At 46.1% G+C, this 144,179-nt stretch overlaps 1 protein-coding gene, 3 long non-coding RNA genes, 1 other non-coding gene and 2 pseudogenes across 8 annotated transcripts; 2 read left to right on the forward strand and 5 right to left on the reverse strand.

Annotated features, from left to right (window-relative positions):
- Positions 1-13,328: 13,328 nt before the first annotated feature.
- TRNAL-UAA (transfer RNA leucine (anticodon UAA)) lies at positions 13,329-13,412 on the reverse strand. The gene has a single exon. It is a non-coding gene; the product is annotated as a tRNA-Leu (tRNA).
- Positions 13,413-13,445: 33 nt separating this feature from the next.
- LOC146177896 (uncharacterized) lies at positions 13,446-69,027 on the forward strand. 2 transcript variants are annotated; one of them, XR_014701102.1, is made up of 3 exons: positions 13,446-13,787; positions 13,849-13,955; positions 68,891-69,027. It is a non-coding gene; the product is annotated as an uncharacterized LOC146177896 (long non-coding RNA). The 2 variants fall into 2 exon arrangements; XR_014701103.1 differs by lacking the exon at positions 68,891-69,027 and adding an exon at positions 15,191-15,407.
- LOC146177897 (protein MIS12 homolog) lies at positions 49,492-85,532 on the reverse strand. Of its 2 annotated transcripts, XM_084580639.1 has the most exons (5): positions 85,370-85,532; positions 82,255-82,322; positions 73,298-73,390; positions 66,784-66,927; positions 49,492-51,204 (listed from the first exon to the last, which is right to left on the reverse strand). In XM_084580639.1, the coding sequence occupies exons 1-5, from the start codon at positions 85,434-85,436 to the stop codon at positions 51,043-51,045; spliced, it is 534 nt and encodes a 177-aa protein (XP_084436765.1). In that variant the 5' UTR covers positions 85,437-85,532; the 3' UTR covers positions 49,492-51,042. The 2 variants fall into 2 exon arrangements, with proteins under 2 accessions (XP_084436765.1, XP_084436767.1); XM_084580641.1 differs by lacking the exon at positions 82,255-82,322.
- On the reverse strand, positions 54,451-55,081 carry LOC146177898 (CCR4-NOT transcription complex subunit 9 pseudogene; annotated as a pseudogene).
- Positions 85,533-91,982: 6,450 nt separating the features above from the next.
- On the forward strand, positions 91,983-100,868 carry LOC146177899 (uncharacterized). 2 transcript variants are annotated; one of them, XR_014701395.1, is made up of 4 exons: positions 91,983-92,517; positions 92,606-92,668; positions 92,825-92,898; positions 99,262-100,868. It is a non-coding gene; the product is annotated as an uncharacterized LOC146177899 (long non-coding RNA). The 2 variants fall into 2 exon arrangements; XR_014701394.1 differs by having other exon boundaries at positions 91,983-92,668.
- Positions 100,869-106,599: 5,731 nt separating this feature from the next.
- LOC146177900 (uncharacterized) lies at positions 106,600-107,553 on the reverse strand. The gene is made up of 3 exons (XR_014701104.1): positions 107,329-107,553; positions 106,996-107,232; positions 106,600-106,761 (listed from the first exon to the last, which is right to left on the reverse strand). It is a non-coding gene; the product is annotated as an uncharacterized LOC146177900 (long non-coding RNA).
- Positions 107,554-120,903: 13,350 nt separating this feature from the next.
- LOC146177901 (uncharacterized) lies at positions 120,904-123,329 on the reverse strand (annotated as a pseudogene).
- Between the last annotated feature and the right edge of the window lie 20,850 nt (positions 123,330-144,179).

Below are 144,179 nucleotides of genomic sequence, written 5' to 3' on the forward strand. Positions count from 1 at the left end.
CATGTTGTCGTTCTGCGCAGCATTCGGCTACGCGAACACTGGCGGCCGGGACGATGTGGTGTTTCACACGTTTCCAAAGGACAAGAAACTTTCAGCGCGGTGGGTCTCTGCCGTGAAGAGAAAAAATTTCGTACCTATGAAATCAACTGTGTTGTGCTCGAACCATTTCCGTGACAGTGACTATTATCGGAGCTTGGGAACGATGCGGGCACTCGGAATTCCAATTAAATAAGCGCGACTGAAGCCCGGAGTCGTTCCGTCAGTGTTCCCACACAACAATAACGCCTCGCCACCTCCAAGAGCGGCCTTCGCCAAAAGAAAGCGGCGGGAGGTAAGTGTTTAAGGTACGCTTGTGCCTGTCCGTGGTTTGCTTGTGTGGTTCAACGTTCCGCGAACTGACTAGAGCTATGTGAAGGACATAGTGGCTCGGGAAATATTTCTCCTGCCCGAATCTCCATACATCGGATAATACACAGGCGCCTTGCATCTGCTGTGGCGGGGCCAAATCCCTCTGCCTCGAAATCAGCGTCCTAGCAATCGGCACCCGAGGGCCATAACTGTATAGTGGATCGTGTGAACATATCCTGTGCGCCGCAGCGACCAGTCGGCGGCACGAGACCCACCAGTTAATAAGGTGTGACTCGGCAGCCCGTCTGTTTTCTTTCGACGACATTCGTCAAAACAGCCACTGAGCCACCGCGGTGGGACAGTATCTTTTTTTTTTTTTTTTAATTGCGTGCTATCAGCGTTGTAGTACGCGGGGGTATATCTGTACAGCATAAAACTGAGACCTTTGGTCGGAGTTTAACTTTCGTATTCTCTCTCATTCACCCTCTGAACATCAGCAAAATGCACCATATTGGTGCAGTGGAGTTTTCTGTGCTCGTTAGTAAAGTTGCACTCACGCTTGTGCTGTTAATCAGTATAAATCTGACTTCTTTTGAACAGAATCTTGCAACTACGTTTTTCACAATGCAAGAGAACAGAGTGCAGGAAGAGCATCGTCTCAGGATAGTAAATTCCTTGAGGCTCCTAATCTTTGGATGTGGTCTAAGGCACTGTGGTTATTGATACTAAAGAAAGAAAATGCTTTTGTCAGTGTTTTCATGAATTTTTATGTATTTCTTCATAGTAGGCTGGCATTTGTGTTGTGCATATTTCATATTCTTTCAGGTCCTCGCAGAAATGCTCGAGAACACGCCTCCTGAAGAAGAAGCTACCACTTCACCCCCTTCGCCATGCGAAGAGAATGTAAAAATCAGGCTTACAGAGGCACAGGTCGTCTCAAAGGAAACTGCTGACAAAAGCCTGCAAGTTGTGGTGCGGCCGCCAACAGTTTGCAATGCATCCACCGTGCTCTAAATAAATGAAAAACAAATGCTTTACCTCGCGTGACTCGTGTAAGCATGCCGGCGTTTTGAATTCGATATTACGGGTGTCTGGTGTTTCGGCTGTTATGCAGCAGACAGCGTTTCGACGTGATTTGCTTTATTACCACTTGCACATCTACCTCGCAAAGATATGTAAAAACAAGCACCCACGCAAAACATACGTACCAGAGGAGATTTCCAACCCGAGAAAATGTCGCGGCGTCACTTTCTCCATCGGCGCACTCCGCGGCGTCGTTGGTTCCGCCGTTTTCTGCAGCCGCTGATGGCTCGAGCATATATGGCGAGAGTCCAAACTGTTCACTACTGCCCGCACTATCCATAATTTTCAAGACTAGGCCTTCCAGCCAACTGAAGCAACGCGCTAGCAACGCACTACGCAGCAACGCCGTCGGTGCAGGACGGAGACCCGCGGGACACCCGTAGATGACGTCACGACAGTCCCGACCACTCACAGGCGACAGTGGCGTTCGCTCGGCGCCCTGAGGCGCTGGCGCGCGTTTTCTTCTAAAAAAGAACAGCGTTTGTTTAAGCCCTTTTTTAATGCGATATTCTTGTTCAGTGGACCAAAAACAACTAAATGCTGCCGAAAACTCAATTTCTTCGAAAAGTGCTTCAGCTTCCCTGCTGTCATATTAACATGTAACCAAAATTTGGTATCCTTCAAGTGCATGGTGGCTTTAGACAGCTTGTGTTGTTCGTCCCTTTGAGACCTTGATTGGCAGGTGGCAAAGTAGAGACAAGAGGGATGATGAAGAGAAGGTAGGAGGCAGAGGGTGGAGAACGGGTACAATGTGTCGCACTGTGATTTGTAGATTAGGTGGCACTACCTGCTTGCATGGTCGTAACCCATCAGCGGCATTGAGAACAGCAATGCTAACTCCTAGCACATACTCCCTTGCAAAGATCGTATTGATTGTCTATACTTTTTCTTGGACAAGTTCTTTTGAATGTCTTGTAGGATGTCTGTACGGCCCCTGAAGGCTAGATGTTGCTCCAAAGCACCTTGTCCAGAAAACGGAAACATAGAATGACCAGCTTGATTCTGCAATGGGCACAAAACTGGACTCCATTCCACTCGTGAAATATGGAGGAGTCTCTATGACCGGTTATCATTGTACAGTAGAACCCTGCTATAGTAAAGTGAAACTGAGGTCCCATCATATAGTAAGGGTGCTTTTGGTAAAACTAGGTTATCTAAACAACGTCTGGCCGCGGCGTCGACGTCCCACGAAATGACATTGCTGCACACGCATTACTTAGAATCGCAAGGAATTTTTTTTTTTTCTCAAGAAGAAATTAGTGCTTTTTTTATGGTTTTACCGCTAGGCTCATCAGCACTGAGAAGCAGCCAACTTTAAAGCCTTGGAGCCGTGAGGGAAAGCATGCAGCGCGTAGGGGGAAAAATGTAAAGCTGACTACAAACACAAAAAGAAGACTGCCGGTCACTTAAAAATAGAGTAAAAGTGCAGCAAGGAAAAGGGAAGCGAAGAAACGGCCGAACATTCACACAACACTGTTCAGCACGAAGGAGTAGTGGCAAGAATTGGAGGCGTGGCTTGTGAGGTTTTGCAGTGCTGGACTGTCGCACATTTTTCATCTATTGCCTCTTAAAAGAAGGAAACAGCGGAAGATGATGCTGCGCTCACGCAATGCTTTGGTTCTCAGCTGAAATCAAGCTCGGCTGCACTCGTATCTATGTTGCATTCATGCTAAACAGATACTTCTACAAGCTGTAAAAAAAAAAATGAAACAGGAAATGGCACAGAGACGATAAGAGAGAGATGGAAGGCATTTTAGAGTGTTCTATTCATAAAGCAACAAGATGTGCTTAGTAAGCAGACTTTAATTACGAGATAGTATCTTCAGGACCATGTTATCACTAACAACTAATATAGTAAGATTTTGGCCGGTCCCGGTGACTTTACTATTTTTTTTTCTTTTTTATTACGTCTTTATTTCTGCTTACGGTAGGCGTTTACCTTGCGGCAGAACTAAGTTGCTTCATGGATGTAGGGGTGGGGGAGCGGTTAAGGGTGGGGGTGAAGGTCGGGATAGATATGAGGGACCGGTGTCCACTTCTTCCTCGAGGTAAGGTCGTCCCGAGGTCAGCTCCGCGAAGTAATAGCCTGGTCCTTCTTCTTCCTTGAAGTAAGAAAGAAAAGTTCGCCAGAGCCGGGTTGCGTCTGATGGCCCGATGTGCGATGGGGGATAGACCCATGCCTGCAGGGTTGCAGGTCGAAGCCCGCCCAGGGACTTGAGTGCTCTCTCCCGTACTGCGTCAAAAGTAGGGCAGCTCCACAGGAGATGTTCGGCCATGCCTCTGGCTTGGCATGTCGGGCACTGAGGAGAAGGGTATACCTGCGGGTTTATGAGGTGCAGCTTCGCGGGTGACAGAAGCTGACCAGTCTGGGCTCGGCGAAGGAGTACTGCCTCCACTCTCCGGAATGAGCTATCGGGGCGGCGATATAGTTGCTCAGGGTTTGCCAAGTGCTGGAGTATGCTTCGACGATAGCGTTGTGCTCGATGCCATGTCTCCGCCCTATCCATATGAGGCGACGACGGATGCGTAACGTCCTCAGGGTTCCACGAAGCGGAAACGAATGTGGATCCAGGCGAAGGTGCGGAAAGAGCTGCTGCGCGCGCTGCCTGGTGTGCCTTTTCGTTTGCAGTGATTCCTTCGTGTGCAGGAATCCATTTGATAATTAAGGTGTAGCCCTCCTCTCTCAGGCGACGGGCCTGTGTTCGAATAGTGTTCAGAATGGCATAGTCTGCTCCCCCTGCACGGCATGCAGTGTGCGCTGCTAATGGGGTTCTACTGTACTTATCAGTTCGCAAAGACCACTTTCTGGCAGAAGGGAAGCTCAACACTGTTAATGTGGAAAAGCACTCACCACTCTGCTCGTGCTCAAACTGAAACCCACATCTGAATTTGATTATGCTTCCTGCAGGAACGACCTTATAGTCTGCATCTCAAGTGAGCATGCGGGGTATTTTGATGCTTATTTTTATTTTTTGTAACCACAATCTCGAGCAGACTAATTCGCCAAAGCTGGCAGCGCTGGTTGTGTATACGTTTGCCGCTGGCTCAAGCCTGCACTGCAGTGAAGTGCAGGCACAGAGCTACGCTGGAGAAGAGCATAGGCGTTCAAATTGCGAATGGCCCGAGTCAAAAATAATTCCATTTACGCTTCCGGGAAAAAAAAAAACAAAAATGCTAGAGTGGCCCTGCGCAATATAACACCATTTACCAGCTAGTACCACATCACTACTCTCTAGAGTGACTTTCTGTTAGCTAGTGCCAAGTTACTGTATATCTGGCAGAACCACATGAATGGATTGTGGGGTTTAACGTCCCAAAGCGACTCAGGCTATGAGAGACGCTGTAGTGGAGGACTCCGGAAATTTGGACCACCTGGGGTTCTTTAACGTGCACTGACATTCCACAGCACACTGTCGCCTTGCTTTTCGCCTCCATCGAAAAGCGGTCGCCGAGGCCAGGATTCGATCCCGCATTCTCAGGAAGCGCCCTAACCACTGCGCCACCCCGGCGGGGTAACACATGAATGTGTCATGGCAAACACAAAATAACATAAAAGGAACACCCAAGATCGCAATGAGCGACTGCAGGTGACAAATGCACCGGTCCCTGGTACTCGAGTTCTTTTTTAACATCACACTATGCAGCACTGAACTGAATGCTCATACGAGCAAAAAGTAAAAACTCTAGGGGCACTTTGGACCACTAAAGAGCAATGAGGTGAAAGCCTTTATTGCACGGTGGTCTGATGCCCTCCACTATGGCACCTCCTTCCTCGTTTTCCTCATGGCTCGATTCAGGTGTTCGCGGAGAAGTGTGAGATACTACGCCTTTTCTTTCCTGTAAACCAATTTGAAATGCTGCTGATGCTTGCTGTATTGCGTCTGCGTTTGTATGCTGTGTCATGTGGCGTTAGAGCAAACGCAAAATGAAAGGCGCTGCACTGACGACTGGATCGGGTTAACCTTCACATGTGCTCGAGTCGCCTGGTAACGTCATGACTGAATGTGATGTCATGATGGTTTAAGTTTCGGCCATGACATCATAGTAATCTGTCATTATCATCAATGTCACTAACTATCACGATCAATCAGTATCTATCACTAACTTCTTCACTGACAGATGTAAAGGTAAACAGCACAACCATGCAACTGCTCGCAAGATTCCAATGACAGCTCTCGCATGTTGGAATGGGGACGGAGGAAAGCAGTGGCAATGTGAGTGGCAAGTATGTATTTCCTGGGGCGGCTGTGCTGCGCAGACAGAGCGGGGACATACGTGAAGACACAGGTGCCTTCACGGCCAGTCAGGCTCAAGCAGTGGTGACATGACTGCACAATTCCCAGGCGAGGTGTCTCTGGCCACCCTCCTCACACCTCTCATAACCATGTTGCGCGAACTGCAGCGGAGGTGGTGGAGGCTGCTGCCACAGTTGCCCTAACAGTGCAATTGCAAAATGTTTTTTTCCCAAGTTTATGATTACGAGAAATGGGGGTTTGCTGTAAACATTCCCACGGTGATTTCACTTATATGTACTCCTTATTTTGGTTTCCACTCTTCTTCATGCAAAAATTTCACAGAACCAAGAAATAAAACTGCAGACCTGTCGTAGTTAATTTATAACTGGGTTTAAATGTATTCAATGAGGTAATCACCGATAGATTAAGAGGAAACCTAGACTTTAGTGAACAAAAAGGCCAGGCTGGATTTCAGGCACACCACTTGACCACAGCCGATGTTCACGGCATCATTCAGATGAAAGAGGAACCACAGAATATACCGTATTTGCTGGTAAACAATTCCGTAATGAATATATGATGTGAGGGAAGAGTTTGTGTCGAAAATAAAAAGAAAAAAAATTCTGTCACGATTCCAACACAAGCTCACGATTATAACATGAAATCGTAACATTAAGGGCAACCATAGCTGGGGATGTAACAATAAAGGAGACTGCATTTAAAAATCCAAAAGAAAAGTATCCGAGTGATTTATTCACTGTCACTACTCGTTTCCCCCCTCTTGATTAGACACGATTTGCTAAGCACTACATGCTTTCTTCTCTCGCTTAGAATCCCGCATCGCTCCCTGCATGTTTTGCCCATTGGCCATGATCTAATATTATTAAACAGGAGAGTTCGAACCCTCAATAACTACAGCTTTTTATTATTTTTTTCACTTCCACCTTCTGGTCTTTCTCTATGGTTACCTTTTTTTTTTAACCTTGCCTCATTTTACAGCCTCGAAGTTGCCAGAAATTTGCCTTCTCTTCGCAACTGGCTTGCCTGGTGGTAAAGCTATCTTGATGACCAGCAAAAAAAGAAAAGTGTTAAATTCAGATATTGCTTCTGAACATAGCATGAAGTGCTGTTTCAGTGATGCAATTTCTAAAAAAAGTAACTCGTTCTATAATCGTATAAATACGGTATGGATCACTGCCTTGTCGTGGCGGAGGGGCTTGCGAAACTCGATGAAGTCGTGAGCTCTGCTGTGTAGGGCCACCCAAGATAGACAGGTCACGGCAGAGAGTTCTGACAAAATGTGATTCACTGGAGAAGGTAATGGCAACCCACTCCATTATTTCCTGCCAAGAAAACCCTATGGCCAGTCACAATACCATTATCGATATGGCGCCGGAAGATGAGCCCCCCAGGTTGGAAGGCGTCCCACATGTTACTGGGGATGAACAAAGGGCGATTCCTAGTAGCTCCAGGACGAATGAAGCGGCTGGGCTAAAGCCAAAAGGACGCTCAGTTGTGGATGTGTCGGGAAGCGACCGGAAAGTCCGATGTTGCAAGGAGATATATCACATAGCAACATGGAATGTAAGATCTATGACGCAAGGTAAACTGGATATCGTCAAGCGAGAAATGGACAGATTGAACATTGATATCTTGGGTATCAGCGAGCTCAAGTGGACCGGAATGGGAGAATTTAACTCCGGCGACCATTATGTTTTTTATTGTGGGCACGAATCCAAGAGAAGGAATGGGGTCGCTCTCATAGTAAACAGAAGAATGGGCAAAGCAGTGCTAGGGTACAACCCCAAAAACGACCGAATGATTTCACTTCGGATCCAAGGTCACCCTTTCAACATAACAGTTATCCTTTTTGCTACTAAGGTAGTTCCAAAGCAAAAGAAATGCAAAAAAGCAAACTGGTTATCTGAAGAGGCTTTACAAATAGCTGAGGAAAGGAGGATGGCAAAAGGTATGGGGGAAAGAGAAAGATACAAGGTTCTCAATACGGATTTTCAGAAAATAGCAAGGAGAGATAAGAATGCCTTCCTGAACATACAGTGTCAAGCAGTTGAGGACAACAGCCAATTAAGGAACACAAGAGCTCTGTATAAGACAATCAAAGATATCAAAGGAAGCTTCTGTGCTAAGCTGGGCGTGATAAAGGACAAACGAGGCAAGGACCTCACTGAAGCCTCAGAGATAAAGAAGAGGTGGCAGGAATACACAGAAGAACTGTACAAGAAGGACTCGGATGTGCAAACCCAACATAGGACGGTTGTGATTACTGATCTCGAGCCGGGCATCCTGAAGAGTGAAGTTGAATGGGCCTTAGCCAGCCTAGCTAAGAACAAAGCTAGCGGAATTGATGGTATTCCAGCTGAGTTGCTTCAAAACCTCAACCACGACGCTGTTAACACACTGCATACATTATGTCAAAAGATTTGGACAACCCTGCAGTGGCCACAGGATTGGAGGAGGTCAGTTTAGATCCCCATTCCAAAGAAAGGCAGTGCCAAAGATTGTTCCAACTACCGCACGATCGCGCTTATTTCGCATGCTAGCAAGGTGATGTTAAAAATCCTGCAAGGTAGGCTGCAGCAGTATGTGGATCGGGAGCTTCCGGACGTGCAAGCTGGGTTTCGCAAGGGCAGAGGAACTAGAGACCAAATTGCCAACCTTCGCTGGATCATGGAAAAAGCAAGAGAGTTCCAGAAACCCATTTACTTCTGCTTTATTGATTATGAGAAAGCGTTTGACTGCGTAGATCACAGCAGATTGTGGCAAGCTCTCCAAGAGATGGGAGTTGCAATTCACCTCATCTGTCTCCTCAGGAACCTTTATGAAGGGCAAGAGGCCACAGTCAGAACTGGGCATGGTCTTACTGATTGGTTTCCGATTGAGAAAGGGGTGAGGCAAGGCTGCATACTGTCGCCCTGCCTATTTAACCTATATGCAGAGTGCATCATGAGGAAGGCCGGTCTGGACGAGTCTTCAGCTGGAGTGAAGATTGCTGGAAAACGTATCAACAACCTTAGATATGCGGATGATACCACTTTAATGGCAGAAAGTGAAGTGGAACTCAAGAGACTTCTGATGCGCGTACAAGAAGAGAGTGAGAAGTTTGGGCTTAAACTGAACATTAAAAAGTCGAAGATCATGGCGTCTTGCCCTATCAAGTCCTGGAGCATCAATGGACAAGTGGAAGCTGTGACAGATTTTCTGTTCTTGGGCGCCAAGATTACCTCGGAAGGAGACTGCAGCCATGAAATTAGGAGACGCCTGCTTCTGGGAAAGAGAGCAATGGTTAGCCTTGACCGCCTAGTAAAGAGCAGAGACATTAGTCTGCCAACCAAGATCCGTATAACCCATGCTATGGTCTTTCCAGTTGTGATGTATGGATGCGAGAGTTAGACTGTGAAAAAGGCTGACCGCCGAAGAATTGACGCGTTTGAATTGTGGTGCTGGCGAAGACTCTTAAGAGTTCCTTGGACTGCCAGAAGATCAAATCAGTCGATGTTGTCGATCATAAACCCTGACTGCTCATTGGAGGGTCAAATTCTAAAGTTAAAGCTCAGCTACTTTGGTCATCTGATGAGAAGAGAGGAGTCGCTGGAGAAAGATTTGATGTTGGGAAAGGTTGAGGGTCGCCGGAGAAGGGGTAGGCAGCGAACGCGATGGTTAGATGGCATTCTCGAGGCATTGCAGATGAAGCTATGTGATGTTAAGAAGATAGTGAGAGACCGGAAAGCGTGGCGTGACATGGTCCATAGGGTCACGAAGAGTCGGACACGACTGAACGCCTGAACTGAACTGACTGAACTGAACGGTAAGCAACCCCTACTTACAACCTGCTTATATTACAAGCATTTGATTTAGTCTAAGCATCAATCATGCATGCATTACATAACCATGGCATAGGAAAGACATTAGTAGAAACGCTGTTAATAGTATATGGAAACCGAACAGCAGCCACAAGTCTTCTGCAGAAAAAGCTAACCCTGATCAGGAATGGTGGTAGTTCCCCCAACCCCCCATAGTTCATCCTGTGTTTTTTGCACCCCTAATCCCACGAATTTAGCGGTGAGGAGGAGGGCAGAAGAGTTCAGGATTTCGTTACAGAATAGGTATTCAGCTCTAACCGAGGATGGCGACATTACCCTAGAAGCAAGGAACAATAATTTCAGAGATATCATTACTGAGTGCGCGGTAGAAGTAGGCGGTAGGATAGTTAGAGGGATACCGGTAAGCTGTCTAAAGAGACGAAAGATTTGATTAAGAAACGCCAGAGTATGAAAGCATCCAATCCAACAGACCAGATCGAATTGGCTGAGATATCAAAGTTAATAAGCGCAAGGTGGCCGATATAAGGAAGTATAAAATGGAGAAAATTTAGCATGCTGTAAATAACGGGGAAAGTTTTAAAGCGGTAAAGAAGAAATTGGGCATAGGCAAAAACCAGATGTATACGATAAGGGACAAGGCGGGAAACGTCATCACGAATATGGACAAGATAGTCAAAGTAGCCGAGGAGTTCTATACAGATCTCTACAGCAGCCAAAGTAGTCAGGACCGTAATGAGATATCCGGTAGGGAAAAACAGTCAGACTTTCCATCATTGACGAAAGACGAGGTCAAGAAAGCACTAGAAACTATAAAAAGGGGGAAATCAGCTGGAGAGGATCAGATAACTACAGATTTGCTGAAGGACGAGGGGGATATCGTGCTAGAAAAACTGGCCACCCTGTATACGCTGTGCCTGGTGTCATCGACGCTATCGGAACCATGGAAGAATGCAAACATTATCCTCATTCATAAGAAAGGGGATGCTAAGGACCTTCAAAATTACAGACCAATCAGCTTACTGTCTGTTACGTATAAGGTGTTTACTAAGGTAATCGCTAATAGAATCAGGGCAACCTTAGACTCCAATCAAGCAAAGGATCAAGCAGGGTTTCGGAAACGGTACTCTACACTCGATCATATCCATACCATCAATCAGGTGATAGAAAAATGCTCGGAATATAACCAGCCCTTATACATAGCATTCATTGATTACGAAAAAGCATTTGACTCAGTTGAAACCTCGGCGGCGATGCAGGCATTGCGAAATCAGGGGGTAGACGAGCCGTACGTGAAAGTGCTGGAAGATATATATAGTCGCTGCACAGCAACCATAATTCTGCTTAAAGAAAGTAACAAAATTCTGATAAAGAAAGGTGTTAGGCAAGGAGACACAATCTCCCCAGTACTATTCACAGCTTGCTTAGAGGAAGTATTCAGAGACTTGCAATGGGAGCAGCTATGGATAAGGGTAGATGGAGAATACCTCAGTAATCTGCGATTTGCTGATGATATTGCCTTGCTAAGCAACTCTAGGATGAACTGCAAATAATGATTGATGACCTAGACAGGGAAAGTAGAAAGGTAAGTATGAAAATCAATATGCAGAAGACTCCCAAGTGCAGCTGCCGACTATAGCTGTTAACAATGCTGCGTCATACGCTTAAACGCAGAGCTTGTGTGTATCCCTGACATATATCGCACCAAGTAGTGACACACAAGCGATCATTATCTGAAGAATGGTGCCAGCCACCGACTTCCGCGAGAGGACGCGACGTGCAACAGGGATGTACGTACGAAACGGGGCGTACGACAACGTAAGCAGGGAACTCCTGTGGAAGATATTAAAAGAAGAAGGTATCGGTTATGAGATAATAGAGTTCCTACAGCAAATATACCGGGATAACAAAGTAGAAAATACGTGGGAAGGGATAAGAAGTACGGAGGATGTCAAAGTATTCAAAGGATTAAGACAAGGCTGCTCTCTATCACCGGTGCGGTTCATGCTCTATATGATAATTAAACCTGGAACGGAGGATACAAGACAGTAACCTAGGTGTTAACCTGTCATACAGATTAGGTGGAAAGGCGGTAGAGCAGCGCCTCCCTGGTTTGATGTATGCAGACGATATTGTGCTGCTAGCTGAGAGTCTGGAAGAATTGCAAACTCTAGTTAATGCGGAGACGAAGGGGAGGCTTCAGTTTCAGCGCAGTTAAGTCGGGTCTGATGATTTTCAACGGCTCAACTGATCAGGGTCGTAAAATACAAGGCCTTGAAATACCTAGAGTAGCAGAATATAAATATCTGGGGGTATGAGTAAACGAAGGATTGGCATACATTGGAAAGCATGAGCAATCACTTAAGACCAAAGGGCGAAGGAATGCCGGGATAATGAAGCTTAAGGCATTGTGGGGATACCATAGGTATGAGGTTTTGAAGGGTATTTGGAAAGGAATTATGGTGCCCGGACTTACTTTCGGAAATGCGGTTTTGTGCCTAAAATCAGAGGTACAGTCGACATTAGAAACAAATCAGAGATCCGTTGGACGATTAGCACTAGGTGCCCATGGCAAAACTACAAATGAGGCGGTACAGGGAGATATGGGCTGGGCATCTTTCGAAGTACGGGAAGCTCAGAGTAAAATATTATATGAGGAACACCTGAGGAAATTGGACAGTAAAAGATGGGCAGCTAGAGTATTTAAATACCTGTACCTAAAAAGCGTTGACTCACATGGAGGAAAAGAACTAGGAAACTAACTACTAAGTATGTTAGTAACAAGGACGGAGAAATAAAGAGCATTAAGCAACGGGTGAAAAACACAGAAGGTAAATATTGGATAAATTCGATGGAAAAGAAACAGAGTGTGGAATTATACTGAAAGTGGAAATTTCAGATCAGGAGGGAAGATTTCTTTGATAACTCAAGAGGCAGTGCCCTACTTTTTGAAGCTAGATCAGGGTGCCTTAGAACACGCAGCTACAAAAAGAAATTTAACAATGTGCTGTGTGTGGTACCTCCAGTGAAACAATGACCATATTATACTCGAATGTAATGGTATCCATCCGGTAGTTTATGCAGGCGCAATCACTGTTCCTGAAGCTCTGTGTCACGGTTGGAAGAAAGCGAGGTGCTACTACTACGACGGCGCGGCCGCGCTACAGCGAGCGCGCGGCCGCTTGCGCTTTCCTCCAGCGACGCTAGATGCGTCAGGCTGCCTTTGCTAGAAACTCTGCGCTGGCGTTTTTTGCTCCTCAGTCTCGCCGCAGACGGTTCTGGTTTCTCATCTTTGTTTCTTACCTTGTAATGAAGGGGACAACTCGCAAGCTTTGTGCGCAGTTTCAGCGCAAATGATCCTCCGGTTGAGGCGGGAGAATTTTTCAGACGGGGGTTAGTTGCAGAACACTGTATAATAAACTAGGCGCTGTGGGTAATGTGACAAATAAATGAACAAATAAACTATAGCTTTTCATTCGCAGGCCCGAGCCCTGCCAAGGCCCGAGCCAGCCTGGCCCACCAATAATAAAGTGCTTTACACGGCCCGCTTAAAAAATGTGTCCACCATTACATTTATTTATTTTATTTATTTTAGGTTTTATTTTCCCTTTCTTTTGGGCAAGGAAATGGAAAAGATAAGCACCCCCCGGGCCCTTTCCTACTTCTCTTTTTGATCAGCCTATTACAAGTACAGTACGCCGCGCGTGTGCATTTCGACGTCGTAAACTTTTCGGGAAGCACCAGCGTGGACACCCACGCGGGTGATCGTGTTAGAACGGGTAAAATAGTTACATTAAAAAAAAAAAAAAAAAAAAAAAAGATTTGTCAGAAGTGGGGTTCGAACCCACGCCCTCTTACGAGGACCAGAGCTTAAATCTGGCGCCTTAGACCACTCGGCCATCCTGACGACGGTAGCAGGCATTTTAGAGTTTATTATAAAGGCAAACATACAACTTCATTACTTTCGCGAATCTTCTCTGTTCTCGGTGACTGCATAGTTGCGCATTGCAGTTCAGGCTGCTACGGCTTCCAGCACAACCACAACAGAGAGGCTTGTGGCAGCCAGTCTCCAGTCTCCCAGAAGCCGACGTCGAAGACAGTCTCTACCGATGGCGACGCAGTGGGTGATCAGTTTCGGGCAAAAGTTGTCTCAACACGGACAGATGCGTACCGAAATAGCGATTGCGCGGGATTCCTGCTCACAGCCACCATATCACAGCCAGCTTGACGCTGTGACGAAAACTTTTGCGTCTCTGGTGAAATCTGGTGAAATGCCTGCTCGGTATGTCCGAAGTCGCACTATGTGAAGTTTTGCCTTTACATTTTGCATGGTCGCTTTTCAGTTTGCCACTTCCTGCGCGCGCTGTCCTGCCTGTGTGATGCGACGGCTGCGGTCAAAACAGCACTGTACAGGAGGGGGCAAGAACTGTCTTCCGAAAGCGTGCGCAAGGTGAGCTGCTCCTGTCCGGCTGTACTTGCTTGCGCTTCAGGCTGGCTAAAGTTTACGGTCACGCTTATGATCGACCCATGAATGTGCCCGTGTGTGTGTGTGTGTGTGTGTGTGTGTGTGTGTGTGTGTGTGTGTGTGTGTGTGTGTGTGTGTGTGTGTGTGTGTGTGTGTGTGTGTGTGTGTGTGTGTGTGTGGTGTGTGTGTGTGTGTTTCAAGTTTTGTGAAAAAAAAAACAAAACAGAAATGTTCTTTATCATTTTGAGACGCCAAAACACCATGATTAATTCCCATATATTTGTTTACACTTCCTACAAAAATATTGTGCTTTATGCTGTAATTTTTGTTGCGCAGTGAAAATAACATCTCCAACAGAAAATAGTGAGTACAGTACAGTGTATCACGCCCATTGTAAATAGACACTTGATCCGCATTTGCCAAGCACAGCAGCTAGCTAGACACTGGTAACACATCATCAGTACCTTGCAGCTGCACTGATGCCCTTTGCACTACAGAACGGGCTAGTTGGTAATTCATCTTGAGAAGAAAACAGCGCATTGTTGAGACATGGACAAAAAAAAAAAAAAAACATATGCTGTTCCTTTCTTTAACCATGTCTCAGAAGCTGCTGTTTTTTGTTTTTTTCTGTGCATAAAAGCATCGAAGTGTCTAAAGGTACGTCCGACGTATCCATTCGATTCTCGTAAAGATACGGCGGACGTCGATATACAGGCTCATGGCTATACGCACGTCGAACGCGGCCACATTCCGCTTGCTACGCGTGAATGATTCTTATCCTCTACGATATCAGCTAGCCGCGACTCTCGATGAGGTGCTACGAAGAGTGCATCCGTTCTAACATAGATCACGGTCTTCACTTAGGGTTGTGTACGGCAAGCATCGCTGTCACGCACATAGCTGCAGGCGATGCTACGTACTGCACCCGCTCCACCAGCTGGCATCGAGATACGCACGTTCACGGGCAACTTTCGCTTCGCACTAAACTATTACCTCGATCTGCCCGTAATGTAAGCGAGCTACTCCTAGCATTTACGCTGTCTTAGGTCCTGCATCGACCTCCGAAGATCTAGCGCCGGCACAACACACACACACCTCGCCGTGCAGAACATTCGGCAGTCCAAAGTATGTATGTGAAATGGCATTATGCTCGTTCCTCACATGCAGACCGAGGAAACAGGATGTTTCTAGCTAAATTCTTCGTTTAAATTCTACCTCAGAGCCGTGGCAGAAGACATGCCGAATTTACTAGAGGCCTGCGCTGCTACTGCGGCGAGCTGCACATCGACTCGTCGAGGCGAAGACCTACTGCACCGCACCGCAAGAGTGCACAACCGGAAAGCCGGAAGCGCGAATGATCCGAATTCCCTGTGAACAGCAATGTTCTTTGGTATTTAGGGGAAGACTAGACTAAAGTGCTTAGCCTGCATCTTTTTCTTGTCGTTGAATTTTGCGTACATGTAGTTTAAATCCCCGCATACTCGAGGTTAGCATGACCCGAATGAACGGCCGCGCAGCTTTGAAACGATCGGGATCGATATGCATGCATCGCCGGACTTGGGTACGCGGTAGAAAATGTGCGCTGCACATTTCGTTGCAGAAGCTGACTCTTGGAATTTTGCAGAGTGCGCCATGCAAGTGATCGTTGCTACAACCACGCATCCATGTTCCAACGGCTGGCCTACCCCGAGGCGCATAAATGTTCAACCGTGGACGTATCAATGATCGAAGAGAGGACAGATTTTCACAATATTGGGCGCGAAATCGATAGCTACCAGTGCTCAGTGTTAGAGAAATTCTGCCTTGATCATGCGCAATTCAGTGTTTCAGGTGTGGTCGGTAGCTGTAAGTTTGAACAGTTCGCCTGTCAAGTCAGCGGCGCCAGCGATGGACCGGCGGAGCGATTTTCCACGCTACACCGCTGTCTTGCTAGAAAGCCTACCTAGGCGGCGTTTGACATTCAGCTGCTTTTTGTGGGCCCCGTAATTGAAAGCAACGCCTTCAGAAACGCGTTAAATGTTCAAAAATGTATTCTCTTCAACAGTTTCACTCCAGGCTGTCTCCAGGCTGTCAAAGCAGGCGGACGTTGATAAAACAGTTGAGCACTCCAGTCTTTAGAAATCTGTAGAATCGCCTTCAGTTTGTAAAATTATTGGAATAGGTCACTTTCCGATCGCTGGGACATAGACCCTCATGACAGCGCTTTCACGTGAATAAGGACCACACCAGACCGAAAGCTTGTCTCATATAACACAGCTAACCAAGGTATACCTTACAGCATTGTGTTGATTTTTATGGTGCATAAGCGACTAATGCTGCCATGCACCAAGAACAAGGTTTAATGTACTTATTTGTGTGTAAAGACTAAAATGTTCTTTAGGATGTAGCTTGTTTAGGAACATTTTAAGAAACCAAAAGTGCAGGAAATTTGCACGTCTCTCCTACGATTACAGTTGAGAAGAGCGTGTTGTCGGGCGCTAGTTGGTTCTGCATAGTATATAAGAGAAATGCGCAACAACTTAAACAGGACACTTATTCTCTTATTTATTTCCTAGGATCATGCTGGGATGGAAAGGGATCTGTTGCAAAATTGTACAAAATGTTTCCTCTTATTTTCTCGACTCTGGCGCACGTGTAAAATATGGTTTATTGTTAGTTCATCTCCACACTCCTTGCATATTGGTTTTTCCTCTTTCATAAGTATGAAGCTGTGTGTGAGGTGTGGGTATGTGTTTTGTGAAGATGACCTAAAATGGCCTCCATGTTGTGTTTTTGATTACTGCATGATTTCCATTCCTTAATGACAGGTTTGACAAGTATAGTTTGTAGTTTATTTCAATGTTTCAAAAATCCTGCCATTTCACTCTCACCTTTCTTTGTACAAGCTTCTTGGTATCTTCATGCAGCATATTCGCCCTCTGTAATTTAGCATTGCGTCAAGGTAACCTGGTTATTTCTTTTCATCACCTTTCAAGACAACTGTCCCAATTTCATAAAGTGTAGGGTTTCTGACGACAGGAATTCCTTGGAAGTCATAGAAATAAATGAGATCCACAATCATGAGCTGTCTAGGGTATGCATATACATGTCCATCGCTCAGTGGAATGGTGTCAGTACGCTGTTAGAACAGGTCTTGTGGTAACAACAACCATTGTCTGAGGTGGTCCTTTAATGGGCATTGAAATGCTATGTAACTACAGGTACTGATAGAACTCTTGATCATGTTATGTGATGATGCGATACTTGCATGCATATAGGTATACATTTCAGAATCTGCAGTGCACCACTTGACCATTTGCCAGCAGTTTGTGTGAAAATGTATTTTTCATGCATGTTAACCAGTATTTAACAGATGACCCCTGTGCACAAGCCAAAAGTGCCACGAACCAAATGTCACGAGGCCACACGACATGGCAGGAGGTGTTAAGTCAAGCTTACAAAGTTATATTTGAAATATGTTCTAGGACGTTTCAGCTCCAATTAAGAAAGGTTGAGGCTTACAGAGGTCTATGCCAGGTTGTCTATCACCTAACAGGGCAGCCTACGACCGTATGCTAATGAGTATATCTGAGATAACAGAGACATGAATTAAGGAATTAGTAATTATGTTTGTAGCAAAGGGCATGTAAATTAACGGGAATCCACAGTGGGATCTGCAGACAAGAACCATTAACGCTGGCACATCATACCCTTACAGGTGGAGATTAGGAGTCTCCCTAATTTTTTTTTCTGCTCAAAGCTTGTCATTTCCTCCATTCTTCCAGATGAGGAAGATGTGAAAATGATAGCATCGAAAATTCCAGAGACCATCGTTAACAAGCATGCTGATCCCAACAGCGTAAAAAGGAATTTCAGAAAAGATGGGTGACTAGTAATGCTGGCAACAGTTGAAGCTAAGTGGAAAGGCATGAAATTGAAATGCAACATATGCAGAGATATGTTGCGAGACGACCAGTCTGTGGTGTGCGACATCTGTCTCCGTTAGTTTCATCAAGTGATTGGCCAAAGCAGATGGGGCTTGTGGTTTTGTGATAAGTGCAGTGTAGTAGCATAGATGCAACCTTGCCCATTAATAATTGGAGTGGAGTAAGTGCATTGTTTTTTTGTAAGATGTTCATGGTTTCCATGCAAACATTATGAGAATTTTTTTCCTAGAGAATGTTTGCTGAAATGTGAATATAATGTGCAATAAAACTAGTGTTTTCTTGCTATTTACTTTTCCTTGTATACATTAGTTCTGTGAAGAAAACCACAGGCTAGAAGGAAATGTAATGGCATGCACTTTGATACTTGGCCCCATTGTGCTGGCTCAGTAGTTAGTGCTTGGCTACTGAACCCAAAGATGCAGATTTGGTTCCAGCCAGAGCAGGAGCATTTCAATAGAGGCGAAACAATAGGCCGTCATGCACCGTGCGGTGTCAGTGCATGTAAAAGAACCCCAGGTGGTCGAAATTATACCGGAGCCCTCAACTATCGTGTTCCTCATAGCCGTAGTTATTTTGGGATGTTAAACCAGATATATATCACATCATACTCTGAGTAAGATGCTATTCATGGTCAGTTAATCATACACTAAACGATCAATTGTTTTCTGCATGGTACAGCAGCTGTTGTACAATTCTACTTTAGCCTTCATGAAGAATATCACACTGGCTCCACATGGCCTTCTGTTGACCCTTGATATGCGTCACAATCACACACCCGAGTATGTATTTGTCTAAGGGCACCTATGCATGCAAGGAGGGGACCGTTACTTTCCATTTGTCCGAACTGATATGCACGATCCACATCATTTCTGTAATTCAACTGCCTGCTATTTGAACTGTCCAGCATTGATGCAAGTTTCAAAGAACTGCAATTAGCAAATTAATCCAAGCAGGAAACCATGCCAAGAACTGCTTTGGTTTCATCTTTAACAACTGTTTGAGAACTAAAATTAGCCAAATGTTGCAAAACATAGATGAGAGGTTACAAAATCTAAAAAACAATGCAGCCTACCTGTGGCATGTAGGGTTTCACATCCTAAAGTGACATATGTAGCTATGAAACATACCGTAGTGGAGAGCCCCAGACTAATTTGACTGCCCGGGCTTTGTACTTTGCGTTGACATCTTGCAGGAAACAGAAGCATTTGCATTTCACCTGCACCAAAGTGCGACTGCCATCACTGGCATTAAACATCACGACCTTGGGGCAAGTAGCCGAACGTGCCACTAAGATGTCGCAGCGTCTACGTACATGCTATACACGTCAACCTTTCTAGCATTAAAGCTGTCACATGCATGGCAGATATTCATGTTCAGCTTTGGACTGACAAGTTTAAAAGTGTACTATTTGTGTTTTTCTAGCATGAAAAACAAAGAAAACTAAGGAAAAACGAAAAAAAAAAATGAACATATGTTGAAAAAGCACTAGTCATTAACACATAAAGCATATTCGTTCCTTTATTAATGTTAAAGTGGCCTTCAACAATAGTACAAAGCCTGAACATTTAGGAAGGTGCTGTGCCAGGCAGCTATTTTACAGAAACCTGAACCCTTTCACCTGTAGTAATGCGCATCCCGGCGGTGTGGGCTGGGCACTTATTTTTCGGTCCACTAGCTCCAACATGCGAAAACTGCATCATGTGCATTCCCATTTTCCGAGTTTTGAGCTCTGTAGTGCAAGCTAACAAATTGTCGATGACTTATTTTCGTCTGATTGTTGCACAGCGCGTGTAAATAAATTACCACTGCACCTAATAAACACTGACATGCACGTGCAACATCGCCGATCATAAACGGACACACTGATGTCCGTCCGGACATCGGCGCACTCATCACAGCACTCTTCGTAGTCTCACACAGCACTCTAGTAGGACGTAATCCGTACATCACAGCATCTCACGGTAAGCACAAACCACACCTCCAACAAACACGAATGACGCGATGCTTGGGCTAGAGACACGCCGGCGGCACCAAGCTTTTTCAGCGACTACGTAGAACTTGCAGCACCAAACCTCAATGCGAGCAGAAAGCGATGCGTTACGTGACGCATCTCATCACAGATAGAAGTGAGGAAACTTTGAAGAATCAAAACTACATAACTACATAACGACCGTCGTAGACGTTAATGCACATGATAACGAGGACCAAATGAGCGGGCGTGCGGGCCGCGGGCTGGCCGTCAACACCGCGATTACATGCGCTTGCGACCCTGCCGCGGTCCAACTCACGTAAACCTATCATCATGCCATCAAGTAGTATATCACCCATTCTAGGCACTATTCTTGCCACTGTACTATTCTTTGTAATTTCACATTTCACGCATGCAGTAGTACATACTTCCTAAAGCTCGCACGTACACCTCATACCAACTTCGATTTGGCTACATATGGCTACCATGTTGTTGCTACAACCACATATGGGGATCTCGGATCCGTCCGGCTTTCCCGACGGATCCCAAGCTCCCAAGGCCCATATCGGAGAAAAATACGTTGGGTCCGTCGGAAGAACCCTACCGATCGGGTCCGTCCGCCGTACCTCTGAAAAATATTTCCCGGATCCGTCCGTCGTATCCCGAAGAAAAACGCACCGGGTCCGTCGGACGTACCTTTAAGACCACTGATCGGGTCCGTCGGACGTACCTTTAGCCACAGCCTAAAAGCATTAGAAATGCCATCCAGTATTGTTTAGTTGCATATCTTACTTTGTAAGGTGGTTGGTAATGCTGCAATGAATAGGTAGCAAAACAGTGGCGAAGGTCACTAAATTGCACAAGCGACAAGCATTAACATTCAGCACAGTATGCATGTCTGTTGAAAAACATTTCTGCATCCCTGACGTGACCACAGATATATCTACCAGTAAAATTACCATATGTCCACGAATGAGTTTTGCTTAATATACAGGGACAGCAGGAATATCCAGCCAGCTGTCCAACTTGTTGGACTGTGGCTGCTGAAATGCAGAATCCATGTAAACTTGTGTTTCACATCACGGTGAAGAGAGAAACAGTGCGTCAATGGGAGCAATCACTCACTAACATCCACCCAAGCACAGGCCACAAAGCAAACAGCTATACCGCTCTTGCAGAACTTTCCTAGATAAAGAAAAATTCATCCCTGCTCAGAGTTGGATCCCAGGACCACTACCACTTGTCCGAGGAAGTCACTGTACAAACTGAGTTAAGACGGCAGCGACAGTGAATAATTGATCACTAACTCAGAGGGAGCGGTATTTGGTCCACTGTTCAGAGGAATCCCTCAAGGTGAAGTAGGTAAATACTCACCCACTGCATCGGCTCAGTGGTTCAGATGCTTGGCTACTCAGAGTACCCGCGTTTGAACCTAACCACGGCAGCCACATTTTGGTGGAGATGAAAAGGCGTCTGTGTGATGTCATTGCACATTAAGAATCCCCCCCCCCCCCCCCTTGAAGTTATTTCCTAGCCTCCTGGTGACGCCGCGCGTCGGTGCCCAGGAGAGATAAGATTCCGGGGCGGCGCGTGCCACCAAATGACCCCCGTTTATTCTCATGACGATGTTTATATACAGATGACAGTGGATCGTGCTCTTGATGAAATAGCGCCCTCTATACACAACATCTTTCCCCCCTTAGATAAACAACAAAAATGCATGCTAAAACTCAAGATTGCTGCAGGCAGGCAAAAACGAAACAAACCAGAACACTAACTAGTATATTTAGGTTACGTAATCCCGGTACCACGTGGGCGCTGTCCGTTGTCGCTGAGATCTACGCGGCACCCCTGCAGCCACATTTTCCGTCCGCCCAGTGGTTCCTTGCTGTTGAGAATGTTCCATTTGCTGCCCGTCAAGCACAACACACTCTGCACCAGAAGTCTGAGAAAGTTCTTCATGCAGTGTGTCTGCCTCTGCCGCATCCTGCACAGACTCCTGACGATCATCACCCGATGTTGCAGTGTCTGCTGTTGCCAAAGCCGTGTCCCGAGTATCAAGGCCTCCAGGAGACTCGAAGTAAGGCACATCCATCTCCAACCCGACTGCTACAGCACGATGCCCCTTCACTTTCTCAACCAACAGCGGTGCATCTTGTTGACCTCCCCGGGCAACTACTGACAACTTCGACGCATTCCATTTCTTCCCATCTGCCAGCAAAAATGAATTCCTGCCTATACGCTTCTTCACCTCCAGGGGCAAGGAAAACTTCTGCTCGCTTTTTACACCGAAACCTCGTCGTACCTTCACAAAATCCCCCACGTTGATGGTGGAATCTCTGGCACCCCGTTTCTCATCCGTGTAGCTTTTCACTTGTTGTTGCCGGTTCTTGACCCGCTGTCGTAAGTCTGCCATGTGCGCCACTGGCTCATCGAAGAATCCTTCTCCTGGAAGTCCAACCACATCTAAGCGAGTATGAGGTCTCCTTCCGTGTAGCAAGAATGCGACACCCCTGTTGTGGCGTGTGGTGTAGCCCTGTAGACACTCGGGTACTCCAAGGTGGCTTCCTTCAATGGCCTGCACTCCAGTGACGCAGTCTGCAGGTACTCCTTCAGAACGCGATTAAACCTTTCGACCTGGCCATTGCACTGAGGGTAATACAATGATGTCACACAATGGTCAATACCCCTGGCCTTTAAAAATTCCTGAAAGTATGTGGACATGAATTGACGGCCATTGTCTGTGACCACACTTCCTGGGTACCCTTCCCGTGCAAAAAGCTCTAGCAAGACCTTGACTACTGACTGTGCGGTTATAGATGAAACAAACCACTTCAGGCCACTTGCTGTGATAATCCACGATTGTTACTGCAAACCTGCAGTCAGGCGGTGCACGTTCCATTGGCCCCACAATATCTATTCCTAACTTATGCCATGGCTTCTCAGGCCAGCACAGTTCCTGATGGCATTTTCCACATCGTCATCCATCCTGGGCCGCCAGTACAACTCTCGTAGCCGTTGCTTTGTTCTGACAATGCCCGGATGAGATTCATGAGCAAGTGCAACAAACTTGGATGTGAGATCTGCTGGAGGCACTATACGCTCTGCACGAAACAACAACCCCTCTACAACAGACAGTTCATCCCGAATGCGTGCGAACAACAACAGTTTTCCTGCGAGCTCCTTTTTTTTCTGGCCACCCAGATACGACATGCTGCATCACTTGTTGCAGCAGCGGGTCATTCTGTGTTGCTTCCTGTAGCTGATTTTTCATAACGACACTTGATATTGCAGCAACTACCTCCTCCAAAGGCTCACCTTCCATTGATGGCACGGGCAACCGGGATAGTGCATCAGCCACCACGTTGGTTTCTCCCTTTGTGTACTGTACGGAGAAGTTATACTGCATGAGTCTTGCACACCACCTTTCAATTCGAAGAGGACGCCGACCTGTGCCATTGCTGGATAGCAAGATCACTATCGCCTGATGGTCAGTCCTTAAAATAAATTTTCGGCCCCACAAATACACATGGCAATGCTCGCAAGCCCATAGGCACGCTAATGCTTCCCGTTCTCCGGTAGAATACTTGCGCTCTTGTGGTGACAAGGTCCTGGACGCGAATGCCACCGTGCGTGACTCCCAATCAACAACTTGTTGCAACACAGCCCCTAACCCGTAGGCTGAAGCATCAGCAGTCACCTGTACCGCTAGCGCGCTGTCGAACATGGCCACAGCGCCGCACGATGCCAGCAGCGACTTGGCCTTGCAGAAACTGTCTTCCGCGCTCTGGTCCCAGCAGAACTCCTGGCCCTTGCGAAGAAGCCGCCGCAATGGCTCCACTTCCTCTGCATAATGTGGAATGAAGCGAGAATAATAGCCAAGAAGTCCCCCCCCCCCCAAAAAAGCAGACCAACCACATCAGTCGGTGGCTGCGCGTGAAGAATCGCCTCAACTTTCGACTTGAGGGGCCTGAGCCCTTCAGCACTGACATGGTGGCCCAAAAATGACAGTTCTTGCACTTCAAACACACATTTCTTGTTGCAAGCCGGCTTTAGCAATACGTCGCAATACCTCACGCAAGTGGTTGGCGTGTTCCCCTTTTGTCCTGCCGAAGACAATGATGTCATCAATATAGAACAGAACGCCATTACAACCCTTCAATATCTCCTGCATCATCCGCTGAAATGCAGCAGGGGCCGAAGCGAGGCCAAAACATACTCTGCGGAAACGGAACAGCCCTTCATGCGTCACGAATGTTGTTATTTCTCGACTGCCTTCAGCCAGCTCCACTTGGTAGTATGCGGATGCCAAGTCTAATTTTGAAAACCATGGTGCCCCATTCAGCTCGTTCAAAAAGTTCCTCAGTATGAGGCAGTGGAAATCCATCAGCCACCACTGCTTTGTTTGCTTCCCGCAAATCTACGCAGAGGCGGATCCTTCCATCCTTTTTCTTCACTACAACTATCGGCGACACCCACTGTGATGCCTTCCTGTTCCAGTCTTGCTAACTCATTAGAAACTTGTTCTCTGAGTGCCAAGGGCAGGCGCCGAACCTTCGCTGCCACGGGCTTCACATCGGCGCGCAGCTTCACTTCATGCACAAAGTCTTTTGCCAAACCCAATTTATCAGAGAAAATGGAAGAAAACTCACATAATTCTGGGGGCAGCGACTCGGTGCTCACAGTCGTCTGCAAACATGCCAAAGATGCTCCATCAATGCGCAACCGCAGCTGCTTGACTGCATCTAAACCCAACAATGCCATGCCCTGCGGAACCACGTGAAAACGAACGTTGGCAGATACACTCCCGTACACCGTCTTGGCCACAAAACACCCCATGACCGGAATTGTTTGGCCAGAGAAGTCCCGCAGCGTCGCCACGGCAGGACCCAAGTCAAACCGGCAGGCGAACTTTTCTTGGTATAGATGGTGAGGTAAAATGACACAGCTGAGCCCGTGCCTACCAGCAGCTGGACTAATTCGTCCTCGATGCACACATCAACGGCCAAAATCCCCCGTTTCACCTGCGTCACTGTCAGCGCGCCCAACACCTCCGTGCAGTCTTCATCTCGAATAGCGCGCACTTCTGCTTCTCCGTGACTTTCACACACCACTTGGAAATGCCCAATCTTGTGGCACCTTGCACAACGCTTCCCTCGCGCCTTGCATTCCCGCGAGTTGGCTAAGTGTCCTGCTGAGCCGCATCGGTAGCACTTGCGCACCGAGGCCGACGAAGAACCGCCCCTCAGCGGCTGACCTCTTGGCTCTGTCACTCGCTGGACCGGGTAAGCGTCGTAACCGTCTTCATACAGTCGAGCACCGTTTACCGCCTCTTCATACGCCCGCAGGATGTCAACGGCCTTATCCAACGTAAGCGTCGACCCTTTCAGTAACAGCTTCTGTCGCAGTTCTACACTTCGAATGCCATCCACAATCTTATCACGCAAAGCTGTCTCAAGAAAATCACCAAAGTCGCAATTCTTCGCCAGTTGCCGAAGAGCAGTGACGTAGACCCGTATCGGTTCGTCCGGAAGTTGTCGCCGCAGCGTGAATCGGCGACGCTCAACAGGAACATTCACAGCGCTTGTGAAATGGCGTTCCAGCAAGGCGAGCGCTTCTTGGTAAACGTCCGCAGAAGCTTTGCTCGTGACCGGTCCCGGAGTAAGCGTGCGGAAAACCCGACGGCCTTCAACGCCTAGGCATTGCAATAGAATGGCCCTCTTCCGTACCTGCGATTTCTCGTCGAGTCCGGTTGCTTGTAGAAAATTTTCGAAGTCCTCCTTCCATTGGTGCCATGGTACAGGCGGTTGTCCAGGTACTTCCAGGAAAAGACCCACTGGCGGTAGCGCAAACGAATCCATCGCCTGACACGCCTCCCGCGCGTGACTAGCCGCAATCCTGTAGTCGAGATGGCCAAATGTCAAGCCGCAGGTCTGTCGACTCCGCCAGTATGTGGTGACGCCGCGCGTCGGTGCCCAGGAGAGATAAGATTCCGGGGCGGCGCGTGCCACCAAATGACCCCCGTTTATTCTCATGACGATGTTTATATACAGATGACAGTAGGTTGTGCTCGTGATGAAATAGCGCCCTATATACACAACACCTCCATTACAGATCCTTCTTTCTTTCCTCTTTCGGTCCCACCACCGTTCCTTCCATTAAGGTCACTTCAGGCGTCCACTGAGAAGTTTGACAACTATTGCGCATTTTCTTTCCTGTGAACAAGTTTATAATGAATATTTTTACAAATACTCATTAGCATCTATACAGCCACAAGGAAAATTGCAGGAGGGTTTTGGGACAAGCTCACGGGACAGGAAGTTTTTACAGTGAAGCAAACTTTATGTGAAAGTGGCATGATATAATGATCATCATCATCAGCCTGACTACACCCACCGCAGGGCGAAGGCCTCTCCCATATTTCTCCAATTAATCTAGTTCTGTGCTAGCTGCATCCACTTGACTCCTGCGAACTTCTTAACCTCATCCGCCCACCTAACTTTCTGCCGCCCCCTGCTACGCTTTCTTTCCCTTGGAATCCAGTTTGTTACCCTAAGCGACCATCGGTTATCCTCTCTTCGCACTACATGTCCTGCCCATGCCCATTTCTTCTTCTTAATTTCCACTAGAATGTCGGTAACTTGAGTTATTTCTCTGACCCACTCTGCACGCTTCCTATCTCTTAATGTTACCCCTGCCATTATTCGTTCCATAGCCCTCTGGGTTGTCCTCAACTTAAGTAGAACTCTCTTGGTTAGCCTCCACGTTTCAGCCCCATAGGTGAGTGCAGGTAAGATGCAGCTGTTGTATACTTTCCTCTTGAGCAATACCGGTAAGCTGCTAGTCATAGCCTGCGAGTGCTTGCCAAATGCACTCCATCCCAATCTTATTCTTCTTGTTATTTCCTTTTCATGGTCTGGATCTGCGGTTACTACCTGGCCTAAGTAGACGTATTCGCCTACTACTTCCAGTACTTCACTACCTAACGTAAATTGCTGTTCCTTCCCGAGGCTTTTGAACATTACCTTAGTCTTCTGCATATTGATTTTTAAACCTACCTTTCTACTTTTCCTCTAAGTCATCAATCATTATTTGCAGTTCATCCCCTGAGTTACTTAGCAAGGCAATGTCATCAGCAAATCTCAGATTACTGAGGTATTCTCCATCTAACCTTATCCCTAACTGCTCCCATTCCATGTCTCTGAATACTTCCTCTAAGAAGCTCTGAATAGTACTGGGGAGATCGTGTCTCCTTGCCTAACACCTTTCTTCATGGGAATTTTGTTCCTTTCTTTATGCAGAACTATGGTTGCTGTGCAGCCACTATATATATCTTCCAGCACTTTCACGTACGGCACGTCTACCCCCTGATTTCGCAATGCCTGCATCACCGCCGAGGTTTCAACTGAGTCAAATGCTTTTTCGTAATCCATGAATGCTACGTATAAGGGCTGGTTATATTCAGAGCATTTTTTTATCACCTAGTTGATTGTATGGATATGATCGATCGTAGAGTACCGTTTCCAAAACCCTGCTTGATCCTTTGCTTGATTGTAGTCTAAGGTTGTCCTGATAGGTTAATAAAGGCTCTTGTCATGGAATTGAGGCAATTCTGTAACAGGGAACTTGCTAAAATGCATGCTGTTTGTTTAGCTTCCGAAATATGAAAATTACCGTCTATTACAGAACCTAAGTCACAACTGAGGCTTTCAAGTTGCCGCTTCAGAAGAAAAGTATACTTCTCAATTTTGAAGTGACAACAGTGCTCACTGGAAATCACTGGGAGGATTTAGTCCTGGATTAGGATTAGGATGGATTAGCAAAACCACAACAAAAAATGTGGATGCCAGAGTACTAGTTAATTTCATAGAAAAACACACACACATAGGATTCAGCACGAATCTAACATCGTGTTTAAGAGGTGATTTCAACTTATCCAGTTTGTATCGGATATGTTTAGCTTATGGTCAATGTGAATGTAATAATGAATCGTGGATATAATAGTTGCTTTGAATATGAATCAAATAGTTAGAGAACCCACTTGCAGAAGCACTAAATCTTGCTGAAAGTGCTCTTCTTGATTTGTTTTTTGTCAGTGAAATTTTTTCTAATTGCTCTTTGAATGCTGATCAGGGAATTATTATTATAATTTGTTATCGTTCTGTTTCGTCGAAATGTACCACCTGTAAGTATGCCAGACTTTTATCGAGCTGACGATATGGCCATAATTGATTACCAAATTGACGATGTTCATGTTTGTTTGCTATTCAAAAAGTTTTGTACCTCTGAAAAAACTCTGACCATATCGAAGGAATCCTTGGGTCACCGAGTAGGTTATACACCCTGAAGGCTCCGCCTTCTAGAATACGGGTTCGCGAGCGATGGTCTCGCCCGACGAGTGAAAACCAAGTCTTTCTTAAAAACAACGGTTTATTCCGGATCAACAGAAAAGTATAAAATTGAAAAGAAACAGCATTGGTCAAAACTGCGCTGGAAACATGCCGTCGAAGTTCGCGACAATGGACTACGCAGAATAAAACGGAACATGGGTCAGCGCTTCACCGCGACAACACAAAACACACTGCGGCGCGGATAGGGCGAGTAATAGGGCCAAAGTGTTGATCACGGTACAAAAACATTGCTACTCGCGTGGCAGCACTCACGCTAACACTCCTAAGGCTTCCTTGAAGGCGCCGCTTCCGTCTTCGCCTCGCAGGACTCCGCTCCGTGCTCCGTCGTCCGTGTACTTACATCCCGCCGGCTTGGGACGCTGCCACGCCGCCCTTCTCTGGCCGGCCGCCCGACGAAAAAGCCCCGAGCCCTGCTTCCGACGCGCTTATCTACCCTGTCTCGCGCCGATAACATGCCGCCCCCGCTCCGGGCAGCTCGCTCATGCGTACTCGCGCTGCCCGGGCGGACACCAACACAAACAGAAAAAAGCGCGCGCGGTTCGAAACGCTAAAAGGGGCTGTGGGGCCCCACAACCCGAAACAACATAAAACGACATTTGTTCACAGAAGCCCCACGGTCGGATTTTAAGAATTAAAACGGGCGTTAGCGCAAAAGTTAGAAATTGCAAAGAACCAGTACTACCAAGTTACACATTCGTAATATTTAAATACTAAGCCCAGTAGATTTTAGCGGCACCTTAGTCATAGGAAGCAAGTGATAGATAACGTAAAAGTCGATGAAACTAAACATTAAAAGGTGGCCAGAAAATTGTAGCTTCCTTGAATCATTACTTTCAAAGTGTTTTCAGTGCTAAACCTGTCCATAGGAAGCTGAAAGTATGTTTTGATACCGGTAATATTGCTTTATTCTCAGTAGAAGTTTTCTCTGATATGGTGGGGGTTCTTTTTATATACATCCCAGCATTCAAAAACAGTAAAAAGAGGTGTTGCGAGGGCTGCGTTGACGTCAGCTCTTAACAGCTCTGCCACCACCGTATCAGAAAAAGCTTTTTACGCCAGGCTGAGAGGCTTCTGGAGGCAGGGTTTCCAGAGTAGAGGAGAGCAACGGACGACATTACACGAAGAAATAAGTGGTCAGTGGTACTACATATTCATGGATTAACCCATAATTTGATGAAGATTGGACACAGACACGGCATCCGTATTGTTCCTATGGCACCAAACAGAGCAAAAGGCATGTGTGCGCGGATGAATAGCCAGGAGAGATTAAGTCTAGATGCCAAACTGCACCGGACAAGGTGCTCCAATTGCATCCAGGGTATTGTCTATCCGATTCCTTTGCATTGTGGGAAGCAATACATTGCAAACAGGGAAATGTAATAATGACAGAATTAGAGAGCACGCTGCAGCAATATCGGCGAAGTTCAGTACTAACCTAGCAGTGCACTGCAAACACTGTGTGATTTGCAAAGACTAAAAATGCCCAGCTGACCTTCGCAATGTACAGGTTTTCAGAAGGAGTAAAGGACAGGCTAACAAGGGATATTTTAGAAGCATGTGCGATCAGAAACTCGGGAGACCAATGCGTTAGCACGCCTTCGGTGGGACTGTTGAAAAAGGAAATAGATTTTTTACGCTTAGCGGCAAGACTTTAAGGAAGAAGTTAGCTGCAGAGGTAAAGTGAAAGGAGAAGATGTGCGGGTTCAGATCAATCAGCATTGTACTTGTGTCTGTGTGTGCTTCTTCTGTTTTGTTGCCTGCTCTGCTGCCTTTTTGCAAGTATGTTCGACCAAATAACGTTCCACTCTATTATTGTTCGACAAGGCATTGGAAGATTATTTGCTCGGTTAAGCCATCCAGTTTGCGTTACTATTATTTGCTGTTTTTGTTCCTTTCTTCTCACCGAAATGTGCTGCGTGTTATGCTTCCTTTTTTTTTTTTTTTTTCCTTGGCATGCGAGTGTGATTGCTATACTGTATGCCACACCTGCTTGGGATACAAAGCCTGTGGTATATCTTGAAATAAATCTTGTTTTCTATTGCTAAGCATCAATTCAAGTTTTGTAAAGTGTACACCAACTTTATCATTGTGTTGTTGCCCTCCTGGAATCGGCTGGGCAAATATGCAAATCAGCAAATGTTCTGAAGAGTAGCTGAGCATTACGACATAGTTATGATCAAAAACACTGAACAGGTACAGTTTTAACTTATGGCATGCTTTTGACATAAAATGGTGAATGGCAGAGAAAAGTGAAAAATTGATGAATTCTTTCTTTATTCAAGAGTTACACCGCATTGCCCGAAGGCGTTATAGCAGGGGGGTTACAGATTGGCAAAAAATACATCTTCACTTGCAGAACACACTTGCATTTCGGAAAGCCGGTTCCACTGTTTTAACAAAAAATGAATTTGCAAAAAGGTTCGTCCTGGTACGGTACTCTCTAATTTTGAGAGAGAGGTCATGTCGTTTAGGAATGTAAAACGGCTGTTTTATATAACTTTCAAAATCAATCCCAGTTTTTCCGTGAATTATTAAGTACAGCAATTTTAGCCTCAACTTTCTTCTACGGGGAGCGAGTGGTTCCCACTGCAATTCTTCTTTCATTGCTGTACAACTATCCCTTCGCCCATCCCTCCCCAAGACGAACCTTGCTGCTCTATTATGAATTTTCTCGAGTTTGTCAATTAATATCTGATGTGCAGGGTCCCATACAATACACACATATTCCATGATGAGTCGAACACAAGAGAGAAAAGCAGTTTTCTTGAGGTTTGGCTGCAAACACCTTAAACTTCGCTGCATAAAATTTAGTGCCTAACTACCGGCTTTGGTAACCACATGGTCGACATGAGCATTCCAGGAAGTCATTTGTCAGTATAACACCTAAGTATTTTTATGTACATTTCTGGCTGATCAATTCATTGCTTATGCGATACTGTGCTTGGACTTTGATTTTTTTCCGTGAAAAACAAAGATGAGCGCATTTCTTTGTATTCAAAGACATTTTCCACTTAAGACTTGCAACCTACAGTCAAAAACCATCGATTTCAAATAAAACACACTGGAATGAAAGAATCCATTCAACGACAACAGTTGCAAAAAAAAGACCACGCAAACACATTTCGGCATGTCTTCATGCTCAGCTGCTTGAAAAAATGCTGTTACACATGAGAACGAGTAAGACCAGAGCTGGGGGCGCTTACTCCATGCCACAACAGCTGTACTAGCCCATCCCTTTCAGCAGTACAGAGTGTTACGATTCCGCACCGACATGTGCGACAGCCGATGCGGCCGCAGCATAGCATCAGCAGCAAGCATTTCGGCCATTTCAGCGACCTGCAATCGGCCGCCCAACCCTTCCTCTCGCGAACATGCTCCGACGTGTTGAATTTACACGCGCCGTAATGTGTGTGCATGCATGGGTTGTATAGGTTGTATAGCCTGTTGTATAGGCTTAGTTAGCGTTCGTCGCGGCAGCAGAGTGACGCTTGCCACGTGTTCTGCAGCTGCCGCACGAAGACTCGGAAGAATGCGTGAGGGAAGCAGGTAATAAGCACATAGCACTTTATTAAATCAAATTTGACACGATTATGCATGCGTGTATTTACGTATAACCTGGTAAAGAGGCCTAGCGCGCAAGTTATTTTGGTGGCCGCGGCGATTGATACGAAGCCACGTGCAACGTAGAGAGGGAAGATGAGTACGGGATGTGCGTCTGAGGTCTGCCAGGAAACATTGGGGCGGCCCTGAAAAGAGCCCTTTGGGTGCGCAGCGACGTGACGGCGTGGCGAACACAACGCCCTGCACCGTCAACAGTGGTGCACTACGTCGTACACAGCGCCTGGTTATGCTGCCCTGGATGCTGTAGCGATGCTTCCACTGTAGACATTTACGTACGAGGGTTGCGGCGATGCCGCGATCCCTGACATGAGCTGCTGCGTACAAAGAAAATCCTCGGCCTCTTCGCAGCATACAGGAAACGGTGCTGTAAAAGAGTAGAAAAAAGTTGCATTATGAACATAGCGATTTGATGAATGCGCAACATATTACAAAACTTTCGATAAAGAAATCTGCGTTCTTGTACCTCAACCAGGGTTGAGAATGCGCACGGCAGACGTGCGCCTCAGCATAGCAGTCAGGCAGCGGTTAGTTGCCGACGGCGGATGTTTTCGTGGAGGTCTCCATAGCCGTGACCGATTTTTTTTTTTTTTTTTTTGAACACGAGGAGCGTCCATGCCACGAGCTGCTGCTGCATGAGGTCTTGGAAGCACGTGGGGAGAGACAAGCGACACAGCACTTATAAATAAGCAAAATGCGAGACAATTTTGCGCAATTTATACTTACCTTGACGGTGCTTGCGATCTCCCGCAGGTCGTCGCCATTATCAACGTCATTCCGCCCAACGTACAGCACGGATCGGCGTGCCGAAAGCCCATTCACGTAAACGCGCAGGCCCGCCATCGTCGAGCACCTCGGTGACCGAACGCGCCGCAGCCATGCAGCAGCGAGGTCCACGAACCGGATACCGGAATCGCGCGCGTTGCCAGAGCGGAGGGGCACCTAGCGATTCCCTAGAGCGTCTAGGGACGAAAAAAAAAAAACAAGCAAACTCAGTTTTTGACTACGTCACGTCCGGTTAAGCATCGAGCCAACGCAAAAAACGTCACGCCAGGCCGCGACGTGTCCACCGGAGTTCCAGGCCAAAATATACCGGAAAGGGACATGATACGCATCCTAGGCATGTGGATCCAAGGAAGCAGATGTACCCACACAATCAGTCTACTCAAGACGTCAACAGAACAAGTAAGCCGCATGATAAAGAGGGTATCGCAGAACAGAAGCGGGATGAAGGAAAGCGACACGATCAAGCTCGTCAAAAGCCTGATAGTCAGCAGAATCACGTACTCGTTGCCACACCACCGCATGACCAAGAAAGACAAAGAACAGACGGAGGCGCTGCTAAGAATAGCGTACAAGACGGCACTCCGCCTACCAAAAAACACATCAAATGAAAAGCTGCTACAAATGGGCCTAAACAACACATTTGAAGAACTAACGGACGCCCAGCTAAGTGCGCAAATAGTCAGGCTCCAACAGACAGTCACCGGCCGCAAGCTCCTAGATAGATTAGGACACGACGTAGAAGGGATCGTAGATAGAACAGCCACCATTCCAGACGAGGTCCGTCAAACACGATGTCAGCCCCCTGCCGAGAAACATGGATACCAACCTCCACGCCGCTAGAAGGCAGGCCAGGGCAGACTATGTGCAGCGGAACCTAGCCACAATGGAAAATACAGTACACACAGACGCGGCCCTATACCCATGGGACCGCAGGACCAGAAAGTTCAGAGTCGCGGCAGCAGTGGTAGACCACATGGGGGAACCAATCAGCAGTGCGACGTTAAGAAACTGTACGGTAACGGAGGGGGAGGAGGCTGCCGTAGCTCTAGCGGCGGCCGAAGGTTACCGTAGAAACAAGTCTCTGATAATCCTAACAGACTCCAAAGCAGCATGCAGGAACTACACACGGGGCAAAATAAGCAAGGAAGCGCTGAGCATCCTCCTCGAAGCAAGGCTTCCAAATAAGACCTTAAGACAGGATTTTCTGGATACCGGCACACACCGGGATAGAGGGTAACTCGAGGGTAGACAGCCTAGTTCGCGAGATCACGAACCGAGCAGGGCAGTCAGAAGCCCTGGAGGACCCCATAACGGTGGAACCAACGTATGCAGAAATACTAAACTGCCACAGAGGGCGGAGATTCAAATACCCACCACCCCACACATCATTAACACAGCACGAGGCGGTCTGCTGGCGGAGACTGCAAGCAGGGACTTTCCACAATCTATACATACTACACAAGATGTTCCCTACACAATACAGGAACACATGTCCGTGGTGCGGGACAACCCCCACACTATACCACATCACATGGGAATGCAAACGAAACAGAGCCTTCCACAAACTAAACAACCCGAGTGCGGAACAATGGGAGGGTCTGCTGACCAGCAGCGAGCTCACGGCCCAAAGGGCACTGGTGCGGCACGCCTGCGAAGCAGCAAGACTCAGCGGTGCCCTGGAATAGGGGCGCTGACCTTGTGAAGAGGCCGAAGATATGAAGACATCGGTCCGCCGCTAAAACCAGAAATTTTTAGAGCAATAAATGTTTTCTCTCTCTCTCTCTCCACGCCGACCAAGCTGGAGAGCGGACGTGCAATCGATGGGCTTCATCGACCACGAACGCTTGCGCTCTATTTCGGCCACTGAATTTCGGAAATTTTCTGGGATTCGACTCTATTCAGGAAGCGCTCACTGCGGATTATCAAGACTCCAAGGTGGGCCGATTCTTTCGCACATTTTTGAGGCTTTGAAGAACTTCCCAAGCCACGGGGGACACTAGGCCTAGTTAGGCCTAGGCAAACAAAGGCACCCCCGGCCGTTTAGAAGCTCGACGAAAATGATGGAAACCGTGGAGGGAACGAGCATAGACCCTGCGGAGCTGAAAGAACCTGGCCAGTGGTTTATTGCTAAGAAAAGAGGAAAGGCGGTGCCACTTGAGAACGAGGAACGCAGCGTCACCGATGATCAAGGGAGAGAGCGAGCTGCGTCCAAGCTCGCCGGAAAGAGATTGGCAGCAAAGTCGGTTGAAAGGCAATCGATCAAGATACCCGACGGAACTGACAAAATAATTCTCCGCCCACGGGGAGGAGTCAGCCGCCTACTTAAGTATGGCAACATTGAACTTGCGGAGTTGATCGCTCGCACCGCGAATATAAACATCAGAGAGGCTGCGGAAGACACCTTCTCGGTCAACACAAAACAGCAGTCTATCCTCATCGCAACAGACAGCGAAGAATGGAAAAGAAAATACGTCGCACTACGCGTCCTCGAATTCGAGGGCCAGAAAATTGAAATCGCGGCGTACGTCGCTATGCCCGAAGACTGCGGTAAGGGGGTGGTACACGACATTCCCCTTCGCATCACCGAGGAAGGAATAGTGCAACGGCTACGCACGATCAAAGGCAACCCCCCGTGCTAGGAGCCAGGCGCCTGGGCAGGAGCTCAACCACCGTGCTCATACTGTTTGAAAAACCAGAGGTTCCGAGGTGGGTGAAAGTCTCACTTACATGGCAAAGATGTGTATTATATAGAAAGAAATACGAGGTTTGCAACGCATGCGGGCACCTAGGGCACCGCGAAGATGTCTGCCCAGATCCGAATAACGCTAAGTGCAGAGGATGCGGAGAAGAGCGCCCAGATCAGGGACACACCTGCGAAATAAAATGTCAGCTGTGCGGTAAAGACCATCCGCTTGACGATAAGAAGTGCAGAGAACTCTACAGGACTCTCTACCAGACCAAAAAACGTCAATGGGAGCAGAAAATTGCCGAACAGCAGCAGCAGCACAACGAGCAGCAGCAATATCCCAACACCACACCTGAGAGCGGCCGCAGAGGACGCTCGAAATTCAGAAGAGACCACCGTGACCAACGCGGATATTCTCAAGACAGGGATGGAGGCTTCCGGGCACAGAGCGGGGACTTCCCGCAGTTGGAGGACGCCAACCGACGTCACCGTTCAAGCTCCCGCAGCAGCAGGGAGCGGTCCGGATCGAAGTCCAGGTCGGGGTTTAAATCCAGAGTCACGGCTAACTCCAGGGACCCAAGGAACCCGTCGGCCACCCAAAAGCGAAGCCCGAGCGGGGACAGTAAACCGTGTGTTTCAGCAGTGGGGTTCCCCAGGCTAAAGGTGAGGAAAACAAAGAAAAAGATAAAGAAATAGAAAAGTTAAGAAAGGAAGTTGAGGAACTGAAGGAGATAATTAAGAAACTCACCCAGGACCTCCACCAATCCAAATCACAGCCAAATTCCGGGGCTCCCCCGCAAAACAAGTAGCCAAACCGACACCTCCACCTGCGACGCCAAAGGTGCTAACACCACCCGCGGCATCAGACACGGAGGAGGACGCAATGATCACTGAACAGTGCAGGCCACCTCCCCCGCAGAAACGAAGAGGCGGGGAAACGGATCCGCTGGCGGCAATAGAGCGTAGACTAGGCGCCAAATACGGGGTGAGACTCGAGCGGCTCGAGACAGGCATGACCAACATCGTAGGCGCCCTAAACCGAATTCAGGAACAATCTAAACAAACAAACGCGGCTCTTGCTGCTATGGCAGAAAGGCAAACAGTGAGAGAAGGGATACTTGACCAATTCCAACATGGGCAAAACGCAACCAAAGATTAATTCGACGGTATGGCAGTGGAACTGCCGAGGATTCCCGCGCAAGCGAGCGTTAATGCAACAACACCTCTAGCAAATAGTTGAAAAACCTCTAGCCGTAGCCCTACAGGAAACTGGCAAAGGAGTAATTAAATTATCAGGATATCAAGCGTTGGCTAGTGGACGGGAAGAAAAATCCCGGGTCACTACATTCGTCAAAAGGAACGTAGCGGTGATCGAACATGAAATTAGTTCTCGCGACATTGAGGCGGTTTTCGTTGAAATCATCACGGGCAGAAAGAAGGAACCCTGTATTTTCGTCCTAAACATATATAGCTCTCCTCAGCAGCGCAAAGTTGGGTTCAAGACATTATTTCGCAAAGCAATGAAGGCAGCCGGAGCTAACCCCCTGCTAATTGTAGGAGACTTCAACGCCTGCCACCAAGAGTGGGGATATAATAGGCAAGATATCCGAAGGGCAGGCAGTTATGGGAAGATTTTCACGAATTAAACCTCACCCTGCAGACAGACTCTGGCTGCCCGACCAGGGTGGGAAACAGTGTGAGCAAAGACACAACCCCAGACTTAACATTCACCAAAAACATAGAGGAGCTTAGGTGGAAGAACACAGAGCTCAACTTTGGAAGCGATCATTACGTCCTCGAAATAACGCTTAAACGAGGAGTCAAAGTAAGACGAGAAAAGATCATCAGTGCAATCGAATGGGAGAAATTCAGACAAATTAGGGAATCTGCAAACATGGACGAAAATATTGAAAATATCGACGATTGGGCAGAAACTCTCATGCACCACGTTAAATCCGCTACCATTACCCTAGAGGGGGACGATGCACCGAAAACAGTCGACAGGAAACTCCTACACATGTGGGAAGCAAAAAAAAGTATGGAAAGACGCCTCCGGTGTCAGAGATGGAACCGAAACCTAAGGCGAAAAATAGCCAGGCACAATAAGGAAATTGAGGATTATGCAATTAAACTCTGCGAGCAAAACTGGTGTAACAGGTGCGATGAAATGGAGGGCAACATGAGCCTTTCAAAGACGTGGAGTCTGTTACGATATCGTCTTGATCCCGACAGTTCGAAAACACAGTCAAACACAACAATAGCAAAGGCAAGACACGCGCGTTCGAGGGGACTGACGCGGAACTAATAACTAAACTCGTAGACACATATGTCGGCGATACAACATCCCTTCCTCTTAGGCAATACGCGGGCCCACCGAACGAGGCCCTCGACGCGCCCATCTGAGAAGCGGAAGTTAGAGCCGAAATCCTGAGCTTAAAGACGCGATCAGCTCCCGGCCCCGATGGAATAACAAATAAAATGCTATGAAACCTAGACGACGCTTCCACAACGGCACTCACCAACTACATGCAAGAAGTATGGAGTAGCGGTCGTCTTCCCCAGCAATGGAAAACTACAAACGTTGTGCTAATTCCAAAACCTGACAAGCCCCCGAAATTGGAAAACCTCAGACCTATTTCTCTAACCTCATGCATTGGAAAGCTTATGGAACGTGTAATCCAAACAAGGCTAACTAATTTCATGGAGAAAAACGACCTGTGGCCGCACGAGATGGTCGGGTTCCGACCGGGCCTGTGCACACAGGATGTAATGCTCCGATTACAACATGACATAATTGACTCGAAATCCAGAGACGCGAAGGTAATTCTAGCACTAGATCTAACAAAAGCATTTGACAACGTAAAACACCAGGCAATTCTCGCGGGACTACAGGAATTAGGAGTCGGCGAGAGGACATATAATTACGTAATGGATTTCCTGACAAACAGGACGTTGAAACTAAAGTTTCAGGACCTAGAATCCCCCACTGTCCACCTGGGAAGTAAAGGAACTCCGCAAGGCTCGGTGCTCTCCCCCTTCCTTTTTAACGTGGTGATGAGAGGCCTTCCTGCCGCTCTTAAAGTCATAAAAGACCTGAAGTTCAGCATTTACGCGGACGACGTTAATATCTGGATGAACAATGGCAGCGATGGCAGCATAGAGGAACGCCTACAGGCGGCGGCGGACACCATTGTGTCCTACGCGGCCGAAAGGGGTCTTTCGTGCTCTCCGCAAAAATCCGAACTTTTCATATATAATCCAAAATCAATGAGGTGCAAGGGCGACTTTAACGTAGAAATTAAGGTCGACTGCAAAACCGTACCAAGAGTCCAGCAAATCAGAATCCTCAGACTTTTTATTCAAGAGGACGGGTATAACGACGGAACGATAAAAAAACTCACTACCTACGCGACACAAGTAACAGGGATATTTAGGAGGATTGCATTGAAAGGCAGAGGCCTCAAAGAGAGAAGCCTCTTGAGACTGATGCAGGCGTACATAATAAGTCGAATATGCTATGCCACACCGTTCCTCAACATTAGGACCAATAAAAAAGATAAGATAGACGCACTCATCAGGCGTTGCGTCAAGAGGGCGCTGGGTCTACCCATCTCCTCTTCTACGGAACGCCTGATAGAAATGGGAGTGCATAATAGCTGGACGGAACTTGCTGAAGCGGTGAGAATCGCCCAACATGAAAGATTAAGTAGGTCGAGCGCGGGTCGAACCATCTTAGAATGGGTGGGTCGAAAAATAGATAGGGGCACAGCCGACAAGGTTGCCCTACCACCACAATTTCGCGAGAACATCATTGTCCGTCCTCTCTCCCGCAACATGCACCCAGAATACCACAAGGAGAGACGGGAGAAGAGAGCAGAAGCACGTGGTTAAAAGTGCAAAAGAATTCAGAGTAAAAGAAGTTGCCTACGTAGACGCTGCAAGCGGCCTATCAGGGGCGGCAGTCGCCGCGGTAGTCGATGGTAGCGGCGCACCAGTCGTCTCCGCCACCATCCGAAGTAGAAACATAGACACGGCTGAAGAGGTCGCAATAGCGCTCACTTGCGTCGGAACGAAGGCTAGATTGATCTTTAGCGACAGTAAAACTGCTCTCTGGAATATCGGAAAAGGCAGGGTCTCACAAGAAGCCGCCCGAATTCTAAAAGCTGCAACTAAAATCGATCGCAAAATCACCCTAGTTTGGGTCCCAGCACACACGTCCGTCCCCGGCAACGAGGCGGCCCATGATTTAGCCCGAGATCTCTACTTCCGGGCAAACGCGGAGCCGCCCGACTGCCAGGCGATGGACGAACGTTTGCAAACCTATAAAGAAATAATCGATAATTATAGATTAGGAAGACGTCCGATGCCGCCACCGGATCCTAGCTTAAATAATAAAGAGGCCATAGCCTGGCGGCGATTACAAGCCGGAAATTTCCCGAACCCTGTCAGGTTGTTTCACACCCAGATAGATGAGAAAAAAACGATAAATGTAAAGCCTGCGAAGCGAGGGGGACCCTCGACCATATAATTTGGGAATGCCCTAAGTCTCCGGGCGCTAGGGAGAACATTAAAAGTAGGGAAGCCTGGGTAACCCTGCTGCGAAGCGACGTCCCCGCTGACCAGCAGAAAGCCGTCCGCCTGGCGGCTGAGGCCGCGAATAACCAATGTATATTCGCCAGTCCTTAGTCGCGGAGGTTCCAGCCCCCGTTCCTCAGGCCTGCGTGCCAGGAGCGGGGAGTAGGCGGCCTCCTAAATCGGTGGAAATTAAAGTTTTAATCAATCAATCAATCAATCAATCAGTCGACGTGTCCACCAATCGGCGTTTCCAGCCGAGCTACCCCTAAACGCTTCTCTGGCAAGGGACTCTCCTAAGAATTGTTTCCTTCCTCTATGCCCTGACATCATTTTTTTGAAGCCGGCGTGGCCGCGCCGTGACCGGACGCTGCAACGTCTCTCCTCCTTTACCCTCTGCATTTTCTTTCTCCGCGACGCTCACGTACATAGGACCCTTAGAACGCTGTTGCTAGTGGCCCGAGTTTTCATAGCAACAGCGTCGCCGTTGCTATTGGCCCGACTTGGCTAACCCTAAATTCTGACGTCCTTCCGCCACACTTTCTCCAATGCATTCGGAATGGCAAGGGCCTCTCCTAAGTTGTTTCCTTCCTCCATGGCGTCACCAGTCGCTGAGGCTGGAGTCACGCCCGTGGCAGCAGCCGATCCCACACACGTTTCACCTGCTGCCACGCACGGAAATACGTCACACTCACGTGACCCGTGCATGATGACGTCAGTGGTTGCGCTTTTTCGTTTAAAATGGCGCGTTGCAAGACCCTAGCTACGGCGTTTCATCTGTGTGAAATTTGCTCGTTGTCATAGCTGTAAAGCCGTTAATTTTGTTGCGGCGGTGGTAATTATTGCTATTGGTACGCATGAGTTATTCTGTGTTGTGAGTTGTGCGGTAAAGAAAGGCAGGCGACCATTGACTACTGTCTAAAGTCGCAAGAAATTTATAGCAAGGTCACAATAATGGAAATAGACGAAGAAGCGGATTGTAGTCTGGGAAGTGATCATAAACATATTAGTCTGCAGATGGGGCCCTTGATGAAAAGAAAAATGAAAATTAGACAAAACGGAAACGCAAAATTAAACGACGATCAAATAGCGCAGATAGCAGCAGACATAGAGGAAGCAACAGAGGAAAGCTCCATGGAAGACTGGGATTATGAACAGGTAGAACTACTCATAAGGAGGAAAATTAAGGAGGTTAAAGTAGCAAACCGCTGGAATGGAAAGAGGAAGCCACGGAGCTGGTGGAATAAGGAAATCAGGGAAGCTATTGAACAACGACGGGCTGCTTCAAGGGAACACCGAGTGGCAAAGAAAGCACAGGTATCTCAGGAGGAAATCGACCAAAAATGGGAATCATAGCGACAAAAGAAACTTGAGGTGCAGGCCCTCGTCCAAAGGAAAATAAGGCAGTCCACCGATCGCTGGATGGCTGACATACACGATGCCTCTAGAGGCGGAGCAAGAAAATTCTGGAACCATATAAGCTGGCTAAGGAAAAAGAATCAAAGAAAGCAGGATCTGATTCAAGATAACGAGGGAAATTGTTTAAAGGGAGACAACGCAGTGAACTACATTACATCAGTTATAGCAGAGTCATTTAAGAGCGACGATAAGGTAATATCCGCAAATCAGGAAGCAACACAATTAAGGTAGCAGAATACAAAGCAACTTAGAACTGACCAATCTAAACTGGAAAAAGGCAGTAAAAAATATTCCTAAAAACACATCTACAGGAATAGATGGAATTCCGATCAAGCTGATTAATGGACTCGGTCCAAAAAGTAAGAAAACGTTAAAAGCTCTGGAAACAATCATAACGAATAAGGAAATTCCGGACAGCTGGCGGCAGAGTAAAATGAATTTGATTTATAAAGGGAAAGGAGAAAGGATGCACATAAAATCCTACAGGCTGATTACCATAACATCTGTTATGTACAGGTTAGCCATGCAGGCGGTGATATTAAAGCTGCAAGCATGGGTTGAAAGTAACAAGATACTCGGAGAACTTCAGAACGGCTTTAGAAATGGTGGGCGCTTAGATGATTGCCTGTTCGTGCTTACCAAATGCATCGAAATATCTAGAGTGGAAAATAGACCTTTGTATTTGGCCTTCCTGGACATAAACGGGGCGTAAGACAACGTAAGCAGGGAACTCCTGTGGAACGTATTAAAAGAAAAAGGTATCGGTTATGAGATAATAGAGTTCCTACAGGAACTATACCCGGATAACAAAGTAGAAATTACGTGGGAAGGGATAAGAAGTACGGAGGATGTCAAAGTATGCAAAGGATTAAGACAAGGCTGTCCTCTATCACCACTGCTGTTCATGCTTTATATGATAAACCTGGAACGGAGATTACAAGACAGTAACCTAGGTTTTAACCTAGGTTACTGTCTTGGGCTTAAACTGAACACTAAAAAGACGAAGATCATGGCGTCTTGCCCTATCAAGTCCTGGAGCATCAATGGACAAGAAGTGGAAGCTGTGACAGATTTTCTGTTCTTGGGCTCCAAGATTACCTCGGAAGGAGACTGCAGCCATGAAATTAGGAGACGCCTGCTTCTGGGAAAGAGAGCAATGGTTAGCCTTGACCGCCTAGTAAAGAGCAGAGACATTAGTCTGCCAACCAAGATCCGTATAACTCGTGCTATGGTCTTTCCAGTTGTGATGTATGGATGCGAGAGTTGGACTGTGAAAAAGGCTGACCGCCGAAGAATTGACGCGTTTGAATTGTGGTGCTGGCGAAGACTCTTGAGAGTTCCTTGGACTGCCAGAAGATCAAAACAGTCGATATTGTCGACCATAAACCCTGACTGCTCATTGGAGGGTCAAATTCTAAAGTTAAAGCTCAGCTACTTTGGTCATCTGATGAGAAGAGAGGAGTCGCTGGAGAAAGATTTGATGTTGGGAAAGGTTGAGGGTCGCCGGAGAAGGGGTAGGCAGCGAACGCGTTGGTTAGATGGCATCCTCGATGCACTGCAGATGAAGTTATGTGATGTTAGGAAGATAGTGAGAGACCGGAAAGCGTGGCGTGACATGGTCCATAGGGTCACGAAGAGTCGGACACGACTGAACGCCTGAACTGAACTGATAGATTAGGTGGAAAGGTGGTAGAGCAGCGCCTCTCCGGTTTGATGTATGCAGACGATATTGTGCTGCTAGCTGAGAGTCTGGAAGAATTGCAAACTCTAGTTAAGTATTGCGGAGACGAGGGGGACGCTCTAGGCTTGTTTTAGCGCAGTTAAGTCGGGTCTGATGATTTTCAACGGCTCAACTGATCAGGGTCTTAAAATACAAGGCCATGAAATACAGAATAGCAAAAGAGTAGCAGAATATAAATATCTGGGGGTATGGGTAAACGAAGGTTGGCATACATTGGAAAGCATGAGCAATCACTTAAGGCCAAAGGAATGCCGGGATAATGAAGCATTAAGGCATTGTGGGGATACAATAGGTATGAGGGTTTGAGGGGTATTTGGAAAGGAATTATGGTGCCCGGACTTACTTTCGGAAATGCGGTTTGTGCCTAAAATCAGAGGTACAGTCGACATTAGAAATAAATCGGAGATCCGTTGGACGATTAGCACTAGGTGCCCACGGCAAAACTACAAATGAGGCGTTACAGGGAGATATGGGCTGGGCATCTTTCGAAGTACAGGAAGCTCAGAGTAAAATATTATATGAGGAATGCTAAAGTATTTAAATCAGTTCAGTTCAGTCGTTCAGTCGTGTCCGACTCTTCGTGACCCTATTGACCATGTCACGCCACGCTTTCGGTCTCTCACTATCTTCCTAACATCACATAACTTCAGCTGCAGTGCCTCGAGGATGCCATCTAACCATCGCGTTCGCTGCCTACCCCTTCTCCGGCGACCCTCAACCTTTCCCAACATCAAATCTTTCTCCAGCGACTCCTCTCTTCTCATCAGATGACCAAAGTAGCTGAGCTTTAACTTTAGAATTTGACCTTCCAATGAGCAGTCAGGGTTTATGGCCGACAATATTGACTGATTTGATCTTCTGGCAGTCCAAGGAACTCTCAAGAGTCTTCGCCAGCACCACAATTCAAACGCGTCAATTCTTCGGCGGTCAGCCTTTTTCACAGTCCAACTCTCGCATCCATACATCACAACTGGAAAGACCATAGCACGAGTTATACGGATCTTGGTTGGCAGACTAATGTCTCTGCTCTTTACTAGGCGGTCAAGGCTAACCATTGCTCTCTTTCCCAGAAGCAGGCGTCTCCTAATTTCATGGCTGCAGTCTCCTTCCGAGGTAATCTTGGAGCCCAAGAAGAGAAAATCTGTCACAGCTTCCACTTCTTGTCCCTTGATGCTCCAGGACTTGATAGGGCAAATCCTGAAGCATTTTTGAAGTCGTGAGCTCTGCTGTGTAGGGCCACCCAAGATAGACAGGTCACGGCAGAGAGTTCTGACAAAATGTGATTCACTGGAGAAGGTAATGGCAACCCACTCCAGTATTTCCTGCCAAGAAAACCCCATGGCCAGTCACAATACCATTAATGATATGGCGCCGGAAGATGAGCCCCCCAGGTTGGAATTCGTCCCACATGTTACTGGGGATGAACAAAGGGCGATTCCTAGTAGCTCCAGGACGAATGAAGCGGCTGGGCTAAAGCCAAAAGGACGCTCAGTTGTGGATGTGTCGGGAAGCGACTGGAAAGTCCGATGTTGCAAGGAGATGTATCACATAGCAACATGGAATGTAAGATCTATGACGCAAGGTAAACTGGATATCGTCAAGCAAGAAATGGACAGATTGAACATTGATATCTTGGGTATCAGCGAGCTCAAGTGGACCGGAATGGGAGAATTTAACTCCGGCGACCATTATGTCTTTTATTGTGGGCACGAATCCAAGAGAAGGAATGGGGTCGCTCTCATAGTAAACAGATTGGACAAAGTATTTAAATACCTGTACCTAAAAAGCGTTGACTCACAATGGAGGAAAAGAACTAGGAAACTAACTAGTAAGTATGCTAGTAGCAAGGATGGAGAAATAAAGAGCATTAAGCAACAGGTGAAAAACACAGAAGGTAAAAATTGGATAAATTTGATGGAAAAGAAACAGAGTGTGGAATTATACCGAAAGTGGAAAAGCAGATAAGGAAGGAAGATTTCGTTGATAACTCAAGAGGCAGTGCCCTACTTTTTGAAGCTAGATCAGGGTGCCTTAGAACACGCAGCTACAAAAAGGAATTTAACAATGGAGATGACGCATGTGCTGAATGTGGTAACTCCAGTGAAACAATTGACCATATTATACTCATATGTAATGGTATCCACCCGGAAGTTGATGCAGGCGCAGTAACTGTTCCTGAAGCTCTGGGGTTTAGAGATAACAGTGGCCGGGTGAATAAACCGGCGGTGGAAACTAGCAAAAAACGACTGGAAGATTGGTGGCTTAAAAGCAGAGAAGTGACATAATGTTAGTAATGTAGAAACAAAAATTTAATAAATAGAATGATGGTTTAAATCAATAATGAAGATATAGGGAGAAAAATGAGCATGATAGCTACTGCTACCACCCCGTTTCAAAGGGGACGTCCATCCCATCTAGTGGCGCCTCTATACCAGCGCACTAGGCCTTTAAGAATACATATTATAAGCAGGAGTGCGAATGTAAAAGCTTGTGCTAGAGGCCTTCCATGTTAAAACAGTATCTGATCGCTGTGCGAGTGACGCGTATTTGCAGATTTACGATGCTGAATATTTGCCCTTCTTAATTATTCTTGCCATAATCGATTGTAGTTGCGTGACGTGTGTGCCTGTACTGTCTGCGCATGCTCATATTTTCCTTTATATTCCTTGTGTTAATTCACACCCCGATAAGCAGTTAGTAGTAGCACTTGTCAGTCATCTTGTGGTTTCTTCTGTCCTTGTCCAAGTGTTAGCACTAATTTCTTCTTAAATAAAGAGCGGACATTTTTGGCGCGGTAATGTCCAATGCCACCTTTATGGCAGCACTTAAACTGGGCCGACAAGTATGACAGACCAAAGTATCCCTTCCATCATATATTGCTTGTATCTTATATGAAGCAAAATTGACAGGAGGGCAAATTTCTCCCATGAAAAAATGATTAAGCATTCTTCACGTCAATATTTGAACGTGATTTGGTCGATCAATGGGGTTTGATGTCCCGAGGTGGCCCAGGCTATATGAGGAATACTTATAGAGGAATAGTTTCGACTGCCTGGTGTTTTTTAATGACATCGCACAGCACACAAACGTCTGGCTGTGCGAATGAGTGAGGTCTAGGTGAACGCGATGCATGGAGTCAGGTTAGGTTTAAATGCAAAAAACAAAAACAAGACAGGAAAAAAGATAAAGCACTTAATACAGTAGAACATTAAGCTAGTTGGTCTTCAGACATCATCATCATCAGCCTGACTATAGCCACTGCAGGGCGAAGGCCTCTCCCATATTCTGTGCTAGCTGCATCCACTTGGCCCCTGCGAATTTCTTAACCTCATCCGCCCATCTAACTTTCTGCCGCCCCCTGCTACGCTTTCCTTCCCTTGGAATCCAGTTTGTTACCTTAAGCGACCATCAGTTATCCTCTCTTCGCACATGTCCTGCCCATGCCCATTTCTTCTTTAATCAGTGGCGTCAAGAAAACAACATTTCCCTTGGTACAGTTTGATGAAAGTATCATTAATGCAGTCAGCCCCCGTTTTGCTGATATGGTAAGCCTCCAGGAGTTCCCTTGTCCAGGAGCGATCATCACTGGCAGGGGTGCTTTTGCTTCCGAAGAAGAAAAGCTGGTGAGGGTGAAGGGGGTGGGTGAGAAGTAGGTTGAGGAAGGAAAAAAATGTTTCTTCAGTATATATTTTTCAGCCTGGAACCAATGATCCTGTGGCCTGAAAAAGAAATAAAAAGCATTTCGTTTCATTCACACCGCACCAAGGCAGGTCTAAAGACAAAGAATGAAACACAAACAAGCGCTGTTTGTGTTTTATTCTCCATCTTTAGTTCAGTCTTAGTGCAGTGTGAGTGACATGAATATGTACCAACTCGCCCAAATTTCCGCTTTACTGACAGGTAAAAAGCAGCAGCAGCAGGAAAAGTTACCATGCGGGGTGAACGATTAGTGAGCAACTAAATAAAGCATGTTTCGTGCGGACACACCTTTCTTGAAAAGGAACAGGCATTCAAAAGGGTCCTGATAAGGAATACATCTGCTGAGGAACAATTCTCCAAAGCTTTCTGCAAAGGGGGGAGAAGGACAAAGAAATAGAATAATAGTGGACCGGACGGAATACCTAATTTATTCTTGCGGCACTATGCTGAGCAGATTTCTGGATTCCTTACAGATCTTTTTAACTTGTCACTTAGGTCATGCGATATACCAGACGACTGGAGAAAAGCACGTGTTGTACCCATACAAAGGGAATTTGCCTGATAGTTACTAATTATCGCCCAGTTTCCATTACCAGTCAGTGTTGTAAACTGTTGGAGCATGTTATTACAAGTTACTTGCAGAAATATCTCGCTGAACATGGCATACTGTCTGTATACCAGCATGGATTTAGAAAAGGTCTTTCTACTGTTACACAGTTAGTCACAACAGTTCATGAAATTTTGAGTATTCTCGACATGTCCGGCCAGTGTGATGTTTTTTTTTTTAGATTTTTGTAAGGCATTCGATAAAGTACCCCATGAGAAATTATTGTTTAAGTTGTAACAGCTCGGTCTTCCGTATGACATATTTGGTTGGATTTTTGCCTATCTTAGAGACAGACAGCAATTTGTTCAAGTTAAAAATTACTCATCTAGCATGTTTTCTGTCACCTCTGGAGTTCCTCAGGGAAGTGTGTTGGGTCCATTGTTGTTTTTTATTTATATAAATGATTTAGTAGATGTGTTGTCAGATGATGTTTTAGTCAGATTATTTGCAGACGATTGCGTTGTCTTCAAGAAAATCTCAAACGCGAAAGACCACGCTTCTTTGCAGATGGCTCTTGAGGCAATTGAGCATGGAATTGAACAGGAAAAAGACTGTTCTTCTACGTGTTACCAGAAAGAAGTGTCCCAGCATATATACTTATCACCTTGGTAGTAGTGCGATTTCCGAAGCTGAGAGTTATAAATACCTAGGAGCAACCCTTACCAGCAATCTGTCATGGCCCACACACATCTCGAATATCTGTGCTGCTGCTTTTCAAAAGTTATGCTTTCTGAAAAGGAAACTAAAAAATGCTCCTGCGAGTACAAAGCTTTTAGCTTATAATGCATGCATAAGATCAAAATTGGAATATGCGTCAGTACCCAGAGCATTGGCACGTTACAGCATGCTGGACGAACTATGGCAGGCAGATGCTTCGTTTCAGGCGTCCTACCATATCAAATCAATTGCTAATAGTGGTCAAGATATCTCTCTTCCTCCCATTAAATTAATCCGCGAAATGTTTCTATAAATACATATTTTTAAATTAGGTGTTCTGTCTTGCGGCGTTTGTTTTATTTTCATGTATTTTTCTTGATTTACCTAGTGCTTTTTTGTAATCTAATTATTTCTCCATTGACAGTTTATTCACTGTGTGGGCATGACTTTCTCTACTGTGAAATGCAGTCATATGCAAGCTGCTCTTCGAAGCAGCTTTTTAGCGGCTGCTCCTTTCCTTTCCTTATAGTAAAGGAAAAAATAAAGTATTATTATTATTACTATGGGATCCCTACACCAAGAAAGACATAAACTGGAACATATACAGAGAAAGGCCGTAAGATTTATATATTGCAAATACCTTTCCTTATGCAAGAACATCAGATTCCCAGGTTAGACATACGCAGGAAAATAAGTCGACTTCTATTTCTTCATAAATGTCTGCGAGAAAAAATTCCCCTAAACCTTCCGAAATGCGTTCAGAATGCTATTACTAGAAGAACAAGACATACTACACTGCACACGCTAGCTCCAATTTTCACAAAAACAAACTCTTATAAGAACAGTTTTTTTCCCCTAAAACTGTGAACGATTGGAATGAACTGCCACCAAATGTTTATGAATCAAACGACTTCCTAGAAGAACTGGAATGTCTTTTCGGAACAAAGGCTCCTTAAGTTGAACTATGTTCTTGAATTTTGTCCATTTCATTACAGTGACCAGAGTTGAACTTTTGTCCTGTTTTTTGTCCTTTTTGCTCTGTATTGCTCTATATTCCAATACTTTTGTTGTATTGCCCCTCCTGCTTGGGCCAACATTTTAGCCTGCAGTACGATTAAATAAATAAATAACAGGACAGTGAACCACACCTGTCACACACACAAAAAAAAAAATAAAAAAAAATAAAGAAGAAAGGTTCAAGGGCAATGACAAGGAGACACATGTAGATATGCTATTGGGGAGGGGGGATAAAGTGTATATGTGCTGTGGATAAACTGTACAATTAACGCTATATGGAATTATTTTCCCAACTAGTTATGGTGCAGAATGAATATACTTCAGTAAGATGTGTTGTTGGCCTAGTTGGTGCAGTACTTCAGACATCTTATACTTGCGCAAATAAAGACACACACAAGAGAGGGTACAGGACGAGCGCAAACTGCCAACTGTTTATTGGAAAGAAAAAGGAACGTATATTTAAACCCTCGGCCACTCAAGCGTTAATAGCCCAATTGCACTTACCCCACCCAGTATCAAAATCCATCAATCACAAGACTAGGCATGTATGACTAAACACAAGATTAACGATAAATAAATAAATAAACGATACAGATCTTAGCAACAGTCAATTGTAGCAAAGCAGTGTCAAAACTATGTTATGCGACACTGCTTTTGCTACGAGGGATTGACTGCTATTGCTTTTTTGCTAGTTACCTTTGGTTTTTACCTTGTTGTGTGTTATTTTTTACGTTGTTTGGTTATGACTGCTGTTTATTTAAAGTTATACAGACATTTGATTAGAAATTTTTCGAAGTGCTGTTTTACGGATTCCTCTTTCATGTTAGGTAACAGCATATGCCTAGCGTGGTAATCTGCACGAGTATTTGTTTGCCTACTATCTAGTGCCCTTGTCTTCCTCGAGGCTCTGTGAAACTATGGAACTCCAGCTTTTCTTGTGTCCATGCACATTATCATCTTAACTTTGCACGCATGGCTCCTAATTCCAAAGTGCAGGCAGAAGGGATCCGACAGAAGATCCGTTGCAAGTGAGGGACACATCTGTCTCACTCCACAGGCACTTGAAATGGATATCCCACAGCTACAGGGCTCCCCAAAGCTCGGCCTTAAGTTGCACGCAGTAAATTCACAGCGTATTTGTACGACTCTTACTTGAGTATGCATGCGAAATATGGGACCCATAACACAAAAAGCCAATATCTAAACTAGAGCAGGTACAGAGCTGAGCCTTACGCTTCATTTTTTCCCAATACCGAAGGTTGGATACGGTGACCCCCGTTTATACAAAAGCTGATTTGCCTCTCCTTTTTCAGAGACGAAAGGAAAAAGACTTAATCTTTTTTATTATGTAATTAATAGTTTAGTCCACGTGAGGAAAGATTGTTACATAAACAAAACAAGAACACGCATATGCCGCAATAAACACAGCAGGCATGTCAAAATAGATTTTGCAAGAATTGTTTCAAATATTCCTTTTTTCCCGTAACAGCATTCGAATCGAATGGGTTGCCAAACCAAGTTGTGAATGCACAAGCTCGAGAACAATTTTACATCCATTTTGCTAAACATTTAAAGCAATCAATTATATAAAGAGCATCTTTTACTAACCTGTATTTTATTTTTTTTCTGTACTTTATGACTGTATTTTGTTGACAAAGTTTTCTTGATTCTACTGCATTGACTGCATTTCTCTTCCTGCTGGTCTGCGTTTGCCTCAAATTTGATGTTGTGCCCACTCCTATCTTGGTCCAGGCTGGACTGATAGTATGCACAAAAAAATAATGCTGCACAAAACAAGTGGTGCAAAGAATAGGACAAACTGGAAAAGCCGTGATAACAATGCTCCTATTCAGCCTCTACTGAGTACTGAGCACGGCTTTTGGTCCATTTCCGGTCAATGATGTTGCCTCTTCACCAGCAAAGTAGCTTATATTTTAATACAACACACTGCAGCCAACAATGTTTCAGATGCCCTGAGGGCTCGAAGAGGCACTGGTCACTACGGCTTCACCGGTGCTGGCAGCCCCACTCATCTCTTGGATGGTCGCCAGGGTGGACTTGAGCTGTTGCTGCATAAGCTTCTGCTGAGCCAGTTCAGCTTCCAAGTCCTCCTGCTGCCTGGCTTCCTGGGAGGAAATGACACACCGCTACATCATTTCATGCTGAGGCAGAATTAGCCCAATCACGTGGAAAGAAGGCAGACGGGGGGGGGGGAGGGGGGGGGGCAACAACGCACGTGATCCTGTTCTCTCAAAGGCATAGTTCTCTAAGATGGATGAAAGGAGCATACCCTTTGAAGAGGGGTGTTGACGAGCTGAGTCATCATCACTAGCCTGAGTGCGCCCACTCTGCAGGGTCTTGAATATTTGAGGCCCGGGTTTCAAAAAAATCCTATGCGAAATCTACTGCACTATTCGAGCTGAAATAACATTCACAATGCAGGAAAATATGCTCTACGTTATTTGACATGTGATTCAACATTGGTCCTTGCCTAGATTTTTGGGAATAGACAAAAACCTGCTTTCGACGGCATGCACAATTTTCGCAGAAGAGAGTCGAAAAGCTGTTTTGACATGGTGTGCCATCTGTCGAGCAACGAAGCAAGCGCGCCAACGGCGGGATGGCGCTTGCCTCGTTGGTCGACAGCTTGCGCTTGTAGGACATGCAGCGCGAAGAAAGGATAACCGATTGTCGCTCAGGGCAACAAACTGGATTCCAAGGAAAGGAAAGCGTAACAGAGGGCGGCAGAAAATTAGGTGGGCGGATGAGGTTAAGAAGTTCGCAGGGGTCAAGTGGATGCAGCTTGCACAGGACTGGGTTAATTGGAGGAATATGGGAGAGGCCTTCGCCCTGCAGTGGGTATAGTCAGGCTGAGGATGATGATGATGATGAAGCAGACTTGATGTAACGGTATCACAACAGCATCTATACTCCGTTTCATGAGCTCTGTGCAGTGCTATGAAAGGTGACCATTCAGGATTTCTACCACTTCCTAAGTACATGGTGGTTGAAAGATGCGTCCTTACCTTGAACAGGCTGTTTATCTGAGCAGCTCAAGCTTCTTGTGCAAGGCAACATGCTGATGTGCACAAGTGGAGGAGTTCAAACTTGAGCTTTGCACAGGGAAGGGAGTCATGATAGTCAAATGGTATTGGCCTAGATAAGTTGATGCCCACTTCCATATTACTATTACTACATCACTGAAGCTAGCTTAGCAGTGCTGTTAGAGGAACTAGAAGGCATGAAATGGGATGTCATAGGGCTTAGTGAGGTTAGGAGGCCGAATGAGGCATATACTGTACTGAAGGATGGGCATGTACTGTGTTATCGAGGCTTACCAGAGAGGCGACAACTAGGAGTAGGTTTCCTTGTCAATAAGTATATAGCGGGTAATATAGATGAATTCTATAGTATTAATGAGAGGGTTGCAGGCATCGTAATTAGGCTTAATAAGCGGTATAAACTGAAGGTTGTACAGGCCTATGCACCTACATGTAGTTATGATGACCAGGCAGTTGAAAGCTTCTATGAAGATGTAGAATCGGCAATGCGAAAAGTAAAGACGCAGTATACTGTACTAATGGGCGATTTCAATGCCAAGGTAGGGAAAAAACAGGCAGGAGACAAGGCAGTAGGTGACTATGGCATTGGCTCTAGGAATAGCAGGGGGGAGTTACTAGTTGAGTTTGCAGAGCGCAATAACTTACGAATCATGAATACCTTCTTCAGCAAACGGAAGAACCGGAAATGGACATGGAAAAGTCCTAACGGAGAGACTAAAAATGAAATCGACTTCATAATGTGTTCAACCCCCGCCATTATGCAAGATGTAGAGGTAATCGGGAAAGTGCGATGCAGTGACCACAGGATGGTGAGGTCCCGAATTAGCCTAAATCTGAAGAAGGAACGCAACAGATTAGTAAGAAAGAAGCCCATCAACGAATTAGCGGTGAGGGGGAGAGCCGAAGAGTTCAGGATCTCGCTACAGAATAGGTTTTCAGCTCTAACTGAGGATGGCGACATTACTCTAGAGGCAAGGAACAATAATTTCAGAGCTATCATTACTGAGTGCGCGGTAGAAGTAGGCGGTAGGATAGTTAGAGTGCATACCGGCAAGCTGTCTAAGGAGACGAAAGGTTTAGTTAAGAAACGCCAGAGTATGAAAGCTTCCAATCCAACAGACCAGATCGAATTGGCCGAGACATCGAAGCTAATCAATAAGCGCAAGGTGGCCGATATAAGGAAGTATAACATGGAGAAAATTGAGCAAGCTGTAAAGAACGGGGGAAGCCTTAAAGCGGTAAAAAAGAAATTGGGCATAGGCAAAAACCAGATGAATACGATAAGGGACAAGGCGGGCAACGTCATCACTAATATGGAAAAGATAGTCAAAGTAGCCGAGGAGTTCTATACAGATCTCTACAGTAGCCAAAGTAGTCAGGACCGTAATGAGATTGGCAGTAGGGAAAAACAGTCAGACGTTCCACCAGTGACGAAGGACGAGGTCAAGAAAGCACTAGAAACTATGAAAAGGGGGAAATCAACTGGAGAAGATCAGATAACTACAGATTTGCTGAAGGACGGGGGGGATATCGTGCTAGAAAAACTGGCCACCCTGTATACGCAGTGCCTGGTGTCATCGACGGTACCGGAACCATGGAAGAATGCAAACATTATCCTCATTCATAAGAAAGGGGACACTAAGGACCTTAAAAATTACAGACCAATCAGCTTACTGTCTGTTACGTATAAGGTATTTACTAAGGTAATTGCTAATAGAATCAGGACAACCTTAGACTGCAATCAACCAAAAGAATCAAGCAGGGTTTCGGAAACGGTACTCTACTATCGATCATATCCATACCATCAATCAGGTGATAGAAAAATGCTCTGAATATAACCAGCCCTTATACATAGCATTCACTGATTACGAAAAAGCATTTGACTCAGTTGAAACCTCGGCGGTGATGCAGGCATTGCGAAATCAGGGGGTAGACGAGCCGTACGTGAAAGTGCTGGAAGATATATATAGTGGCTGCACAGCAACCATAGTTCTGCATAAAGAAAGTAACAAAATTCCCATAAAGAAAGGTGTTAGGCAAGGAGACACAATCTCCCCAGTACTATTCACAGCTTGTTTAGAGGAAGTATTCAGAGACTTGGAATGGGAGCAGTTAGGGATAAGGGTAGATGGAGAATACCTCAGTAATCTACGATTTGCTGATGACATTGCCTTGCTAAGCAACTCGGGGGATGAACTGCAAGTAATGATTGATGACCTAGACAGGAAAAGTAGAAAGGTAGGCTTGAAAATCAATATGCAGAAGACTAAGGTAATGTTCAACAGCCTCGGGAAGGAACAGCAGTTTACATTAGGTAGCGAAATACTGGAAGTAGTAGGCGACTACTTCCAACAACTTGACTAGCGCTCCAATCACACCTAGGCTGGTCAGTCGTAAATACTCAAAGGGCCTTGTCTTGCTTACAGTGTGGAGAAAAGGGTACAGAAACAGAGGGATGTTGGCTGCAAGGAAATAGGTGCGGGTGTCTGGGTGCGAAGCCACACACTGCAACAGAGCCAGGGCATTGCACACCCTGTTAGACTGGTGAGCGGTGAGTGTTGGAGGGTTGATAGCAGGGTAGATGTTGATTATCTCTTGCAGAAGTGCCGCAATGGTGCCAAACGAGTTCCACAGCATAGGTGCCAAGTCGGGGACAACCTCCCGCTTCTTGCTGAGTTCCAAAAGAGCATTTTCGCGCGTCTCAGGGTTGGAGAGCTCGATAATCCACTGGAATATCTTCTCCTTGTCCACAGTCTGCATTGTAGGGTGCTGCGATACGTTCATCAGGGCCGATGCGTTCATAACACCTCTCTCGTAGACTTGGCACTCACGCAAATAATTCAGAGCCAGCTGGTTCAATGCGCTGTGAATTAAAACTTAAAACTGCACGCGAAGTGAACGCGAAAACACGGATTCTTTTTTTTTATCGACTGCCCGGACATCTATTATGGACTTGGTATCCTTATGGACTTGGTATCCTTTCTCCAAATGACCAAACTGCAGCTGGTTGGTTGTCACAAACATAGTACATCTGTGACAAAGTGATCAAGTTCTATGTTCTTAGCAGACTACACTTCTACCTGAAGACGCAGAATTATTGCGAAAAGAAAAGCAAGATAGAATGAAACTGTTTAAACTGAGGCGGTTAATTTGCTATTTGGTTGTGAGTGGTTGTGTCTAAAAATTGTTTATTCTACCTTTATTACATGTATATTTGAGGCCTTCAACAGCAACCTCAACATTGCGATATTTCAATTTTCTTTTCAGCATTCTTGCCTTTATGTGCAATACACAAAACTTTGCAATTTGTTCCTTCTGTACTTAAATACCGTTTCACATCGCGTGTTGTATGTTCTGGCTATCATCTGGCTAAAAATTGCACTTTCACACTTTAGACGCACCGCAAATTCGCAGAGAACAAAAAAATACAAATTAGCCTGGTGCCTGCATACTGTGCGATGTAACCGCACAATAATTAATCACATGCCATCTGCATTCTGAGCAATCTTCGACTGCAATGCCCCTCAGCCCGAGTCGCTTTGGCTTTTTAAAGCTCACAAAACCAAACGAAAATAATTAGCTTTATAACTGCGACCACTGTGCGCATCGGGAAAGGGAACGTAATGCACCTTCAGACGAAAACTTCATCGTTTAAGAAGCATTTAGTAGCGCGACAAGCAAAACAACCGGCACAGCCGCATCGCCCGCTTTCGCGGTGCCGAATAGCATATTTGCAGTCGACGTCACTCCCGACTTGCCTATTTTATTTACCTGGTTAAAATATTTCAAGTGGTAACAATACTTTTAACATTTCGTTGGTATGACTGCGCTGCAACCGCAGCAAAGTGTACCCCAGCGCGAGCCAAGCACGTATCGAAGTGCTGAGAGCAGCGCCACCTGCGCGAGGCATGAAACGTAGGAGCGGCACTCTCTGCCCGCTCGCGTCACCTAGCCTTTCTAGCCACCATAGTATTGCCTTTGGATAGATCCTTATGGACTTGTTTTTGGATCCACTAGTATTGCCTTTGGATAGATCCTTAAGGATTTTTTTGGGATCCACTAGTATTGCCTTTAGATAGGATTTTTTTTTTGGATCCACGTGTATTGAACGCTCACATGTTTTTCACACCTTCTTACCAATGAAATAAGACAAACCTGTTGGTAAAAACATTTGGAGGCAAGCTCACAGTAAAAGTAATTTTATTCTCTAGCATGAAGCTCAAGAAACAAAGGAAAAGATATTTTACCTACTTTTATAGTGGCCACATCTCTTCCCACTCAATTTTTGCTTCTTGCACTTCTTGCTTTGCCAAGTGCTTCTAGACCTTTAAACAGCAAAAGTGTCTTAAACACACCAGGTTATTTAACGTGTCAGACTTTCATTACTTGATGTTTGCTGCTTGAAAGCCTTAGCTCCTTGTGTGCCATTTAACATAGCGCGTTGCATTTTGTTATCCTCCATTTTGCTGGCCCATAGATAAGTCTTAATGTCGCCTTGCAGTCTTTGTGGGGTGTATTCCATTTCTCCATTCCAGGCTTGAGCAGCACTTGCGTCAGCTCTTTCATTGCCATTTGTATCACATCTGTCAAAAACCTCGGCAGTGATGCAGGCATTGCGAAATCGAGGCGTAGACGAGTCGTATGTGAAAGTGCTGAAAGATATATACAGTGGCTGCACAGCAACCACAGCTCTGCATAAAGAAAGTAAAAAAATTTCCATAAAGAAAGGTGTTAGGCAAGGAGACACGATTTCCCCAGTACTATTAACAGCTTCATTAGAGGAAGTATTCAGAGACTTGGAATCGGAGCAGTTAGGGATAAGGGTCGATGGAGAATACCTCAGTAATCTGCGATTTGCTGATGATATTGCCTTGCTAAGCAACTCTGGGATGAACTGCAAATAATTATTGATGACCTAGACAGGAAAGTAGAAAGATGCAGAAGACTAAGGTAATGTTCAACAGCCTCGGGAAGGAACAGCAGTTTACGTTAGGTAGCGAAGCACTGGAAGTATAAGCGAATATGTCTACTTAAGACAGGTAGTAACCGCAGACCTGGACCATGAAAAAAGGAAATAACAAGAAGAATAAGATTGGGATGGAGCGCATTAGGCAAGCACTTGCAGATTATGACTAGCAGCTTACCGGTATCACTCAAGAGGAAAGTATACAGCAGTTGCATCTTACCTGTACTCACCTATGGGGCTGAAACGTGGAGGCTAACCAAGAGGGTTCTACTTAAGTTAAGGACAACCCAGAGGGCTATGGAACGAAAAATGGTAGGGGTAACATTAGAAGATAGGAAGCGTGCAGAGTGGGTCAGATAAATAACTCAAGTTACTGACATTCTAGTGGAAATCAAGAAGAAAATATGGGCATGGGCATGACATGTAGTGCGAAGAGAGGATAACCGATGGTCGCTGAAGGTAACAAACTGGATTCCAAGGGAAGGAAAGCGTAGCAGGGGGCGGCAGAAAGTTAGGTGGGCGGATGAGATTAAGAAGTTCGCAGGGGTCAAGTGGATGCAGCTAGCACAGAACCGGGTTAAGTGGAGAAATATGGGAGAGGCATACCCACTGCAGGGCGAAGGCCTCCCCCATATTCCTCCAATTAACCCGGCTCCAATTAACCCGGCCCATGCCCATATTTTCTTCTTGATTTCCACTAGAATGGTCTGTGGTTTTATCGTCAGTTGGGCTGAACGCAGTGCCTGTAGTACCATTCGCAGTCGGTCAAGGTGCTCCTCAAAACTAGCCGCGAAAATGATACACTAAGCACGATACACTAAGCACGTTTGCCACTTCAGTCCAGAGAGAACGGTGTCCATCATTCGCTGGAAGGTTGCTGGTGCAGAACAGAGACCGAAAGGAAGCACTTTAAATTCATAAAGGCCGTCGGGGGTGACGAACGCTGTTTTCTCTCTGTCCCTTTCGTCCACTTCTATCTGCCAGTAGCCATTCTTGAGGTCAAGCGACGAGAAATATTTGGCATTGCGTAACCGGTCCAATGCGTCGTCGATACGTGGGAGCGGGTATACGTCCCGTTTCGTTACCTGATTTAACTTACGATAATCGACGCAAAAACGCAAGGTGTTGTCTTTTTTCTTCACCAACACTACAGGCGAAGCCCAGGGGCTGGTAGACGGCTGTACCACGTCATCGATAAGCATTTCCTGCACCTGTCTTCGAATAGCCTCTCGTTCCGTTGACGACACTCGGTATGGGTGTTGGGAAATCGGCTTGGTCTCCGCGTCAACCATAATGCGGTGTTTGGCTACTGGTGTACGCCCAACTTTCGAAGACGTTGCAAAGCATCCAGCAAATTCCTGAAGGAGGTCCAGGAGTCGCCGCCGCTCAACCACCGACAGATTGGCATTAATGTCCACAGTTGATAGAATGTCGGGTGCATTACATCTGGCTGGTGACGGCGGCGCCAGAGTACAGATGTTCCCTGGCTCAATAAAGTCGGCAACATACGCGATGGCCGTTCCTTTCGCAATGTGCTGAAACTCGGTCCCGAAATTCGTAATCCAGAGCTTCGCACAACCATCCCGTAAGCGAACAAGTCCTCTTGCAGCGCAGATCCCTTTCTCAAGAAGCAAGCCCACGTTAGTCTCTGCCAGTACGTCTCGGTCGCATGGTGAGTCACTTTCTACCAAGACCATAATGCTGCACCGTGGCGGGACCGTAACGTCAGCAGCTGTAATACGTAAGGCGGACGTTGATGAACCGTCGACGCTAGATCTCGCAATGGCTTGGCTCGGCGAAAATGTCACTCGTGATTCTTGTAAATTAATTATCGCACCATTAGCCTGTAAGAAGTCCAAGCCGAGTATGACGTCTCGCGAACAGTGGGTAAGTACAACGAAGTCGCAAACATAAACAAATCCGTCAATTGCAACTCTCGCAACGCATCTTCCAGCCGGGGTAATAAGGTGTCCCCCTGCAGTGCGGATCTGAGGCCCAGTCCACTCGGTTAAAACTTTCTTCAATTTCCTGGCTAACCCACTGCTCATAACTGAATAGTCCGCCCCCGTATCAACTAAAGCTGTAATGAGACAATCGTCGATAGAAACTGGTATGTCCGAAACTGCGCACTCAGGTTCATCGTTACATGTCGCCGTCTGATAGCCGTTATCTTGCACTAAACTTGATGGAGGATGTTCAGCACTTCGCTCGTCAGCGGCCTCACCTCCGCAGGTCGCTGTTCCTAGTTTTCCCGAAGCCTCGGGGAGCGGGGGCTCGTCGAGCGGCTAGTGCGGGATGTAGAGGGCCGTGGACTTGGAGAACGATAACGGGAAGAGGTAATGACGCGGGACCCGTACTGTGGGACGTCCGGAGGATTCGTATGCGTCGACAGGTACTCCTCGATTTCGGGTGGTCGTTCACCACTCCGAGGACATCGTGCACGCGGATGAAAGCCACGAAGTCCGGCGCGGCGGTACGGACATAACCTTAACATGTGACCGGCCTCACCACAGTGATAACAAAGGGGCTGATTGTCAGGGGTACGCCAGACGTCAGTCCTTCGGAATCGTGCTTCGGCTAGAAGAGGAGGATGGCGTGGGCTTGGATCAAGAGTAGGGGGGTTCACTCTGGCTCTGGGAGAGCCGTACCCACTGTGGTGCTGGTTTGGATGCGGCACAGTGGGGTTCCCTCTTGGAGGATCACAGAGGTTATGCTGCTGAAGCACGGCCGCGTACGTTGGCACACTCGGTGGCGGTGGCTGCACACCAGGCACAGACGGTTCCGGGACGACGGCTTGCCTCACTTCTTCGCAAACGACCTCCGCGAGTGATGGAAGCCTCGACGACGATGTTAGACCCTGTAGCTGAATATGTCTCAGCTCTTCCCTGACCACAGATCGAATCAGCTCCCTTAAGGCATCATCAGAACCGTTGATGCCGGAACCGTAGACGACCGGTGACATGGCGGACACGTTACAGTTATAGTGCTGAGCCCTGTGTCGAAGTGTTTGTTCTATCGTGGTGGCCTCCGCTAGAAACTCTGATGCCGTGCCAGGTGGATTGCGCACAAGCCCAGCAAATAGTTCTTGCTTCACCCCGCGCATTAGGTGGCGCACTTTCGTCTCCTCTGACATATTTGGATCAGAACGCCTAAAAAGGCGGATCATGTCCTCGTAGAACATTCCAATGCTCTCATTTGGGGCTTGGATACGAGATTTCAGCGCCGACTCCGCACGCTCTCTTCGGTCGTTGGCGGTGTAGGTCGCCAACAGATGGCGACGAAAGAGGTCCCATGTTGATAGTGTCGTTTCGTGGTTCACGAACCACGTCCGCGCTGAATCTTCGAGAGCAAAGTAGACATTATAGAGCTTCCTTTGCTCATCCCAGCCGTTGTAATTGGCGACCCGTTCGAATTGGTCCAGCCAGTCTTCAGCGTCCTCATAAAGCTCGCCATGGAAGGACGGTGGCGTTCGAGACTGGAGGACGACGAACTGGGGTGAAGACTCTCCGTTAGAAGCAATGTTCGGGTTGGACCTATGCATGTTGGCCACAGGCGTGCAGGAAAGAGGCCCGAACTCTGGCGACTGACCTCGAAGGCGGCGGCTGCAAGTGCGATGGACCGGTGTCAAATCCGTGGTGGCTCTCGGTTGCCCTTGAGGGGTTGCACTCAGCAAAAAGGGAAATCGTACCCCGCTGCTCCACCAGAAAATGTAACGAGTACAAGGCAGCGATCACTGATCGGAACAGTTCCACGCGCTACACTCAGTTTTGTCCTCTTTGTCCTCTGTTCTTCTTTGTCCTCTTTTCAGAAAGGCACGCGGCAATATTAGTGGATCCAAAAAAATCCATAAGGATCTATCCAAAGGCAATACTAGTGGATCCCAAAAAAATCCTCAAGGATCTATCCAAAGGCAATAGTAGCGGATCCAAAAACAAATCCATAAGGATCTATCCAAAGGCAATACTAGTGGATCAAAAAAAAATCCATAAGAATCTATCCAAAGCAATACTAGTGGATCAAAAAAAAATCCATAAGGATCTATCCAAAGGTAATACTTGTGGATCCAAAAAATATCCATCAGGATCTATCCAAAGGCAATACTAGTGGATTCAAAAAATCCATAAGGATCTATCCAAAGGCAATAATAGTGGATCGAAAAAATCCATAAGTATCTATCCAAAGACAATATAAGTGGATCCAAAAAAATCCATAACGATCTATCCAAAGGCAATACTAGTGGATCCAAAAAAAATCCATAAGGATTTGTCCACAGGCAATACTAGTGGATCCGAAAAAATGTCCATCAGGATTTATCCAAAAGCTCCTGGCATTTAGATTTCAATTTATCATGTATTTAGAAACTCCACGCAGCCTTGCCAGGGTATGTCCATCTCCTCGATTTTGCCACTCTGGGCTCATGTGTCGACTGCTTCGTTACCAACTGTCCCGGCATGGCTTGGGACCCAGCAGAATCTGGTGTCACTGTGTTGGAACTTTTTCTGTGCTGCATACGATATGCCCTACTCTGGGTTGAACTCCATTTCTTGAATGGAGATTATGCTGCTTTTCATGATCCCATCTACAACTATTCTGCCCACAGCTACACACACTGCACAGCACTAAGCAGTAAATATTGATGCGCAGTTCGCTAGTCTCATTATTGTTTCCCGTTTCCGTTTTACTACTGCACACTGCAGGTTTTGAGCAATCTGCGTAAAATTACATGCAACTTCCACGGGTACGCCTTTTTGTATACACATCTGCCAATCCCTTTTGAGTTCAGTATAGTATCCAGTATTAACTGTACAACATTAGGAAAAGGGCAGGCCAGGGAAGAAAACATCCTACCAGAAACAGGCATGTGATGCGAGGGCAAGAAAACCAATGGGTAACTAAGTGGATTCCATGGGAAAGCTGTGTAGTGGGGGACATCAAGTATGTGGCCAGATGAGATTAGGACGTTCACAGGGTCAGGTGGATGCAGCTGGCACAGGACCAGGTTTGATGAAGGGCCTTTGGTCTGCTGTAGGTGTAGTCAGGCTGGTGATGATTATGACCATACCATACCATGTTGAAAAGGGAATATTATTGAGCTAGTTGGTTCATGACTTAGAACATAACAGGGCGAAACCACGGGAAGAAGCACAGACACGAGCGCTGACTTACAACTGAGTGTATTTCGTGCAAGAATACAGATACGGAAGGAAAGCAGAAGAAAACACAAAAATCACAGAATTACAAAATACAGTAGAATTTCGGTGATACAAAATTCAAAGGGAGACGAAAATTTTCGTATCACCCGAAATTTCGTATCACCAAAAAACGAGCAAAATCCGTTTTCAAGCCTTCCAACAGGTACGAAATATTTATTTTCGTTGAAAGAAATCGCGTATATCCTTCTTCACCTTCTTTTCCGCGAGATCTGATAACAGAGAGTTTTGAAAACTGAAAAAATTGGGCCGCTGTCTTCTCCCGCACAGACTCGGAGGTCACGGCGCGCCGCAGAACATCGATGGCGAGCATCGTTTCTGCTGCCGTCGGCGGTGGGTCATCAACGCTTTGGCTGTCGTCATCTTCGTCACTGCATGGAATGCCAGGCTGTGATGACGCTTCCTCCGCAATATCTTCAACCGTGCGGAGACCACAGGTGGCAAGGTCGTCGTCCGTAGTGACGAAATCGTCGACGCAACAGTCGACGTCAAGTTGATTCCAGACATCGATGGGAATCGGGTCTGGCACTTGCGAGGCAATAGCCACAGCGGATATGAAAACCCCACACTTCGCGAAACAATTGGCGATGGTCGTAGGAACGACGCGATCCCAGGCAATTGCAAGAAAATGCACAGCGTCCAGAAGAGTGATCTGGAGATTCGCGTCCTTCCTTTCAATCTTCGCGAGGAGGCGGCGCACCAACAAAGCTTTGAAATGGTGCTTAACATTCCTTATAATCCCAGCATCCAGTGGTTGCAAATGACTTGTTGCGTTCGGGGGCAGGAACACCACCTTAACGCTCTGTAGTGTCATTTGTTTTGGATGGGCGGTGCACTGGTCCAGCAGCAAAACTATTTTTCTGTTGTGGCAAGGCATCTTGCCGTCGAGGTACGTGACGAATTCCATAAACAAAGAAGACGTCATCCATGTTTTTTTGTTCACCTTGTAGACGCAGGGCAATCGACCGGCTGCCTTAAAGCATCGGGCCTTTTGTTATTTGCCAATGACTGTCAGCGGCATCTTTTCCGATCCGTCGGCGTTGCAACAAAACAAAACTGTGATACGTTGTTTGCTCTTTTGTCCGCCCCGGCAGGCATCGCCTTTAAAGCACAAACTTTTTTTGGGCTAGAGATTGTAAAACAGCCCTGCTTCATCTACATTAAAAACATCACGTGCCTCATATCCCGCTATGTAAGACGGCAGTGTGGTTGTCATCCAGTCTTCCACGGCGGAGGAGTCAACTTCTTTTCCTTCGCCACAAACGGTCTTGTAGGAAAGATTATGACGCGCCTTGAACCGGTGAATCCATCCACCGGAGGCCTGAAAGTCGCCAATTCCAAGTGTGAGTGCGATGTCCGCTGCCTTCTCACGAAGCACTTTTCCGTCGATGTTGATGCCGGCCGCTGTGACCTCTCTGAACCACGTTAGAAGAACCTCTTCCAACTTCACATGGTGGGCAGATTTGGCTTCTTTAGAATTCATGGCGAAGTGCTGCACATTCTGCATAATTTGGTCGCGCTGACCAACGATCGTTGACAACGTTGACAGCGGCAGGCCTAGCTCCTTGGCCATGTCAGTGCGCCTTTTCTTGGGCTCTTTGTCCACCTTATTTAAAATTTCCAATTTGTCTTTAAAGGTCAGCGCCTTTCTCTTCCGTGACATTGCAGTATGATGTACCTTTTCGCGTTGCCGAGATGATCACGAAACGACGCGCTATCAACGCGGTGTCAGCCTCAACAAACGAGAAAACGAAGCAACGTGTAGCAACGTGTTGCCGCTGCAGCGGAGACTCCAGAAAGCGGAAGAGCGTGGCCTGCGGGGCGGCGGAGAAATGTGGAGAGGGCCGCAAGGCCGTGCGCACAATTAAAAAAAAAAAAAAAAAAGCGGGGGGAGGGGAGAGAAAGAGAGAGAGCGGAAGGGGGGGGCAAAATATCGCCGCCTTCCTTCGCCAACTTCGCTGCTGCTGCGGGTTGCCAAGCCGGTTTTTTCCCGCTGTAATTTTTTTTTCTTCTTTCGCGCGCGTGTGCGTGATCCATGCTATCAGTGCTGCGCCGCTGCGCATGCTTTTCTCGCTGTGTGTGTGTGCGTGGGCCTCGCCCGGTCCTGATACCGAAGTTCGTATCACCCGTAGCGAAAAGAAAAAGTGTTTGGAACATCCGACTTTTTGCCCACTGAACGCAATGCAATTCGGCCGGGGAATTTTATGAATTCGTATCACACCGAATTTCGTATCAGCCGAGTTCGTATCACCGAGATTCTACTGTATCACAAATTCTTTGTCATGGATAACAAAGGCTTCGTAAAGCTCCCGTATTAGCTGGCTATTATACGTGCGCAGCACTTTGCACTTTCCGAACTGAGGAATGCACCCACATGAAGACACGTGGTTCGCAAGAAAGCTTTGCTAGTCCTCACGTCATTCGCGTGCTCTCTTAATCTGCCATAAACGACGAACAGCTTATAAAGCTTGCATTTTCACTGAGAGTAGGCTCTCGGTTATTGGAATGTAGTAACCTATCAATGCAACTCAGTGTGTTCCTTTAAAGGTCCACTGAAACGGCCACCAAGAAGCCACTGATAAACGTGTTCAGTGTGTAGAACAAATACTTTTGAGCACTAACCCAAATTACAACTCCTTGGAACAAAGCCAGCGATTTATTATTAATTTTTAAAAACAGCGTTTTTTGAAATTCGCGGGCAGAGAAGTCGTCGTTTGGCGGTGTCGCATGGAACTATTTCCTTAACCCGTGAGGTCACGGGTGAGTTGACTGGCAAGGCTTGCTAGAAGCTGCCATTCGCTGCGGCCACTGCAGCCATGACGTCACGGACACACTTCCGGTAGCTGCGAAAGTCGTCTGCTCGTGCGCTGCTCGAACTCTGTGCGGGCTGTTACACAGCTCGCCGCCCTTATCGGTTAGGCGACCATTGCCCATCAAGTACAACAACCGAAGCGACGCAGTGATCGGCGGAACGAAGCTGCATTTACAAATATCTTATTTATATAACGTGGTTTCAGGAGTATCGGAGTGTTGTCCGACGAGGCGTCAACAGCACGGTCAAGCCCCGCACAATGGCAGCACCTCCTCTACCGCCGTAAACACCGCCGCTGTGGCCCCTCCTCCCGCATACCGTTCGCGAACGACACGGCGGATCGTTAGCACCGATGTCCGAAATAAAGCGTGCTAAAATTTGTTGGCGTCTGGAATACTGAGCCAAATATCAAGCATGAAGCCCTTGTGAGGATCGCTGACCAGCAGCAAATTGCTGGTAAGAGCGATAGCCGTGATACAAGCTAGTTTCTGCTCAAGCCAGCTGCCGCTGGTGCATTTCGGCTGATCCGATCTGCTCTTACTAGCTCTGCGATTAATGCGTCGCCAGAGTTAATCCTATAATTATTTTATTATGGCAGGATAGGATTCACTATAAGGCAGTTTCATAAGTAGACGATTTACGGCAGCGTTGATCAGTTCCAAAGCACCGACCGCCGCGGCTTCGAGGCGAAACAATTTAGGCTTAGCGACGACTAGGGACGGTCACGCACGGCACCGTCGTTCGCCGCGCCCGCGCGCCCCACCCTTGCGGTAACGTACCTGAGCCTGCTCGCGGCATCCCGTACTGCAAGCGTTGCAAACTCGTGTGCTTTCATAGCTAAGGCCGGGCATTTTTTGACGTTCTGCTCAGCAACAAGCCGTTCAAACGATACTGCAGGCAAGACAAGGCTTCAGTACGCAGTCGGTGCGCTGTCGGCCGTAATCGAAGACGTCGGGCGGCACTATATTCTATACATCGATCTCTAAAATTAAACGTGATACAGTGAGCAAATGAATAACTTTGTGAAGCAGACCCGCTCGTACGTTTCGCGCACTCGGGTGCCGAAGAGTAGCCTCCGTCAACAGACGCCGTCATAACCTCGATCACACCGTGACCTCGATTAACGACGCAAACCGAGGTCGCCAAGCTCGGTTTGCGATAACCGCGGTTATTTGGTCCGCAGTGTAACGTGGGCTAACCACGGGTTCGCAGTTACACTAACCATCGCTACGCGAACTCGCGAACAACTCAGGCGTGTGCGAGCGAGGACGAGTTGACGCAAATACGCCAGCGAGCGAGCGCGCGTGAACCGGAAGTTCGTCGAAGTGACGCATTTCTGGGCGGAGCTTTGAACTTGCTTGTATTCTTTATTTTTTTATCGCTCCCTTCGGCGTAAGGGTTGAGAGGGAAATTTGGAAGGGTCATTTTTAATCGCTGATATCTCTGGTGTTACAGAAGCTAGATAGAAAATTTTTGCGGGAGAATGATGGGTGGTTCAATATCTATCAGTGTTATGGCGTTGCTTACCCTTCTTGGTGAACCATTTCAGTGGACCTTTAAGAACCTGTTTCGATTGAGTCAACAGAGTCCTTTATCAGACTCTCGAGTCTTGTACTGAACAAGCATCAGCATGAGCACTTGAACAGGGCGCTCACCTCAGCCAGGCGTTTCCGCACTGCGTCGAGCTGCTGCCTGAGGGAGGCCACCCCCTGTGCCGCCCTGGGTCCCTCCCGGTGCACCTCGTCCTCAGGGAGAAGCACATGCGGGGGAATGTGCATTATCTCCTGCCTCAGTAGCTCCTGCAGTGATGGGAAGAAACACAGCACAGCATTTCTGCATGGCCACTACAGAACATTGCACCTGCTAGCCCAACTGCTAATGGCCACTCGTATTTTAACGTCATCAGTCACATGCCATCAAAACATCTGGGGGGCACTTAAGCTTCGCTTTTCAGTTATGTTCTTGAAAAAAACCAGTCAAAACACGAAGGACAAAGAGGAAGACGAGGCACACACATCGACTGGCACGCACATTGAGGCACATACATCCAGTCGATGTTTGTGACTCGTCTACCTCTTTGTCCTTCGTGTTTTGACTGGTTTTTTTCAAGAACATGTACCAACTGACCCAAGTTTCAACTCTGTTGCTGTATATGATGTGCTCTCATTAATGGCTCCCTGTTCATCCGATTATTGCTTAACACTTTCCATTAGAGACATATCGGCATAGAGTTATGGGAAAGACCAGCCAACACCTATAAAGCTCCGCTTCTTTATGGGAAAGACCAGCCAACACCTATAAAGCCCCGCTTCTTTAACAATGCCGTGCAGACAGCCCAGGGGCTTACCTGGAACCCTTACACAAGGGTCCTGGAAGGTTTGATTTCCACTTTGCTCGAGAGGGACGACGGTGACGCGAAACCCAGGAACGGGCGCGCTCTAAAAAGCGGTGTTGAAAACACTACCGCATTTGACCTGCCATGTCAAATAGAGACATACAGGTGTTCATCAGATAAGCTAACTCTTATGCAGATGATCTGCTTTTTTCCAGCCCATTCAATGATTCGAACTTCTGCTTAATTCAAACATTTTTTCTGGTCCTTTCAAGGCTGAATTAACAAGAATTTAATGTAACACGTTCAAGTACAAATCTCCGCATTTAGAGACTTGAATTAAGTTTTAAAGTCTGTAACCAACAGTAATGACAGTTATTTCCATGCACCAAACAAAACATACAACACTATTGTTAGCGATAACATATCTTTAGAGTTTCTATGCAAATCACAATGGCTGCTATTGGACGAGAGTGACGAGTGAATTTCTCTCATCATGATCATCAGCCGGACTATACTCACTCCAGGGCAAAGGCCTCTTCATTTTACTCCAATTAATCTGGTCCTGTGCTAGCTGCATCCACTTGACCCAAGTTGGTTAAGCGCTGCCAAGACCCTCGCTCGCTTACGATGCAACGAAAAGGCACACCTTCTTTATGAGTCTTCGCCGTAAAAAATATGCTAAGACTCTTGCCATTGCAGTCACTTATAGACTTTGCTAATCTTGGTAGATCCAGTTCATTGGAGAGAAAATCATACGATGATGAACCAACTAGCCCAGCCACAAGTTTTACTTCAGTGCCTAACTGCTCCCATTCCATGTCCTCGAATACACCCTCTAAGCAAGCTGTAGATAGAACTGGGGAGATCAGTCTCCTTGCCCAACACCTTTCTTAATTGGAATTTTATCACTTTCTTTATGCAGAACTATGGTTGCTGTGCAGCCATTATACATATCTCTTTTTTTATGTGTGTCTATATATACAAACACACCATCATCGCATTGTTTTTTCCTTCCATTTTTCATTTAATATTCTTTATCCCGATAATCACCATAAGACTAATTCTTGTCAATTCTTGCCGAAATCCTCAACATTTGCCTTAGACTCGTAAACTGTCAGCTCCTTTAAACTCTGTAATATCCAGCCCCTCATTTCCCTATATATACATAGCTTTTCTGTCGACTGGTTATATTGCAGATATGATCGATGGTAGAGTATCGATCCATCGATAGATCGATGGACAGGTGATTAATGGATGGTAGAGGGATACTCTACCATCTCACCATACTTTCTCTTTAAGAGTTTTCTCTCAAAACACTGAGCCGCTGAATGATGTGGACTAGTTATGTCTCGCCTGGCTGTCGGTATAGACGCACAGGATCCATGAATGGCAATGCCAAACACTGATTCCACTGAATAATGTTCCAGCTCCCATCTCTTCACCACGCCATGGCTGCCAACAGTTTTGTCATTGATGTCCTGGTGGCCTCCTTCCAAGTCTCTAGGCTCCTTAGCTATGCACCACCAAGTCTAGCAGAGCCTGCCTCGGAATAACAGAATACGAGGACGAAACGAAGGAAAGATGACACAAGTACTATGGACTATAATCAACTTTCCCATCCTTGCAACAACAGAAACGCCCGCCACAGTGGCTCAGTGACTAGGTTATGAAGCATCTGAGTTTGAACCTTGCTGCCGCAGCCACTTCGATGGAGCCCACATACAGGGTCATCCACTTCTAGCTATAACATGGACGCTGCTTTCAAAGCAATACTGTGTTGCACGCAGATGAGTATCGATGCAAAACGATGCAAGCACAGAGGGAGCCGGACGTGCTGCTTCACATGGCCTGCCACTTAACTTTATTGCGTGGCCGGGTCAGATGCAATGACGATTTGAAAGCAGGGACCTTGTTATAGCTAGAAGTGTGATGTCAATGCAAGGCGAACATTAGCACTTGCAGCCTTCCACTGCGGCATCCCCCATAGCCTGAGTCGTTTTGAACCGTTGCGCCCCATAAACCAAACCAACCAAACCAATAAGAAGCGAGTACGTTTAGTCATATGTGCTGTAAAGAAACACATCCCACCTGGCAAGGTCCAAGATTACCCTGCAAATAGAATAGTTTACATAATGATTAAATAATGCTACCGTCTACACATTAGGCGAGGAACTCCAACTTAAGTTTGGCACTGAGCTGCATAAAGGGAAGAGCTACATTGCAAAACTTCTTCTCATCAGTGTAAACAGTCTCATTAGATATCAGGAATGAGGGTAGAACAAGAGAATGGAGATGGCTACATAGTATGAAGTTTACCTCAACTTAAAGGGCATACAGTTAAGCATCTATGTAACAAACCTCCATGTAGCGAATTCCTCGATATTGCGAAGTTGTTCAATTCCCTAACGCTGCCACTGAAGAATGTGCATTTGAAAATTCCATGCAACGAACACGTCGCAGCAGTTGACTTCCATATAACGAACGCATGGTACCGGCATCGACTATCTCTTAGCTAGTGCTGAACTGCTGGAAGTTTGGCAGAGCCTCGTAAGTTTCAGGGCGATAAACACAAATTGACATGAGATGAACGTCTACGATAGCAACGACCGACCGTAGTTGATACAATTAATGCTTCACGTTTAAGCGCCGACGGCGCATCTACACGGCAAATGCAGCAGTCTCTGCTGCTTTCTTTTGGAACATGGCACTACAATAGTTCATGTTCAAAAGCAACAAAAGTTAGCAGAAAAAAGAAGAAAAACCCCAGGCCCACAAACAGCATGCGCCCATTGCTGCCACCACACGGTTGCTCATGGGCTCCTGCACACTGGTAGCGGCAACAGTGGAGTACAGCTGTGTATGTGCTCGAGCCGGCCCGAAAGCTCATACTCGGCCTTTATATTTGAGCACTGGGCCGGGCCAGACCAGGCATAAGCCCTCTCAGTGTTGGGCCATGCTCGCCTTGGTTCTGTAGCATATAAGGCCCGTGCCGGGCTCTCAAAATTTCAGCCCGTGCATACCTCTACAGTGGGCCATGCCGGCGACACAAGGCAAAGTCAATTTCCTGGGGCAAGGGAGGGGAGTGGGCGAATGGGGACATGTGTGAAGACGCAGGCGCTTCCTCGCTCAGTGGCGGCCGCTCTCTACCAGACTGATTCCTCCTCCATCCCCTTTCTCTACTCCCTCATAGACACGAGCCGTGGCAGAGGTGGAGGCTGCTGCCGCAGTCACACCGCACCCTCAGAGCAATTCTCATTTACTGCAAGCAGGTGCTTCCGCATAACTTCCAAGTAACATTTGTTTGCATTATAATGTGCTAGCATGTATTGGTTTTTTAAATGCATCGAAATGAAATATATTGAAATATTATTGTATAACTCTTCACGAAGTGTAAACACTGCATTTGCTAATTGTATGAGCTTCATGTTCATATTCCTTTTTTTTATATCTGCTGTGTGTATAATTGTTTACGAAGTGTAAGCATTGCTTTTGCTCTCATGTTCATATTCATTTTTGATTGTGCTGTGAAGTCCACTGCGAGATGCTGCTTGTAATACCTCTGTCACACGGGCAATCTCAATGCCCATTGAGTGAATGGTCATTGGAATTTTCGAGGGTCATCGAGATGCACCAATGCCACACCGCAAATTTCAGACTATTGAGTAGTGAGCGTGTCAAGCGAGAGATGGCGCCACGGGTAAAAACACCTAGTAAAAATATGAAGTGAAACAGGATAAAACGAGGTGGATATCGCACTAACAGCTATTATTAAATGAAAGTTCAGAGAAGGGTATTCAAATACCTCACAGCACGGCATATAACCCACAGGGAAGCAAGAGTGGAACGACGACGAATGATATGCAATTGCCGCATTCATTTTGCGCCAGCAATGCTGCCACAGCTCGGCAGTCGTCACCGCATTCATAGTTGCTATCGTTAGAAGCGCATATGGGGCTCTTCTTGGTCTCAGTTGTCGCAAAGCGTTGTAAAGGCCGAACATGAGCGAAACACTGCAGCATGCTGCACTGCCATAGAACAGCACCTAGACAGCCTAGAGCAGCATCAGTTTGTTTACAATGAATGCCGCACATTCTCTAGAGCGATCTTTTTGACTTGTGAAAAACTAGTTGGTGAACTGTTTAATGTAGTTAAATAATTTAATACAGAAGATGTCTTGTTTTTCACCTTAGAGTGAGTGCGGGGCTGCTCTCAATGTTCCTTGGCATTCCAATAGCCATTCGCGAACCTCATTGAATCAACAACGATCGAGTTCAATCGTAATTGAAAACCGCCGTGTGGCAGTAGCCAATCCCCATTGAGTTCTATCTCCATTGACTCAATGGGCATTGAAACTGCCCACGTGACAGAGGTATAAGCCCCCAGGCCCCAGTCAAGCTGTCTGTGACAGCTTTTTGCCTGGGGGACCCTTAACTAGTAGGTTGGAAATAAAGTTGATTTGGAACTACAGTGCAAAAAAACAGCAGCGATTGTCTGTGTCGTGTTTGTCTTTCCTTCCTTAGTGCTAATCTTTTTTTTTTCACTGCAGTTATGTTGAAGATAAGTGACCAACTTGCCCAAAAACTTTACTTTCAAGGTGGTTTTCCTTACAACCCATTCTTATACCCCTGTCACACGGACAGTTTCAATCCTCATTGAACTCGATCTGCATTCAACTCAATGCAGATCGAGGTTGTCACACAGCAACTTTCAAGTGCAATCGAGCTTGAGCCTGCTTGACTTCAAGCTGCTTCTTCAAGCGCTCTTGATATTACAAGCACACTCGAATACGGTCATCGACACCCTCGTCATCGGTGAGCTCTAAAGTGCACATGAGGAAAATTTCTCGACGCTCATTGAAAACGCCCATGTAGCACGGGACACTTGAATCCTTCTTGAAAACCTCAATGCAGATTGAGTTCAAAGAGGATCGAAAGTGACTGTGTGGCAAAGGTATTAATCTGTTTTCGTTCCACATTGCCCCTTTGAGTCTTCATGCGAAAACTGCATAAAACCTGAATGTAATAAAAAATCGCGGACATCTTACCATTTTGTTCTAACTAGGTTTAATAAGAGATGCACAGCTGTAGGCCAGTTGGCGAGATATTCTAAGGATGAAAAAAATTCAAAAATACTCAGCATGGAGGAAGGCGAAAAAGTATGAAAGTCCTGCCTTGAGCTGTTGTCTGCCTCCGTCTAAAGTTCTTTGAACATTTTTAATGTGAAAGCACTACTTCGCTATGTTCACAGATTTCTGTCCGCAGGCCCTGTCCGCGGAACGTGTCCGCAAAATCGTGTCTGCATCAGTTGTGAGTAATTGAGAAGTGGTAGAGGTTAATGAGTGATATCAATCGATAGAGGGTGACGTAATCTTGTTACAGAAAACATAATTAGGCCAATAAGTTAATTAGGTAATCAATAAGAATAACTGGCTCACAGGAATAGTGCAGTATCTGCCATACTTGTTCTGTGGACACCTGAACTGCGCGTAAGGGAAGGGAGGAAGGTGGGAGTGAAAGCGGAAAGAGAGAAAGGGTGCCGTAGTGGATATGACGTCAAGCATGTGACGTCACGCAACCAGAAGTAGAGCCGAAAAAAGGGCATAGGAAGGGATTGGCACGCAATTTGAAAGTACCAAAGGCTAAAATGGGCAAAAGTGAATTAAGCAACTAGAAGCAACTAGAAGCAACCAGAAGCAACCAACAGCAGCATTCGTGTTTTCGCATTATTCCAATGCAGATTCAGCAGTGTTCTTCAATTATTTTTTCTTACAATGCAGGAACGACGAACAAGAGTTCTAAAACTGCAAACAGCAGTGTTACCTGCAGAAAACTTACCTCCAACTTGTTTGCTTCCCGGTTCATCTCAGGAATCATGGCTTGAAACACAGCTCCAACTGTCGACTCCACCACATCAAGGGGCACATCAGTCTGGCAGGGAGACAAACTAAGGTTGTGCAAATATCCAAACACAAATTGCATATGTTTGTTACTTAGAATACCAGTTTTCCGAATATGAATTGAATAGCAAACATTACAACTTGTATTTGAAAAACTGATATTTGAAATTTCCAAATATTAGAAAATGTTTTAATTTACCACCGCAGTATCCCCGTACTGTGAGCTTCACCACAATTTATTTATTTATTTATTCAAGTACCTACATATCGCCCTGGTGGGCATTACAGTAGGGGGGACAAGGCAAAAAACGAACACTTGTCAGCGCCGAAGTTCTAAAGTGAAAACAGTACAGGCATCAAATACATCGTCCTGATAAGTATTGCAGAAGTGTGGAACGATAGAAACCCGTTTCAAAGCATCAGAGTAATAACAAATACAAGAAACAAACACCGGTAATCAATCAGTGGACAAGAAAGGGGGAAAATAAAGAAAGCTACGCGTAATAACTAAGCGCATCGACAAACTTTGCACAATCAGCAGTTTCAACAATGTCAGGACGCAGCCGGTTCCATTTACTGACAATGCGCAGACACATGCAGTGAAGCATCCTCAGAACCTGATGGGGCCTTTTGAGAAGAAGGCCGTCCAGAACTACAGTGTACGCCATAGAGTTTCTTACTCTTACCTAGAGGGAAAGCTGTGTCGCCATCTATGGGAGTTTACATGGAGTTTCCTGACGACCAGTTCAGCCCCCATGGGCGCCCAAAGCATTATGGGCCGGAGAACTACCGAGCACAGAACGACAACTTTTGGCCAAAACTAATGCAAAGATTGTTCTATCGTAAACAATGTCCTAATATTCAATTTTGTGACTATAAATTGGAATAAGAGAGAGAAGCAGCATGTCTGTGTGAAATTTATCCAATATAAGCGATGGCTCTTTCTCCTATTGGCTAAGCTTTGAGCAGCACAGATACTAATATTTCGCACTTAAAAAAAAAACATTTTGAAAATATTCATGGTTGCGCAATCATTTCGGGAAACAGAAACCTTTCATTGGCGAAGTCTGCTTTTGCGCCTTCGCTACTATGGCTTTTGCATTCTATGTACGCATCTCGAGAGATGATAACGAAAAAGAGACGACATAGTAACGCCACTTCACGCACCTGAGAAAAACCAACTGCCCCGCACCAAGTAGGACATTGGCCTATGATTCTTAGCGCGGCCATGGTGGCTGAAGTGCAGCGCCCTCAGCTTTCCCCCCAATTAAGAGTGTAAGCCCCTCTATGGTGTATGCAGATCACTTGATGAAGCCAGGAGAGAATGCCATCCTCACTTGGGCTTCATCTAAAACGCAGACAACCATCGTGTAGATGTCCACCCCATAAAATGACTTTCATACAGTTTTTTCAGGCCCATTCCAAGCTTTCGGTTAATTGGGACATTTTTTCTGGTCCCTTGGAGGCTGAACAAGCAGCAATATGACAGCAGCAATATGTAGCAGCAATATGACAATCAGCAGCAATATGACAGCTCCACACAGTTTCATGCAGAGTTCCCTAATACTACCAGTTGTGAAACTTCCCGTAGGGCCCATGTATCAAAAACCGGCGGTTTTGTTTGGTCAAAATTCGGGTGTTTACGAATGGTGGCAGCACCCGCGGCCATTAAAAAAAACTGTGTCCAAATTCCAAATTGTCTGATTGTTGATAAATGCACAACTATTATGGAAAACACAATTAGTTGAAGACCTGCAGCAGCAAACATTACTAGGATAATAGCCATATAGTTAATTAAGATGGAAAAGAGAAGGGAAAAATTTGATTTCCAAAAGGCAATGGCGGCAATAGCAAAAAGCTTGTATTGAGCGCTTCCGGATGGCGCGACAATCCATAGACACACGAAAAATGCGTACAAATTCGGTCACTTTTTGAAGCGGAGTTTCGCAACTGGTATGATCCAAAAGCTCTGATTTCATGCAGGTCCATCTTATACAGCAAAGCTAGTGTGGAGAGTCCTTCATAAAATGTATAATGAATTTTTCAGTACCGCATGTGCTTTTGCGCAGTCGTAATTTTAATTTCGTTTGCAAATACAGTTGTGCCCCGTTAATATGACCCCCGTTAATATGGACGACCCGAATTATGGACAGCTTTTCTGGGGACGAAACTTTTTCAACGTATTTATGCCTCGTTAATATGGAAACTCGCTGTCTGGACAATAGACAGGGGAAGAATGCACACAGCCCACTTGAGCCCATGTATTTTTGTCTCGTTAATATGGACAGCGCTTGAAAAAAAGCAGAGGAGTCCGAACGCAAGTGAAAGAAGGGCGCGCCGCCCGCGAACCTATGCGATAGCAGATACGGCCGGATGCTTGAACGAGTCCTGTGGAGTTGGAAAGAACCATAGCGGGCGCGTCGCCGTTTTAGGGAGGGGGATGGGGGAGCGCAGGAGCAAACCGAGGGCCAGCTAAGTAAGAAAGACCCCGACAGGAGGGAGCCGGGAGATTTCTGGGTGCAGCGGAAGCTCCGCAAAGAGAGGCCGCAGTCGGGAAAACAGCAACATGTGGTTGCAATAAATTCTACTGGACGTGAACAGAGAGGCCGGTAAAGGCGTAAGAAAGAAATGACAGGAAGAAAGACAAGCGCCTAACGTGGCGGCAGGAACTGAAGTTTTTCTTTCCCAAAGCACAATGTGTGTTCCACGAAGCCGATAACGCTTTTCGGTCAGAGTTAAGACACACTCACGAAATAGAGCGACAAAAAAAATGCGACGAGCACGCAACTGGGGCCGGGAGTCCCGTCCTGAACGCGCTTCCCTTTCATGCTCCTGGTTTTCGTCACTGTTGCGCTGCCGAACTGTCACATTTTGCGCCGTCGGCTTCGCTTTGAGTCAACGATGCGGCCTTGACAAGGTCTGAGCTCTTCGTAGTCGGCTAGCCGTTGTTTACTTCAGCTTGCAGTGTTTGTTTCATAGGAGCACATACAAACAGCGCCAGAAGGGGCTGTTCAATAGCCCTCTGCATAGCAGCCTGCCAACATGACTCCCTCGCTTCCTTGCTTTGGCTTTATTTTCACCACACAAGGTTTAAAAAACTACATGTGGCGAGGAAAGCGAGAAAAAAGCTGGTGCAGCTTGACTGGCCCCGCCTCTCCTTAAAGTTGGCAAGCAGGACAGCAAAAACAGCTCAAGAAGGTAAAAGGAACAGAAAGAGTAAAGGGAAAAAAAGAAAGGTTAACCAGGCAAAAACAAAAAAGTGCAAAGAATCGGGAGCCTGTAACCCTCAACTTTAGTCGAACTTTTGGCATGGCGGGAGTTAAACGCAAAAGAACGGAGCTGAACATTGCCGCAAAGAGGGACATCTGTAAACACAAGCGGCAGAAGCCATCCCAGTCAGTCCAGGCCGTGAGGGACTGGGCCCAAGTTAAGCTAGGCCTCAGCCTCGCCAGGTCGACGGTAGCATCGATATTAAAAGACTATGACAAATGGCTCAACGTCGGCATCGCAGCGTCAGCCACAGTTCGACAGCGCCCAGCACAGTTTGAAGAGATGGAGTCATCCTTATTGATGTGGTTCGGGAATGTGTGCGCAAATGGTGCTGTAGTGAGCGACGAAATGCTTCAAGAGAAGGCTCACTGCCTCGGCAACATTATGGGTACGTACCGTTCCTTCTCCTCCGTCTTGATAGACTTCAGCTGTGATGACTTATGGAATATTTTGTTCGGTAAAACAAGGTGATGTTTACTGTGAAAAAATATTCTGCACTCTGTCTAGGCGTGACTGACTTCAGCTACTCAAGAGGATGGCTGACAAGGTTTAAGAACCGACATGGCATTTTGAGTCGACGGATTCATGGAGAAAGCGGCAGCATCGACAGCTCGGCTGTTTCCTCGTCTCAAGAAAATCTCAAACAGCTACTTAGCGGCTATCTCCTGGATGATATCTACAACTTTGACGAAACCGGTTTCTTCTATAAGCTCGGTCCATCCGCAACTCTTGCTCGCGGCCCTGCAACAGGAAAAAAAGCGCAGTAAGGAGCGAATTACGGTAGGCCTCATGTGCAATGCGAGTGGGACGGACAAGGTGAAGCCAATCGTAGTGGCAAAATCAAAAAGACCCCGATGCTTTGGAAAAACATTCTCCCCATCTATATACTGTACATATGAAGCAAATAAAAAATCATGGATGACTTCAAATCTTTTTAGAGGGTTTCTGCAAAAATTTGACCAAAACCTAAAGCTAAGCGGTCGCAAAGTGGTTCTTCTCGTTGATAATGCCGGCTGCAACACTATTTCCCCTGAAGAGTTCAAAAATATCAACCTCATCTTTCTCCCACCAAACATGACTGCTAAGATTCAGCCACTTGATGCCGGCATAATTAGAGCAACAAAAGCACACTACCAAGCTGCTTTGGTCCGACACTACCTTCGTTGTGTTGAGAAGCAGGAGCCGCAGACAGTAGATCTTCGCTCGTGCTTGAGGCAGCTTAAGCTTGCATGGGATGCCATAAGTGAAACGACCATCACTAACTGCTGGCGCCACACTGGTATTTTACCGCATCAGGAGTTGGACCCAGAAAGTTGTAGTTTGGATGATGACATTCCCCTGGCAAGGCTTCGAGAATCACTAAAAGAGGCAGGTGCAGCTGACCCAGAGAGCGCCGCAGAACAACTCCTCGCCGCGGATGATGAAGCGGACGTGGAGGAGCAGCTCAGTGACGAGGTCATTTTGGAAGTGGCGGCGAGTATAGAATCGGACACTGATTCATCAGCCAGTGAAGAGTTGGTGCTCGAGAGTACGACCAACATAAAGCCTACCATTACACGTGCCATAGTGCGCGAGTCGCTTCAGACTGCACTGCAATATTTTGAGGACAACGATGACAGGGATAATGCACTCAAAATTGCCGGAGTTCTGTCTAATTTTGAGTCCAGTGCACACCGGTATGCACAAAAGCAGTCATTAATTACACATTTTTTTTTTTTCAATAAAATCTTTTTAGTTTTTATTCATGACTCGTTATTATGGATGACTCGCTTTATGGACAGTTTTGGTCGAAAACCAAAGTGTCCATAGTAACGAGGCACGACTGTACTACCATGTCAACTTTGAAATAAACAAGAAGAATAAAGGGAGCATTTGGTGCATTGTAACCATGTTGATGAAGAAATCGCGAGACAAGCTCCACAGCACAGGACAGACACATGAGCATTCAAGTGTCTGTCATGTGATTTCTCGATCAGCCAGATGAATGATGCTGGCTCATTTTAATTTTCCATTCATTTGTGCCTGAAAAATTTCAATGTGTGCACACTCCAGTAAAAGCTGACGGAAGGGCAGCAGCCCTGTTGGTTCAACACAACAACCACATGTGAAATTGGAGTTTAGTCCTGCTGATAAATGCATCCAATTTTAACAGAAAGTATGTATGTACGTAAGCAAGTCTACAGGTAAGGCTAGCTCTTGAGGGCAAGACAAGTGTGAGGGGGGGGGGGCTTTCCTACACCAGAAAAGAATTGATAGCCCGTAATGCTACGCCTGCAGCGAGACTAGCATAGCACCCACGAAAGGCCAATTCCTACAGCATGCAATGCTTGGAAACATGTTTTTGCAGTTGTATGCCTCCGGTATGTTTTTGCTAACAGGTGGTCAGGGGACATTTATGAAAAAACTGCACATTCGCTAGCCAAACTACGCTTTGTGTCAAAACTGTGCGTCCTGCATGATGCTAACTGGTTTCCTGGTTAACTGGTGCTTCTCCATTTGCTAAGGAGAAAAAAGCAGAGAGTGCTATATGCCAAACCACGCCCTCTAACAGTGCTAAGAACGAAAAATGTTATCACACAGCCAAATGGCCACTCTTTCCTATTGCAGCAAATGCTGTAAAGATCAAACACGGGTGGAAATTTTCCAAGTGCAGCAGTCACAAAATTTAGACTGAGTGAGCACGTGACCGACTCCACCGGTCACCCCGTGACAAATGATGCTCGTGCTTTTCGACTGCACTAGACCAACTTGTTTCAACACCACCCCGATTCTACAGGGGGCGGTGTCTCTCGGGTTGGCGCTCTCGGGTTGGTGCGCTTGCCTCGCTGCTCGACAGATGGCGCACAATGTCAAAGCACCTTTTCGACTCTCTTCTGCGAAAATTGTGCACGCCGCCGAGAGCAGTTTTTCGTCAATTCCGGAAAATCTAGGCAAGAGCCGATGTAGAAACACTTATTAAATAACGTAGACCATATATTGCTACTTTGTGAACGTTATTTAAGCTCGAATAGTGCAGTAGATTTTGCATAGGATTTTTTTTAAACCAAGGCCTCAAATATTCAAGACCCTGTACAATGTCAGCATGCCTAATCTGCTGCCATAATACAGTACAACCCATTTATAGTAAACTCACTGAGACCGGCAAAAATTTTTACTATATCAGGGTCTTTACTATATCAGTTGTTGGTGATGACATGGTCGTGAAGATGCTGTCTGGTAATTAAATGCCTACTTACTGAGCACGTTTTGTTGCTTAATGAGAAAAACCCTTAAGGAAAATAAAACTGCAGCAGGCACAGGACGGAGGGAGGAGACAACACAGGGCGGTACTGGCAACTGAAAAGTTTACTGAAAAAACAAAGGCTTTTGAAGACAGATGGCACATGTGACCTTACAATCAGGTAAAGTAAAATGAAACATGAAAACCAAACAAGACCCTTGGCGAAACTTAAAAGACAACAATCTGCACGTGGAAGATGTTAAACAGGTGATAACAAACAGGATCTGTAAAAAGAAAATCATTACAAAGGAATCTGAACAATCGACAACAGCACGAGACGAGCATGAAAAGAAACCAAAACAAAAAGTTCCACCGGAGAAAGTGGATGCATATAAACCAAAAAGAGAAAAACAACCACCCAAGAGGTCACATGACAAGGAAATCTAGCTCTTTTTGGAGGAGAATGACAGAAGGTGAGCTAACACAATCATCTGGATGCAAACGCAGGATGGCACCTGCCTCTACAATCTCTCTTTCAAGTTGTCCCTTTCTTCTTACTATAATCTCAGTCTGGCTGAGCTGTGGGCAACAGCCCCAACAAGCGTGGCAATGAATCGGCAAATTCAAACCCCTCGCCACCCCCAAGGAACGCGCAAGCTCTCGTAAACTATCATTTCAGCACCTACTAGTTTGTCCAATATAAACACGCCCACAACTGAGGAAAATCTTGTAAACGACCCCTTTTCACGCGTGCAAGACGCTTGTTCTCTTCTAGGTGTTTCTTGCCACACGTGCCTGATATCAAAACACTCTTTCCCACCTAATTGCACAATCTGGGAAGTTTGCAAGGTGCAGAAAGAACAATATCAATGCCATATTTGCCTGAAATCTTTTTAAGATTATATGAAATGTTATGAATGTAAAGAATGGCTTCAAGTTTCTTCTGGCTGGTAGTTTGTAGGGAAACAGGTTCTTTTTCCTTCTTCCGTAGCTTTCGGCAGCCGCGCTTAACAGCAAACTCAGATAACCTGCCTTTTCCAGTCATTCCACTTGAAGATGAAAACTAGAATGCAGCATGTGAATGCACGATTTTAAAACCGCAGATCTAAAACATGAAGAGGCTAGGCCTTGCTTCACCATCTTAGAATGGAAAGGATCGGAAGGCAACAAGGCTTTCTTCGTCTTGGGCTGGAAGGCCCAACACACATGATTACTGTGCTTAAAAAGCAGCTTAAGATCTAAAAACTGAATGGAAGCATTTTGCGGAAATTCCACAGTGAATTTAAGAAAGCTTGAGCAGCTAGAAAAATTCACCTAAAATCACATCAGCTACTTCTGCTAGAACGTCATCGGATGAAAGTTTCAAAATAATCAAAAATTCATCTAAATATCTTTGCAAAGAAAGGTTCTGTTAGCTTAAGCTCAAGCGAAGACAAGTCCACTTGTCGAAATGTTTGCCCGACCTGCAAACTGAGGCTTCCTGCCCTCTACCCTTTCCTCTTGACAATATGAAAAAGCACTGAATGTTCAGTGCTTTTTCATATTGTCAAGAGGAAAGTATGCAATAGTCGCATTTTACCTGTACTCACCTATGGGGCTGGAATGTGGAGGCTAACAAAAAGGGCTCTACTCAAGTTGAGTACAATGCTGAAAGCTATGGAAAGGAAAATGGCAGCCATAATGTTAAGAGATGGGAAGCGTGCGAAGTAGGTCAGAAAAATAACTCGAGTTCATTACATTCTAGTGGGAATCGAGAAAAAGAAATGGGCATGGGCAGGGCATGTAGTGCATAAAGAGGATAACCGATGGTCACTTAGGGTAACAAATTGGATTCCAAGGGAAGGAAAGCATAGCAGTGGGCGGAAAAAAGTTAGGTGGGCAGATGAAGTTAATAAGTTCGCAGCGGTCAAGTGGATGCAGTTAGAATGGGACGGAGTTAATTGGAGGAATATGGGAGAAGCCTTCGCCCTGCAGTGGGTATAGTCCAGCTTATGGTGATTCTTGTCCCCGTCACTACAGCACTGTATTTTCTGTAAGTGCACCTTGTTTAAATTTGCTCACCATCCTGTTGTTTGACATTTTGCATGAAGGCTTTCACTTGCTGGTCTTGTACGGCAGTGGTGCACATTCATCAGTGACTGTGTGGCCTTAAGTGTGCTGGACAGTGCCGCACACTGCGTACAGCAGTGCCTGTTTCCTGGAAAGTTAAGGTAAACCGAAACATACTGGCCACTAAAATGGAAAGCTGAACTAGTTGCTACAGGTTCTTCACGTTTTCAGCATAGACAAACAAAGACATGAAGGATGAAGACAAAGTAGCATGTGCGTTGCTCATCTTTCTTGCCTCTATCTGTTTATGCTTGGGAAAGGAGTTGTACCATGAAGGCCATCAAAGTCACCCTTACCCTATCTCGCATGGATACCTTGAGAGCATCGAGACACCTCTCCGTGTAGTCGAACCAGATGTTGTACACTGCAACACAAGATGTGGCACACTGTAATCTCCTAATAACAGTGGTATTGGCCCCTCTTTTTACATCAAGCTATGCAGTCCAGGAGTGCAAACTGCTTTATGACAGTGTAAATAAAGAAGCAGTCTTCTCTTGCTGCCAGCAACATTACTAAAGGGGTGCCATTTTACAGAAGGCGTACAGGAAAGACTGTAAGCAAGCCCATAAGTGTGTTTCAAGGAAGTTCCCCTTCTACCATGTTGCAGTAATCTCTGCAGCATTTTAATATGTAATGTATAACTTCCCATTAACCAATTGATGCCGGCACTCAAGATAGCTCTTTATCAAGCTTAAATATACTCCTCCAAAGCCATATATTTAATTTTCTGATTAATCTTATATGATTAATGCCATCAACGCCCTTACAGAAATCTATCACTACCCCTAATGTTAATAATTTCTGTTCATATGCTTTCTAAATAATTAGTTTTGTGGTTTACAAGGCCCATTTCCTTCGTGAGCCAAATTGGTCATCAGTGAGAATGTGCTTTTATTAGGGGTGCTCTTCAAAAAAAAAAAAAAAAGAAAGAAAGAAACAATGCGATAACTAGATACAAAAGGCCGGAAGGCACTTGATTGGCTCAACTCTACAAACGTTTACTGATCAATCGCTTTTGTTGAGAATCTTTCGCCTTCCCAGCAAAAAATGACTTTCATTCCGCACGAGCTTGGAACGCAAGCATGCAGCAAACCATATCCAAAGTTACCAACTCGTACTTTTCACGTGCAACTTCACCGTACCCGCTCAAATATTCAGCTGGTTGAAAGAGAACTCGTTCTCGCTCCTCCTTGCCGACAAGGATGGGGATTTGTTGTTTTGGACCGGGATGCGTATATGTCAAAAGCATCAGAATCGGTTCTTGCTGTGTTTGACAAACGCAATGATGTGTCAATAGCCAACGTCAAGAGCAAGGCGAAAAAACTTGATTGGCTGAAATTAAATATGCTGTCAAATATGATAAAAGACACATCTAAACCCCTGCTTGAATTGTTTTTCACTGCGAAAACCCACAAACCAGAGTGGCCGTTCTGTGTAATAGTCTCTGAGATTGGTACATGGCAGCAGCATGTAGCAAAATTCCTGCAGAAGAAACTGAATCTTTTATCAATTGATGATCCTTTCAGAGTAAGACGCTCAGACGATGTGATCGCTTTCTTGAAATGTAACTACGATAAGAGGCTTTGTGGATTTTCTAGTGATGTAAAGGATCTGTATTACACCATGCCTCAAGCAGAAATTCTGTCATCTGTAAGTGACCTTATTGACCAACATGGTGCTGTAGCATTTCAAAATGAGTGCGGTATTTCCACAGGTGGATTCCTTGAATTGCTGTCACTTTATCTTGCCTCGACATTTGCCGAATGGAAAGGAGAGGTTTTCATTCAAAAAGAGGGAGTCTGTATTGGTTCGTGTTTAGCATCTTTCCTTAGTGATGTGTTCTTGGCTGCACGCGATAGAATTTTGAAAGAGCGTTTTAAAAAATCAAGTTTACGTCGCATTTTCAGATTTGTGGACGACTACTTCGTGTTTTTAGACTGTGACAACCTCGATTTCGAGCAGCAATTTCATGACCTTTTTTCGGTATTCTCAAAGTGCCTTAACCCTTTGATTTTAACACACGAAGTACCAGAGAATGATTTTATTAGGTTTTTAGATCTCTCGCTTCATTTCACCTCATCTCATGTTTGTTGGGCTTTTGAGCCCCGTGGTGCTAAGCCAATCTTGCCTTTTTCATCAGCCCACTCAAAGCTGGTGAAAAGAGCAATTGTTCATTCTGTACTTTTTAACGCTCTTAAGAAATCTTGTGTACACAGGTTGGAGCACAGCCTCTGCAACCAAGTAAATCGTCTGACAATGGCTGGCTACCCTCCAGATGTTTTGTGTTCCGTTACAGAAAAACTGCAGAAAAAGTTAAGGATTGATGGGGCGGGCGAGGCAAGGAAAGATGAGAACAAAAGGAAGATCGCTGTGGTGCCTTATCTGCATCAAGTTTCGCACAACTTAAAAAGAATTGGGAGACGTGCTGGCGTCGAAGTCGTCTTTTCAGCGCCCAAGCGACTGTCTGGCCTGGTGAAAAAAGTTAATAAGTACTTTCTTCTGGGCGAGTTGGTTCATATTAGCAAAAGGTAAAATACTTGCGCAAAAAGTAGATGAAGAAAGAGACGTGTTGTTGTCACGTCTCTTTCTTCATCTACTTTTTGCGCACGTCTTTTACCTTTTGCTAATATGAAAAAAGTTAATTCAGTGGAAGATTAACGCAGGTGCCCGATAAGGCACGCGAAACAATTCGTGCCCTGCCAAGAAGGAGTAATTTACTCTTTGCCAATGTCATGCGGCAAGTGCTACATCGGCCAAACTGTCCGATATGTGTTAGCGAAAGGTTAAAGGAGCACGAGTACAATGTTTCTCGTGCAGCTATCACAGGCCACGTAGCCAAACACTCCAGACACTGCAAAGATGACAATGAAGAAGACGATGGTACCAATGTCTGTTTTCCCCTGTATAAAGAATGCTCCGTGATAGAAAAGAACCGCGACACGCTAACGAGGGAAATAATAGAAGCCCACTTGATATCTAAGACATCGGAACAATGTATCAGTGCTCCTTCTGTAGCGCTGTCAGATAAAGAAAATCGCTATTTAGATTGTGAATATTAACGTGTTCCTGCTGTTATGCTGACAGTTTTTTTTTTCTTCCCAGGTATGACAATTGCCTGTAATTGACACGTGCCTAATGTACTGGCGTTTATAATCTCACGCAAGTCAAGCGTGCCTGTTTCCTTTCTGGCACCAGGGCAGTTTTTATACTGGCTGGTGGCTAATAAACGTTTCATTTGTGAGTCAGCGCTCTGTGTTGTCGTCCTTTCTTCCACGTCCCGTCTGTCGCGCTGTTGTCATGGGTTCACATGTATTATTCTCGAGTTGCAGGTCAATTACATATTAGCGCAAACTTGGCAAAAGAAAGGAAATTTCAGTTGGAGCTTGTTTGCGCGTTGAGCGAAATTCTTACTTGAGTCCGCGACGTTCCTTGGTGACACGCCAAAATGCTGCACTGCATAGGAGTCGTTGTCCTCCATTGTTCAAGGACCAAGTTAATTTAAATCGACAAAACCACAGACCGCGCGCAACGCGGGAACCAACCAGACCTTTATTGAAATGCTCCGTCGCTTCTGCGCATGCGCCAGTGAGGAGAAATAACTTGCCGGATGTGACGTAAAATATAATTTATATTTTGTTTCTAAAATGTCTGCTGCTTCCCGTCGCCGTTTCTAGCGATAGGCCGATAGCTGGTCGCCAGTGTCGCCGGCTCCGTGATCGCTCGCAAGGCGGACTTGGCGTGCGACGCTAGTTCTGCAGTGCGTGTCAACTCGCCCTTGTCGACGGAACATGCCTGCAGTATGTTGCAAGTAACTGACGTGGTCAGCATTCATTTCCCGAAATTTATACGTGTCACTGCCTTTGGATCATCTGGCAGTACGTATACAATCGGACTGAGGTGTACAGCACAAGTAGCGCAACACATGGGGTGCGAAAAACTCGTCTCAGATCGAGTACTTGAATGGAATCTCGCTGTCATTTTTATCGTTGTCCTCGACTTCGACACCACTATTTAGTAGCAGTGGTAAACTTTAAACGCCTTGAAATACCAGTATGAAAAGGCCGCTTGGAGCCTGTGATTTGTACGAAATTGCCTCTCTATCCTGGATTTCAAGAGGTCGGTTAGTGTATCCGCAGGGCAATTGTTTTGCCATTTTCGTTGCCTTTATCGGATGTACTTACAAACACGGAATTCGGTATCCAATTGATGCAGGCAGCTTGGCACAGCTATTATGAGGCTCCGGTGCGATAGCCAGCCCAGAACTAACCGGGAAATAGAACTTCAACCGGGCAGGCCAGCTATTCACAGCTCTCAAGTGACTCGCTGCCGGCCTACTGGACTAGTCATGCAACCGTGGAACCCAGGTATATTTTCATGTAAACTTCTTAGCAGTGCCGGGAGGTACAACGCCCGTGCAAAGAAAGAATGCTCTCCACATCTCCCGACGCAGTCCTGCCTCTAGTTTTGCTCCTAAAGTTGAAGGCTCTAAGCGCAAGCTGTGAATGTCATGGCATTCATTTTTGTACAGTATTTATCTTCCAGCTGCTCTAGCTCTAGACAGTTCTTGTGTCGAATTCCTGTAGGTTTTTTTTTTTTTTTTTTTAGACATCTCACGGCATTCTACTCGATCGATGTTATTTATACTTGCCCTGCTGTGCTCATCATTGTAGACAAGCATGTAGAATAGTGTCAAACAATAAACAGTGCTTCGTTTGTGATTCCATCTTTGTCCAGTCATTACCCTTGCGACTAGTTGCAACATGCACCAAAAACAAAGTTTGCCAAGTAATTATTTCCTCTGCCCTAGGGAAACAGGCCAGCTGTGAAAGCTGCAAAGATATGGACTGATATCCCTTCATATTGTTTCACACAATCATGCTAATGATGTGTTGCATTTTCAAAGATTTAAGCAGTCTGCTTGCCAGCCGAAGACGAAACATTTATTGCAGACTGCATATTGGTTGTGTAGTGTCAAAATACACACATGCATCTCGATTTCAGGACATTCAATACCCTTGGGTGGTCACAAAACACTCCATATGTCACGATAGCCAACTGCAGCTATGGGATAAAAAAGGTATATGGACATAAATCATTGCAAGAGTAACAAAACTAAATTTTCAATGTTAAAAATATTAAACACTACACAGTAAAAGTAGTTTTGCTAGAACCATTGCTGTGACTGACATGGCAAACAGTGCTTGTTGCCTTTAGTGATGTGTTGAGCACAAGGCCTGCATGGAGATTTTAATCCTGTCAGTTAGGCGAAGTTATGTCCTGTTTTTGTTGTGTTGTCATGCATGCAGGCCAAGGTAATGTCATATGGTCCTTGGTTCCAACGCTGCAATTCTGAAAAAGTGACTGCCAACACAGGTCCTATGTACACCGTCCCACTGCTGACCGTGTATATTCCTAAGTGATGTCCAAGTCTTGGGCAGACGCTAATCGACGCAGCTCATAAAGTAATATTCCTGCCAAGGTGGTTGCCTACCATAAAAACCACATCCCATAGCTGCCATTCATGGCAGCCCAGAAGTAATGAATGCTGACGAAACACATTTGAGATGTTCAGCAAGTTTACACAAGAGGGAGTTGTTAATATGGTTAATTAGTCATCCAGTGAAATTTACACTGTATTTATTTCGTTAAACAAAGATCCTTTTGTGAAGTAAATCAAGCTCCAAGTAGCCACAGGCAGAAAGTAGGCAAATGGCAATATATATTGGAATACTAATTGTGAATTGTGTTTTATTGTCGGATTCCTTTGAAGGGACACTAAGGAGGATGGAAAGCAGTTTTCCTGTATCGCTAAGATACAGTGTTCTAATCTTAAAGAGACCACACGAGTCGCTTTGGGACATTAAACCCCACAAACCATTAGAGAGACCACTTAAAATGAAAGCAGAGGTTTTAAAAGGATGGAAAGACCAAGAAACTGAACAAAGATGCTGCCATTACCAGCCAATTTTGCAAGTAAAATGCATGCTTCCACACAGAAGTTTTGATGCAGATTACTGCAAGATATATTGTGTCCTGAGCCACTCTAACGTGGCAGTAACACATCCTTTTCAGCAAGGTCATCATGAATCGACTCATGGGAAGGCATCCAATTTAAATTTTCTCACCAATAAATACTATATGCCACAATTGCTGCCAGACAACACAGCCTTAATGAGAGAAATAATCAAATATTTACTGAAACCAATGACTCAATGGAGTTGTCCTCAGTGTTCCTTTAAAGGGTGCACTGAAGCATTCAAGCAAAGTATGCACTGATGCATGTGAGAAAATATTCTGAGGTAACAAAATCTTTGCTCTAACAGAAGACTGGCAACTTCACTACGAAGAGGGAAAACAGCTGCCTAGGTACACTGGTACAGCACATACAGCAATCGTAATAATTAGCAGACATGCATTGCAATTCACAGAATGTCAGGAAATGTAATCGCTAGGTTAAGTGTACTGGCATTAAATGTACAAGCATATTTGCAGATTGCCGAGATTTATTTGTAGCTTCAATTATTTATTTCATATATACGGCAACCACCTTCGGTCAACAAAAAAAGGACGTACAGGTGCCATGAAATGGGTCAGATTAGATGTGCTAGGTTTCTCTCTTGGAGGAGCAAGGAGAGAATCATTCTCCTGTAACCAGTTGATGGTGGATTCATCCAAATGTGAAGGTCCGATGTTCGACGACCCAAAAGTTACCTAAACGGGCATCTCTGTCAGTCGTCGACCAGAGCATATGCAAGAGAGGTGGTCATGTGTAGCCTAAGCACGGACATCTGCACGAGAGAAGGCAAAAAAAAGAAAAAAAAAAAGAGCACATATTTTGGGTATTACATCAAAAAAATGTGTAAGCCCACTCAGCAACCAAAAATGACGGACATTGTGCATGCATACAACGCATGAATATGTCAGCGCAACTGAACAGTGTTGGCCGTTCATGTCATGTCGTAATTATGGTGCAGTGAGGCTTGCTGATGAATTAAACAGGCTCAGGTCATCACAAACCTTTCAGCAGCACCTTCCCACAATGAATGCCCTGACCTTTCAATAAGACAGCTTTTGCCATTTGCAAAACTATCAGGACGAGCAGCAAAACACGGGGCCAAGATGACATCAACAGCATGACAGCCCACACTAGTAGGACCAGACATTCGATCGCGACTAACGACGGACACAAAGATAACATGGAAAGGGGGGCTAATTGGTGGTTAGTACTTTAAAGCATATTGCAACCGCACGAAGGACAAAGAAGAAAACAGACAGGACGTAGCGCGTGAATAGGTATGCGCCATCAACTTTGAGAACAACGACAACTGCAATATTAAATTTCCGTACCCCTTGCTGTACCATTTCTTTCTGTCCCTTGTCCTTCAGCGGTTGCAACAGCTCAAGGCCACAAAGACGAAACCAACAAACGACTATATATGAACTCATAAACGTGCAACTAGGTTGGGACTCGCATTGAGGCATGTTATCGTCATTTTTAAAGCGAAACGGAACAAATAAATAAAAACGCCTAGAAGAACCTGAAAGAGGAAGAAAATCACAAACTATCACAATGCATTTAAACAAATCGAGAAATAAAAACCAGAGCGCATTTTCAACGCCGCGGCACTTTTCCGTACCTGCCCACGATTTCGCCAAAATGCTAAAAAAAAGATAACAGGCAAGATGGATGGATGATGGATGGATGGATGATAGTGGCTCTGCCCTTTGTATCGGACGGCAGCTTGCGCCGCCTAGCCAGAAAATTGAAAGAAATATATTTATCTCTTCCCTTTTTTAGCTTCTAATTCGCCCGTATCTGCCCCCCTCCCTTTTTTTCTTCTCTTTATTCTCTTGACTTTTTCCACCAATCCTCTAACCTCTCTTTGGTTATCAAAACGCATTCCTCATCCATTCGTCCATCTTCCCCAGCAAATCCCAGCGCTCTCTCCGCGGGAAGGGCAGGACGAAGTTTTTGGCACCTTAGAACATGTTCCGTTGTTTCCTCCTCAGTTCCGCACGCCGCGCATAATATATCTACTTCCTGAAATTTTTTCATGTACGTTTTTGTTCTGAGGGCCCCTGTCCTAACCTCAAAAAGCAATGAGCTCCCTCGTGAGTTGTCGAATAAACTTTCTTTCTTTATGGGCCTGGTGCGCTGCAGCTTTGGCCGAACATGTGGCGCCGTCTGGGAGGCGCCGCTGTAAAACGCGGCTGTCTGGATCCGCAACCGTGGGTAGCACCGACGCTGTGTTCCGATTTCTTTTTGGGTCCCCGTAAGAATAAAAAAATAAACACCGACTGAAACAAGGGCCTGTACTTACTTAGTCATTTCGAATCTCATATAGCACCCATTGCTTTTCGTTAAGACTGCGCATTTCCCACGTTTGTTTTTTTGTACAGTACTTCACGCTAGGTTTTTTCAAGCATGCACGAGCGATCGCTAGCACGCGAAAATCACAAAATAAACGGGTCTTTTTTTTTTTTTTTTACTTCTGGACCCAACTTGAGCTCTAAAAGTTGTGACAACTACTAAAAGTTGTTGTAACCAGAGCTGGCAGGCCTTCGGACACGGCCTGTGTTGTAGAGAGCGCGGAGCCTTCCTGCCCAACGGGAACTATTTTTTTTCTAACGACTTCCTAATGATAGTTTCCAGCTGTTCTCGGCGCTCGCTTTTGGGACGCCTAGCCTGACGTAGAAGACGTAGAAGCACGATATGGAGAGCGAAGCACATTGCAGGAGCGCGCGCTTTCTGACTTGCCACACGTTCATGGTTCCCCGCAAAGAGAAAACGTCCTTTTAAACTAACAGCTCGATCTGCTCTTGTGTTTATGGGTGTCATAATAGTTATAAAAAAAAAAAAAACATCGGGAAGCAATCGAAAATCAAGTTTTTTTTGCGATTTCCTTGGAAATCATACGAGAGCAATGTGTCGCATCGTTAACAGTGGCACCCGGCCTTACAGATGCAACTGGCATCCGTGATGTTGCGTGGATTCGCCAACAACTACATACAAAAAAAAAGGAATTACATATGTGGTGAAGAGATGCCGAAAGGGCCGAATAAAACTTACCTCCAAGCTGACGTCGTAGAAGGCGGTTTTCATTTCGGCAGCGCATTTTCTGAAGATATCCGAGGGCCCTTCTGCACTGTGAAGTTCCCCGCGCACTCCATGCACGTGCTGGCTTCGTACAGTTTCTTACCGCGCACAAGCAGTTATTCTTAAATTAAGCCTCAACATTCCCGATCGCCCGAAATCCCCCGAACAGCACGCGCTGTGGAGCTTGCTCAGCCATGGCTGTTTTTCCGCGCACTGAACCGTCACCACTCGTTTCGACGCATCGAGTAGAAAATAAAAACTACGGTAGAAATGCCGAGCGCCGAAAAAGCACGTGCACGCAAGGCCCGACGCCTGAGGGTACATCTCCATATACAGCCTGCTCGTCCCGTCTTCGGGAAGCAGTGTTTTTTTTTATTTTTTTTTAGAAGCCTTTCTATTGACCAACGGAGCCCAGCTCTCGGCTGTCGCTTCTGGGGGGTCTAGCATGCCGTTTCCACATACACTGCCACCGAAGCGAAAAGCCAGTGCTGCGCATTGCACACTGGCTTAGTTTTTGTTTTATTTATGTCTTTACTTTCAAAGTGCCATATTGTTCGGGTTCCGAATTCCTACTTCAAAGAAGAAAAAACCCGTAGAGCCGCCAGCAGAAGCGCTCGCGCACCGACGATGCGCTGCGCCCAAAGCGCCGGCGGCTTTCTACCAGACGGGTCTGGCATGAATGGGTAGCGGCTTTCTTCGCTTTGCTTTGCTTTTGGTTTATTTTTCAACACACACACATGGTACATGTGTCTGTTATGCGCGTGTGGCAGGAGGCAGGAAATGACCGACAAACGTTTTCTTCTAACAAGGTTTCTGCCGAGAAGAGTAGACTTCGCGTTCACTCCGCCGCCTCTCTCCGACGAGCAGACATACCACATATGGGTGCGCCGGCGGGAGGTGGCGCTACTTGTTCCGGAGCAGTGAACACTTAATAATTTCCTGTAAAGGGCTCCGCCCTATAGTTCAAGGCAACGGGCCAGATTTAGCCAAAGCATTGGGGTTTAAGGATAATGAAGGGAAAATAGACTTTAAAAGGGTAGAAATAACCAAACGAAGGTTAGCTGATTGGTGGCTGAAAGGAAGGCAAGAATAGGTCCACACTATATATTACTATTCACGGCTAGGCGGCCTGTGGCGCCGCCGCCCGATTCAAAGGGTTCAGCCTTATCCATCCATCCATCCAGTGGCGCCTCCATACCAGCGCACTAGGCCATTCTTTCCTCCCACATTTTCCTTTCTGCCTCCTTTACCTGCTTTTCAATGCTGCTGTTTTGCTGCGGTGCATCTCCAAATTCTAGGTACTTAAATCTGAGCTTCCGTTTGTGTACTTAGTTCGTCCTCGTCTTTATTGCGCTGTTTACCCTCAATGAGCTTTCGGGTTCTGTTAGTCCATTTCGTATTCAGGCTTTTCATGAAGAGGTGCTTGTACATTTTTCGTGCCCACCTTGATTCCTCCATTTCGGTTAGTCTCTGATAATATTTTAGTTTGCTAATTGCCTCTCTAACCTCAAATGATGCCCAGCCCATATCTCCCTGGACTCCTTCATTAGGTGTGTTGCCATGTGCTCCCAGTTACCTACCTATCTCTGTCTGAGACGACTGCATTTCCAAAAGTGAGTCCTGGTACCATAACACCCTTCCATACCCCTCTAACAACCTCATACCTGTTATAATTCCAGAGGGCCCTGTGTTTCATAATATCCGAACTCCTTTTCCCTTTGTCTATCGTAATTCTTTCATGCTTTTCTAGGTAATTTTTTTGATGGCAGGTTCGGAAGGAGGCTGCTACTGGCTAATGGCTCAGGGGCTGAGGCGCTAATTGCGAAAGGGATGCGGTGGGATCGTGAGTACAGACTTCTGCATGACAACGTAATCGCCCAACGTCTTTCGTGTCAATATGGACATGGATCCATGGATCGCGATGCAATGTTGTCGGGCTCCCATTGTGTTCTTGTCACCTGCAGCAGCAACTGTTGTCTTAGAGCCGCGACATTTGTGTGGGTGCAACAGGCAACTATCGGTCACCTGTGCTTGAGCTGCGATAAAAATGGCAGGTACATGTCCACTTGGCTACATTAAAAGTACGTTCTTCCTGAAGGAACGACTGTTCATGTCAGTTCTGAATTCCGCATCCTAAGACGTGTGTATCGTGGAAGCTGGCCACCTGCCGATAATGCTCAATGTATACATATGGCTGGACCTTGTTTGCAACATTTCTAAAATGTTTTGTTCGTTGTAAAGTTCTGCATGAAATATATGTGTATAACCTTTCTTGTATTTAAAACAGCATTTCGTGCACCAAAATCATCTACTACAGGTCATTGCTCCATAGATTCAAAATAACAATTCTCTCACCTTTTAGTACACTGCAGCGCCGTACATTTATGACCTGATTTATCTTCAGCTATGAAAATAACTGCTTTGAAAGGGCTCGTGTTGTTATATACCATTCGCGTAGGCCTGTGTAACTTTGATGTCACAGTTCCTTATTGCACATTTTCTTGACTCCTCCTTCAGTTTAAAGCATCTGAAAAGTTAGTGGCAATGTATGTGCCTAACCATCGCGACCCGCCAAAGCTTATTAAGACGAATAAATGACTGAACCTCATTTTCAGTGAGTAGGATAAGGGAAAAATACCTATGGCGGTCTTTTTTTTTTTTTTCTGTACATGTCATTAACCATGCAAATCTGGGTAGGAAATGAGGACATTGTTTTATCTTTTCTCAAGTAGTCTGGCAGGTAAAAAAAGAAAAAATGCACACCTCATTCTCCACTTACCAGAACTACGAACTAAGAAGAGAAAACATTCTCCTCAACATTGTTTAGTCACAGTGGCTGTTGGCTACATAAAGAGCTGCTGATTTCCTTTCTGTTGTCTGGCCAGTAACTTAATGACAGCTTCTGTTCTGGTAGTCTTGATGCCATTGGCACTATAAGGAGGTTCTCACACTGCTTCGCTGTTTCATCACATTCCACATGACAGATATGGTAATGCTGGTAATTCTGCATCCGTTGCTGTAGTCAAGGGTGGCACTGATGAATACGCTCAGTTGGACGATCCATGTCTGCACTTTGGACTTGGATGTAGGACAAACTGTTTCTCAGGCACGAATGCAGTCGGTACACAGGCATACTGCCTTTGGCAGCATTGAATGTTGTGGCATAGTGTGCAGAAGTAGTGTGCAGAAGTAGGAATTGAAATGGCATAGTGTGCAGAAGTCCAAAGCATTTTCTGTACAATGTAGCAAATGCTTCACATCTGAAGGACAGTCTGCTGACTTTTTTCGACTATATTTTCTTTGTGGCAGTCGAACGCTCCGTGTCCAGATAAAAAAAGTATACCTAGCTTTAGGGGTAAGAAACACGGCAGGACATTTTAAAATGTAAATTTTCAAAATAGGATTGTTGCTCTGAACATCTTTGAAACTTGACAGTAAAAGATGATGTAACTGCCCGCTGCCTAGATAGCGGGCAGTAACGAGCCCACCATTAAAATGAAGGTCAGTGATGCAGTGATGCCCAACTTACAACCTAAGGGGTATGTACAGCCCCCTTGTTTTTCTAAGTCAGCTCCTTAACGAATGTTATTTTTTTTTTTTTTTTGCACAGTACTGAGAATTTTATTAATAGCGCTGGGAGACGAGCATGTATGCAAAAGGACACATTGTCTTTAGCTGGCTTATGGTGGAAGAAACTATGACTTCCTCATGAAAGAAAGTACGGTGAATACAATAACAATCCTAACTTCAAAGCGACAGAGCCACGGTGCAAGCATAACAATCATGCCACAAGCGACGCTATGTGATCCCCAGTGGAAGCCTATGCCTTGCTGTTTCACGGCAGCATAAGGCAGTATGTTTGCAGTTGTAAGGATTTCGCAATGTCACGCATACAATACTGCATCATTGGATGCTCAGTGAACCCGCGTGAAGTGCCCGCCAGGGGTGAAATTCTACCGTTTATTCCAATAGCAGCAGGAGCACTGGGAATTTCTGTGTGCATTGCATAGAAGGCTGCACGTGTATAGCTTTATGTTGATCTGTTATATCATGGTGCAAAGGTGCACATGTTTTGCAGCATTCTTAGGTTTGCTAGTAACCTGAAATGCCATATAGTTTCTCAACACATTTTATGTAGTCCTTGTTCTTTAGTTTCTTTTTTTTTTTTTTTTCATAAGTACAACCTCTGCCCTTGAGCGAAGTGTTCATTTGCAATTTCTCATCAATGTCAGAGTCATAAATATTGCTTGTCCTATGCGACACATCAACAAAAATAAATATAACAACTGCTTCCCCTCTATAGTCTCGGATACAACTTAAGTCTGCAGTAACTGCCATGCACAATTTCTTCGTCACAGAAATTAGTCTGTTTAAGGTCTTTCTGGTTACCTAAATAAGAAGCTAACCATCAGACAAAATTACCAGCTGAAGAATACTATCAATGCTTCTTGCTTGTTTGGTGTACTTGCACATCAAAAACTGATTGTTTACCATTCAGTTGAGTAACACACATGCAGGGAAACATTCATTGGTCATTGTTAGCAACTGCTGTTTTCTTTAAGTTATATCCTACTTATACCATCCATGGCACGCCCCCAAGCCTAGATATTTAAATGAAATCACAACAAAACAAAGTCTACCCCCCCCCCCCATCACAAAAAAAAAATAGAAATAAATAACAGGCGGCCGACACCAGAGCTCCGAGAACTGCTCGCTCAAGAGGCGACATGCCCGCTCCAGGTGGAACCAGACCTCCGTCCATACTTTTGCAAGCACTTCATGAATTCTCAGGTTTTGACACTCTCCTCTCCTCTAATGTTAGTGCATGGGGGAGCCCCTGAAGGTGATTTAAATAAGACGAATAATGTTTCATTACAGCTATAGTTTAAAGCACTCAGTTACTAATTTAAAAATAGCTATTAGTTAAATAAGGCTGGTTATATCTATCACAGCTAAGAAAAATATTTTGCCCATAGCAATGCCACCACCGTCCCCAGCTTAGTGAAAATATAAATTCCTGCAAAACAGATATTCTGTTACTATTGTCATCACAGGGAAAGATCTACAGAAATATGCCAGTATTTTTACTCTTCTCCAGCAGCAAACTTCCCCTTGTTGTATGGCTAAGTACTATTAGAAATTTCATATGTTTAGTAAGAAAGCAGGCAGAATTAGAGAAAACACACCCACAGTTGCATTTCTTGAGAAATTGTAATGAAAGGAATGCCTTCACTCAGTTCCTTGGCTGGGCTGTACACAGCTGAGAAATTTCGATGGGCAGTATGTAAAAAAAAAAAAAAAAAAAGAAAAAGGAAAAAGGAAAGGAAAGGGAAGTAGTAAACTTCGGAGGTTCACTGAAGTACAGATGCCTGTGGGACTAATGTGCAGCAACTCAATTTTTTTGTCTAAGTTATCGAGTTATCGATATAGAATAGCTTCTCAGCTTTTACATACTTCCAGTTATTTAAGTTTTGCACTGCTGCTTCCCTAAAGGGACACTGCACAGTTTCATCCTACTCATCTAAAAAAAAAAAAAATCATTATATGGGTTCTTCCAGGTAGGTTGATAATTTTTCAGCAGCAAGAGGTGCATTTATTACTCCGAAAACAATCAAAATGTAACATTTGATTTGCACCTGTGGTGTCATGACCAAAAAAACTACTTGTCGAGTAAAACCCATTCGCAGCACGAATAAAACAACGACAAGAAGGCAGTAAGCTTTGCTCTCACAGAAATGGCGCAGAACAGTCTGAAAAATTGTTGTGGCCTGTAGCACAGCATGGCCGCCCAAGAAGACAGAGTTACGGACTCGGCCGATGGAAGTCCCCAGCATTACCAACTACCCCCTTCCCCTCTGACCTACAAGACTAGTGGAATAAGGGAGTAATTACTCATAAGCATCCACCAAAGCACAGCGATAAGGCTGCAAAGGAGAGCTATGGAGCTTTATCAAAACCTCTTTGGTTGAAAAAGCTGCATATCTTTTCTTGTAGCAATAGGGCTGCCATCGGTTGGATGGCAATGAGTAATAACATTTTATTGCAAGTCTGCTTAACCTTGGAGGGTTTCCCTAGGGCATATGAAGTGAGCATTAGACGATTTTTTTTTTTCAGTGACCACATGTTGAAATGTTTTCTGTCTGCATGGTCTTGCTTTGTGACTAAACTGTGCACAAGTCGAAGTTGATGAATGCAGTGACGCACAGCATGAGAAAGTGGCTGTATAATGCGTGCAATTTCAAGGTGAAGTTGGGCCTTGTGCATCTCTTTTTGCAACAGGTTGTCTTGCATTTTTTTTTTCCTTCGTGATCAAAACGACAAAATCTTGAGGACGATCATGCAAGTACGACTGTGTAAAATGCTTCCAGAATACGTTGTCTGTTCTGGTGAGAATATGAGTGGCGCTTTAAAAGGGTACATGCGCGAAGTTGTCTTGTCTTTCAGAATGTTGCATGTGCGTTTTTCAATGGAATACTTGAGCAAAGTGTGTAAGAAGAAGCTGTACAAAGATCTTCTGGATGTGACGATACCGTTGCCGATTTACCGTGCACCACACCGTGGAGGCCCCGGACAGGATGTCTTAAAGCGTGTGAAAAAGATGCCAGTTAGGCCTTCAGTTAAAACGTTCTTTAAGCTACATTCGAACACATTACCTGTTAAAACCTGGTTACATGAAAGAGGCTTATTCGTTCCCTGGACTGTCTCCTTTGCAAAAAACCAGAGACAATCGAGCACGTCTTTCTGGATTGCTGGGACCCAGTCTTTCACTGGGATGTTCTCCAGAGAACACCAAAGAAAGACCTTCCGTTAGATCCGTATGGCATACGGTTACTTCCAGTCGAGAGTGAGGGTATTCCTTTGGATTTAGTCATGGTCTTGGGCCTCCACAGCCTGTGGAAAACAAAGATACAAGTGCAACATGCAGATGTCAACACGCGTTCTGTACGCGAGGAGTGTGCTGCTCCTTAGGGAAACGTACCGGGTGCTTTCTGATCCACCTGACTGGATCAGTGTGCTCGATGAACTGGCTGTCCTCAAGAAATTTTAAACCTTTCGTGACAGCCGAAGTCTGGTTGTTGCGAGTTTTACCATTATAGTGGATCTTTTTTGAATTGATGTGAACTCAAAACAGGCAATAAAGAAAAAAAAAAAAAAACAAGCTATAGCTTAGTTGTTTAATGCAGCACCCAGAGAATCTGACCTGTGTAGCTTGCCATGGGTTCAAATCACATTCGTAGCCGTGTGCCATTTATATTCTTTTTATTATGCACCCATCACATGGTGTGTGGTGTCGCACTCCGACGATAAGAGAGTGGCTTTAGTGCCTCAGGGCTTCAGACCAGAAATTTGCTTGCAGGCAATTTTTATTTCTGCGCATGCACCCTACTCTTGTGCATGCACAGACCACAAGGTCACAATTCAGAAAATGTCATGAAGGCATAACAAATTTCTCCAGGAGAGCCCCCTTAATCCTTACGAGATGCAGCTCATGCTGCAAAACACACTTATCATCATTCAGTAGTGAACGACTCTGTAGTCGTGCATTGGAGATCTGCCGGAGTAAACATTAAGTAACGTCACCGCGGTTTCCTTACAAAAGTGGCCATTGGTGGCTTAGCTGTATTTTAGTTTCCATACTTTTGTAATCTATAAAACTTCTACCATAGAAAAAGCCTGTGTTTCATTATTAGAACACAGTAATTTATTGGTATAGACCAAGTTCATTTTGCCCTCACTATTCCCTTAAGTTGTTCTCATTTGGATGTGGATAGGTCAAGAAAGCTGTGCATACAGTACAGGCAGATGATAAGGGAGGAGGGGAAGAAACTGTAACGACATTCATGGTGAGCTTTATCATACTGATCGTATTTATATGCTGTGAGCAAGAAAGTTCTGATGCATTCTAGCAATGCGAGGAGGAGAAAGCTGTCTTAATGAAAGGTCAGGACATTGATTGTGGGAAGGTGCTGCTGAAAGGTTTGTGATGACCAGAGCCTGTTTAATTCATCAGCAAGCCTCACTGCACCATAATTACGACATGACATGAACGGCCAACACTGTTCAGTTGCGCTGACATATTCATGCGTTGTATGCATGCACAATGTCCGTCATTTTTGGTTGCTGAGTGGGCTTACACATATTTTTGATGTGATACCCAAAATATGCGCTCTTTTTTTTTTTTTTTTTTTTGCCTTCTCTCGTGCAGATGTCCGTGCTTAGGCAACACATGACCACCTCTCTTGCATATGCTCTGGTCGACGGCTGGCAGAGATGCCCGTTTCGGTAACTTTTGGGTCGTCGAACATCGGACCTTCACATTTGGATGAATCCACCGTCAACTGGTTACAGGAGCATGATTCTCTCCTTGCTCCTCCTGGAGAGAAACCTAGCACATCTAATCTGACCCCTTTCCTGGCACCTACACACCCTTTTTTTTTTTGTTGACCGAAGGTGGTTGCCGTATATATGAAATAAATAATTGAAGCAACAAATAAATCTCGGCAATCTGCAAAATGTGCATGCACATTTAATAATATTACATTTAACCTAGCGACCACATTTTTTGACATTCTGTAAATTGCAATGCATGTCTGCTAATTATTGCGATTGCTGTATGAGCTGTACCGGTGTACCTGGGCAGCTGTTTTCCCTCTTTGTGGTGAAGTTGCCAGTCTTCTGTTAGAGCAAAGATTTTGTTACCTCAGAATATTTTCTCACATGCATCAGTGCATACTTTGCTTGAATGCTTCAGTGCAACCCTTTAAAGGGACACTGAGGACAACTCCATCGAGTCATTGGTCTCAGTAAATATTTGATTAGTTCTCTCATTAAGGCTGTGTTGTCTGGCAACAGTTGTGGCATGTAGTATTTATTGGTGAGAAAATTTAAATTGGAAGCCTTCCCATGAGTCAATTCATGATGACCTTGCTGAAAAGGATGTTTCACTGCCACATTAGAGTGGCTCATGACACAACATATCTTGCAGTAATCTGAACCAAAACTTCTGTGTGGAAGCATGCATTTTACTTGCAAAATTGGCCGGTAATGGCAGCATCTTTGTTCAGTTTCTTGGTCTTTCCATCCTTTTAAAACCTCTGCTTTCATTTTAAGTGGTCTCTCTAATGGTTTGTGGGGTTTAATGTCCCAAAGCGACTCGTGTGGTCTCTTTAAGATTAGAACACTGTATCTTAGCGATACAGGAAAACTGCTTTCCATCCTCCTTAGTGTCCCTTCAAAGGAATCCGACAATAAAACACAATTCATAATAAGTATTTTAATATGTATTGCCATTTGCCTACTTTGTGCCCGTGGCTACTTGGAGCTTGTTTTACTTCACAAAAGGAGCTTTGTTTAACAAAATAAATACAGTGTAAATTTCACTGGATGACTAATTAACCATATTAACAACTCCCTCTTGTGTAAACTCGCTGAACATCTCAAATGTGTTTCGTCAGCACTTCATTACTTCTGGGCTGCCATGAATGGCAGCTATGGGATGTGGTTTTTATGGTAGGCAACCACCTTGGCAGGAATGTTGCTTTGTGAGCTGCGTCGATTAGTGTCTGCCCAAGACTTGGACATCACTTGGGAATATACACGGTCAGCAGTGGGACGGTGTACATCGGACCTGTGTTGGCAGTCATTTTTTCAGAATTGCGGCGTTGGAACCAAGGACCATATGGCATTACCTTGGCCTGCATGCATGACAATACAACAAAAACAGGACATAACTTCGTCCAACTGACAGGATTAAAATCTCCATGCAGACCTTGTGCTCAACACATCACTAAAGGCAACAAGCACTGTTTGAAATGTCCGTCACAGCAATGGTTCTAGCAAGACTACTTTCACTGTGTAGTGCTCAATATTTTTAACAGTGCAAATTTATAGTTTTGAAAGGGGGTGTTTCTGTCCTTTAACAGGGATAATAGCCCTCTCCAAGTTGCACAAAGAACCACACAAGAGCACAGCCAGTCTAGGCCTTCCACAAGCGAGCTCGAGCAGCGCAGCGGCACTTTGTCGTCTTTATCCTCGTCTTCGTGGTATTCTCGCCTACTTCATCCTTGTCTTCGTATATCCTCGTGTAGTTCACTACAATTTCCCCCGGGGCGAGGTGGAGCCATCCTGGCGACCTATGGTGAGGGCAAGAGGAGCGGATCGTAGTACGTTTTAAGGCGGCTCACGTGCACAGTTTCGCGGCCGCGATGACGCATGTCCGAAGAGGTAGTGAGTGGCTCCACGATGTAATTCACAGGCGAGGTTTGACGGATAATGCGGTAGGGGCCGTGATACTCGGTTCGAAATTTTGATGACAGTCCCGGTGGGGTGCCGGGAACCCAAAGCCAAACGAGGGATCCTGCAGGAAAAACGTGTGGCTTCTCATCTTTGTCGTGGTGATGCTTTTGGCGGCCTTGAGATTCCGATGTAAAACACCGGGCCAACTGGCGACATTCCTCCGCATGTTTGGCAACGTCTGAAAGGAGAGTACACTCGGAGGAGTCAGGACGATATGGTAAAATAGTGTCCATCGTGGACGACGCCTCACGCCCATAAAGGAGGAAAAAAGGGCTAAATCCAGTAGTTGACTGCGTGGCGGTGTTGTAAGCGTATGTCACGAGAGGAAGAACAGCGTCCCAGTTCGTCTGATCGGCGGCAACGTACATCGTCAGCATATTGCCGAGAGTACGATTGAAGCGCTCAGTCAGCCCGTTAGTTTGAGGGTGGTAGGCCGTTGTGGTCCGATGTATGACGCGACATTCGGCCAGTAGAGCTTCAACGACGTTGGATAGGAAGACGCGTCCTCGGTCACTTAGCAGCTCTCGCGGTGCGCCGTGGCGAAGAACAAAATGATGGAGTAAGAACAGGGCAACTTCACGGGCAGTAGCGGCGGGTAAAGCGGCGGTCTCGGCATACCGGGTGAGGTGGTCGATGCCGACGATAATCCACCGGTTCCCAGAAACCGTGCAGGGAAGTGGCCCGTAAAGGTCAACGCCAATGCGGTCAAAAGGGCGGGCCGGGCATGGAAGTGGTTGTAAGGGGCCAGAAGCACGAGGTGTGGATGACTTCCGGCGCTGACAGGCGATGCAGGAGCGGACGTATTTGCGAATATAACCGTACATGCCGCGCCAATAGTAGCGTTGAGAGATTCTTTGAAACGTCTTGACGACACCGGGATGGGCACACTGAGGGTCGGCATGGAAAGAGGCGCAAATTTCATGTCGTAAATGGCGAGGAATGACGAGAAGCCATCGTCGACCATCAGTCATATAATTGCGGCGGTAGAGAAGACCATCTCGTAGGGCAAAGTGTGGTGCTTGACGGCGTAAAGCCCGAGAAGGTGCAGCAGCGTTAGAAGTGGACACGACGTCGATAAGAGAGGCGAGCCACGGGTCTTTGCGCTGCTCCGCAGGCATGTCAGCGATGGTTAGAGAGGAGAGGACGGGATCAGCCGCCGTAGAGCAAGCAGGTTCGTTGGAGAGGGGAGAACGAGACAGTGCGTCGGCGTCCATGTGTTTACGGCCAGAGCGATATATAACGCGGATGTCAAATTCCTGTAGGCGGAGAGCCCATCGTGCGAGGCGGCCGGACGGGTCTTTAAGAGAGGACAGCCAACATAACGCGTGGTGGTCCGTGACGACGTCAAACTGGCGACCATAAAGGTAGGGTCGGAATTTCGTCAATGCCCACACAATTGCCAAACACTCCTTTTCCGTAACTGAGTAGTTGCATTCGGCTTTAGAGAGGACACGACTCGCGTACGCGACGACGTATTCGTGAAAACCGTTTTTCCGCTGTGCCAAGACAGCTCCGAGGCCAACGCCACTCGCATCAGTATGGACCTCGGTGGGTGCTGTCGGGTCGTAGTGGCGAAGGATTGGTGGCGAAGTCAAAAGACGGCGCAATGCGTTGAACGCTTCGTCGCACTCGACCGACCACGCAGTTAAGTCATTGTTTCCTCCGAGTAGTTTCGTCAGGGGTGCAATTATTGAAGCAAAATTCTGCACGAAGCGCCGAAAATAGGAGCATAGACCTATGAAGCTTCGAAGTTGCTTGAGCGAAACCGGCTTAGGAAACTCCGCCACTGCGCGCAGCTTGGCCGGATCAGGGCGAACACCTTCCTTAGAGACGATGTGCCCCAAAATAGTCAACTCCCTGGCACCGAAGTGGCACTTCTTGAGATTCAGTTGCAGGCCGGCGTCTGTAAGGCAAACCAAAACTTGCCGCAAGCGCTCTAGGTGCGTAGCGAAGTCGGTGGAAAAGACAACAATGTCGTCCAAGTAGCAGAGGCAGATGTGCCACTTGAACTTCCGCAAGATGTTATCCATCATCCTTTCGAATGTGGCGGGCGCATTGCACAGACCGAAGGGCATCACATTAAATTCATAGAGGCCATCCGGCGTCACAAATGCGGTCTTCTCTCTGTCACAGGCGGCCATTGGTACTTGCCAGTAACCTGAACGTAAATCAAGAGATGAAAAGTACTCGGCACCTTGCAGGCAATCAAGAGCGTCGTCTATACGCGGAAGGGGGTAGTTGTCCTTGTGGGTAATCTTGTTGAGGCGCCGGTAGTCGATACAAAAGCGAAACGAGCCATCTTTCTTTTTCACTAGCACCACTGGTGAAGACCAGGGGCTTTGTGATGGACGGATTACACCACGTTGTAGCATGTCCTCAACTTGCTCATTGATCACGCGACGCTCTGCCGCTGACACACGATAGGGGCGCTGTCGAAAAGGCGAGTGAGAGCCGGTCTGAATGTGATGCGCGACTGTGGAAGTACGGCCGAGAGGTGTGTGGGCGGCGTCGAAGGCGAAGCGAAATGTCTGTAAAAGGGCCACAAGCTGAGTCCGGTAGGTGGAAGGAAGAGCGTCATCGATGGCGGTTCGGAAGAAGTCGTCTGGCAACGAATCAGGCGTCGGATCGGACTGCAGAGCATCAATGTAGTTGCTGCGGTAGGTCTCGGAGGCGTCCAGGTCAGAGAGAAGGTGGGCTGGTTGAATAGAACCCGGAGATTCCCCACGTAGCAGAGTAATCGGGTGCGGAGACGGATTGTAGATGAGTAGCTTCGTGAAGCCACCGTGAACATCGAGAACAGCAGATGGCAGCGGCAGGTGCTTGCGGTGGATGAAGGATGCAGACGGCGTAAATAAAACACTAACGTCTGACACAGCAGGACACAAAAGAGGCACAAGGGCGCAAGCCTCTGGTGCTACGTCGACATCTTCAGCGATGGTGAGCTTTTGAGGACACACTGAACGGTTGTCGTCGGGCAGTGCGTCGCACAGTGCAGAAAATTCTACTTCAGCTCGGGCGCAATCGATCACGGCGTTATGTTTAGACAAGAAGTCCCATCCGAGGATCACGTCGTGGGAACAAGATGACAAAACGACGAACTCGACACTGTACAAAATACCTTCAATGACGACACGCGCTGTACATGCTGCTAAAGGTGCAATTCTCTCTTCACTGGCAGTGCGGAGTGACAAACCGTTAAATGACGTCGTAACTTTTCGTAATCGTCGGCAGAGTTGCTCATGAATCACTGACACTGCAGCACCCGTATCGACCAGCGCATATACGGACAGACCATCGATAGAAATCATTATAACGTTCGTGGGAGAAATATGAGGCCTTGAGCTTTTCGCAGAGTACGCAGTTCTTGCCTCAGGAACCGCGGAGCTTAGTTTCCCTCATCAGCAGGGGGTGGTCGCCGGCGCATTGGTGACAGTGACCTGCGACGGGGAGAAGGAGAACGATTGGTCGTGTACGAACGCTGTTCGGCGGCGTATGCAGGAGAAGACGGAGTGGAACGAAGCAGCGGTGGGGAGTACTCCGAAGACGCAGACTCGGGACGCGCAGCCATGCGGCGACGGCACCGACGGGCCACGTGTCCAGGGCAACCACAGTAGTAACAAATTGGGCGATTGTCAGAAGTACGCCACGGGTTGTAATAGCGCGGAGTTGCAGGATGAAGCGGAGCCGTTTGACGAAGCGGTGCATGGCGTAGGACAGGCTGCACGGGTGGTAACGGCTCAGGCGGAGGCCGCGCAGCCACTGCCGCGTAGGTCAAAGGGGCTGGGACAGACGGTTGGCTATATTGTAGTGGTGCTCCGACGTATGTCAAAGGAGCGACGGCAGGAGCTTCAGGAAGCGTAGGAAGTGCTTCTGCGACTTGTTCGCGGATGACTTGCTGCAACTTTGGCGCCAAAGAAGAGGAAGCGTCAGGACGATGAGGAACGAGGGACAGTTGACGGGCAACTTCTTCTCGAATGAACTGCTTGATTTGTTGCAGCAAGGGGGACTGTTCTGCGTCAGCTGTTAAAGCTGCAAGAGGCTCCTGGTGTGAGAGCGAAGAACGAGTGATTTGACGGCGCTTGCGTAATTCCTCAAAATTTTGGCATGCATTGATGACGTCGACCACTGTTGCTGGGTTTCTGGCCAGAAGCATCTGGCACGCGTCATCGTCGATTCCTTGTAAAATATGACTAATCTTGGCCTGTTCTGTCATTGAAGCGTCCACGCGCTTGCACAGATCTACAACATCTTCAATATAACTCGTAAAATTTTCGCCGGGTAGCTGTGCACGGCGGCGCAAGCGTTGCTCAGCGCGCAGCTTGCGCACTGCAGGCCTACCGAAGATATCGGAAAAAGTAGTCTTGAAAGCAGACCACGAGGAGATATCGGCCTCGTGGTTGCGGAACCACAGGTTGGCAACGTCCGTCAGGTAGAATATCACGTTATTTAATTTGAGACCGTCGTCCCATTTGTTGTGCGTACTGACCCGCTCATATGATGACAGCCAATCTTCCACGTCATGGTCGCCGGTTCCGCTGAAGATAGGAGGATCACGCTGGCGCAAAGCTCCAGCGCAAAAGACGGCGGATGAGGGGCCGGTTGGACTGGGGGTGGTAGCGTCGGTCATTGCTTGTGTCGGGAGTGTGCGGCTTCGAAGCTCCAGGACGGCAGGAAATCCGGACCTCCACCAAGTGAAAGGGGGTGTTTCTGTCCTTTAACAGGGATAATAGCCCTCTCCAAGTTGCACAAAGAACCACACAAGAGCACAGCCAGTCTAGGCCTTCCACAAGCGAGCTCGAGCAGCGCAGCGGCACTTTGTCGTCTTTATCCTCGTCTTCGTGGTATTCTCGCCTACTTCATCCTTGTCTTCGTATATCCTCGTGTAGTTCACTACAGTTTTGTTACTCTTCCAATGATTTACGTCCATATACCTTTTTTATCCCATAGCTGCACTTGGCTATCGTGACATGGAGTATTTTGTGACCACCCGAGGGTATTGAATGTCCTGAAATCGAGATGCATGTGTGTATTTTGACACTACACAACCAATATGCAGTCCGCAATAAATGTTCCCGTCTTGCGCTGGCAGGCTGACTGCTTAAATCTTTGAAAATGCAACACATCCTTAGCATGACTGTGTGAAACAATATGAAGTGATATCAGTCCATATCTTTGCAGCTTTCACAGCTGGCCTGTTTTCCCTAAGGCAGAGGAAATAATTACTTGGCAAACTTTGTTTTTGGTGCATGTTGCAACTAGTCGCAAGGGCAATGACTGGACAAAGATGGAATCACAAACGAAGCACTGCTTATTTATTGTTTGACACTATTCTACATGCTTGTCTACAATGATGAGCACAGCAGGGCAAGTATAAATAAAATCGATCGAATAGGATTCCGTGGGATTTCTTCTGAAAAAGAAAAAAAAAAGATTACAGGAATTTGACACAAGAACTGCCTAGAGCTAGGGCAGCTGGAAGATAAATACTGTGCAAAAATACCAGGAATTTCACAGCTTGCGCTTAGAGCCTTCAACTTTAGGAGCAAAACTAGAGGCAGGACTGCGTCGGGAGATGTGGAGCATTCTTTCTTTGCACGGGCGTTGTACCTCCCGGCACTGCTAAGAAGTTTACATGAAAATATACCTGGGTTCCACGGTTGCATGACTAGCCCAGTAGGCCGGCAGCGGGTCGCTTGAGAGCTGTGATGAGTAGCTGGCCTTCCCAAAATAACCGCTTGAGGGGCTAGTTGGTGCTGCATAGTATTCAGAAATGTGGCGCAGCAAACACAAACTCTCTTCTGTGTCTCTTCTCTTGTGTTTGTGTTTGTTGCTCCCGGGCTGGCTACCGCACCGGAGCCTCATAATAGCTCTGCCAAGCTGCCTGCATCAATTGGACACCGAATTCCGCGTTTGTAAGTACATCCGATAAATGCAACGAAAATGGCAAAACAATTGCCCTGCGGATACACTAACCGACCTCTTGAAATCCAGGATAGAGAGGCAATTTCGTACAAATCACAGGCTCCAAGCGGCCTTTTCATACTGGTATTTCAAGGTGTTTAAAGTTTACCACTGCTACTAAATAGTGGTGTCGAAGTCGAGGACAACGATAAAAATGACAGCGAGATTCCATTCAACTACGCACTCGATCGGAGACGAGTTTTTCGCATCCCATGTGTTGCGCTACTTGCGCTGTACAGGATGATCCAAAGGCAGTGACTCGTATATATAATATAACGCCATGCGCAGCGCCTATAGGGGCGCCACTGAAAGCCGCGTAGCGGCGGCCGTCGGAACCCGAGGCGGGCCTCATGCGGCAAGCGTGGCCGTGGTGCGCGCGTGCGATCTGCCGCTTGTGCGCGTCTCGCGGGCACTTCCGCGGTGACAGTGTGCGCAAAGGGATCGCACTTGATAATAGTGGACATGTGTTCGATATCACGGCCGTCTGGAACTACGTCGCCTCCATATGCATCAAATGTATGTTGCATACGAGCGCCAACAATTAAGATTGCGTACGAAGTGGAGGTAATTTTGAGTGCCCCGCTTTCATCACAGCGCCACGCTAATTAGTTCAGTCCTTGACCTATGAACCAATGTTCTTTATTTGCTTAATGGCACACTCTTGCTTCGTTTACATGCAATATATTGCTACAGTAAACTAGGCAGCGTCGTCGAAACTGCGAGCGGTTTCGTACCGGTGCGACCGCAGGAAAAGCCAGTGAGCTTGCAAACCAGCATTCTCAGCATCAGAAAATAGCGCATATTGGGTTCCTGTAGCAAGAGTTCAATCTGAATAGCAAGTGCAGCGACATGATATGTTTTCGTAATCATGCCAATTAATACTGACTCTGGTCATCAAAGTCATTGCATGACCAATTTCAAAACCCATATTGGCAAATATCTCTCCAATAACCCGCTACAGTGGCTCAGGCTACTGAGCAGGATCGAGTTATCGCGACCGAAGTCGACCGCGCCCCCCGCGTTTAGGTGGAGGCGAAACACAAAATGCAACCGTGTTCTGCGCGATGTCAATGCCGCTAAAGAGCGTCTGGCTAAGTGTTTCACAAATTTAATGCGTATTGTATCTTCCCAGCTAGAGGAGGCGACCAAGTTTCACGGAAGGTGCAATGACAAGCAAAAAACACTGAAAACATAGTTATCACTCAGGCCTGCCACACGGCGAATTTAATGCCTTTTCCATCGAATGACGCTCGTTCAAAATGATATGTTTGCTGCTACATGAGAAAATATAATGAAATTTGGTGACAACGACATTAGTTATCGAGTGAGTTTGAGGTACTCATCCGAATGCGATCAACAAGGAAATGTGCTATGTCGACACCAGAGACTCGGTGAAAAGATACACCCAAAATAAATTACAAAAGTGCCACCGGCATTAAATGCTAGCTCCTATCATTTTGCAGCTAGTCATCTATGTGAACTATGCTAAATAGCATCGTAACAAAAAAAAAAAAAAAAAAAAAAACGGCACCCATCGCTGCCAGCCAACCCGTAGCCACTGCACTCAGCGCAGGCGGAGCAGGTCGCTAGCTCCTGCTACCGCTAAAGCCCCTCTATCCTCTAGGGGCTTTAGCTACCGCGGTCTGTAGGCGCCGAGTCGCCGACACGGCGGATTTCTGGCGCCACCTTCAGAAAAGCATGCTCTGTTCATCTTAAATAATACGCGCTTAATTTGAGGAAGAAATCTAAAAAAAAAAAAATATCTTTACTGAAGATCGTCGTTATGTAACGAGATTTTAGAAGTGTTAACAGCAATACAAGCAAATTTCTGCTTTTAGCGGCTGCTGCTGGTGTGACGCAGCTCATCCGATTTCGTTCTCTAGCTCCGCTGCTAAGGCGTCGCCAAAGTTACACCTTCAGCTTACTGTAACACAATTTGTGAGACAATTGAACTGATAGTAAGGCAGTTTTATGAATAGGAAATTTACTATTTCTAAAGCACTTCCAGCTACGGCTTTTAACAACGACTATGACCTAGCACACTGCCAGAACGCCGTCGTCGGCCGCCTTCGCGGGCAGCGTCGTTGCGGTAATCACGCGGCATTCGATGTGGCAAGCGTTATGAATTCCGTATGCTTTCTTGATGAGGCTAAGTTCGAGCATTTTTCGACGGGCCAATACGCCAAGCGAACGATCTGGCGAAAACGTACGGGAGTCAACGGGGCTGTAGTATGCTGCGCCGCAGGGCGATACTCGAAGGTTCTATAAAAGTGCCGTCGGACAGTACTCTAGATACTGACTATTTTACGTGTTGCTCTTGACACTTGCTTTACTGCGGAAAGTGTACGTTGTTGAAACTCGTACGCGTTTCACAGTCGAGCGCAGACGTGCGTATCTTCCGTACCCTTTCGTAAACAAACGCCGCCGACACAGCCGCTAATTCGTAATTGATAGTCCTAATCAAGAGGTTGGTTACAAGGTATGCAAGACATGACTGTCAATTTAAAGGCTGCTTTCGTTTACAGCGCCGTCATCTTCGCAACATATTGAAGGCACTCCAATATTTGCATATTAATCACAGTTACCATAATTTGGAAATGGCATCAGTTTTGGTCGTGTAGCAGCGCGTCGAAAAAATGACATTAACCTGAAAAAATGTCATTCGGTGCGATTGCTTGCTTTCTGCTTCGAACAGCTGCGATTCACGTCCCCCGTCCTTCTCGTGAAGCATCACTGGAAACTTATACAAACGTGTTCCTGGCAAGGTTTTATGTGTGTTCGAAAAACCAACTACGCAGCAATTCTTCCCGGACATTGCTAAAGTTTGACAGCGGCGTTATATCTGTTAAACCGGGACCAAAGACGAAAACACGACACGCGCGCATAGACGCTGACATGAACAGCGCCCGACCGAGCCCGCCTACGCTTTGCGGCTTTGGCGACAGGTGGCGCTGTCGGCGTTTTGCGCATCGCTGGCTAGTGTGCCGTGCGGAGGGCTCTCTCAATGGGAGGAGGTGTCCGCGCCGGTATAGTGCTCTAGCGCCGGCGATGCCTTCCAACTTTGGCCGCCAGGGGCGCTGCTCATCGTAAAGGTGCCGTCGACCCGTCGACGCCGCCGGCGCGCCCTTGATTTGCCGCAGCTGCGCTGGCCGAGCCATCAGTGGGTTCGAGCGCTTTGGACGCGTCTACGCTGTTCTTTTGTTTTAGTCGTTGTTTCTTGCATTCATATGAGATAATTAAATTTGCAACGACTAATGATGCTAAAAATAAGCATCAGGGCAGGGAAAAGACATGTTTCTTGTCGCTCTGTCGGAGTGGCTACCGCTCGAATCAGGACTAGGTTTCTATGTTCGGTGTGCCATCGGACCCTGCGCAGCTTGCGTAGTGGAAGCGGCTGATTAAAAGACAGGACCGCAAGTTGACTTCAACGTGTGTTGTCTGCGAAAAATATTTTGAGGAGAGCTACATCGAGAGAACGTTCAAAATGACAGTAAACGGCATCGTCAACGAGCTCGCTAGAGATAGACCACAAATTAAGCCCGAAACCGTGCCAACGCTATTCGACCATTATCCGAACCATCTTCTGCCTAAGAAGACATCGAAAAGAAAGTTGAGGAACCTCTGTGACCAACCGGCCGCTAAACGACAAAAACGCAGTGCCGTAATGCCAGTGGTGCAGACGACAGCCATGCACGCACCGTCAAGGATGTTTGACAATGCTTCCAAGGAGCTGGCAGCAGAAGAGCCGAGCGAGAACTCATGCCCGCAGCAGCAGACGTGCAGCTTTGAGCCTCGGGATCCGTTTGACTCAATTTACATACCTGCAACTTGGACCAAATTAACCGAAGCACCTGCTGGATCTGTAGCCTACGCGCGTTATCGAGCCTAAAAAAAAAAAAAAAAAAAAAAAAAAAAAAAAAAAAAAAAAAACTTTGTCACTTTGTGCATAGAAAAAGTGATAACTTTTGGAAGCCTGAACGCAGTTCTGTGGACACTACAGTGTATATTCTCGGAAAAGAAAAAAACAAGCGTGTACAATACAACAATATCTAAAGCTGAAGATAGAGCTATATAGGTAGAGTGCACTGGAGGGTCTTTGTTCCGAATGTGGCCTGCAACCAGCTGATTCAGGAAGCACATATCATTCATGGGAATATATTTTGCAGAAAAAGTGTCGCTTGACCGTCAACTCTGAAGAGGTTTGCTGTGCTTAATGCAAATACCAGCGGAGGCTTAACACAAGATGCGCAGGAAGAAGGAAAAAGCATGCAACTAGCCAAATAAATGCTGCAACATTTCTCGCGCTCTGAGAAGAGCTAAGAGAAAACTGGCATGGAGCGCAGAACAAGTGGCTCTATTGAAAGCGCAAAATGAGGAGCTAATAAGTGAATCTGTGGTTAAAGCTTTTTTTTTTTTTTTTTTTTTTTAATCCCGCGCGTGACCTAGACAATTGTGACCGTACAACAACCGCTCGGCTGCTGACACCGCGAAGCCGAAACTGGTGAAGAAAGTAAAATTAATTATAAATTACTTAGCGGTGGTAAGCGAGAAACCATGTGGAGAATTATACAGGAATATCTAGCGCATCATTAGCAAGTGAAAAAAAAAAAAAAATACCACCAAAAATTGGTATCAGACTACTTTAAAATTATTGCGGTGTCAATGTGCGGCCTTTCTCCAAAACCTTTAGCGGTGCATTTCTATATTTTTACTTGTTTATTGTTGCTGCGCCTTTTTGCTCAAATTTTACTATATTGTAGACTTTGTAAAAAAAAAAAAGAATCAGTGATACAATCACCACTTTTGTTTCTTGCCTTTCCTTCTGTTACAAAAGAAAGCACACCGCATAATAATCATTTATGTATGAAGCAACAATTAAGTGACTTCCTAATAAAACAATTAAATGAATAAAGAGTAAGAACAAAAACTGAAGTCAGATTCAGACTGCTTGTGTTTATTGTCGCATGCGATCTTTGAAAACATGCGCGCGTGCAATATATGTTACGAAAAAGCAAGATCGCCCTTCTTTTCTGTAGCATATATGTGACGCTATAAAACGTCACTAACCTGATATATATCACCTTAGCAATAAGCATGACTGAATTGCAGAAACGTCGACGTAACCTATCCGAAAGCATAGCACTTGACTGCGGCATCGCGATATACCATGGACCATAAGAAAAGACCGAAGAGTAAATAAAATTCAAAGTTGGATTAATGAACAGTGTAAAATATTAAGGGTATTTTCTGATACCTGTGTCACACGGACAATAACAGTCGTCGTCGATCCGTTCCGGGTTAGATCGCGATTGAGAATATAGTTCCCATAATTCGGGACAACCACCTGGGCTGACTGAGCGCTCACTCAGAAGGAAGATGCATACGATACCTTACATCCGCAATCGCGATGCGTGGATCGCAATCGAGTGGCTCTAGATCAAATAAAATCGTCATCGGAATATTTCATAGCAATATATTGAATCCGGCCCGGACTCGATCGTTTAATGAAAGATTACCAAACTATATTGCAACCAACGAGTCAACTTTAGGTGGTTTTCTCAAATTTCTTCTCTCGCTGGATATCAGGAAGTCAATATGTGTTCTGCTTAAGACCTTATCCGGTTCAGCCGAATAAATAAAACAGATATATAGCAGACATGGACCAGACAGTATTTGTTAAACGCTCCGCACAGTACTAGGACGATATGAATGTCTTCCACCAAGACTGTTTTTAGACACAAAGTGCGCTTAAACCGTCAAGAGACAGGTTTCGCAGTGAAAAGCGCAGCGCGCTATCCGGACCTATATGGCGCCTATGCTGCCGAGGCCGTGAACGCGGAGCGAGTATAGGGGGTATTCACATGACGTCACAGCTGACGTCAGTATGCAGCCGACGCCATCTTTGCGTCCTGTTTTGACTAGTACTAGTACGGGGCGGCGGTTAGGTTCGTGCGCGTCCGTTTGCTCTGTCACTCTGCCTCATGCCAGCACCATTGTTATGAAAACTCAATCGGTATCATGAGTGACAGTTCGATTTATCTGCAAAGTGGGCGCGATGCGGAAAGAGACCTGTACGAAACAAAACTTTGGTACCAACCCGTGTGCAGTCGATATGCGTAACAGCACGGTAAGCGTCGGCCTGTGCCCACGCATAAATATGTGCGACATTCATGAATTCCTTGTCCTACAGACGAGCTTCATCGCAAAAAACCAACCGCAAGCCTACTGACCACTCGAAGAACGCAACTACGTTACAAGCGGCTGGGTTAAGAGCCGCGGTTGAAGCAGACGAACTCGCTCTTTGTGCAATTACGTGCGTGCCGTCCAACGTTTATACCAACTAAACCGCTGAGTTTTTGTAGCTGATATTCTGCACATAAATGGCGTTTAGTAGCCAGTATCTTTTATACAAAACTTGTTTGGTGTACTTGCCTCAATCGATCAGAAGAAGTCGGATGTTTGCATCGTCTATGGCGGTAAGGAAGCAAAAGAAACCGCTGCCACACGCCACAGCGATGACACCGGTAGCGCCACCTCGTTGCCTTGCGGGCTCGAAATAACTTTTTGCAACAAAACTCTTGAAATAAAGCGCAGTTTTGGCCAAGCTAAACTTGATTTTTTATTAGAGATAAATTTGCTTATAAAGTTCTTCAAACCTTCTGCAAAACAACTCTGCCCGCCTACGTTCCTTCGCCGAATCTGCATGCGGTCTGCTTTGATTAGCAGCCGACACAGACGATGCGAACATCCGACTTCTGATCGAATGAGGCAAGTACGGCAACACAAAGTTTATCGAGTCCTCTTTGAAGGATTTTATTGCAACAAAACACGACGAGGAGGTGTTCGCGGCGCGCTGCATGCATTCGCATGACTGGAAGCGATACCGCGCTGATTTTTTACCGGGAATGTGTCTTCCGAGTGCGTGAAGGACAGTCGTGCACGGATAGTGACAAGAGCTGGCTGCTAAGGCACATCCGGAAGATTCCAGTCCAGCCCATTTTGACATACATTTCTCATATTCCATGATACTTGTGCGGTTGAGCCGTGCCAGCCATACGTGGCATCGCATCTCGGGGAAGTGTCTAGTTCGGGTGGAGTTGTTCGTGTGTACTTCCGGAACCTTAAAATGCCGAGGTCTTTCGCGCAGCTCTTCAGCTTCCGTTGTTTACACTGTGCACGAGTCTATTACAGTCTACGATAGCTCAATAAATAACATATAGCTGCCACTGCTTGTAGAACCGCACGACAGCACTTGATACGTACGTTCGCCCTGTTCGTTCCGTGGACACAAAAATGGCCGACTGCGCCTCAATTACCCACAATGCACAGCGCGCAGCGCGTCAGTGAATACCCCCTATATTCTAGGCACTAGAACCTACCTGCCGGTCGCCACCGCGCGATCTTGGTAAGCTGCGCATGCGCGAGATGAAAGAAGGTACGCGAGGAGGAACTGTTTGTATTCTGGCGGATGTGACGTAATAAATTGCCTATTTTTGTTTTTTGTTTGTGTGTACTCTCGGACACAGACGCTTTTTTTTTATCGCCGCCTCCAAGTGCTTTTTTTTTCTTTTCCTTTTCAATTTTGGCGCGCAGTGGCACAAGCAAGCGGGAGGCTTGTTTGCGCCGCGTTGTTTCAGATTGACCGGACTGGAATGTATTCTGCAAAATAGACTGGGTGGCACCCATCCTTGCAAGTTTCTCCAGACTTTCGTAAGTACAGCGAAAACGCAGCGCAAAACACTTATGGCGGCACTCCGTACTTTCCTCGCCAATTTAGGAGAGCTCATGGCGCCGCTCTCCTCACGTTACAGCTTGTCTGGAAAGTTTTTCTGCATCGATGCGGTGATCTTGCTGTGAGTCGGTGGCTTCGTAGAGGATCTGCGCAGCTCTTTTCCGTGCGCCAGGAAGCAGTCCCTTCAATATCCATGCTTCGATCGGTCACCGGCGGCTCATTTTCGAGTGCGCCTCCGTTTTGCTCCCGAATAGCCCTGTCTTAGCAAAAGCAACCATTTATATTTTTTGTTTCAGTGTATGCCGAAATAATCTTGCTGCACAGCGATTTTGGGATCTTGGCTACGTCGCAGCTTCTGCTCATGGGCTCTCCTGCACCATGAATGCCTTGTGCCTCATGAAAGGTGGGTACAAAATGTGTGCTGGCAAAAACAGGTTGCTCCACAAGAGCGCTACTATATGAAATAGAAGTTACCTTATTTATGAAGCTGGGGCACTGGGCATGCATTTCGGTCAGCACCGTCGCAGCCAAAGCAGTAGGAAAGGGGGAGGGGTGCCAGTATTATATATCTGCCGGATTGTTCTAACCACTAGAAAGGACTAACCCGGCCATACGACTACATTTGTATAACATTTTAGCTAACCGTGATGATGTTAATGTTGACATTTTTGCATCAACTCTAGGTGAATTCAAATTCTGTTTCTAGTTATGACTATATTGTCTTGTGTACCATACAAGGTAATTGCTGTTCATGGGCAAGGTAAAATAAGTTTTTCAATATTCACCAGCAAATCTACTCAGTGACAGTGCTATTTCTGTGGCCATTATATAGATCCTTTTTGTATTCCTGACTAGAGCGGGTGAAATTGCTTCTTTCAGCTGTAGCGCATTACGAAAATAAATGCTGGTGCATATTTTCCAGTAGCTGTCAAATACAGTGAGAGGGCATTCAGGTGCTTAAGGTGGGACTAGGCTGAGCCAGTCTGTTCCACATGGAGTGCCCACGTAGGCCTGTCATGGTAGGAAATAGAATTGTATAATTGCTCGAAGAGCTTTCCAGTAGCATGTTTTGATGGGCTAGCTGGCACACCACTGCAGTGTGGTTTGGCTGTGCGAACAAGCCAAGGAAGAAAGGAACGCGCATGGAAATGCCAAGTTTGTTTTATCATTTCTTCATCTCCGTGCTTCTTCGGTTTACACTGCCAAATCATATTCACGCTTTCCTATATGTTATCTTGCAAGCAGCAAATGCACTGCTTTTACTGATAGAACATTAAATGTTTCCATATAAGTGCCATGTGACAACTACTAGCATTATACTTTCCTTCTGTGTTGCAGCGGGATCATTCATGTCTTACCTTTCCCAGGAGCCGGCATTTATTGCATTGTTCTGATTTCCAGGCCCTTCCCTGCCTGATGCGTGTGCTGAAACAGGAATCCCTTGGAGGCGATTTCCATCTTTTGTCCATCATCTTGATTTCGTCTCCACATAGGTAATAGCCACTGCGGTGGCACAGGATTGGGGTGCTCAATTGTTAAACCCAAGGACACAGAATGAAATCCTGGTTGCGGCAGTCCCTTTACAATGGAGGCAAAAAGCAATGCCGTGAACTGTGCGATGTTGGCACACATTTAAAGACAAGGTTGTAGAAATTTCTGGAGGCCTTCACTAAAGCATGTATTTATGTCCCATTAATATGGAAACAGTCTGTCCGGGCAATGGACAGGGAGAAAATCGAATGAGGTGATTGAGAGCATATTTACCACGGTAGCAGAGGTGGATCCAGGTTCCTACTCTGTTGGGGGGGGGGCACAGCTAGTATTATTGCAACATATCTGTAGTGCTTCCTGGTATATATTTTTTTACATAGTGGCCATGCAGACCAGTTGGTGCAAACCTAACTTGCTGGACATGGACATGGGAAGCCAAGGACATGGGAACTCAATACAAAGAAGTACATGGGACAACACTGTTTGGTCTAAGACCCATTTCCAAAGCATTTCACCCCAAAAGAGCCAAGCATCAGGTCAGGGGAAATCCTGTACCAGTTGGAAAACTGTTCGGTACCAGGCGGAACCTGGAATCGAACCTGGTACCTTCTGAATGCACAGCAGATATTGTTCCTTATATTTCTTTTTCTTGTGTTCCCGTGTCTTTGGCTGGTCCAATATGTTAGATTTAAGTTTAGTACAATACCCCAAGAAAACAAAAATGACAAAATATTTTTGGTCAGTACATAATCTACTTGCCCACTGTTCTTTTAGTTTTCATATCATTGTTTGTCTATAAAATATATATCCATGAAATTTGTTGCCACTTAACTAAATTTGTGTAGAGCTAAACACAATATCACTGATCTAGTTTCTTGTGTGTGTGTGTGTGTGTGTGTGTGTGTGTGTGTGTGTGTGTGTGTGTGTGTGTGTGTGTGTGTGTGTGTGTGTGTGTGTGTGTGTGTGTGTGTGTGTGTGTGTGTGTGTGTGTGTGTGTGTGTGTGTGTGTGTTCAGTAAAGACTATCAGTGTTAAAGAAACATTGTTCTACATGCATATTTGACAAAGGCTAAGTTTTAGAAATAAAAAGCACAGCTATAAGGTTCCTGAAAATTTTCAGACAGCTCGTCCCAGTGTATATAATTTTTTTTTTAAGAACATTTTGAGTACGCTGAGCATTGATGTCTTCTTGCAGTGAAATTTTTTCTAGCTTGGTCAGTTCTTTCAAGACCAAACTTATTATCATTTAACCATATTCATCACGGATCTGGTGTGTGAATCCACCCTAAGCGACCCCCGCCGGGGTGGCGCAGTGGTTACGGCGCTCGACTACTGTTCCCAAGGACGCGGGATCGAATCCCGGCCTCGGCGGCAGCTTTTCGATGGAGGCGAAAAGCAAGGCGCCCGTGTGCTGTGCGTTGTCAGTGCACGTTAAAGAACCCCAGGTGGTCGAAATTTCCGGAGTCCTCCACTACGGCGTCTCTCATAGCCTGAGTTGCTTTGGGACGTTAAACCCCACAAACCAAACCACCCTAAGCGCTCGGTAAAAAAAAAAAAAAAAAGACGAAAATGTACTGCATACACCAGCGCACCTTTGACCACGGCCTTTCTGAATTCATGAATGATCATTAAGCTTTTTTTAGATCTTCCAAGGCCACGTTGAACACCATTTGAGCGAGAACCCGAGCAAAGGCTACTACCCCACCAAGACATGATGGCCTTGTGACAGAATCTGCCTCGCATTCAGGAGGTACCAGTTTCGATCTTGGTGCTGGTGGGTACAAGATTGCTCCTGACCTGATTCTCGGCTCTTCTGGGATAAGATGCTTGGGAAAGGTATTCTAGTTCACTCCAAGAAAAGGGTCATGAACCAAAATTCACAATTTGTTCCACCATTAGACAACCCTAAGTCTGCTTCGTGCAGCAGAAGCCCATATGCAGTTCCTTTTTCCTCCTTTCCTAAGCCATGAGCCCTGGTAAGCCAAGCACCAGGCTGGGCCATAGCTGGTACACATTTGAGAAAATTGGGAGTGGAAGTCGAACCCACCACATTGCTGTAATGTGGAATGATGCTGAGATAAGGAAATAGTGAGCCAGCCCAATTACTAACCATTCAAGAAAGACTACTGATTACTTACACTGTGGTTCATTAAAGGGATCTACTCAGGGGTGCAAGAGCTCAAATAAGATTTGTAGCGATTTTTGGAGCAGCAAAATCTTCGTTTTAGAGCAGCAAAATTCATATTTGGATCAGCTCACAAGAAAAAAAAAATTAATTCAAATTTTGGAGCTGTTAAACAGGGAAGAAATCTTACTTTCGGCACAAAAGAATGAAGAGGTGTGAATATCGGACTGTATGAATGTAATCCAAAGGAAATCTAGCAAGGGCCATTATCACCGATGCTGCGTGTATTTATTTTCGTAAATAAGCTTTTTGTACTGCTAGGCATGCTATCACACACACACACACAAAAATGAGTCATAAAATGGAAGAGGCTAAATAAAAAAAAAAGCTGGAGAATGTTTTTTTTTTTTTTTTCATTTAGCGTGGTTGACAACCTTAATCATGGGATCTTATGTTGCTTGCAAGGCTCAAAAAACAATGTTTTACTCTGCGAAATCCACAGCTTGTGTCATGCGAGGGCAACTCCTAAAGAGCTTAATTTGAAGCAGTGACTGCGATCAGCCTCTGTCCAGAAGCGAGCGCAGTGCAAAGACAAAATGTTGATTGAAAAGCAAATACAGAAACAAAGACAAAAAGAAACGCCGACCAAAAGGCAAAATGGCAAATGCCGAAAGCAAGTTTTAAGCAAAGAAAACTGACGAACGAGCGCATCTTCGGCTCGTGAATTATGCTTCTTGTGGACTGGCGGTGGTTTTGACAGGATATTTTGATTAAGGAGAGGTGGACGATTATTAGGTTATGTATTTCATGCACAAAGCATATTTTATAGTGCTTCAATGTTGCAGCATGCATAAATGTTAATTTTGGCAGTCTTGGGCTCCACTGCGGCATTATGGAATTCAATAGCTAGGCTGCTGTAAGTTTCTCGACCTTCCGATGCTCGAAATAAATTTCACATGTTCCACCTCCAGTTGTACTAGCACAAACACAGAAGCCATAACTGACGCACCTCCTACACTATCTGACGATGGGAAAGTGAGTCTATCGACAAGACAGCATAAAAATAACCTTGCTGTACATGAATGGCCCAACAGGATATCGAAAACTTCCATGAGCCGCATAAAAAACTAAGATACATTCAATAAAAACATGCAGCACTTAAAATACAGTGTTGAAGTATTGCTCCAAAATCACAAGTACCACCACGGCCCACCATGGAAGCAATAGCAGTGATGCCTTGCCACAACCAGCCCATTTGCGTTATGGGGTTCCTAGTGCACAGACAGTGACCGAACTTGAAAGCGGAGAAAGCACATGGACGCAGAGAAAAATATGAGTAGGCATTAGGATGCCATGATGCCATCTCAAAATAAAACTAAAAGGCTAGTGACGCATGCTACAGTATCTGTAGTTATATCACGGCCGCAGAAAGTTGTCCCTGAGTATGGCAAACTTTTGCGGATAGTCGGGCCATTTTGGCACAGTGTGGCACAAATTTCACGCTTAATGCACAGCTTGGCGCAGCTGTTGCACCCCTGTGTGCTGTCCGCTCATCATTGGATTTTCAGGCACCAAGCCGCTTCTGCTCTGTGAGGCCTGGGAGAGGTTGTTTTTGCCTTTTTAACTGCTTGAAGCACGACAGATTTTATTAACCCTATTCAGCATGCCAACTCTTTTCAGCCTTCCATTAATAGCCTGGTACACAGATTTAGGGTGTGTCTTTGGCAGGCGCACCTCCTGCATATCCTCCAAAACCTTTAGCATTCTCTCCACTGCTTTGAAGCTCTGTTCGATTGATAGCCTTCATCCTGCGAAGCTCCCTAGAAACCAAATACTGAGATTGTTGCACTAAGACTTGCACTATGTGTGGGAAAACAAGACTCCTTCGCGGCGCCACGGAGTTCTGTATGATCATCCTTTATAGAAGTGGTATCGCTGTCATACCTGCTTAAGTGCTTCCGCACTAATGGGAACCAACATGGCGGCCCACCAAGCCTGATTGCCGTTTTTAGCCAAAATAGGCAACCCTGGCATGAAATGTCACCACCCTAAGCCGGGCGCCGCGGCGCAACATGTAGGCCCCCTATGATGATGATGATTTATTGACTCTACCCTTCGTATCGGGCGGGCACCATGTTGGCGCCGCAGTCGTAAAAAAAAAATTCATAAACAATACAAAGTACCGTAGACACAACACCACACTTAACTCATACACACACACAAAAAAATTTAAAAAAATTAAAATTACGGTTTGCGTATTGCTGTCCACCACTCCGTGAGTCTCCTTTTGGACGCCTGCACGAAGGGAGTTCTGTTCGCGTCACTCTCGCCACCACCCGGAGGACAGTCCGGCGGGTCAAAATCGAGCGCCTGCGCGAGTGTAGCGCCCTCTGGGAGCAATGTTTTGAGGCATGCGCACCGCAGCACTACGTGCTCCATCGTCTCGGATTCGGCACCGCACAGCCGACACAATGTGCATGTAATAGTCTCATCGTACCGGCTACGGTGGGCAAGCGTTTTAAGGGCTCCTGCTCTTGCTTCAAAGAGCAGAGCACTGCCGACGCTGTTGTCGTATCGATGCTCCTGAGCTATGTTCCGCTTGTGGTCCCGGTAGAGAGTCAGGGTGGCCTTGCCTTCCATGCTGGCGCACCACTGTAGGCGTTCGGCTTCCACCACTCGCTCCCGCACTTCGGCAGCCCACTTTCCAGCCGTTTCTGCCGCTACGGGGTCCTTGAAAAGTCCGAACTTTTTTTCGAGCTGGTAGATCCGGGCCGTCCACCTCGTTCTAATGCATGTGGCCGACAAATATTCGAACACGGCGTGCCCAGCGCTCCGGTGCCATAAAAATGAGGCGACCGCGGTATCCCAGCTTGCTCGTTGCCTCCCGGGCCTCGAAACTGGACCACCCCAGGTCTCCTTGTACTGCCTCGTTAGCAACCCTACAATGGCAGCCCAGTGCTACTCGCCCCACTTCACGCTGCCGCCGCTCCAGCCAGTTGCGCGTTGTCGCCGAAAAGCAGACCACTGCGTTCGCAAATGTGAGCCCGGGGACGTGGACGATCTTCCACAGGCCTCGCACCATGACGAATCTGTTGCAGCCCCATAGGCAACGTCGGCGGAGTATTGCTAGGGCGCGCGTAGCTGCCTTTCGCACCGATTCTTCCTGGAGGCTGCAGATTCTACCACTGGTCGAACAGAGTTTCACCCCGAGGTATTTGTACTCCGTAAGTACTGTCAGCCTCTCGTTACCAAGCCTCAGCTCTGCTTCCTCTTTGGCGTGCCCTGCAAAGCGGACGACGGCCGTCTTTTTTGCACTGAATTTAAGTCCCAGGGAGACAATTTCCGAATTACAAATGTTCAGCATGGCTTGCATTTCCGCTGGCGATTCTGCCATGATGACCAAGTCATCTGCGAAGGCCAGCCCAGGTAGACGGCGATTTTCGTCGATTCCACATGTGGTGAACCGCAATCGGAAGCCAAGGCATGACTATTAGTGCCCGCTCCATCCTGGACACATAGAGCAGGTATAGCAGTGGTGACATAGGGCAGCCTTGGCGGAGGCCCTTGGTGACGGAAAGCGGCGCAGACACTGCATCTCCGAAGTGGACGGTCACTATATTGTTTGCATATACCCGAGCGATCATGGATAGGAGCTCTCCTGGCACATCGAGACTGGCCAAACAGCTGAGCAGGGACGCGTGGGGAACATTGTCATATGCCTTCTCCACATCAAGGAAGCAGCACAACAGCGACCTCCCCTCTCTCTGCGCTATCTCTGCACACTGGGTTAAGATGAATATGTTGTCCAGTCGGCGCCCGGGGCGGAAGCCGTTCTGAAGCTCAGTGAGAACGCCCCTCGTCTCCGCCCATCCACTCAGCCAGTCCCTAACTACACGAGCGAAAAGGCGGTATATCACGCTGGTCACCGTGATGGGGCGGTAATCCTTGATGTTGCTTGGGTCCCCGCCCCGCTTCAGGACAAGCGTAACCCTACCATGCTTCCAGTCGTCCGGGATTGGTGCTTCTTGGATGATGTCCGTGAGGATGTTTGCCAGCTGTTCTTTTGCTTCATCCCCAAAGCATTTGACCACACGAGCTGGCAGACAGTCTGGACCGGTGGCCGTTGCCGCGCTGATGTGCTTCAGTGCACCTTCCACTGTCCGCTTAGAGACCGCCCACTGTAGAGCGGTTTGGCTCTGGGTACTTTGATTCCCAGCTTCGGTAACAGTACGCACAATGTCTATCGGGCGAGGATCGACAGCATCCGTAGACCCAAATACTGCGGTGAAGTGGCCTGTGAGGAACTCTCCAAGTTTGTCCACTGTCCGGCTAGTTGCTGGGTCTGTCAGCGGGGGAGGCCTATCCAGCGACTTAACATACTTCCAAAACTTCTCTGATGCACTCTTTTTATCTGACGACAGTGAATGCATCATACGCAGGTTGTGGTCCGCAAGCTTGGCCTGCACTAAAGTCTGTACCTCGTGCTTCAAACATAGATACAGGTCCCAGGCTGCGGCGCATGTTTCACTGTCGGAATATTTCAGTGCCCTATCCCATGCCCTATCCTCTGTGAATTCGGCGCCATCTATTAGCGTTGCGAGAAAGAGTCTGCTGTCCCACATTGCCTCCGAGATCATCGCCACGCTTGCGGGGGTGATTTCTGAGGCCATGCTTCCCGCCCTTCCTCGCAAACATCTCCTCGCCTTTGACTGTCTTTTGAGCCGCTTTTTCAAAATAGCGAGAATGAGTGGCGACTCACTGAGCGGCCACTCTTTTGGAGAGCCGCTGGTTCAGTGAGCCATCGGGAACCGTGAGCAGCGTTTCTTTTGGAGTGCTGTTAGGAACCGTTCTCTATTAGCGCCATCTATTAGCAGTACGAGAAAGCAACTCCAGTGGGCAGGCACAGGTGGATTGGGCCGGCATATAAAGAAAAGAAAAAAGTGTGCTGTCTGCACAATCCTTCGCACGTCGTCGGTCGGCTGTTTCGGTGCCGTGTCGAGGCTCCGCGCTGGCGACCTGGCAGCCGCAATGTTTGTATGCTTCGAGTGGTCGCCGCTGTTTTTGTGCGTCTTTTGTTTTGCTTTCAGTAATTGCTATGCATAGTTTTCTCAAGCTGCATTACAACAGGGCGAATGTGGAATGCATAGCCCCTTCCGCACCCAGCCCAGCAGAAAAAAATATCTGGTTCAGTCACGAACAGCACCGACTGCAGCACGTCGTGTGCTCTAAACGGAACAGATGCTTTAAGAAAATTAAAACCACACTTCACAGCATGAATGAGAGCGATTCGGCTTGAAGTAGACACAAAATGAACGAATGAATTAAATACGGTTTGCGTATGTATGTGGCGGCAAAAACAGGAAGGTTGAACAAGTTTGGGTTAGGGGACCGGGCCAGAAACCTGTTGCCAGGAATAAAGGAAGCAATGGGAGAAGCCGGGGTGCTGAGAGCTGTGGCATTGAGAAAAACTGTTGTCGCAAAGTTGAACAACAGGGTTATAAGAATATACGAAAAACGAATCAGCTAGAGAAAGCATGTGTGGGGGGAGGGGGGGGGGGAGATAGGATGGACACACAAATATTTCCACGCTTTCGTTTAGTTTCGGGAGGTCGAACGGGTGCGTATCAGTGAACGAGAGAGGCAGAGTTGTCTTTCTCTCTCTCTCCAATAGACCACTTCGCTCCTGAGCGACCCAGGCTTAAAGGGGTCGTGAAACGTTTTCCGGAAATTTTGCACGGCTTGGTTAAATGGAATCCTTGTCCTGCATCATATAATATACCGCGATTCGTTTCATCGCCCGCGTTGATTTATTAGCGACAAAAACAGAATTTCGGTTTCCTAGCGCGCGTCCTCCTCAACTCAACAGATACGTCATAGCGCTAAGCCAATGAGAAGCTCTCGTTGCCGGAGCCTGCTGAGCCAAAGTTGACCGAGCTCGGTGTATTTTAGAGGTCTTAATGGACCATTTGCGGAGAAGCTCCTGCGCATGCGCGACAAAGGCGCAACTAGCGCCCTCTGTGGGCGATTTGGTTTTGGTTGGAAAACATGACGCGCCAGCGCTGCCTAGCTGTGCATTCTCGCGCTGTATAGCGGTGGATGATTTGAGTTGCTTGTCTCGCTTTCGCCGTATGTGTGTGCCCGCGGCTCGGGAAAACTTATCACGCATTTGAAAAAAAGTCGGACACGTGAAAAAAGGCTGTCTGGATATTTCATGACTGGTCCCTGAGCGCGCGTCGTCTGCTAACGAAGCAGTGTGCTCGGTGTCCTCTTCCGCTGCTTCCTTGCGGAGCCGCTTTTGTTCTCCCCCGTTTTTTTTTTTTTTTTTATGTCGGTGCCATAATCTATTGTTGAGTTTTGTTTCCTGCCACACCATTTACGGAAAAGGGGCCATCTCTGCCTTGAGACAAGGTAGTGTAGAGCTTTGCTGGAGTGAGTTCTATACCTTACCAAGAACTATCGACTTGCAGAGTACGCCCGTGCAAGAAGAAGCATCCTAGTGCCCTCACAGAAACACTCAACAGCAGCCCTTCTACATGCTGACAGGTTTCGCTGAGCCTTGAATAAGGAGTAAATATACGCAGCATTGTTCACTATTGCATGCAGTCTAAATACAGTCATTTGACTGGAATGCCTTCTATCTAAGCTAAGCATGTGCCATGCAACAGCGACACTGGTACGTATATATAACGAGGACCACGACGACATACAAGGCGCGAAAGACGAAGCCGTGGGGTCGGTTGGGCACAACCGACCCGTTCAGTAGTAGCTGGGCGTTCTTGCTGTATTTGGTGCTTGCTGCCAAATGAACACATATTGGTTTTATAAGAGTTCTTGCATCGACAGATTCGGTGGGAAATGAATTTTATATACTTGTATAAACATCCACCGTAAATCCAAAAATACAATAGCAAGGTGCGCTATATCTGAACAGCGGGAGCACGGCAGAGTGCAGCCTACGCAGGAAGCGGTCCGTCAGTAAGCGAAGCTCTCGCGTATGAGCGCGAGCGTAGTTGAGAAAATATGAATCGCTTACTAATCAGTACAGCCTGGCCTACATCAGAAGCTGCAGGGACGAAGTCAGCAGGAACTCTTGCCCTACATCAGAAAACCTAGACAAACTTTTGCGCGTGTTACAAAACAGTGCATCCCAAGTCACTGTAACACTCGTCGGCCCATTAGCGCCCATGCAATACACGTTAATTTTGTGTATCAGCATTCTGCACAAGAGAGATACACATCTTTCTAAGCAAAATATCTCACCCCACAACGCAATCGCAGTGAGTTCAAACGATGTGGCCCGAATCAACAGCGAACCATGGCATTGTCGCATAAACACTGCGGTCTTCATGGATTGTGCTCACTCTCATCAAAACTGATTAGTGGTATGAAGATTCAAGTTCCTGACATGGCCTTCCTCCTTTAAGCATCGGCCACAATGCGCCTGGCGAACAGTTTAGGACGCAAACTGCACGTACGTATTGCTCATACGTGGTCATTATTCTGGCTAAAACAGAACGTCGGCGCTCTACATCGTTCTCCTTCTATGTCATCCTCTTTATTCAGCATATGCACGTTTTCAGCAAAAGAGCAACACTAAAACAACGATTTAAGCGCACGCGAAACGCCGAACGCTGCCTTGCGCATGCCAGTTCGAGAAGCTCTTTCCAACCAAAAGTGCCGGCGAAGCTTCCCATTTTGGACGAAAGGTGGCGCTCGCTTTTCCGCAAATGGTCGATTGTGCCCTACTCTACGCTCACACAGGTTTTTTTTAATATGGCCGACGCCTAGGTTCCTCCGTGGGTTCCAGCGTCGCTGTGCTGCAATATAGTCGCTACTGTTAAACCATGGTTACATCATGGGCTTTGAGCCTTACGCCGACGCAACTTTTCGGGTGCCAGGTCGGCGAAGATGGAGCCTACGAGCGACCGGTACAGTAACACTTGTGTCGAGAGGCCCCGCGGCACAACTCTGGCTTGCAGAAGCCCCGACCGTCAGCCTCCCGATCCCAGCCGTTTCGGAACTACGCATTGGTATGTATGTCCGAGTCTTGCAGCCTAGCCTACGTTTGACCGTTGCGAGAGTGCGCAATTGCTAACCGAAGCTTTCTAACAGGTGCAGCTGCGGGCGGTGCGTGCCGATGCCGACTGCTCTTGAGGGCATCTGGCGAGATCCCGGCGGCGACTACGTAGTTGAAGCAGCCGTCTGGGTGTTACAGACATCCGCATTTACTCCAAATGCTTCTTGATCATGGACTGCTAGTCGAGAACACAAGGTAAGAATCTTGAGCGAAAGGCGACATAACTTGAACAAGCGGCCACCTGTTTTTCATTTTCTCGAGCAAGAAATGCTGTAATGAAATCTATTGCAGAAGGCAGTGTTAATAGAAGAAAGCTTCCCCTTTAACGTTGCTTACTTGCGATCATCTACACTGTCTACAGTGTCGATATTGCGCCACATTAGCGCGAACACAACATCGCTGGTTTTCATATTTTTCTTGTTTTCGTAGAAGGTGCGCATGAGCATGACGTTTCACCATGCAAATTACTGTTTTGCTTAATTCCATGCACGAGTAAATGAGAAAGCACGCATCATCTGATAGTGTGAACTTGCTAAATGGAAAGGGCATGCACGTTGATTGATGTGAAGTAACGGCAAACAAAAAAAAAACAACAACAAAAAAACAAAAAAAAAAAACTCTGTCCGGACACTGTGCTAAGTGAAATTGCATGCAGTGAAGTAGCCTGTATCCTGCAGAAGCCGCGGGAAAATGCACTAAAAAACGACACAGAAGAGAAAAACACACAGAGCAGGACTTGCTTCTGCAGACGATCACCAACTAGCCCGACAACTCTTGTTATAGCCTGTCCGCACTTGCTGCCAGAACAATTACCATACCAGCACTCAAAGTTTTATTTGCTAGTTGTTTTTTTTTTACCCACTTGCATTAGGTGAGTGTTGTATAGTGTGCAAATATAATTTAAAAAATTGTCCGACTTCACTGATACCATCATCAACACCTCCACACAGTAAACCTCTCCAAAATGCTTTGACACTGACATTTTACATGTGCTGGAATGTGACAACCAAAAAAAAAAGAAAGACGTTCTTCCAAAGGCCAGTATACCGAAACCTCCACAGCTTGAGTAAGTGTTGGAAATTTTACAGTTAGCAAATGAAGTTATAGAGTAGTTTTGCGGCACTTTAAAGTTTGGCACGTAGCATGTTGTGGGAAAACAACTGAGAGCCGTTGACAGAAGTGGATTTATGCCTCCTTCGAATAGAATGACTCCATGCACAGAGCTGCTTAATGCATAAGTCGCATACTTAACATCTTCGTGCTATGCGGACGATATCAGCGTGGACATTGACATCGGCCACAACACTAGTATAAAGGGTGTAAGGCGACTACCAGGTTTTGTCAGTCAAAAGCTGCATTGCCTTCAGGCATTATTTTGCTGCAGTAGCAAATTGTGATTGCACTGGAGTTCTAATATTGGGTGGGTCTCATTCTCTCTCAATCACTTGCAGCAGAATTCAAAGTTTGCCATACCTCCAGGGAGAATAAATCGACAGTGAAAGTTACACTGTACAGCTTCTGTTAGACGGGAATTAATTGTACAGATGCATGAATAACTTTCAAATTTGTAAAAGACCTAAACCATATTTTCATTTTGCTATGCTGAAAAGTGCATATTGCTTTTTCTCTTGTCAACAGGAAGCACCGCTACATCTGCTACAGCCAGCTTGCGCACTGGCTTTGGGGATGCCTCGGCAGACATCACAGTAAAGTCCTCCCTATTTGTGATGCAAGCCAAATAAGGGGAAGGTTTCTATCTGACAGTTACACTGGTTTTCAGTTTGCACAAGGTTTGTAGAGTCATCACGTTATTCATTCTAAAACAAGCCGGAAAACATGAGAAGAGAGAATTGCAGGACAGCTGGACTAATAAGTGGAATTTTACTGAGGGATAGAGGCAAAAGAAGACTTGCACAGAGATGCACATATAAAAAAGGCTCCAAAAGACTGTTGACTGATCTCTTAGCCACACACACGTCCTTAGCCTTTGCAGTATAGTGTGCCTTTGGATTTGAATCTGTGGCTTCCCTTTTGTAACGAGTGGTTTTTGACCATAAGGAATTTGCTTTTTTTAGATGATTTTTTAGACCCTTTCTGCTTTCCACGCTTTCACTGCTTTGGGGGTTTTTCGTGCACGTGCATTTCTGTGCGAATCATCTTTTGCCTCTTTCCTTCAGTAACATTTCAGTTGCTAGTCAAACTTTGTCTTGTGCTCCTCTCACGTGTTTCGTCTTCTGGCTGGTTTTAAGATGAATCAGTACCAACTCATCCAGTTGTTAGTCTTGTTGATATCACTAGCCTGACTGCACCCACTGCTGAGCAAATGCCTCTCCCATATCCATCCGAATAACCCGATCCAGTGCCAGGCGCGTGATTCTCGCAAACTTCCTAATTTCATCTGCTTGCCCGAGTTTCTATCGCCCCCTGCTACACTTGCCTTCCCTTGGAATCTCAAAGACATATATAGGCTCACTTAGAATGAATTTAGTGTACTCACTCCCTTCCTTTACCTTTGACGGGTAGAATTTTTCTTCTTTTGGAACTGACCGCAGATACATCATAATGGGGGAGGCATCATAATAGATGCCTCTCCCGTATCCATTCAAATAAACCAATCCTCTGTCAGCTGCATCCATATGATCCCCGCAGACTTCCTAATCTCATCTGTCTGCCCGAATTTCTGCCGCCCCCTGCTATGCTTGCCTTCCCTTGGAATCTACAAGACATATATAGGCTCACTTAGAATGAATTTTGTGTACTCGCTCCCCACCTATACCTTTGATGGGTGGAATTTTTTTTAGCACTGACTGCAAATGCATCATAATTGTGCACTTGTGTATATACCTGCTTGTATAGATGCCTCTCCCATATCTATCTAAATAACCCGATCTTCTGTCAGCTGCATCCATCTGATCCCCGCAAACTTTTTAATTTCACCTGCCTGCCTGAGTTTCTGCTGCCCCCTGCTATACTTGCCTTCCCTTGGAATCTACAAGATATATATGGGCTCACTTAGAATGAATCTTGTGTGCTCAATCTCTAACTATACCTTTGTCGGATGCATTTTTTTTTATTTAGCACTGACCTCAACACATCATGATTGTGAAGCTGTATATACACATTTGTATATTTAGGAGAGAGGAAGACAGCAAAGAAGCATGAATAAAAAATGTCTTGCTCTAGGTCAACTTCCTTCTAGCTTAAAAATTTTGTGTGCACTGATGAACCTGCGGCCAACCAATAAATTATTTTGAAAGCAACATGTCTCTCTTTAACACTCATTTGGTAACATTCGATAATGCCCAAATGTACTACAAAGTGGTGGTCCTTGTGGCACTGACAAACCTAGATTTTCTAGTTGCCGCGTTCACCTTTACACGGCCTCGAAAAATAGTGGCTCATGGGGAATAGAAAAATCAAACGGTTTTCTGCAAAAGCTGCTTTGAAAGGTGGCCATTGTTTGCAGCATTTTGCAGTCTCATTCAGAAGCAAGCCAACATAATCTGCAATCTGTAGACATGCATACAATAATATGTGTCTTATACTTTGAAATGTACCAGACTTTAACCAGTCATAAAACAGCGTGCTGAAAAGGTATGTATAGTAAAGCTTCCTTCGTTGATGATACCCATAGTTTGCATGGAAACATCTGCACTAGAACCTGCATGACGTTGAGTTAATTGGCCTGCTGGTTGAATATGCCACCAAAATGCTGGTAATACAATGAACTTCGTCGGTGCTGGGGTCAAGTCTGGAAATATAAAGTTGGGATGATTTAATTGTGAAATCTTTAGCTGCTGAATTCACTGCAGGCTAGAATGTAACAGGATTAAAGGGCAGCTGTAGACGTAAGGGCAGCCCACATTGTCATGCCATCTTATGCGTCCTAGTGCACATATCTACATACCGTGCATGTTTTGCTAGTAAACAATATAACCACAGATTTTCGAAGCTCCAAGAATGCTACACTGATGCTGTCTGAGTAGCTGCTTATGTCGCTGAATATTGTGAAAGCCTTTTGATGGAACGAAAACTGCTTGGTGAATACTTATGCAGAGTGAGGTTGGTCAGGAGAGCAGGTGATATGTAAACCTTCGCAATTTAACCATACGAGCACATACTGTATGATACTCATACAAATTGAAAAATATAAGGGAAGGAATTGAACTGAAGACTTCGCGGTTCGACAGTCCAAACTTCTGCTACATGTGCTTTGGGCTGTGTGTGCTAGCCCGCTTGCAATCTGATCGCCCGAGCCAGGAAAATGGTACACACCCATATGAGCACCACTCCCAGTACTCTTTAACATGTACATAGAAGTGCAGGTGCTTGGGATAAACCTTGGTTGCAGCAATGCACCTCAAACAATGGCATGTTAGCCAGAATAGCAGGTTGGGCTTGTTGGTTTTCCATCCTGAGGTAACGGCGCAAAATGTGGACGGGAGCACAAGACGAGAAGACGATGAGACGTGTCGTCTTCTCGTCTTGTGCTCCCATCCACGTTTTGCACTGTTACTTCAGAATGTCACGTGCCTGCCCAATATCTACATAATAGTCACACGAACCACTTTGTGTGTATTTACGACTACTTGCACAACACCGTTGCCATCCACTGATGATGAGCAGCTGAACAGCAGTTTTTCACGTACACTCCGCTGCCATTAATTACAAATGCTATCACGCTACGACTTCCCATACCACCCCACCCAACCTCTGTGTGTAATGACTCAACCTTTGGTGCATTTGCATGTTCTCGGGATACTGAAGAAATCCATGGTACCAATTAGTGGATTCAAGCAACTTAATCTGACATACATCTGGTGAGAATATTACAACTCTATCCATGTATACACAGATCTGTATTACCACAAGCGTCACCTACAATTGTGGTGATGCCGCTCAGAACATGACATTTTTTTTTTAGGGCATAATTCTCCACAAACCGCTGCTGAGCTTTTGGCCCCTTGGTAAGAGGCTTTCCACATCTGTGGGAAACCACTTCAAAAGTGGTGTGCATTCACAGTTTCAAAGCCTGCATTACAAATTTTTGGAAGTTTTCAACACCACAGCCTTTGGCCTTTGGCACTACACATCACGGAGTTCCTTATATCTACTTGTGCTCAAGGCCACAAGGTAGTGCTTTAGTGGATCCATACCCACTTGCCAATTATATGCCATTATGCATGCTTTCTCCATAGACTGCAGCTAAATGTGGTTTCACACACAAATATTTATACTTAATTGGACAGGCGGACTGCCCAGAATGTTCTACATGTGACATTACGGAGACTGTGGAGCATGTACTAGTGGTGTGTCCCAGTATATGCGTGCAAAACAATAACTCGAGTTACTTCTTTGAAGTGTTTTGGCAACAGGCCTCTCTCAGAGGATTTATTAGCCGGTTGGCCAGAAATGGAAAGCTCTACAGGCAGTGCAGGCTTTCTGCTGCTTCTTGCATGACACAGGACTTGACCCGTGACTGTGGTGCAAGTTACTATACCTGTATATATTTTATTCAAGTCACGACCCTCTTTGTTCTTCTCTTTCTCTTCCCCTGTACAGAGTAGCAGGTCAGATATTAAGCTTTTAAACCAATCTATCCGCCTTTCCAATCAATAACACTTGCGTGAATGCATTTCTCCTGGATGGTTGATCTGGTAATCACACCATCGTAATGCAAGGACACGGGGCGTATAAGCTTTTGAGGTGAACAATTTTTACCCTAGAAATGTCTTTTGAATGATGTGAAGGATTCTGAGCTCTGCTCAACATGGTCCTCCTCTTTGGAGTCTTCAGGTTCTATGGGACTAGATGAGTGCTGTGGAAAGAACGTGATCAAAGTGGAACCAAGGGGCCTGTTCTGGGTGGTACGAGGGGCACCTGTTGTGCTGGCCTCACGGTATATCGTTCAAAATAAAAAAAAAAAAAATCCAAAATGCGCATATTACTGCTATGAAGGCATTCTGGCAGGAAACAATCAAATAGAACTGGTGGCTTCTGCAAGTCGAGTAGTTCTCAAATAGGCATATTTGCAAGGCTACAAATCGCAACTACTTTTACTGCCTTTATCACGCGACCTACACATTTTTTTTGCCAATGCACTGGGCCAGCGGTTTTGCGTCGGTATGACGCATCGTTTGAGGTGAGCTTTCTTCGTTTCCGGTCCATGCCGAGGCTTCGAATGACGCCGAGGTTCATTTAGGACTTCCAGTAGAAAGTAGTACGAACACATGAACCCAATCGGTGTGCCAAAACTTGTAAAAGCGAGCGTTACTTCCACTCGGAGATACCGTGCTGCAACCTCGCGACGCACACGGTTGGCATGGCGAGCACTCAAACCCGCACAACACGCCTAAACCCAGAACCTAAAGTTGTCAGGAAAAAGAGGCGAAGTCTGAGCACTGTAGACGTTGTAGGAAGTATGCTTCCTCCTTTATATATATATATATATATATATATATATATATAGAGAGAGAGAGAGAAAGGTTACCGGGGGAGCAAAGCTGCGACAACGCGTTGGGTGAAACGGCCACCCAAGTACATTGTACCAACCTTTTTTTTGGTACAATGATGCCGAAATAAAGGAAGCGAAGCTCGACACGCTATTCTCAATGATGCAGCGCAGAGGCGAGCAATTAATAGTACGCCGCCTGAAACACTCCACCCACCACTCGGATTGAACACACTTGTCGATGTCTTTGACCTGAAACCGTATTTACATCGTACCTTTAATGACGTCAAGAATAAAAAAAAAAATTTACAGCAGCGGCCGCACAACCAAGTTGTACCGGTGGTATGAGACTGCTCAAGACGTTGTGCTCCATCACGAATGTTCAAAAAAACAAACAAAAAAAAACAAATAAGATTGGAACCATTGTCATTTGGAGTACCCGGCGGAGCGTCGTTACGAAAAACCTGAACTTGAGCGTCACCTCCTGCTGTTCCAGAGCGCAGCGAGAAGCAGACACCACCCGTCCTCCTCCGCCGCTGCCGACCGCGCGTCACGTGACAGTGATTGCCCTGGTACAGATTGTTGAAGAAATGCGTTTGCGTGAGCGAATAATTGATATACTATATTTTTATTTGCTAACTTTAACAGGAACCTATTATTTTATGGGAAATAATGATTATATCTGCGTTTCCAAATGGCTAAACATGACGTAGGCGAGTACTAATTCCGGCCTACAGGGTCGCATAGTCGCTTCAGGAACGCAAAAATGCTGTGATTTCAGAATGGTATTATTAAATGCAGAAGCAATATTTCGATGATATATTTTGGAATCGGCATGCCTAATGTTTACTGAAGCAAAGGAAATTGCAACTGGGCAGCTACATTTTCGTTTCACAACCCCTTTAAGTGAGCCGGTGAACCGTTCAAATGAGCCGGCTCACTTCAATAAGCTGAGCCGTTCTGAGCCGCTTTGCGGATCTCTAGTCTAGGTCGTCGTCTCTTCAGCTCACTGTTCCTGAGTCTGCATCGCTTGGATGGTAGCTATTGGAAGGTACTCTTGAGAAGATAAAGGTGGCAAACACCTGCCACATGGCGGCTGCGACGAGGTACTGGCTGGATTCCCAGGATGCTTTTACCCAGCACCTCCACCAAATGTAGCGGATGAAATGGGTTTAATGCAGGTCAACGTTTGAATAATGAAGGCTGCTTGCAAACGGCCCAAAGCCCAGAACAGTCTGCACGCCTCTCTCTCTTCCTCGAACTTCTCAGTAAGCACTTCCTCATTTGAAAGTAAAAATGGGGTATTCCACATATAACCCTCTGGTACCCATTGCATTGACTTATGCTTTAGTCCACTTCAGCAGATCATAATGGTTGCGGAGCACTGCAAGTTTCATTTTCAACCGTCAAAATGTAGAGCACATGCAGTCGAACCCCGCAATAAAGAAACCTGCAAAGGAATTGTTTTTTTTTTTGTTCCCGCGAGAATTTCACTCTTGCAAAAGTTGACAAATAAGTAAATATTAGCAATTGGCAATTAAACTATAAGTTGTAATGGCTCAAAAAGTGAGCATGGAAACGGCGAATACGAACATGTCGGAATTCACAACCAGGCCGTGCTGTTGGAGGCGCTGTAAACTGCACGCAGGTAGTTCTCGTTATCTATAGACATATTGCTGACTGTGTTCGCATACATCAATGATCGATGTATGCGAACACAGCTGGGAGGCCTCTTGTGACCTTAGCAATGAACTGCTGAAAAGTTTGAGCTGGGTTCTGAAGTCCAAAGGGCTGCTTTAGGTATGCTGGCAAACACAGTGGGTATCTGGTGATGTGCCTAACCAGGTCCACTTTATTAAAAATGGTGCAGCCATTCAGATGTGATGTGAAGCAGTGGATAGCTGTCGTGGACAGTCTTGGCATTCAACACTTCATAGTCACTGCACCGACGCCAGTCACTTGGATCTTTTTTTAGATATGAGATGGAATGAAGCCCATGCGCTGGATGATGGGTGTATAATGTCGAGCTGCATCATGATTGAACTCCCGTTTAGCAGGTGACCACCAAACAAGAGGTGTGATCGTGCTGCTGGTGGTGGTCACACAATATGCTTTGGTGGCTGGGTGAGACTGAAACGCTTTACCAGTTACTGAAATCACACCGGGATGTTCTCAAAGGAGGTGATGATATCAGCATGCCGATGCCAATGGGGACAAGATTAGACTCGACGCCAGATATAGGGTTTTGAATATTTGGGGGCTGGGATTTAAAACATTTCTATGCGAAATCTACTACGCCATTCGAGCTGAAATAACGTTCACGAAGTAGCAAAATATCGTCTACGTTATCTGATAAGTGATTCAACATCGGTACTTGCCTAGATTTTCCGAAATCGAGAAAAAACTGCTCTCGGCGGCGTGCACAATTTTCGCAGAAGAGAGTCGAAAAGCTATTTTAACATGGTGCGTCATCTGTCGGGCAGCGAGGCAAGCGCGCCAACGGCCGGGATGGAGCTTGTCTCACTGCTCGACAGATGGCGCATCATGTTAAAATAGCTTTTCGACTGTCTTCTGCGAAAATTGTGCACGCCACCGAGAGCAGTTTTTTCTCGATTTTGAGAAATCTAGGCAAGTACCGATGTTGAATCACTTATCAGATAACGTAGACTATGTTTTGCTACTTTGTGAACGTTATTTCAGCTTGAATGGGGTAGTAGATTTTGCATAGGAATTTTTTAAATCCCAGCCCCCAAATATTCAAGACCCGATAGATAGCCGAGTGAAACTGTCTGTCGGGCTGCATGCTGAACGAAGCCCAAGTGAAAGTACGATAAGAAGTATGCGCTGATTATTGGGTCAACATCAGCGATGACGAACACTCATCAGAATATGTGGCAGGGTACCAAGTTGAGGGTGAGTGAGCGAAGTCTATATGTCACTATGGTCGAAGAGATGGCAGCCCGTTGCGATTGCCCCGCCAGCTAGGCACGATGGCTTTTTATTGAAGGATCACGCTGACCTCTGCACCATTGTTGACAAGGAACGGAGTATGACTGGTCTTGTCAATTACCACAAAAGGACCCCGCCAGGGTGGCGCAGTGGTTACGGCACTCGACTACTGTTCCCAAGGACGCGGGATCGACTCCCGGCCTCGGCGGCCACTTTTCGATCGAGGCGAAAAGCAAGGTGCCCGTGTGCTGTGCGATGTCAGTGCACGTTAAAGAACCCCAGGTGGTCGAAATTTCCGGAGTCCTCCACTACGGCGTCTCTCATAGCCTGAGTTGCCAAACCTCAAAAGGTGGCCGTATTGGGGAGCCACACGTTGCCATTAATGGTCTTGAGGGGTTTTTCCCAACCACGAGACGTGCACTTCATGGCAGGATGTAGGAATTGCCAGTCATACCAGCAGTGTTAAGCTATGGCTCTTTGTGCACGATGGAAAGTGGTGACTGGAATATGGTAAATGGTCTCTTGGGACAGGCTCCTGAGTGTGTCAACTGAGGTAGTAAGCTCATCAGTACAGGCCTCGAGGCAGGAAATTGCCGGGTCTACCAGTGGTGAGACAGCTGTGGCTAGCTGGAAGGCCACCTCATGAACCTGGTTGGTCAGCTCTATGGTTGTGTCACTGGCCGCTGGGAAGGCAAGATGCAGATGCTTGGGCATCAGCAAGAGCTGAAGAAGAGCTCTCGAAGCAGCGGAACATGGGTGGTGAGTCTGCACCGAGGAGCTGCCAAATCCGGTGAAGTTGTTGTGAAAGGCGACAGTCACCAAGGTCCACCAGTAAGGAGCTGCTGTAGGTGAGAGCGTTCTTATGCCATAGTTCTCTCGGGTACTTTGGTCTTGAGGTGTTGATGAGGGCATCTCCCATGAGTTTATAAGAATATCCTACAGGTCACTGATCATGTCAGGAGAGAGCGCAGATACGACATGATTGTACTAAATCACCTTGTGAGGTGATGCAGTCAGTAGAGATGTGCACGGGCGGAAATTCTGAGCCCGAGCTAGCTTGGAATCTGTGTTACAGACCAGAGTCTGGCATGGCAACGTGTTCAGACTTAAAGGGCCCACGAAGAGCTATTTACGAAAACTAGAAAACGCACTCTAGATATAGGTATCCTATCAGTCCTCTTTGCAACACGCAAATTTTTACGCTAGTGTCAGTAATGCAGAAAATATTGGCGATTGAAAATGACGCTCGTCCTCTGCACGCTTAACCGAACGCACGCCACCGCGGAAGAAAAAAATGAAAAAAAAGCTGAGACGGCACCCCACCACGTTCCATTCAGCCCGGGTCACCTGGGAGCATCCAGTGAGCGGGCACAACCAGCAAGCCCCGATGACATCATTTGGGAGGTTTGCGCGGGGGAACGTGTCGCCCTAATCAGTTGAGAGCTTTAACCAGGAGCACTTTTTAAAAATTAGTTGTCAATTGTCTCCATGCAAAGTGTTTAAATTTGACTCTAATACTCACAAAGACCATCTCTATGGATTTCTTTCACTAGAATATTAAAGCAAATATCATTTTAATGGCCCTTTACGGCCCTGGTCTGGCCCAGAATGATACAGTGTAAGGAAGAAGATAAGAAGGAAAGAAATAATTTCCAAATAATGAGTTGATCTTGAAAGACCTTGAAATGCTCAGTTGTCGCATTTAAGATTGAAATTTGTAGAATATACAGAGGCGCAGCACAACATAGAATAATTTTTTTTTTATTGTTATTATGCAAGAACAATTTAATCATTGATGAATGCTTAAGACATTTGTGGCACTCCTGGATTGTGAATCCAGCAACGCTGAAGTTCTTTTCACTGTTGTAACTTGTGGCTGCAATGAATTATGTGTTCTTAGCAAGAAAGGCGAGATTTGGGTTTATGGTTTCCTCACTTCACCTCTGAGCAAGGGGTTGATTTTGTGGCCAAGTACTCGGTAAGCTTATCTTGCTCACTGTGTGCCTTTCATGGCACCGACAAGGCCGTGGACCGCAGATGCTTTGACTAGGTGTTACGGCCCATTTCTACTGAGGCTTGTCGAGGCCTGGCACAACACAGACATGGAAGAGCTGACAGCATACCGCGAATCTGGAAACTGATACCTAAACATCTGCCGAAGAGGAAGAGACAAAAGTAAAAATTTGATAGCCCACAAGCAGCCCTTCTGCTTGGTCGTTGACAGCTAGCAAAGATCTGTTCATGCCAGGGGTGTGTGGTGTAAAGGTACATAACATCTGTATAGAGAATTCAGACACTCTTGTCTGGAAAGGATGCTGCAAAAAACTGCTGTATTGTGACTCCTAGCACACCACAACCATATTCGTGCCTTCACCGAGCCCTTGCACACCTTTAGCGGTGAGGGCCGAATTGTGCCTCAATCTGGAGAAACCACACTTGTGGGTTCCGGGGTCAGAAGGGTGAAAGGCAAAGTTGCAGCAATGAAACGTTCTGCGAGAGTAAGGGCAGCTCTGTAGAGCAGGTGCCGGCTTCAGTCATCCTCTAGTCCTAGGTAATCGGTTGTAGATGTGGTGCTCTAGGCCGCAAGGAAAAATAAGCTTCCCACACATTTTAAGGCATAACCAAACTGAGCTGTGGCAGCATGTGTCTCCAGCCCAGTGCATTCTTTGTTGTCCTCCTCTTGTGCAGCCGCGCTTAAGGCACAGCCAAAGAAGGATGCTGCAAGGGTAGTTTTTCTAACCAATTGTTCCAGTTTGTTTTTTCTGATATTTTATGTTGAGCCTGTACTCTGTGAAATTTCTGGAACTCAGAGGAGAGTACTATAACTGTCGCAGCATTCAACAAATTTTTTATTACAGTTCTGTATTCTCTGCATGAACGACACAAATGTATATAAAAAAAAAAAGGAAATGAATACATAACTCCGCAGGGCTATTTCTTGGACTAGTTAGTGGGGTTTACTCAGTGACGTGAAAGAGACACAGGGCAAAGCGCTAACTTGCAAATCAAGTTTATTTGGAGCGAATAAACATATATATAGAGGAAAGCACTAAAAAAAAATAAGATGAGGCACGTTTGATTCTCAAGAATGCAGCTGTGTGCGTTAATTGGTACTTCCATCAGTGAATCTGTCAGAAAAGGAAATTGCATTCCTCGATGGTCATGACATGAACGTGCGATGAGTTAAACTCTGCCTTTAAGGTCATGGCATCACAGCGTTAATGGCGCCAGTTGCCAGTTTTCTTTGTGGACCTTGGTGTAGACAGACTTTGCCACTCACTTGTCAGAAGCTTTTAACTTGAGGCTGCATTGTCCCATACATAGTCGCAAGATACCACATTATAAAACCACCGCGGCAAAGATCTAAACCACAATTTTAACCAAGCCACACAAAGGTATTTTCGTGGCCTAGGGCTCGAATGTCTTAACTCTAGATCTAGGGGTCCTGAAGGGCTGGATTCAGATTTCACCCTTCCATGTCACAGGCGAAGCCTGTGTTGGCAGCGCCTACCAATTCGGCCATGCCACGTCTCATGCCATCACACAGCTCAATGACTAGTCATGCATGACCATGTCATCTGCCAGCTACCACTTGCCAGAGCCATGCTTATGAATTTTCGCTCACAATGCGGACAATGGCTTTTCTGGGGGACGAAGACTTTAATGATGCTGAATTAAAATAAGGTGTTTAAGAGTTTAATATCCTGTTGCTACATTTGAGCAATCAGGTGCCTTCACTGGGCACCCCCCTTCTCCACTTGTATAGGAGAAGAGGGACAGGACAGATTAATGATGTATTCCAGTGGATGAGCAGGAGCACTCCCAAAAGTTCTCTCACAAGAGATGCTGCTTCCAATGGGAGAATTAGGGTTGGAACACTTTCATCCAGCGATACAACTAGTGCAGTTTCTTAGCACCAAGAACAGTCAAGAGCAGTCCAGGCTGCACTTCAAAAACAAGTTTGAAGGATGTCGCCTGACATCAAAAACACTGCATAATTAGTGTTGCACTCCTTTTAGCAGAACATTTTCGAGAACACTGCAGAATCTGCACTGGAGAAATGCGTAAGCATGCGCATTGCTGTGTTGTCCGCAAGATGTGTCAGCGGGATTCCACGAGTAACAGACACTGCGCCTTTCCTTTCCTGTAAACCAATTATAGAAGGGTGGTGAGTGTTCAATGGAACACTGGTTGTGTTCATTAAGGGCCGTGCGATGTACCATGTACCATGCTCAGGCGTTCGGATTTCTCCACTGCAGATTCTGCAGCACTCGGAATTTTTCAGATTGAAGTTGGCTGATTACCTCTATTTACACACTTTCTAACCATTCCTACCATTTGTGCACGCAAATCACGCCCTTTCCCGCTCGTTCACGTTTCAAACATTTCAAATTTACCGCCACTGGAAGTCAGTACCACGTGACCCGTTTGGATGTCGGCATTACCCCTCTAATTAATTACCTAGTTAACCCACATGCATCAATTTCCCCAGCAAGATTTCTTGGTCTTCTATCTAATGCAACCATTCTTTTTCTTATAACTTATTTCGTTCACATGTAATTGTGATGACAATTCTGGTGACATGAAACTGCCAACATACCTACATAATGCTGACACATTAAAATGGTAGTGACAAAGCATTACTGCCCTTTGCAGTCATACCTATTTGACACATGGTGCCTCTGTTGCCACAGAGGACATGGGCTCAACTTCAATGTCTTAACTGTGATAAGCCGAGGAAATGGAGGTTAGCATTTCATTTACAATCATGCCAGTCACAATACTGCGGTCTGGCTAGCGGTGGTGATCGTTCAAGGGGCAGAACATGCACACCCTCTCTTGGCATGCTACTGCACTTCTCCTCACTACTTGGCATCTCTGCTCCCATCCGCCTAATGAGAGTACTGATGCGACAGCATTTGCTGACCGTGAAGAATGTCAGGCATTCAGCGTCAGTGTCCATCCGAAGCCTTCGCCTTGTAACTGTGGCAGGTGGTGTTAAGAGGTATTTCCCGCTGTCCATTTATGGGAGAGGAGGGAGATATTTGGACAAGAAAGATGCAGCAAAGTTGAACCAAAAGCCATGACGAATAGAAATAGAATATAATCAGGATTGGAATAATTGGAGAGTGAAAAAAAAAACGATGAAATTAAAATTGGATTGGTTGAAATGTTCCAAAGTGACTCGGGCTATGAGGGACGCTGTAGTGGAGGGCTGCAGATAATTATGACTAAGTGAGGTTCTTGAATGTATGCACTCTGAAATCGCACAGCACGTGGGCACCTTGCATTTTGTCTCCATTGTAACATGGCAAGGATCGAATCCGGGTTTCCAGGCTCTGTAGTCAAGCACCCAATGACCAAGCCACCACAGTGCACGGTGTATGGGATCCCCAGTTTATTTACTTATCAGACATGCTCGGACGCGTCCAAAATAATGCTGCCAGATTTGTGTCTAATAATTATAATTTTTCATCTAGTGTCACGTCTATTAAACATCATCTTGGTTGGGAATCTTTAGCTCACCGCAGAAAACATTTCAGACTGCAGATCATGTATCGCATTTATTTTGGAAAGTTCAGCATTGACAAAGACCGGTACCTGCTTCAACCTCACTTTTTTTCTAGACGACTTGACCATCAGTGGAAGATCCGCGAAATAAAATGCCGGACAGATGTGTACAAAACCTCGTTTTTTCCACTGACGATCAATGAGTGGAACCGGCTGCCAGCTGGCATCACTGAGTGTTGCACTGAAAATTTATTTCGGGCTTTTTTATCGGATGTGTGACGTGGCGCCCAGTTCTCTTGCGTGTGTTTCCTTCATTACTTTGTTTTTTGAGTGTTTTCATCACTTTGTTCGTCGCGCAGTTGCCCCCTTTAGATGCATGTTTTTCTTTCCGCATTATCACTTGTGTCCTGTTATTTTCTTATTTTCTTCATTTTTATGTATTTTATCACTGGCGTTCCCAGCAAGATTACGTGTCATCTCTCCCCCTGCAATAATGCCTTCGGGCGCTGCAGGAACTTGTAATAAATGAGAATAGTGATACATTGGTGAGTGAATTTCTTCTGCAGTCACTCGAACTAACCGTCCTTAAATTTGTTTTTCCTACAATAAAACTTCCTATGAAAATGCTCTTCATGAACTGTTCCCAGCACTCAGGGTTGTCAGGCATTGCCCCTAGTATGTGGGCCATTCACTTCTGATCTCTTCAGTAGGCACTCCAATCCTGGATTTCCATTGGGCGAACAGGAGTAAGAGCAACGAGCAGCCAGAGCAGCGCACAAGAGCACTGGGGACGCGCGTTCTCGTCTCCCCAACGGAACATTTACGCTGCTCGGAGAGCAGCGTAGCGAGGGGGAGCGTGACATCAGGTGTCATGTGATGAAACTTTTCCCGCGTTCGTCAGTCCGCGGACGGAACGCGGAATTTTTCTCGTCCGTCCTGCCTGGGATGTGCCTGGGCTCCGGGCGAATAACCAGAAGTGACAACAAAAAGGCCACGTGACTTCCTCCATTCTCCCTGTACTCCGCCGCTGGCGACGGAGCACTGAGGACTGCTCCCGGCTGCTCTCAGGACCCCAAAAGCGCGCCTCTTCTGCCAACAGAACACAACGCTACTGCTCCTGTTCAACCACTGGTAGGCGCCAAAACTCGCGAGAGCACTTTTAGTGTAGCTAGAAGTGCTCCTGTTTGTCCAATGGAAACCAGTAATAGTACATTGCTGCAGAAGTGGTGGCTGCTGGAGACAGGATAAAATGGAAAAAGGTCCAATGGACTTATTTTCAGTAATGCTACTGCACATGTGTGAAGCCTCCTTCTCTATTTCTACATAGTGGGGCAGAAGTTCACTGCGTGTGCAAAAACCATGAAAGACGTCTTCTGGGTCATTGACACGACAAACTGTTGCGCAATAATTACATGCATTGCTAGCATGTACTCGGCCCTCAGGACCACATACATTGTCCCTGCCTGCTATTGCAACAAACGAAAAGACGCTGCCAGGTTTGCCTTCTAAGAGATCAAGTGCCGCTTGGAAAATAAACCCACCCTACTATTGTGTAAGAATTTCTGCAGAAATTATGTGAGGGAGCCTCTGTAACCCGCCCTGCCAAACATACCTTGCCTGACGTCTGCAAGAACAGGCGCGACTGGAAAAAGGTCTATAGCAGAGCTGCATTGCATGTGCTTAACAAAGTTGTTTGCTGGGTTAACTAGTATAGCATCCTAAAATTTGAAAGTGCTTGGAAAGACAAGGACAAGAGAAGTGGACGAGACAAAAGCGTTTGTCCTGTCCATCTCTCTCGTCCTTATCTTTCTTAGCACTTTCAAATTTTAAGACTGCAAGTGCTGTTGTGCATAGCAATAAATTTGGTTATTCATAATTTGTCTGTTTATTATTTTGTTCGCTATTCATGGGCGGGGGACAAGCTTACAGAGGGGTATTTACATGACCTCACACGTGCCGTTTTATTGCCCCGAAGATGGCTCTTGCGTAGAAATCCGGAGTAAATTGTGGTGAGCCGATGAAACATGCACAGCAGTTTTTTGCAACACTCCATGAACAGCAAAATGGTGGCCACTGTCATGTTGGTGAATAGACCAAACACTCGCACGCACACAGTTTTATGTAATGTGAACCAAGGATTAAAAAAAAAAAAAGCTGAGCACTGCAGCTGACTGAAACCGACGACATATTATTCGTCTTCGTGTAGTTCTGTTTGGAGTATTCCTTATATTTTATGTAATTGGTTAATTAGCTGAGATTAATTCTAATTTTTTTAATATTCAGTTTAGGCCCAAGTACCCTTCATTAAGTTCTAGATGGGGTTCAAGTACAAATGACCGTTTTTTCTAGTAACATACTTCCTGCATGATTGTTTTTTCCAGCATTTAAACAAAGTGCGCAAATATGAAAGGAAAAGTAAATGCCAAATGACTGCGGTCTTGCTTTGCTAAAGTTTGAATTATCCGAATTCAAGTTTTATCTTTCATGAAAAATGACAGAATCCTCTTCATGAGTATGCGGCTTCCGCCCACG

This window comes from Amblyomma maculatum, chromosome 10, assembly GCF_055883805.1.
Source record: "Amblyomma maculatum isolate TAMU_Amacu chromosome 10, ASM5588380v1, whole genome shotgun sequence".
Taxonomy (NCBI): Eukaryota; Metazoa; Arthropoda; class Arachnida; order Ixodida; family Ixodidae; genus Amblyomma; species Amblyomma maculatum.

What these genes read in the sequence shown, in the direction of transcription:
- LOC146177897 (XM_084580639.1), bottom strand. Translation starts at nt 85,436, where the DNA reads ATGGAGGACAACGACTCCTATGCAGTGCAGCATTTTGGCGTGTCACCA. An exon ending in AGGTATCCATGCGAGATAGG is followed by an intron (nt 73,391 to 82,254) that starts GTAAGGGTGACT and finishes TCTCCCTGCCAG; the next exon opens with ACTGATGTGCCCCTTGATGT. An exon ending in TGCGGAAACGCCTGGCTGAG is followed by an intron (nt 51,205 to 66,783) that starts GTGAGCGCCCTG and finishes ATTTCCTCCCAG; the next exon opens with GAAGCCAGGCAGCAGGAGGA.